Genomic DNA, 125873 nt, shown 5'->3' on the forward strand with positions numbered 1-125873 from the left:
CTTTGAGTTTAATTTAACCGAGTACTCCACACCTGAAAGAAAATTTCATTATAGTAGATCATTATCAGACAATACTGTAACAACCTTTAAAGAATCTGTTCCACTTTTAATTTCCTCATTATCACAGAAAAACACATTGGAGGGCAATAATTTTGTTTCTTCCCCTTCACAAATTTATTCTCTTGTTGATAGTGTTTTTTCATCATTGTGTGATGCATTAGACAATGCAGCCCCCTTGAAAAAGAACATAATTATTCATAGGAGGCTGGTTTCCTGGTTTAATTCAGAGCTGCGTACTTTAAAGCACAATGTTAAAAAATTGGAGAGAAGATGGCGCTCTACACACCTAGGATTCCTACTTAATCTGGAAAAATAGCCTACTGTTGTATAAAAAGACACTTCACCAAGCTAGAACAGCTTATTTTTCATAATTAATAGAAGAGAACAGGAATAATCCTAGGTTTCTCTTTAGTACAGTTGCTAAACTTACACAAAGTCATAGCTCTGTTGAGCCATCCATTCCCTTAGCTCTCAGCAGTCATGACTTTATGGGATTCTTCTTAAATAAAATTAATTCTATTAAAAATTAAATCTTTGACATACTCCCGAAGATGATTACTTCATCCTCAGGAAGTGAGACAACATTGGAAGTAACTTTATAACCTGATCTGTGTTTGGACTGTTTTGATCCTGTGAAGCTTCCTGAGTTATCAGAAATATTAGCTTCATCTAAACCTTCAACTTGTATGTTAGACCCAATCCAAACCAAATTATTTAAGGAAGTGTTCCCTCTGATTACCAGCCCCATTTTAGATATGATTAATCTATCTTTAGTAAATGGATATGTACCACAGGCTTTTAATTAGCTGTAATTAAACCTTTACTTAAGAAACCTTCGCTTGATCGAGATGACTTAATAAATTACAGACCAATATCCATTCCTCCATTCTTATCTAAAATTCTTGAGAAAATAGTTGGTAATCAAATGTGTGAGCATTTACACAGCAATGACCTGTTTGAAGAGTTTCAGTCAGGTTTCCAGAGCTCATCATAACACTGAAACAGCTCTGCTGAAAGTCACTAATGATATTCTTATGGCCTCAGATAATGGGCTTGTGTCTGTTTTGGTTCTGTTAGATCTCAGTGCTGCATTTGATACAGTCGACCATAATATTCTCTTAGAGAGGCTGGAATATCCTGTAGGGATCAGGGGAACAGCGCTAGGCTGGTTTAAATCTTATTTGTCTGACAGATTCCAGTTTGTTCATGTAAATGATAAATCATCTTTAAACTCCAAGGTTAATTGTGGAGTACCACAAGGTTCAGTACTTGGGCCAATTCTCTTTACTATATATATGCTTCCAATAGGTAAAATTATCAGGCAGCATAGGATATATTTTCACTGTTACGCTGATGATACTCAGCTTTACTTATCCATAAATCCTGATGAGCCCAACCAGTTAGATAGACAACAAGCATGTCTTGAAGACATAAAAACTTGGATGACTTTAAATTTTCTGCTTATAAATTCAGACAAGACAGAAGTTGTTGTCTTTGGACCGGAGTCTTTAAAAACGAAACTGCTTAGTCAATCACTTAACCTGGATGGCATTAAATTGACCTCCGGTAATAAAGTAAAAAACCTTGGTGTTATTTTTGACCAGGACATGTCATTTAAATCCCATATTAAACAGGTTTCTAGGATTTCCTTCTTTTACCTCCGGAACATTGCCAAAATTAGAAATATCCTATCCAGGAGTGACGCTGAAAAACTAGTCCATGCATTTGTTACTTCAAGGCTGGACTATTGTAATTCGTTACTATCAGGATGTCCACAAAATGCAGTTAAAAGCCTTCAGCTGATTCAAAATGCTGCAGCAAGAGTTCTGATGAAAATTAAAAAGAGAGATCATATTACACCTACTTTAGCTTTCCTTCATTGGCTCCCTGTTAAATCCGGAATAGAATTTAAAATTCTCCTCCTCACATATAAAGCCCTTAATGATCTAGCTCCATCATACATCAGAGATCTGAATGTTCCATATGTTTCTAACAGAGCACTTCGTTCTCAGACTGCAGGTTTACTGGTGGTTCCTAGAGTCTCTAGAAGTAGAATGGGAGGCAGATCCTTTATTTATCAGGCTCCTCTCCTGTGGAACCAGTTCCCAGTTTTAGTCCGTGAGGCAGACACCCTGTGTACTTTTAAGTCTAGGCTTAAAACTTTCCTTTTTGATAAAGCTTATAGTTAGAGTGGCTTAGGTTATCCTGAGCTATCTCTGTAGTTATGCTGCTATAGGCTTAGGCTGCTGGAAGACATAATGACCACTTTCACCCTCTTTGCTACATTCTCACACTACTCTCCAATTTTGCATTCTTTTCTGTTAATTCAGCTTCTAACTTTATGTTCTCTCTCTTTTCTCTTCCTAGAAGCTACACTTGGCCTGACTCTGTGTCTACCTGTGACACATTTCTGGAGGGGGACATCATCCGAGCTTCTGCTGGCAACAACTTAATGCTCACCCTCTACAGATGATCCACATAGCCCTGTCTTTTAGTGTTTAACCCTTTCTCTCTCCTAGACATGGCTACTGACTGAGCTTCTACTGTGACTAACTCTATGTGCTTTCTTTCAGACTCTAACCTTGAAAATTGGCTCAGAGTTTATCTGTTCTTTCTTTCTAGGTGAAACGACTAAAGGAGCTACATCCATTAACATTTACTTCTCCTTCCCATAGAAAGGACTCTTGGATCAGTGCTTCTTTGTTCTCTTTGTGTCTCTGCTCTGTTCTCTCAAACCCCCAGTCGGTCATGGCAGATGGCCGCTCACACTGAGCCTGGTTCTGCTGGAGGTTTCTTCCTGTTAAAAGGGAGTTTTTCCTCTCCACTGTCGCTACATGCATGCTCAGTATGAGGGATTGCTGCAAAGTCAACGCCAGTGACTGTCCACTGTCTCTACATGCTCATCCAGGAGGAGTGAATGCTGCAAGTCATTGACTGGATGCAATCTGCTGGGTTTCCTTAGATAGAAAAACTTTTTATCCAATTTGAATAAATAACTGAATCTGACTGCACTGTTCATTGGTTACGATTAACTAGAATGTATGTACCTGACTGTTGTGAAGTGCCTTGAGACGACATGTGCTGTGAATTGGCGCTATATAAATAAAACTGAATTGAATTGAATTGAACTAGAAGGCCTTTTGACAGATTCTCAGCCATGGATCTCTGCCATTTCTCCAGGGACAATGGTACTCTCTGAAGCTTCTCTGATTCATGATTCAGGTGTACAGTAATGTCGTGGTAGGCTACGCCTTTACCCCACTCTTTCCATTTTCTATTCTATTTACTAATTAGGTTACGACTCTGGAAAGCAACTGTAAAGGCTGGATTCTATTTAGGCGTCTGAAAGTTGGTTTCCCTAGAAGTGATTTGATGTGGCAGATAAAAGCAGGTTGAATACAAATGATCACAACACGTTTGAGATTTTTATTCAAAAAAGATGGATAAAATGCAGTGAATAGCAATACTTTTTTTTTCACATAAAACCAAAATAAAATGTTAAAGTTTGCAATTGTGACATTACAAAGAGGTCAAATTCTTGTAATTCAATAAACTTCTTGTTGAGTTATCAATTGTGATTTTTTTTTACCTTCACATTTTCTGAGCTTGCAAATTCAGGACAAAGCATATTTATTCCGTACTCACCCTGAGGCACACCGTGCCTTTGAACTTGTGCTCTGTTGGGAAAATTTCCGTCCAGTTTCCGATTGTCTTCCTTTGAAGACTATCGGCCCATTAGTGTAGCTTCATCCATGCAAAAGCGGATAAATGTTTTTTCTTTGGATGTGTATTGAGCCCCGCAGCTTCCATTAACCCCCGCCTTTAAACAGGCCTGCGGCCGCTCCACCGCTGCTGGGTGTGATGGCTTCACACCTCCGCGGACCGCAGACGTCTGATGTCGTTACGCGGCCGCTGGTGTGCCAGTCGGCCCCGATGGCTGACCCATTCACACGTCCGGACAACCTTTACCTTTGATCGCGGAGGGATTTATTAACTCGAGAAAGCACAGAGGTCTCAATCTCAGTCGGACGCTGGAGGATCATGTCTGCGGTTCATAAGAATATGCGCGTCGGGGATCTGAGTCACTTCCAGATGTTTCAAGAAGGACCTCTGCAGATGAACAGCGCGGTGACTTCAGGTCAGTATCTGGAAGATCTAACCTTTCTGTAAAATCGCTAGTTTTAGCAAGTATGTTGGACCTACACTACAAGTGGTTCTTCGCGTCATTTACCCATTGTCCATAACCTCTTCCAGATTACGGAGCCTCAGATGTTACAAACTACTTTACCTCAACAAACTCTGATGCCAGGACGGACAAGTGCGTCGCCATACTGACCCACAGGAGAAAGAGGACCAATTTCACCCAGCAGCAAATAGAGATGCTGGAGAAAGTTTACTCTGACACCAAATATCCAGACATCTACCTGAGAGAGAGATTGGAGGCTCTGACTGGGCTGCCGGAGTCCAGGATTCAGGTATTGTCTTTTGGATTGACTGATTTTACAAAAGCAAGGAATGGGATTACTGGAAAAAGATCAGTTTTTATTGATTGTAAGAAAGTTAATCACTCACTCTTAGGGTTTTCTCGTCTCAGGTGTGGTTTCAGAACAGAAGGGCCAAGTCTCGTCGGCAAGTTGGCTCCTCAGTATCTACAAAAGCATCCAGCACACCATCAGGAGGCCCCTTTGGGCAACTTCCAAGCAGAATAGGTCCTGAGAAAGGTGAATATTAATCAAAGCTTTTCTCCCCTTTTTAATTTTTTTGGGGACTTTTTCTTAACTTTCCTTTCCTTCTTTTCCAGTCTATGATAGCCATGGTACTGCAGTATACAGGGCAGGGGCATTTGGTCTAGAGAATTGTTTCAGGCCCACAATGGAGCACAGCACAGAGGATGCTCTCAGGACCATTGTTCAGCCCAAATCCAGCAGCTACAACCACATGCCACCCTCCTGCATCTACGACAAGGGAACCAGGGCCACGGCTGAGCTAATGCACCAGATTAAGCCTGTTGGAGCTGTCCCAAGCTGCAACATCCCTCTTTATCCCAGTGAGCTGGAGCACCATTCAAGAATCAAAACCAACATGCCTGGCCACCAGGGTCCAAACGTTCTGGTGGAGTACGACAATTTCCCACCAAATAAAACGATCGGACCAGAGATGAAAGTTGTGATTCCTCCCTTACCGACCCAAAACAGCTTCAGCAGGTCATCCCCAAAGGATAAGGAATGCCAAATGCAGTATCCACAACTGAGGGCCACAGACAGCTTCAACCAGTTTTCTCCAGTATACACCATAGAGGCTCAGGACATCAGTGACTTGGATTTCAGACTGGGAAAGTGATGCCACGGCTGGCTTTATGTGATGTGTAGAAAGTGCTTACATGTATGATAATAATGACAGTCTGTATTTATTATAAAGCTGTAATAAGATCAAGTGTTTCAAACAAAAAAAAAAAAAACTATTTGTATTAACTGGAATCAAACTGTGAATAAATCTCAACAACCAAAAGCAGTTCCAATCATGTATTTAATATAAAAAGAGGGAAACATTTATATACAATTGCCCTGAGGCACTCTCATATACATTTGTACAGAACAAACAGGAAGGAAGTGTTGACTTGAGATCTCTTAGGTTAAGTCAATAATGCAGGCTTCATTTGTGTGTGTGTGTGTGTGTGTGTGGAGGGGGGGGAGGGGGCATCAAAACCCTACAATTCTCCTTTATAAAAATACCAAAATCTCTTTTCAGTGCACACAAAAATTACAAAAGCCATTTCTGAACATATGGCAGAAATGTTGACAATAGTCCTAATAATCACATATTATACAATTATCTACAATCAGTTTTATAAAACCTTCTTTAGCTTTCCTCTGTGCTTGCCAGCAGAGGAGCAACAGAACAAAACACAGGGGGGAAACATTAAGGATAGTAAATATTGCTTCACAACCATACACATCTATGCAAAAATAAATAAATACAGACTATAAAAACTGGTAGAATCAATGTTTGGCACATGGAACCCAATAAATAACACCTAAGAGTGTGGAGATGTGAACTGTGGTAAAGATTAGTGATAGAGGGTAGACTGTTTCAGGCTTGTATTGGTAGGTAGCACAAACATTTTCATACAATAAAACGGGTGGATAAAATACATGACATCTTCCCTCTGTTTAGACACAAAACCTCAGGAATCCGAGTGGAACTTCGTCCACTCTTGGGCTTGCACAACGGTGAGCCACGGTGTCAACACGGGCCATGTCTGTAGCCTTGAAAGTGTCTGCATGCATCTGTGTGTGGAGGGGAGGATGCAGGGACTCAGACGGCATTGGTGTTGTTGGCAGCGAATGCGTGCAGATTGCCAAGCTGACTAAGACCGCTCTGGATGTGTGCCACATGGATTTCAACGTTGTTCTGAAAGCAACTGGGAAAAGAAGAGAAAAATAAGTTGTTCCAAAATAAAATAAAAAAGCAATGCCTCCTAAAAGTTTTCACACCTGTTGAACCTTTTCCAGATTTTGACACCTGGCAACCACAAACTGGAGAAGTTTTTGTGTGAGAGACCAACACAAAGCAGAGCATAACTGAAGTAGATGGAAAAGGATCTCAAAACTATACAAATAGAAATCTGAAAAGTGATTCCCTACCAACTTTGCACATCTGGACACAGAACTCTTTTTGGCCATTCTTTGCAACACAACTCAATCTGAGCCCAATAGGATGTGGCGTGTTGAAGGAAATACCTGGAAGTCCTGCTAGAGATTCTCAATTGGATTTAGGTCTGAACTTCGACAGGAACATTCTAACACATGATTATGTTTTTACACCAGTGGGGTCCAAACTTTTAGTCACAGGACCTATAATAGGCAAATGTATTATACTGAAGGCCCAGAAGTATAAAACTAATTTAACCAATTCATTTAAATAAAAAAAATGAATTTTAATAATTTTTTAAAATATTTTTTACTTGCACCACAATAGACTAAACATACAACATTTCACGAGAGCAAATAAAATAGACCGATTCTGTAGAAAAGAAATCTGTAAATCCTTGCAGATATAAAAGGAATCTCACACTGTTGCCTTATTAAAATCAAGGCTTAAAGTTTCCTATTTTTATGGGGTTCTAAAAAGAGCATTTAATCTATTCTAAATGACAAAAACAAGGTATGGGTTACTATCCTCAAAAACATTTTCTGTATTCAGCCAATTCAAATCAACAGGAGTGCCCAAGTCTGCTTTAAGTAAAAATGACTGGATGTCTGAGGTCCTATTTATCATGAAATTAAAATAATACAATCTAAGTAATAAGAGAAAAAACATTTGGTGTTTCTAATTTAAGAAGACTTTTTGCTGGCGGTCTAAAATCTTCTTTAAAAAGGGTCGATGCAGCCGCTAACAGGTTTTCATCAGGACTGGCCTGCATTTAACACTATCTATATTTGCATAAACTCAGACCAGCTTCCTTTTTCCAAGTTGAAGATCAGCATCCCCATAGCATGATGTTACCACCACCATGTTTCACCATGGGGATCGTATTGCCTGTACCTAGGCCAAGAACTAAAATCTCAATGAAATTCCTTGAAATTTTTGGTTGTAAAGTGAAAAAACTTCTTTTTTTAAATGGAGGAGTGTGTCACTGTGTTCAGATCCCAATCATAAAAGGATTTTGTTTACTGATCCAGGTTGCTAAAAAAAATTAATAGTTGCAGTTCCACATTTTGTTCACCTGATGCATGATGGGAAAAGTATAACGAAATAACTGTAGTTGGTTTACCTGAGGTTGGATGGATCAATTGATGTTTTGATGTCATTTAAGGACTCAGTTAGAGATTTAAACTCAAATGAATTCAGATCTCCTCCGTCTGCAAGACACTGAAACGGACCAGGAGACAAGATAAGAAAGTGGCACACATTAGTACAGCTGGACTGATTCTTTAATGTCTTGCTGTGAGCAGCACAACAAGAATGTTTCTCTATCCTCCACCTTTATCTGTAGGAGCAGCGCAGTGAGGTGGGAGATGAGGTGTGTGAGGCTGGGATTCGTCACGCTTGGCTGTCCGTCCCTCTGTGTGTTGCTCTGCTGCACCATCTGCTGGGCCTCTTCTTCGCACCGCCGCCGTAGATCTGTGGGATGGTCAGCTGGAACCATGCCCTGATCAGGAGAGAGCTGAACAAACAAACAACTACATGTAACAAAGTCTCTTCTGCACCACTTTTATTTCATACAAGGTAACAAACGAACAGTGGTACAGCTTGAGGGATTTAAGACAAATCTCAGTTCAAAGCCAACTTGGGTTCATCTTTTGACTTACTTCACAACAGAACTGCTGAACTTCATGAAGCACCTTGTTCAGATCTTTATTGAGCTGCTCCAGCTCAAGCACAGTGGTAGCATATCGCTTCTGAAAGTCCAAATCAATTGGCATCGAGTACGACTTCTGAAGCAGGAAACCCACATCCAATTAGGTTAAGCCTGATGTACGCATCTCTCAAGAATTTACTTTTAGTAATATTAATTAATGACTTTACCAGTTTCTCTGCTTCTGTGTTCATTTCTTTTAAGTGCTTTATGTGTTCTTTCTTGATCATGAGGATTTTAGACAGCCTCGTCTGAAAATCAGAAAGTACAGAACGCGTTAGAAGTGGTGCTGATTTTTAAGGATGCAATCCTTTTGACAGGAAATACTTACAACTTGGACCAAGAATTTTACAGGAAATCCTCCAAGTGTTTCTCCCTCTGTACTGGGCAACTTGTTCCTCCATGGTGAAGCGTTCATAAGAGGATCATTGTCCTGTTATTTAAAAGCAAAAAAAAAAAAAGCTGATCGGAAGTCATTTATGCTGATGACCAGTTTAGAATACAAAACTTGAAACAGCTGTCAGGAATTGTTTTGTTGTATAATCCTCTTAGGTTTAACAAAACCTGAAAACCTTGCATTTAAACACTCAGTCACAACAGTGGAGTTCAACATTCAGTTAATGCTTTCCAGGTCCAAATGTTAGAGTCACCAAAAGTACAAATATTAGTTAAAACTCCAGACAGTTCACATTGTGGAACCCAAGTGTAAAAGCTACAGTAAAACAGCAAAGCCAGGACTCAACCTGGAGAACAAGGAAGGATTCCTTACAGATGAGTACAGTTAGTCTAATACTCAGACTAGCAACATCAAACAGTAAAGCATCCTTATGTAAAGCAACTCATATTATTTGTAGCCTGTGTAAAAACTTTACCTTGGGTTTTTTTGGTGCCACCTGAACACCAGATAGTGACGCATATGACAACCGATAGGCTCCATTGCCTTGAGTGTCTTAAGCAACATTACTGTGTTGTAAAATTGCCATCTAGTGCTTGCTGCAAACCTTTGGGATTGTGTTAGATCATGTTCCTGAATAAAGTGGGGTTATCTTAGCTCAGTGTCAACTCCTACAAGCATTCAGACCCAATGAACTTTTTCCCATTTTGTCAGGTTAAAACCACAAACATGTGGAAGGGAGGAAACTGCTCTGGTCAGTATGTGTGGTGAAAATCTAAAACTCCACATCATCACACTGAAGCATGACGGTGGCAGCATCATGGTGCAGAGGTGCTTTTCTACACCAGGGACAATAAAGATAGGTGGAGCTAAATACAGGACAATCCTGAGAGAGGCCTGGTGGAGCAGCACATACTGGCAGCATCTGAAATGCACCAATATGACTATTATTTTTTATCAAACAACCCTCAACCTCACAGCGTCTGGTGGAAGCCAAGATGTTCCAAGTCTTCAACTGACATGAAGCTATAGATGTACCCCACTGTTGCCAGTGTGTGCTTCCCTTCACAGGCTGCAAGACTTGAATCTAACCATCTAGCAGGATAAGAATATCTAAACCAAGAAAAGGTTTAGATCCAACCATATTCATGCGTTACAACGGCCAAGTCAAAGTCCAGGCCAAAATCCAATTGAGAATTTGTGGCAAGACTTAAAAACTAATGTTAACAGAATTCATCTCTTAAACTCCTGATTAAAAATACATTGAAGTTTGTGGTTGTAACATTAGAAATGTAAAAAGGTTCAGGAGGCACTGCACCGTGGAAGAGCAGAAAGCATTTCTAGGGAGCAGAACTAGAAACCTAACCAAAGCCTGTCATTAAATGTAGATTTACCATTTGAACAGGAGTGGTAACAGATGGGTAAGGCGCTCGAGGAGGAGTCATGAGGTTCTGTATGTAGCGCGTTGACCGGTGCTTCTGTGCGAAGGCAGAGATGGGCATAGTCTCATTGGGCTCATTGCTCTGAAAAACACACAACATCCTTCAGTAAAAACAAAACATTCCCTTTACTTTTGCACGTGACTACTTTGGTGTTATTTCATCAGCACCACAGGAAGGTAAAAGCTTTACCAGAACTTCGTAATCAGGCACAGTGTGAGTTCCCAGGCCACTGCGGTCAAAGGTGACACGATAAGTTGCAGCACTGGTGTCAACGGCATCAATCTGCCCTGTGAAAAGCCCGTCGTGGACGCCTCGAAGCCGAGCTGTTAAACAAACAAACATTATTTCGTTAGAATCATGTGACTGAGGTAGGATCCTCTGCAGATAAAGTGTGTTCATATGAGTGATCTCACCCGTCACTTTCGTTCCTATGATGAGTGGTAACGGGATTTCATCAGGAAGGTCTTTGCAAGTTGACACATCTGATAACTTTCTCTGCTGCAGAAGTCGCATCTTCTGACGCTTTTGTCTCAGGGCTGTTCGCTCTTCAGCAAAGAAGGCTGACGAACACCTAGTTGGGGATCAGTAAAGCTCAGCATTGAGATGTCACTTATTTTTTGCTTCCAGATTTCAGAGCTAGTCGTCAAAACCTATTGAACATGAGTTTGTAAAGATCAAAGCGCACCGTCTTGGTTTCCCCATCAGCCTCCTGATTGTTCCCCACTCAACTCGAGTCAGTTTTCTTGTTTTCAGGTTGGGAAAAGACTCCCTGAGGCACAAGCAAAATTCATTGTCGCCTTCAAAAAGAGGTCTGGATAAAAGAAGAACAACATACTTTAATGACAGAAATAAATGAACAAAGAATCGTTTGTTATTTTCAACCACAGATATTTACACATTAACAGTCATATTCAATAAATCAGAATAAGCGTTCCAATGATCAAGATTACCTTTGGAGGATAACCTTTAAGCAGGTATTAAAACACAGATTTCATTAAGCCCACATTTCTGTATTAAAGATATTTGTATTGCTCTGATGTAATATTCTAAAATAATGCTGTAAGAGGAAAATCATAATTCACTGAAATAAAGGCTTGAAAACATCAGTCGGTGTAATTAATCTACATATTGTGTTTGACTTTGAGAATGGAGTTACTGAAATAAATGAACTTTTCAATAATATTCTAATTTATCCAACATAACTGTATATAAATGGTTAATAGCATGTTTATAATTGTGCCTAAAATGACAACCAGATCTCCAAGGCATAGGTCATTTCTCCTTTTAGTTATGTGTACCGATTTAAAGTGTTGCTAAAAGTGAGCAGTTACCTGTCAATATTGGAATAAAACCATTCATAGATGCACCATTTGTGAGCTTTGGGTAGCTTAAGAAGGTTTCTCAATCTCAATCCAATCTTCTGTGATGCCTTCTTATCTGGTGTTATGATGTTAGAAAACTTCTGCAAGACAACAAGTGAAACAGTAAATACAAAAACACAACTAAACATTCAGTTCCAACTGAAAATGCCAAATCTCACAGATTGTATCTAATATTTTTTAAAGGGCAAGCTATCAAACAAACGCTGGGGCAGAAGGTGCTAAATAGATGTGAGAAAGTAGGTATCAAGGGGCTGAGGAAATGCATAAGTAACTGTTTCCTAATTTTAGCTTTTAATTTCCTAAATATTTAATAAAGTATCTTTGAATACACAGACACAGCTCTGATGTCCCGTATGTATTGTCCAGAGCAGAAAGAATAAGGCTACGTTAGTCAGTTGGCACATATCCACACTTGAGGCATCGTTCTCAAAATTCAGCCAGACTGGGAAGGCACAAACATGGGTTGGACAAGAAACTGAAACACCTGGTTTTAGACCACAATAATTTATTAGTATGATGTAGGGCCTCCTTTTGCGGCCAATACAGCGTCAATTCATCTTGGGAATGACATATACAAGTCCTGCACAGTGGTCAGAGGGATTTTAAGCCATTCTTCTTGCAGGATAGTGGCCAGGTCACTACGTGATACTGGTGGAGGAAAACTTTTCCTGACTCGCTCCTCCAAAACACCCCAAAGTGGCTCAATAATATTTAGATCTGGTGACTGTGCAGGCCATGGGAGATGTTCAACTTCACTTTCATGTTCATCAAATCAATCTTTCACCAGTCTTGCTGTGTGTATTGGTGCATTGTCATCCTGATACACGACACCGCCTTCAGGATACAATGTTTGAACCATTGGATGCACATGGTCCTCAAGAATGGTTCGGTAGTCCTTGGCAGTGACGCGCCCATCTAGTACAAGTATTGGGCCAAGGGAATGCCATAATATGGCAGCCCAAACCATCACTGATCCACCCCCATGCTTCACTCTGGGCATGCAACAGTCTGGGTGGTACGCTTCTTTGGGGCTTCTCCACACCGTAACTCTCCCGGATGTGGGGAAAACAGTAAAGGTGGACTCATCAGAGAACAATACATGTTTCACATTGTCCACAGCCCAAGATCTGCGCTCCTTGCACCATTGAAACCAACGTTTGGCATTGGCATGAGTGACCAAAGGTTGGGCTATAGGAGCCCGGCCGTGTATATTGACCCTGTGGAGCTCCTGACGGACAGTTCTGGTGGAAACAGGAGAGTTGAGGTGCACATTTAATTCTGCCGTGATTTGGACAGCCGTGGTTTTATGTTTTTTGGATACAATCCGGGTTAGCACCCGAACATCCCTTTCAGACAGCTTCCTCTTGCGTCCACAGTTAATCCTGTTGGATGTGGGTCGTCCTTCTTGGTGGTATGCTGACATTATCCTGGATACCGTGGCTCTTGATACATCACAAAGACTTGCTGTCTTGGTCACAGATGCGCCAGCAAGACGTGCACCAACAATTTGTCCTCTTTTGAACTCTTGTATGTCACCCATAATGTTGTGTGCATTTCAATATTTTGAGCAAAACTGTACTCTTACCCTGCTAATTGAACCTTCACACTCTGCTCTTACTGGTGCAATGTGCAATCAATGAAGACTGGCTACCAGGCTGGTCCAATTTAGCCATGAAACCTCCCACACTGCTGCACGGTGGCGCAGTTGGTAGCACTGTTGCCTTGCAGCAAGAAGGTCCTGGGTTCGATTCCCGGCCAGGGGTCTTTCTGCATGGAGTTTGCATGTTCTCCCCGTGCATGCGTGGGTTCTCACCGGGTACTCTGGCTTCCTCCCACAGTCCAAAGACATGCCTGTTAGGTTAATTGGTCACTCTAAATTGCCCTTAGGTGTATGAATGAGTGTGTGTGGTTGTTTGTGTGTTGCCCTGCGATGGACTGGCGATCTGTCCAGGGTGTACCCCGCCTCTCGCCCATAGACTGCTGGAGACAGGCACCAGCTCCCCCACGACCCACTATGGAATAAGCGGTAGAAAATGACTGACTGACTGACCTCCCACACTAAAATGACAGGTGTTTCAGTTTAATTGTCCAACCCCTGTATATGTCTACCTCATTTTTCCTCGGTAATTATGCCATGATAGTCGCTTTTCACCTGTGGTGTAGTGGTGACCCTCTGGCTCCTCCGAGGAGATCTGGAAGAGAGTCGCTGCTGGGGCGGTTCATCCTCATCCCGAAACAAACGGCTTCTCTTTGAACTTCGTGTGGGCTGAGGAAACAAACGTAGTGTTTCTCAACAGACTCAATAATTCTCCAAGGAAAGACTTATTACACGTCCTCTTTTCCATTTAAAGTCCTAAATTGCAGGGAAAAAACACCTATTTATAAGATATAACACATGGCATTTGATGAAAAAGTAAACTAAGGTGGCTCCACTTCTGTAAAGTCAAACGTAAAGTCTTAATGGGTTGACAGTAGACCTGGTATGTTGTGAACCAAGTATCACAAACTGACATGACAACAAGCTGGAGAATGAGGCTTAAATGAGCCTTAAATTGAATCTGGTCTTCTTTTATGCCAATGTTAGAAATGTGTCCCTCTGTTACTACATGCCAAAACATAAACTATGGAAAGGTCTTTCATTATATGATAACCGCTTTCCACAATAAAACTCCACCTAAGCAAACACTGAATTAACACCTCATCTTTATCGGAAATACTTCTGGGTTAGTTCGGATTAACTGAGGTGAGTTTCAGTGAAGTTATTCTCTGTAACTGTTCTTATTCCTATAGTAGAAAGATGTCATAGTTCTGAGCTTGTTGAAAATTAAGTACATCCTCACAGGTGGTGAATCAAGCTAGTCAGGTGTATAAATCTGTCAATCATCTAAAAGAACTACGAGACCTTAAAGGAACAGGAACATACTATCCTCGTTGCTGCTGCTAAAGTGCTCTGGCAAGTCGCAGCTGATCCGCTGGGCTGATATACCCGGCAGGCTCAACTAACCTAACTTCACATAAAAACATGGACATTATCCGGCTGGACAAAACAGAATCAACCGTAACCAATGGCCTTACATACTTTTATTCTGAGTTGATTAAATTTGCTAGTCAGCTAAAACAAGCAAGGTATGTCTGACTAGTTGGAAGCCTGAACCCCAAGGATTTATTCAATTTCCAAAAAAGCTTATGATAGGACATCTTGTCCATTACTGTTAAGAATCAATTCAATAAAATTAATAACTTTATAATCATTCCATTTGTAAATATGGAACATAAATCCACTGTCAGAAAAAAAAAAGAGTGCAATAACTTTTTATAAAGAAAATAAACATTTAAGCTTTCAGGTGTTTTTCAGTTAAAATCAAGTCATGTTTTAAAAAAAACGCAGAGTACCTTGTTTTTAATGGGGCCAATGGAAGATCTGAGACGTTTACATAACCCCCAGTACTATAATTTTCAAGTTAGATTCTGAGGCTCTGCATTAATCTAAATCTTACTAAAGATGCTGCTCTACCACAGCACCCAGTTTAGAAAAGCTGCCAGTTATTACCGTGTCCATTGTGACGGAGGAATGCCGCCCCCTGGTGTTGTGAGTTCTCGGGAAGCTGTTCTTTTCATTTAATGTGTTGGACAAACTGCCCTCTGTAAAATAGCCGGTTGATCTGTTCAAAATAACATCACTACCAAACATAGATGACAGGCTTAAAAAAAAAAAACAAGATCATTCTACTTTTTTCCTCAAAGCATTAACATAAAAATTATATTTTTAATATAATGTGCTACAAAAAAAGACATTTTTTAAAGAACTTTACACAGCAGACCATAAGCTTGATCTTGTAAAGGCAATGAACAACTTAAATTTGAAGAAAGATCAAATATTTATCATGTAACCTAAAGCATGAGATAAACTGTAGAAGCTGATAGCACCTAGACAGTCAAAGAAACTGACCACAAACCTTTTAGACTGACGAGTGCCTCGGCTGAGGAACCTGAGGGAGAGGAAAAACTGTTCTATATCATCAGACAAAACAAAATAATATCAAGAGAAATACATTTTTAAATGAATGAATACTTTTCAACTGTAGTAAGACAGGTAACCAGACCGTTTTTTTTTTAGGACTTATAGCAATGTGTTTTGTGTGTTTTCAGCTTTCAAAGAAACTAAAACATTAGTGACCCAAACTCCGTTTCTTTTTTTTTTTTTGGCACAAAAAAACCCTAAATTAGATACGACCCCAACTATCGCTGGATGAAATGTATGGAGATACAGTGAGAAATTTGCTGGTGACTGGAATCAGACGTTTTACACTGGAAACTTAACATCTTATCTTTTTCAGATCGGTGTACATTAGAGCAAAAAGGTCTCACTGACAACACTCCTCAGAGTGACAGCTGTTACCAAGTGAAGAAGACTTAATCAGGCATTTTCACCATTAATGAAGTGTGTAAAAATAAAGTCAGAAATAGCGCATCATATGCAAGATTCTCCAAAGAAAACAGTATTTTGTGCAGAGCACATCAGCTGTTCATTCAGGCTGCTAAAAGGGGAGTCAGACCACAGCAGGTAACAGGTAGAGGTAGTCGAATAGATTACAGCAAATATGCTCACTTTTAACCTTTAGAAGAGTTCAATTTTGCTGCCATGTGACATGCTGAATTAGACAAAGTTAGCAATCTTGCTTAGTGACAGCTCTTCTTATTGTTCAGGGAATACATGCAGGGGCTTAATGCAATAATACAGTTACAATATTTTACTGAGGAACAGCAAATGACATTAACAAGGATAAGGACATGCTTTCAAATTCAATAGGACAGATAATACAATACAATATGTTTTGTACATATAGGCATTTGAGAAAGTGTTTTTTCATGTCTTAGTTGTAATCATAAATGTTCCTCAATGTCCTACAGAATGTTGTGTGTTTAGTTTATGGAAATTTAAAATAAATAAATAAATTCATTAGTTAATAACGATTGTTTTAAATTACTTATTTTGATTTATATTGAAACAGAGGCTATCTTAGAGACTCTACTGTGATAATTATCGGAATTGTTCAATACATAAAAAATATTCGAACTCTGAAATCCTTGTCCGTATCGCCCAGCTCAACTGGGATCACTAATGCATTTTAACCAATTAACAATATAAACTAAACGTAACTGCTTGTAGAGCTTGGTTTGAACTGGAATGCATGTAATTGACTTTAAATCTGTCTGTATGAGGTGACTAAACTGACACTACATTTCTGTACCTTGAGGAGACATTTATATTGAATTAGCACTATATGAATAAACAGAATTTAATTAATATAATATGTAAAAGGAAGTTTAAATTTTTAACCCTGCAATATTTAGGCTTTGTTTAAAAAAAGATTTATAGTGAAATCTCTCACAAACATGGCCTGAAAGGCAGAAATGCTGCTTAAAGCACATATGTAGTTCTAACAAACAAGTCAATGATTTAACAATCTAACATAAACGCGAAGAGTATTTTCCTCTCCAGTATCAAGGTGGACAAAGCTGCTCAATTTAAAACGATCTTGTCCAAAAAGAACATCTTGTGAGATAGTTTAATTTAACATTTAATATTCAGGTTTCCAAAGAACGTTAGAGAGACTGCTCAGTAACTTTAGGCTGTTTTTGGGAAGCCACTGTTAAATTTTTCTTTTACTAGAAATTACTGAATTACTAGAAATGATTGAATTACTAACACAGTCCCCTTTAAACAAAGGGGACAAAACACTATTTATAGCTCTTAAGGATTCATCGGAATCACCCACCTCAGCTTGTCGATAACACATCTGGGTAACAAATATGACAGAAATATGATTTTAGCTATCAGTTTCAGATATAATGAATCCATGGGGGATATCCTTAAAGCCGCCGACCCATCACAACAATCTTCCAAGTACCACTGATCCAAGGCGGACCTTTTAACACTGACAGCATCCACACAGTTTGACTAGAAATAGCTGACGAAGTCATTCAGGCCTTAACCCCAAGTTTGAGCTGTCAGGTTTAGACTGTAGCCAGCTAACGTTAATACGTTATGAAGTAATAATAACATAATTACATTACAAACGATGATTTCAGTTCTTAGCAGACAAATCACTTAAGAAAACGAGATGTGACGTTTAACCAGGTAAAATTACCGTAGCTAACGAACCATTGGGGTAAAACTAAGCCACTGCGAGAACTAAAGAAACAATACCCAAGTACACAAATTAATAATTTGTAGCTAGCTTCGTATTTGTAGTCCTGTTGTTGTTGCTAATTGGGTCTTGAAGTTAGCATCGATTAGCTCACAGCTAAGCTAATGGCATTTGTTTACCCGGTTGGGGTGAAGTAACTTGTTCAACTCTAACGTTAGCTTTGGCTAGCCTGCCGTGCTAACAAACGGTAGCTGACTAGAACAAACCGGTGATTCTAGATTTAAAACGGACTTCATGAGGCAAAAACCATGACCTCACTATTTCTATTCTATTCAGTGAATGCGGTATTGGCTTTTCATCCGCTCTTTATTTCATAACCAAAGAACCGCGGCGTGTTTACGCTGTGAAACTGTGAAATTTGTGTTGTTACTCACTCTCGTCTAACAGCTGGTCCATCTCCGCCATCTTGAATTAGCCGCGCCGCTTTTTCAAAGACGTTGTCAAAATGCATTCTGGGTGGGAAATCTGTGTGGAGGGCGATTTGAGGAATAAACATTGGATAACTCAACAAAAAGGTGGCTGGGAAGTTGCTTTGTTCCACTGAATTATGTTAGATAAAACTTTACATTACATATACCCACGATTTAGATTGCAATTTTGACCGGAAACACTTGAAAAAATGTTAGGAGCTATAATCAACGCCACATTCAGCCTCTGGCATTCAGCAACCAGTCTTTGTCGGGAGGTTTAACACGTTCTGAGAACGTCAAGGATAATATGCTTTAATATACATTATCTACTAATATTTTATTGAATTTTCCCATTGGTATAACTGATCACAAATAAGTACATCTTCAGACAAATCTTTTTTTGAATTTCACAAATTAAACGTGACAAACCATTAAATCTTAGGTACAGTTTAAGGAATAACCCTCCTAAATTAACTGACTGATAAAACAGAATGAGGCGGTGCAGGTTATTCAGTTAGTTTGCAATACAAGGGGTTTGCTCTTGTGTATCTGGCACTCTGCTCAGCTCAGGGGAACTTTTTCCACATTTTGTAATGTTACAACCACTAAACTCAACGTATGTGTGGTGCATAAATGTCCAGTAACAGAAAAATTATACATGGTTTTTACATTTTCTTACAAATAAAAATTGTAAACTGAGGTATTTGTGTTCACTCCCCTTTTATCTGATACTAAATAAAAATCTTCAGAACTCTAATTTGTAAATATACCCCCCCGGTGTAATTTAATCTCAATATGAAGACATTATTCTTTAAAAGAGATAAAATGGAAAATTAACATTTCACATCAGCAACCTATGCCTTGGAGATATGGTTGTCATTTTAGGCACATCAGCAACCTTTACATCCAAAGAGCCATCTGGAGCTTTGCTTCTTTTAAATTAAAATTGTGTGGTTTTGCAAAATAACAAAATAAAATTGATCTAGTTTTGTAAATACCTGCAATTTAAATTTTTTTATTTTATGGTCGACCAACCACAATTTTACAATTCTTAGCTTGCACCTAAAAAAAAACAAAGAACAAGGACATTTTTTAATTGGACGTCTTATTTATTGAAACTAAAGGGAAAAAAAGGAATAAAAAGTTCGCAAACTAGAATAAAAAAAAGTTCGTCATTTGGATATAGAAATTCTTTAAATATATTACATTAAAATGCTGAAATTCTGGCCTTTTAATTACCATTATCTTTAAAAAAAAAACAAACTGCTCAGTTATACACCACCTGTGTGCACATTTACTTCGAGCAACTGTGGAAAGCTTGAAAAACCACATGCACTTTAGGAGCCACAGGCTGCAGATCCTTGACCTAAACAAACCATGTCCAATGTGAAACATGGTGATGGTAGCATTATGCTGTGGGGGTGGTTCAGCAGCAACAGTGATGGTAGTCAGAATTCAGAGAAGATGATGGATAAGGCTAAATATAGGGCAGAAAATCACAATCAAACTTCTTGCAACATGACAAAATGTGATAAAGTTCAAGGGGCATAAATACCTTTGCAAGACACTTTAATAACAGGTATGGAGGTAAAATGTTATTTTATTTTATGAAATAAAATTCAAATTAAATATCTGTATATTATTACCAGTGTGGTTTAAAGACGACCAATCCTGGATCAGTACATGACCCTGGTTTGTGACCTACCAAACCATGTGGAAGAATAAAAATTCTTCCTGAGATCTGAACAAAAAAACTAAAATGACAAATGTTTTAGGATGCACCTTGTTTTATTGCCATGGAAGTAAGCAAGAAAAAGGGAACCTTTAAAGGGGAAGACAGCTTGAGGCAGGAAGAACAAACCAAACTATATATACATGTCAAAATTTAAAACCCAACAGTCTACACAATGCATATCAGTCTAATTCCGAGAAAAAAAAAAGTTGAACACAGGTATGGATGCGTGCAGATTGCTGGGTCACAGCTCAAAAACGCCTGTTCCACCTAAAGCAGGTATCTCTTATTAAGTAGAGCTTTATCAAACGATTCCCCTTCAAGATCCAAGACAATTAACCCCTGACAAACATGTTGTATAAATAGACCTTTTCCTGTCTACTACACATGAACTAGTTGTTGATATCCAGTGAATTAAGCACGTCCAAGTGGGTTTTATCTACTGGTATTCTAACAAAAGCTGCCTGCTACAGAACCTGATGAAAAAGTAGTAAAGTGAGACTATTTCACATGGACACTGTTAGAACAGCATCACTGCTTTACATGCCATTTGCTGCAGAGAATGAGGCCAAGGCATTTAGATGCAACGGTGGTTGTTTTTTTTCCTTGAAGGGTACGGCTGCAGTCCTCACCACAGAGATGTCTGGTAGTTAAACCTGATCTTCAGGAGATACTTCAAGTTTACCTGAGCCACATCATATACAATGTACCTGGAGGAGCAGTGGTTAAGGAAAACAAGATGGATAAATTTAGTAAAACGAAATTATTAAAAGGCATTTCATAGCCTGAGTTCAGAGATCTGTTTACGATGAAACATTTACCAAGTGAGGGATTCACCTGCTCTTTTGAGATTATCAGGGTCCAGCACATTTTCCAGGCTCAAACTGTCAAGCCATTATTCAAGTATTTTAGACATTTACACAGGTCAGCCTATATGGGAAAACCTCAGCCTATAAGGAATGGACAGAATGGACATATGGATTTGTGCATACATGGTAGAATAGGATGGACGGCCGGATAGAGACAGATGAATGATTGATGGATGGCTGGTTAGGTTGGAGGAGTAGATAGAGGGAGTGGTGGATGCATTTTATCATATCCAATATCATATTTGTCATGTTGATAAAGGAACATTGAATAAAGTCTAGAAATACAATTATTTTTCCATTTTCTGTTTTCATTTTTCAAACCTATACACACCTAAAAAATGATTAATTTGATACTTTTTAAGACAGATCTCAGGATTTCCTTAATCTAAAAAGTACTGGCAAACTCATCAAGAACTTCATACCACCTTTGTTAATGACGACACTGTTCCCTTCGTCCAGAAACAAAAAAATCAAAAAAATCATAGTGATCAGCAAAAAGAAAAGTGGCAAAACAAGAAAACTTTAAGATTATTTCATAAAATTATCTTTACATTCATGAGTAAGGAGATAAATAAAGGATACTCGTTGTACAGTAGACTTGTGTCATCAATGTTAGTATTGACTCCTTTTCCCAGAGGCACTTGGACTCCATTCAAAGTGACAGAAGCATTTGGATCAGGAGCGGTTCTACCCAAACCTGGAAATATAGAAAGGTCCATCATGAATAAAAGTCAGAGAAAGAACACAAATAAAACAGAAAATTAAATCTCCAATAAATATTGAACCATTATGTTATCTACAGCACCCTCCGCCCCTAGTACAAATGTGTGTAAGGCATTAAAATCAATTCATCTTCTACAGGAGCAGCGCAGTTTCACTCTGAAATATTTTAGAAAAACCCCAGTTTTTAATGTTGGAGCAAAATCACTGGTACCACAAATTAGTAGCATGCCTAACAACTCTATTAAAATATAACTGAAGCATTTTTACTTTTTATTTTGATCAGATTACTTTTATTCATTAAAAATAAAAACGGTTTGCTTCCCTTGGGTACAAACATGATGAGGCACAGCGGCCAATTTCTATTAGTCATTCTTCAAAATCAGAAAGACGAGAGAACATGAGGAACCTATATTTTCTTGCCACCATGCACAATGGTTTCATGGGGTCACCAAATCACCACAATAATTTATTTTTAAGGCTTTTACACCCATCTTTACCAGAGGAGTTAATAAGTGTGCATCCCATGATAAACAAACCTAATATTGGTTGAAGCAACAGTAATCGTTCTTACCTTTAACACTGTGCTTTCCTTTTGGCAACTTTGTAACTTGAGAGGCTTTCTTCAGCTCATGCCTGTATTTATGACATAAATAATGTGTTGATTTAAACAATCACAACAGCTGTATTTAAACTCTCTCTATCTATCTATCTATCTATCTATATTTATATATATATATAATTAAAATCTTAGATCACCACTCACATGTTGCCTAAAGCGACCTCTGCCAGCAGAATGAGGCCCACAGGGTCTGACTGAGAGGTGTGGCAGTAGTTTGCACTCTTGGACACCATGTCAGCAAAGTACACACCTTTGCCGAACATGTAGCCGGTCTAAAAAGGGTGTGGAAGAGAGAGAGACAGGTGGTATTATAAGATTTCTCAACCGTGTTTGAAGAACAACATCTCTACACACTAGACACTCACCACAGGGGCCTCTGGAGGCGCAATGCGAAGTCCCTGAGATAGAATACCAGCGTAGTTGGTGGTGCGAGAGCCGTGCCACAGTAACTGCCGATTGTGTATCTCCTCAAATGGACGGTAGCGTTGGTGCTCTCCTTCTCGTGCAATTTTGAAGATCTTAAGAGGACAGAACATTTTGTGAGATTACATTTATCACGATGACGTGAAAAGAGATGTATTTATGAAGAGTTAATAAAGAAACATAATAACGACGTACTTCTTGCACTTCCAGAGTGTAGGTGTTGTGTGTAGCAGCATGGGTGTTCTTAACGTATTGCATGATGATTTCAGCCTCCTGCGTGGTCTTGTCAACAACCTGTGGGTTATCAATGTGTTACGTGTCGTTCTCAGACCACAGGAGAATTATTAGAACACGTTTTACTTCTTACCTCAATCTTAGTTTTGAGTTTCTCATAGTTGATGTCGATTGGATCGTGCTCATTGTCCTGAGCCCCTCCTCTCAGCAAGCTGTAGGCCACTTCGATATCCAACAGGTTGTCCAACATCTCAACTTTAGCCTGCGCAGTAACGTATGTAAAATGTGCGTTTCCTTCTGAACTCAAAGCTGATCTTACCAGAGAGATGTGAAGGGAAGACGATTGGGACAGCATATTAGAGTGTTCACCTTAACGTAGTCCAGGTTGCTGAGTAGGGGAGGTTTCTTCATGCCGAAGTCATGAGGAATGAGAGTGTAGAAGCGATTGGAGAGATCCAGTATCTGTGCCTCAGGTACGCTAGCTGACACCGCCTATAAAAACAAATAATAGTAATAAAAGATAAGTTTCAACAGAGTGGTGCGTGATCAGGAAAGAAATCTGACAATCAATGAGACAAACCAACAGATGCAATAGATTGATACTGCCTTATAAGGAAGATACTGACTGATGTTTACTGTTGATAACCAACCTGCTGGACTTCAGTCAGAAGAGCGTAGGCGCTCTGGATTTGTCTCTTACTCAGCTTGCCAAGAGGCATCTTCTGGAGGTCAATCTGAAAACAGAACAACAATAGAAAGAGCTCATTAACTGTAAAAGCATCTCTAGTTTGCAGTACAGACAGAAAAACAGGAATGACTTTGCAAAACAGCATCAGCAATGGATTTTTACATCTCTGCTGAGAAAAAAAGGATGAAATTAGGCAAAAAAATAAAATAAAATAAATAAATGTCTAACACCTTACCTCAAACTCGACCATGGCCTTCTTCATGCTCTCCACATCAAAGATCATCTTGATCAGATCCTGAACGGGTCTGTCCAGCTTCGACTTGGTGCCAGCAGAGGCTGTCAACCGTTTCACTGCCTCCTCATCCTGAGAAGAAAATCTCAGTCTCAAACTGTGCTGTAAGGTTTGTTTTTAAGGTTTGTGGGTCTGCGTTGGTACCTGTCCATAGTCAATCTCCAGAGGGTAAAACTTATTGGGATATTTAGTGAAGTTGGATGTCCCCCAATCGTTCCCAGTCTTTTCTTTATAAACACAGAGGAAATTATCCAGCGCAGAGTTCTTGTCGTGGAATTTGTCCAACTTGTTGCCTCCGATGGTGGTGCCCACTCTGCCCCAAGACCTGAAAACCCAGTATCTACAAACACAGGACAGACGAACACATGGGCTAAAGTAGCCGGGAAGGGGAAATAATGGCCAAAAAAACCCACTTTTGTACCTAGTTGTGAGATTATTGCACTACAAAAACAGGGATATTACCTCTTATGTACATCATCCTCCAGCAGCTGCAACTTGTAATATGAGTTGGTTCCTCTGACTATGTCCACAAGACCCAAAGTAGCACTGTACATCTTCCCATTCTGCTCCAGCACATGGGCACTATTTTCCAGACCTGAAAAAATATCCATTAAAGTCAGGGGGAAAGAGTAGACAAAAATCATAATTGGAGTCCAGGGAATTTATGCTTACCTGAGTCTGGATCCACAGCAGCTCCACCCTTGACTGTTAGCTTCATCTTCTTGGCCTTGCTACCACCTGTAATTATTTGGATTTAATTAGTCTTATTCTTAAACTTGTTCTATTGTATATTTACCCTCATGAGTCCTGGGAAATTTATTCTTTTCAACTCAAAAAAAAAAAAAAAAAGACAAGCTTCAATTTTAACTTTGGTTTATTTAATTTCTTTCAAATATTTTGGGTAATTTTTTAAAAAGAATTTCCAAATAATGGGATTCATAAAATACATAGTGCTATAATGATAAAATATACATTTCTTTGTCAATCGATAAAAGAACTTATTTGAGTCCAATGAACACATGGAGCAATTTGTGTACAACTTAAATTAAAAATGAATCTGAATCAATGTTGCTGCCAGCTTTTGATACATAGGCTCAGTTAATACAATCATTATTAGTGAAAACTGGCATTTAAGGGGTTAAAATTGTAGAAAATAAATATTTGTTGCTTATGTTGACAACTTCACCTAATAATGACTAAATAACCCTCCTGTAGCACTTTCACAGCTAATTACTACCACAGCGAGCATCACTTACCCTCCTCCTCCTTCACCCTGCCGGTGCTCTTAGCAGCCAGAGCTCCAGATTTGGAGGACACAGTTGGAGCCTGAGGTTCAGATTTAACTTCTGCACCCCAGGGTGAGATGGCGTGTAGAGAAACCAGCTCCTGAAGACCTTTGCCCGATGACCTGATATCTGTGAGGAAATCCTCAGAGACGACACGCACGCCTGCATCTCTTACTTCCTCCATCTTCTTACTCATCTTCTCCACCTCCTCTGGAAGGATGATTACAAGACAATGTGTTGAACTCCCACAATATCCCATTAAAGCTTATATTTCTCAGTGCTACAGGGCAAGGTAAATTATTACTCACTCTTAGAGCTGAGACAAAGAGAGGCCTTATTGGCTGTGCTGGTCATTTTACCACCCAGTTCCTCCACAGCCGCCTTTAGATCATCTTTGTTTTTGGATAACTTGCCAACAGCCAGCAGCTTCATACCAGTTAGGGGTTTATCTATTTAATAAAAGATAGAGAACATTTTCAATACAACGATTTCCAAAACTTGCTATTCACGTTCCAGACAAGAATTCATTTAAATAGGGCAAATGAAATCCCAGACTGCAAGGTGGAAGGAAACGGATCCATGGCGTTGACTTGGCCATTCAAACACATGCTGCCTTAATCTAAATTCTTGTACTCTAGCTCTGGATGTATGTTTAGAGTTGTTTTCCTGCTGGAAAGTAAAAGTTATTTCCAGTCTCAAGTCTTTTGCAGCCTTAGACCAGTTTTCTTCCAGGATTGCTCAGTATTTAACTCTTGGCATCAACTCTGATCAGCTTCGCTGTCCCTTCTAAAGCGAAGCATCCCCACCACATTGGTTGTGCTTGACTGTTTCTAGGAGTATCGAAATAAAGGAGGGCTACAAATGCAGCCTGCCACACTTTCCTGGTTTTTCTTTGTCAAAACTGAACACCGTCTATCACTTTCCTTCCACTTCACAGCTATGTGTTACTTTACATTGTCTATAACAGAAAATAACACATAAAATATGAAAAGGTTCAAGGGATTTAAAAACCTGTGCAGGACACTATACATAAGAGAATATTTCAATATTAATTCATGGTGTCCTAAAACAGACGTTCGGTGTTCTCTGACCTGAAGGTGCCTGTTCTTGTAGTCGCTCAGTGGGAGCACTAGAAGCACTCGCCAGAGGTTCAGCTTTCACTGGTTTCAGAGTTTGAGTGGGAGTCTCCTTGGGGTAAACCCTGTCCTGCTGCTTGAATTTAAACTTTTTTAGAAAAGGGACTTCGTGGAATTCCTGAAACAACATGTGAAATTGTAAAATGGAAATGAGAATCCAAGGCGAGTGTGTTGTTTAGTATCAGACCGATAGGGGAAGCCTGCACTGGATGTTTTTCAAGAACACGACGACACCAAGATTTTCAGCCCCTTTTGCTGATGTGAACATCCATTATGTATGTGCGAACTGATAAAAATACAAATGAAGTGATGTTGAAAGTAGACTTTCTGTTAATTATAGGAACATTCAAAGGAAAAGCTTTGTAACGATACTTGCACTGAGCAAAGAGTGAAGAAATGCTGCTGAAACATAATGACCCACCTTAGGGATGACCCAGTCTTTGCGTGAAGGAGTTCTGGTTTTGAACACACACTTTGTCCAGGCGGAAATGTCTCCTGTACAGTAATACGAGTCTCCTTTAAACACCAGCTGGCCCTGGCACTCCTTACAGGCTTCAAGAGCACCAAATGCCATGCCATCAGCCAGGCTGTCCAGCACCTGAGTTGAGACAACATTCTCTTCAGACTCTAGAAAACCCCAACCCTCTGCATTTTAGATAAAAATGTGTATTTCTAGCCATCTTTAAACAGTTTTTAACACATATGCAATACATTTTGCCCATATTTTACAACCTACAGCACCCCCCACAACTCTTATTACCGATGTTAAAGATGTGCAAGAACCCCTAAAATAAATACACCTTATATTGCAGTGGCATACTCTCACTTTCAGCATTTATTAATGAAATAATGCGCACCACAATCACTGCACACTTTGTGCAACACCACTTAATACGGCAATACGACAACTCTCAACCTTCTCCCATAAACTCGTACAAGTTGGACCGTTCACAGAGGGAGATTTTTATCTAGCTAACAGAATCAATGATCCAATTTCAGTTTTCTGCTAGAGTCAAGCAGATGTTTTATGTCCAAGTGCTGAAGGGTTGATCTGGCATTAACAAGGTTCTCGGGACATTTGAAAGAGAAACAATCCCACAGCATCACAGGTCCGCCATTATAGTTAACAGATAGTACTGTCCAACAAGGTCATCGTTTGTTTCACATCACATCCACATGTAATGTTTCTTGCAGAAAAGTTCAATCTTAGTTTCAGCTGACCAAAGGACACGGTCCGACTACAGTTAAGCAAACGGCACGTGTTCATGTTTGTGATGGTAGGACACAAAAGGCTTTTCCTAGCATGCCTCCCAAAGAGATATTTGCTTTGTCAATGAGATATGATCCAATTGTTATTATGGAGACTTTGTGTCCCCTTTGCAGTGGTTCTCTAAACTGGGTTCTTGCAAATTTTCCTTTTTCAGAATTCCATACTTTCCATTTCATACCGACTCAAATTCCTTAATTTTTTTAAGTGTGTCTTTTACGTAATCTGCAAATTTAAATAAATACAAATTACTTTGTTGGGTTCTACCTTTTTGTTCCACAGATCACTGGCTTAATGCTGAAGTTAGCTTCGGATATGGCAGAGTGGTAAAGAGCTATTTAAACGTTTTATTTTAAAATCTGGACCAACTAGGATCGGCTCCAATTCAAACCTATAATACTTAGTCTTATTTTACACTAAATACAGACTCTGAAGCAGAGATTTTGTTTGTAAAAATAATTCAAATGTAATTAAATGTAAAAACAGAAGTGCCAATGCTTTGTTTGGTGTCTAAACTAGTTTAAGAATAAAACACCCAATTTAAAACCTTGAATCAGGAAGGTCCAAAGGCCAGACGAACCAGTGACTTTGCCCTTATTTGGTTTTTGAATGAGTAAGTCCAATAAAAAATGAAATCATGACTTGTCAAACCAAAAAACTGTTAAATATACACTGATCTAAAATTAGAATGGATTATGCGACGGCCATGAACGTTTATTTTAGGCTTCTTACACATATTTACCAGGAGGTTCCAGTGAAGTTGACTGACTGATTCTGGAGTACGCTGAAAAAAAATCCTGTTTGTTGTCTAATCTACAGAAATTCTTTTTCTTTTTCATTCTCTTACGTTGGACTCTCCGGAGGGAACATCCTGGCCGTTTGCAATCAGCAGCTCCTTCATGTCGTTGACTGAACAATGTTTCTTCAGCTTGTCCTTAATGCCCCAAATCAGCTGGCTTTGAATCTGTTTACACATGAACCAAACCGATTGATCAAGGCCAGAGATCTCTAAACATTACTCCAATGTGTAAAACAAAAGCAAACAGAAGCACCTTCATCTGCTCCTCGAGCTTCTTCTTCTCCTCCTCCTCCTCCTTCTTCTGCTTCTTTGATGCCCCATCCACCTCATCGGATTTATGCTTCCTGTGGGAACAGACCCAACTTTAGTCGCAAACTTCTGTGGATTCTCAAAGCTCAGGAAGGACGAGGGAAAAGGTCAGAAAACATCATCATCAACTAACTAAATGAGGCACAATGGGACGGAGCACAACAACAAAGGTGAGAACCAAACAAGCCTGAATCTGACACCTTTATTCATTAAAACTAATTCATTAGGGCCCCATCAGTTAATGGTTCTCCATCCAAACACAAGCTGGGGCATGTTTGCACGATCCCTGGCGTCACTGATGTCCGGACCGGAAAAAAAGAAATAAAAAAATCACCATCCCAGCGAGGCCATTAATGCAGAGTTAATGACTGGCCATCAGGAGCATCCTCGCTCTGATTTATTTCCACTTTAGGAAAAACAAGACAAAACCTCCCTGATCAGACAACAGGTGACATAAGGAGTAAAGAAGGAAGCTATTTAAATCTGAATCCTCCAGATTTGATCAAACAGAACATGGTGGCTGTTTAGGTGACACAAATGATGCTCCTACAGTCCTAAACGACACGTTCTACAGCAGATTAGAGCCAATATGAACTGGTGAGTAACCATACTGCTGCAATGCATCATATAATAATACCTAATTACGTTTTGGTTTAATGACAAGAATTTTACAAGAATGACAACCAGAAAAAGCTCAGATTAGAGCAATTTCAGAGGCTCACATAGCATTTTAGATTTGTTTTCAATTTGTTTTATCCTTCAAGTCCTCCAGACCTTTCAGGTTTTCTGAGATAGTTCTCCTGTTGGTACCTAAAGTTCAGTTTGTTTACAACTGGAGCAGCGTTCCCAAAGATCTGTGAGTGTGGATGTTTTTAATGCAAATTCACTTGAACTTCCCTCATATTTTTAATCTCTTTTGTTTTAGATTTATTTTTTATTTTACTCATGCCTTTAATCGTTTTTATCTTTTTAATACAACTGTTTAAAGCCATTTTAAATACCACCATAAAGGAATGTATTAGGCTACGTTTTATATTTATTATTTGTGTTAAAAATAAAATACTGTAAATACATGTATTTAGATTTTTTTCTATTTCTGTTTTCTCATTTCTACATTTTATGTAGTTTTATTGTAGTTGTCAGTTAATTATTAAAATAATTATTGAGGTGAGAAGGAAAAAATGCAGCAGCTTTTTGATGGAGAAAGTTATTTTAAAACAAGAAATGTATTGCAAGATTGTCAAATATTGCCAATTTTTGCATTAAACAATATCTTCATTTTTTTAATTTTATGTTATTGCTCGATTTTTGTTTAACTCACAAAAGTGCATCAAAGTGCAAACTGTCAGTTCATGTGTTTATAGTCTGAAAACCGTCTTCATTTTGATGAAAAAGTCAAATCTGCCAATCAGAACCAGTCAGAGAGAGATTTGCTCATTTCCATCCCAAGCTGACTGATTGGTGAATTTCTGCAATTTTATTACCCAATGTAAAATTTTACTGGTGTATGTTAACTGTTTGCATGACTGTTTCTTTGAAATACTTTCTAGAATCATTAAGTCTTTCAGGGTATGTCTCTACCAGCTTTTCGCATTTACAGACTGATTTGTTTTTGGTCCATTCTTTGTGTAACTTGTGGAGTTCAATCAGACTGGATGGAGAGTATAGGTGAACATCAGTTTTCAAGTGTTGGATAAACAATTCTCAATTTCTTTTAGCTCTAGGCCATTCTAACGCAGGAATAGGCTCAGATCTAAACCATTCAGTTGTAGCTCTGGCTGCATGTTCACGGTCATTGTCTTGTTTTTCCTCCTGCATGACCCTGTTTGTAGCTCCATCCCTTCTTCACACCAACTCTGACCAGCTTCCCTGTCCCTGCTGAAGAAAAGCATCCCCACTGTAGTACAGCTGACTAACTGTGTTCAGGTTGTTGCTTCTCCACCACACACATCCCTTGCATCTGTCCACTATAAATACTTTTGCTAGACACTGTAAAACAAAATTCTTTACATCTTTCTTGCAAAAGTATTTTTTATTACCCTTGAAGTTTTTCACTTTTTTTTTTTTTTTTTTTGATAGAACACAAATTAGTGCAAAAGTGTCAAGAGAAAGAAAAATGCTAAATTGTTTTTTACACATCAAAATCTGACAAGTGTGGCAATATTCTGCTCCTTTTACCTTTATACCCCAAAATAGAATACAGAGTATCAAATTAACCTTAGGAGTCAAAAATCATTATTAATGTATTTATTCCCAGCATGAATGTAGCTGTTCTTTGAAGGCATCAGAGGTCTGTTGGAGGACATTAGTGGACAAACGTGGAGAAGCTTAAAGCCGGGTTAGAGAGCTGCTCAATCCTTAATCGCAAAGATTATGGCACAAGTGCAACCAATCAAGTAGGTCAATGATCAGAGATGCAGCTAGGAGGCCGATGGTAACTCTGGAGGAGCTGCAGAGATCCACTGCTAAGGTGTGAGACTCTATCGACAGGACAATGGTAGTCAAATTTAGTATCATCCAACTAATGTCTACTACTGGTAGATAATAGTTGGATGATACTAAATTTGACCTAGTTGCAAAATGAGGTGTGTGTAGTTGAAAAGTAACACTAAACACAGTGTGTCGACTGATCATCACTGTTGCTTTTCCTCAGCAGGGACAGGGAAGCTGGTCAGAGTTGGTGTGAAGTTGGACAGAGCTACGAACAGAGCTGGTAGATGCTAAAAAACACTCACCTTTAAGCAGGATGATGACCGGCAACATGCAGCCAAAGCTACAACTGAATGGTTTAGATCAAAGCCTATTCATGTGTTAGAATGGACTACAGCTAAATTAAATTAAGACTTGAAAACTGATGTTCACCGACGCTCTTCATCCAGTCTGATTGAACTCCATACGTTATACAAAGAACGAACAAAAAAAACTAAATCGGTCTGTAAGTGAGAAAAGCTGATAGAGACAAACTCTAAAAGTCTTGGTGATTCTACAAAGTACTGAATCAGAGAATAAATATAAATAGACGCCACACTTTGTCTTTGTTAAGCACTGTTTGACTGCTAAAATACAGTTTGACTCGCTGGCTAGGTTGATCGATATTATTTCTCTTTTTAGGAGAACAATGGAGAACCGTCCTGCTTCACTGTACTTCCAGGATCTCAAACAAAGCAGCAACTCATCTGGTCGAGATCTTCTGACTTTCACATCTTTTCTCATTTCCCCGTCTCCATCGCCTCCACCTGCTGACGTGGTGATTTCCCCCAACGTGCCGTACATGACCGCTGAGCTCATCATCGCCCTTTTATCTACTCTGGGTAATTTGCTGGTCTGCACCGCCGTGGGTCTCAACCGCAAACTACGCACCGTCACCAACTACTTCCTGGTGTCGCTCGCGGTAGCAGATATCTGCGTGGGCATGATCGCCATTCCCTGCGCCATCCTGACAGATGCCGGTTTACCGGGTTATAACCTCTACCTGTGCCTCCTCATGCTCAGCGTTTTGATAATGTTCACGCAGAGCTCCATCTTCAGCCTCCTGGCCGTGGCTGTGGAGCGCTATGTCGCCATCTTCATGCCCTTCCGCTACCGCATCCTGATGACGCCTCGCAATGCTGTCCTGGTGATCCTCGCCACATGGTTGCTGGCCTTCCTCATTGGGCTGGTGCCTCTCATGGGCTGGCATAAGACACCGCCCGATTCTGGCTACTGCTTCTTTGTCCTGGTGGTGGACATGACCTACATGGTCTATTTCAACTTCTTCGCCTGCGTGCTGGCGCCCCTGATCATCATGTTTCTCATCTACGCTCAGATCTTCGTTACGGTCAAGCAGCAAATGCGACGGATCGGACCGGAGCAGCGGAGCCGAGCGGAGGGCGAGAGCAGAGCGGCAGCCAGCATGCGAAGGGAGATGAAGATGGCCACGTCTCTCTTCCTGGTTCTTTTTCTCTTCACGGTCTGCTGGATCCCTCTTCACATCATCAACTGCTTCCTCCTGCTCTGCCCACGCTGCCCGGTGCCGTTAGAGCTGCTGCTCACCGCCATAATCCTGTCGCACGCGAACTCCGCCCTCAACCCGTTCCTTTATGCATACACCATGACAACTTTCAGAGACACTTTCAAGGCAATTTTCTTGTGCTGCAGGACGTTGGGAGACAGGGAGGTGTCAAACTTGACCAATAGAGAAGAAACAAACACTAGACCGAACTAGTGATCCACAAGAATATTTGACCCGTAAATATTCCTCTCCATTTTACAATTAAAAACTCTAAACTTTAAGGAATTTGAGATTTTTCAACAGAGGACATATGGATCATCAGGATGGATGGATAAATGGATGGAAGACAGAATTTTCAGAAATTGCATACATTTACAGTGTAGACAATCGGACAGGGATAAAAATGTGGAAATACAAATATTTTTCCATACTTATCCAGACCGGGAATAATTCCAGGCTTGTCCAAGCTTTTCCAGACTCACCCTTCAGATTTGACAGCAGGCAGCTTCTTCTTCAGCTCCTCCTTGTCTTCTGCACGCAGCGCGTTGAATCCCTTCAGCTGGGCGGCGCTGTATTCATGCCTGAAGACCAGCTCCTCCCTGCGGCTCACGAAGCATGCCGTGTGGTACCAGCGGTCAATCAGACCCAGCTGAGGCTTCTCAGGGTCCACGGTCTTCTTGGACACACGAATTTGGTCCTGAAAGAGAACCCAGAGGATGCCAGAGATGTGTGAAAACCTCTCTGCGAAGCCGCTAAATTTAGGTACTGTACTAGGTACCTTTTCTATTTTCTGCTCGCAGCCCTTGCATGTGCTGCGGTTGGACTTGGCGTATTCCACCGCGAAATTGTTCAGAGTCTTCTCTCCTTTAGCGGCACTCTTCTGATCGCCTCTTCCTGCAGAGATTATTAATACTTAAAAATCAATCAACTCAATCCGGCAACAACTTTAAAGCAATAAATGTGACAAACGAGACGGTTTTCATTTAGAGACTCAAACTGAGTACTGACCTACTCCGACAGCTCCGCCGCTCTCGATGGCCTTTTTCACCTTTTCCTGGTCCTCCCAGCGGAGATCCGAGAAGCCGGCGATGTCGGCCGGGGACTGAGCCTCCGCACTCAGCCAGAAGCAGGAGAAATGGTGCCAGTGGGGGACCTTCCCGTCAAACATGGGCGACTGGAGGACAAGCATCACAAAGCATCCACGAAGCAACAGCAAACATCAGAGACGGCGGTTTGAGACATAATTAAGTGAACGTTTCAGCGAGGAGACATTCAATAAAGACACATCTAGCCCTATAAATTTATATTCATCTGAAGCACACTGAAATTTAACACAATGATGGATTCCTGGGGTTTTATTTGCATAACAAATCCGATCCCACCAGGCTTTTAAACAGTGATACTATGACTTTGTTTTACGTATTGTTAAATGGAAAAGTATTACTTACTGAGCCTCCAACATAAGAGCTTTAATGGCTCGATTATTCACAGGAACGCAATTATTCTATAACTTGATTTGTTCACTAATGTTACATCTTGTGGTTTCCTAAAGGAGGCAGGGGATTATTGATTTATTTTGTATATATATATTTTGAAACTAATGCAAACATATAATCATCTTACTGACGACTGAACTGAAATTCTTTGGCTAAAATTTGGACAAAAAATCTGCCCAAATATGTTTGATTATATGAATTATTCTTTATGTTAAGAATTGAAACATTGCACATAAAAGTAACTATTTAGACAAAATTATTTATATCTTATGCTACTTTTAGTGGAAACAAGAGCCAAGGGTTTAATTAGACAAAAATAAAAAAAAAGTCGAGTTCATTTAAAGTAATTTTGAAAAAACATAGAAATATGAACACATTTCAAATACCAAATATAAAATAATTCAAATTTTTCTCCCATGCACTGAGATCTTTACAAGCATTTTAGTTTAACATTATTTATCAGAGTTCTCCATTTTGAAATGCTTTTAATTTGCACCAAAAAAGGTTGAACTGTTGATTAAAACCAGAATTTACACACATACACTTATTAATTACTCCACTAATGTCAGTCAAAAAAAAAAAGAGGATAAGCAATTACTTTAAGAGATTAAAAAAAGAATACCTAAACAGATTAACATGTTTTTACATTTTTGAGTAAAAGCTGCTAACCTTATTTTTCACTGTAAATGATGGAAATAAATCAACTTCATAAAATAAATAAATAACTCAAATAAATGTGTAACTTTACTAAGCAGAAGCCAGTAATATATTTTTTCCCAATTGATCCTGAAGCTGCATGAATTCCTGCTAGAATCCTTTTTGGGATCAATCATTAACATTGTCAGCATCAATGAGGTGATAAAACTATTCAGACTGCTGACTTTTACTGAAAGCACTGATTCACTAATTGAATCTGGGCTGAATGACTACTATTTACAGTTTACAGAAAGGCGAAGGATTGCAAAGCTGGAGCTGCTCCACAGGCCATGAATCAGGACGTTGACTTTAAAAAGCCACATAAGCAGGTTTTAGACTCAATTATTTCTCCATGGGGGGGGCAGCAGTTTGCACAGGCAGGAGTAGCTGCAGATACGATCTAAGCTGGTTCATTCAGTGCCCTTTCTGCTCATATCTAGCTCACCGAGTCGTGCAGTGAACCACTGAAGGCAATGAAATGTTAGGAAAAGCCTGAGCGGCTCTTTGTGAGCAACAATGTCAGCCATTTAAATGCTAACTAAGGCCTCTCTCGGCAAAACTGAAACCACATTTATCATTTATCAGCATTTTCTAGCTCTGCAACAAGTTCACAATGACTTCGTGTGTGTGCACATGCAGCCAAATCAGTTACAAGGCAGCAGACATGCGACTAGCTTCTTAACAGAGGGAGATTTCTTGGAGAAACCATCGCCTGCCTCACCTGCACCATGATGGCCAGCCTCAGGGAGTCTTTAGCGATGCTTTCTTTGCATGTTTTGCAAGAGGCGCGGCCGCTTTTAGCGTACTCCACCTTGTACAGCTTCTCCTCCTGGTTGTCCGCCATAGCTGTGTGGTAATGAGGCAAAACAAAGCGAAGAGGCTGTGAAAGCAACTTTCTCCCGGCGACACAAACAATCACAGGCAGAGCAGCCAGCAAGTCCCGCGTGCCTCCACAGAGAGGGAACTGCGCGAAGAGCTCTCACTTTGAGTGGATTTACAAGAACTTTAGTGATCTCAGTGTTCAAGTTATGGAACATCATTTTTACAGTTAGTTTCAGTGATGCGGGTGCAAGTTATTCAAGTGTACACACTTTTTCGAACATTTTTACATTTTGGACGCATTATACATTTCTGGGCTTTGACTGGGCCATGCTAACATGGATATGTTTGTTCTCAAGCGTTGCGTTTCAGCTTTCACTGTATCTTTAGGATTATTGTTCTGCTGGAAGGCTAACCTCCACCCCAGTACCAAGCATTTTGCTGCCTATAACAAGGTTTCTTTTGCATTTCTTTGATTTCTCTGCCTCAATCTTCCCACCAATTTTGACCAGGTCCACTGTTCCTGCTAAAGAAAAGCATCCACACAGAATGACGCTTCCACCACCATGTTTCAACTTGGGGATGGTGTGTTCCGGGGACTAAAGCTCCACCATCTTCACACAACAAGAAGACTGTTTTCATTTAGGGACGCAACCCCTTCTGTCAAACATGGGCGACGGGAGGACAAACATCACAAAGCATCCACAGTATTTTTTATTATGTGAATGTTTCAGTGAGGAGACATAATTAAACAGAAAACTATAAGATATAAAAGCAAGGAATCAAATGGATGCATTTGTAATCATTTAAAGACCTGTTTTCCCCTAAAAGGCTTAAAAAGCTTCTTCTCTTAAAGGTTCAATAAAGACACATCAAGACATATAAATTTACATTCATCTGAAGCACACTGAAAATTTAGTTAATCGGCTTCAAAACTGTCAAACACGCTAACTGAAGTCAGCGAGCAAGTAAAAAATGGTCTGTGTATTCCACAAGAAGTCAAGTCTTAACGTTTCTCTTTTAGTAAGTAAAGGTGAACGTCAGGTCCTCACCCATCCATTCTACCACTAATTCTCCCATCACACCTGTTTCTCTAACCGTTTTACTTTGGATCGGTCCCTATCTCCCAGTTGTCAGAGATTGTTAGGAAGCCGAATCCTTCTTTTTGTCCAGGTGAAAGGAGGTCTTTAGTGTTGTAGGTCTTTACATTGTTAATTCAATCAGCACCTCTCTTTCCCTAGGTGTCCCAGCTCCATTTAAACATGCTGTGGTACAACCTCTTCTCAAAAAAACAACCCCAATGTTCTGTCAAATGTTAGGCCTATTTCTAATATGCCTTTCCTTTCAAACATTTTAGAAAAGGTGGTTTACTTCCACCTACAGGAGCATCTAGAGTGTCATGGGATAACTGAAAAATTTCGGTCTGGTTTTAAATCGTAACACAGCACTAAAACAGCACTAATTAATATTTTAAACCATTTGCTTTTAACTGCAGACGTGGGAGATTCTGCTGTTTTAATCTTGCTTGATTTGACAGCTGCTTTTGACACCATGGACCATGATGTTTTACTATCACAACTGGACCAATCTGTTGGGCAGAGTTCTTCATTGGTTTCGCTCCTACCTGTCAGGCAAAAGCTTTTCTCAATTGAGGCCCCTTTGAGTTGTGGGGTACCTGAAGGCTCCATCTTAGGACCTTTTATTTTCTCACTCTATTTGCTTCTTTTGGGGTAGATTACCATAGAATATGGCATCCTTTCATTGTTTTGCAGATGATCTGCAAATTTATCTCCCGTTGAGAGCAAGTCGAAGCCAGTCTGTGCAGAATCTGGTTAACTGTTTAAATGACATTAAATCCTGGATGGAGGTAAACTTCTTACATTTGAATGAAAGTAAGATAGAGGTGATTGTTTTTGGAAAAACTGATCTACTTTCAGGATGCAGCAGTGCTATTGGTCCTTTGAGTTCTTTTAATTGTTCTGCTGTGAGGAACCTTGGTGTGGTTTTTGATAACTGTTTTAATTTTGATGAACAGGTCTGTGTAGTAGTCCGTTCTAGCTTTTATCATTTGAGGTTAATCAGCAAAATCAAAGCCTATTTGGGTTATAGTGGCCTTTAAAGTGTGATACATGCTTTTATTACCTCTAGACTGGACTACTTTAACTCTTTATGCTGGGTTGGACAGCTCCTTCGCCTGCAGGGAGTTGCCCCGCTGGTCCAAAAGGCTGCTGCTCATCTGTTAACGGGTAATAAGAGATGTGAGCTCCTAACCTCCATTAAGATTTTAATTTTGGTTTTTAAATGTTTAAACAGTCTAGCACCTTCTTGTGTAACAGAACTTCTGCACAAGCACGTTACCAGGAGAAGTTTGATGTCAGAACACAGCTGGTTGCAACGATTTTTTGGGGGGGTATTGTTGTAAAGATGAATAAATACAAATGCAGTTTTTTTTTTAAATGTTGTTCTGTGTTGTTTTTTTAAAATACTGAGTATTTTAAAGTTTTTTTGGTTGAAAGGGTTTCACGTAGTTTCACATTTTATTGGTCTCCCATTTCTGTTTAAATGTTCTTATGTTTATGTGTCCACTTTGCATCAGGTTATCTATTCCTTCATTTACTCTTTAGTTGTTCTACATCTTTGATATAATTTAGATGGATCCGCTTTTGTTTCATTGTACTAACAAGTCTTCTTTTACATCCACTATTTTGATTCAGTTTAATTTAAGCTGTTTCACGTCTCTCTCCTAAATGTATTTTGTATTCTGGGCTGAACCTAAAAGCTAATTTACACCTTGGACCCTTAAGTGTTTATTTATCATCATATTTTGAAGGTGGGGTAAACTGGCAACAGGGCCTGAGAATCCTAGCCTAAAAATGAAAATTCTTTCATACCAGTGAGTGAGCCGTCTTTCAGAATAGAAGATCGTCACAGAATACCCGCGGTAGCTGCAGCCATGACTAATAGAGTGAAGGAAAATCGATCTCACAGTATTTTAGTAACACATTGAAATTATATCAACATCTTTCGTGCATGTATTATGTTGAAATATTTTCCTTGTAGTATAAAATAAAGAACTTCTTACCTGTTTTTGTATTTATAATCCAAAGGTTCCTTCAAGCAACTAACTGAAAGCCTGAGAGAATTTCTACATGTTAATAACAGCTCAACATTTGAGACTGGTACTGACTTGGAAGAAGAAATTGCATAAACAATTAGTTTAGTTTTAATAAGAACATCCCAGTAGTAACACCACAGTATTGATTCAGAGCAAATTAATAATTTTATTCAAGTTAAATAAATGAGAATTTGGGTTTTTTATTAGCTGAAACAAAAAAAACAAAAAAATTAAATAAATACAATGCGTAACAGAACAGTTGTTTCTTTTTCAAAAAGACCAGCAATGTGTATTTACACATCAGATCAGCTGTAAAACATATGGTTAAATAAAGAAGTTACATTCTTCGTATTTTGATTTGCAAGAAAAGAGCTACATGAGAGCTTTCAATAAATATAAAAACAAACAAAACAAGAAACAAAGCGGCAAATGACACATCAATAAACAAAATGTAACTGTTAACACTACTAAATAGGTGGAAGACAATGAAGTAAAACATCTTTCACAGCTTCGTAGGCCATTTGAGCTGGTTTTATAGAGGTATTCTGTGATTTGGCTCAAACGTCTTTCATCTTGCCAGATCGTAGTTTCAACAAAGAAGAAGACCTGTTGGCTTCTCCATAATTATACAAAATGGCATCAAGAAAACTATCATAACCGTCAAGTTCATTTAAAAGCAATGTTCAGACACACCACCCTGAAGGTTTTTGGCAGGTTTTGACTCTGTCCTGTAAACTTGGAGAAACACTATTTGTGGACCATGTAGTTTACTTTATGCAGCCCTCAGCACTGAAGTTTGCGGGGAGTAAGACCAAAGTTCCCATTGGCCTCTCTCAACTTCTCTTTGTGTCTGGCCTGGACGAGAACGTGCACCACACCGGCCAGGGTCATGCGACCTCCTGTTCGGCCGCCTTGATTCCTTTCTGCTGCAACACTGGCCCTCTTACTGCGCGTGGTCCGGATGAAATATGTACGAACATTCCCCTGGCACTCACTCACCTAAGACATCAAGAGTGGAAATAAAATGCAAACGATCTTTTTTAAATCACAGCCAAGGCAGTTTATTAAAGTACATTTATATAAACAGTGCCTTGCAAAAACATTCATAACCCTTGAGTTTTTTTGTTGGTTTTTTTTTTACATTTTGTCGAGTTACAGCCACCAATGTCTGTGTATTCTACTGGGACTTTATAGACCAACACAAAGCAGTGTATAATTGTGAATATTTTAATATTGTGCGCTCCAAAAATCAGGGCTTTAGAGAAGAGTGGCAAGAATAAAGCTGTAGTTAAGAGAAGATGTAAGTAGTTATGTTTGCAGTACACAGCAAACATCTGGACGAAGGTGCTCTGCTCAGGTAAGATTTAAATTGAACCTTTTGGCTGTTATGTCATGGAAAACTGAAACAGCACATCACCCTGAACACAAAATTCCCATATTTGGAGGTTTTTCAGAGCTGGGAACGGGAAGCTGCTCAGGGTTGGTGGGAAGAAGGATGGAGCTTATTACATGGGAAAGAAAGCCTCTTAGAAGCTGCAAAAGACTTGGGTTCAAACTTTCAGAAGGACAACTGGTAGCACGAGCTACAATAGAACAGTTTACATCAAAGCATAGGTCTGTGTTAGGATGGCCCAGTCAAAGTTCAGTCCTAAATCTTATTAACTATCTGTGGCAAGACTAGAAATCTAATGTTCACCTACACTGCCTATCCAATCCAAGTTTATCCCCTTTCTAAAGAAGAATGAACAACAATTTCAGTCTGTAGACGTCCAAAGATGGTCGAAACTTAACTTAAAAAACTGCAGCTGTAACTGCAGCAACAGATGGGTCTAACAAGTAATAACTGAGGTGGGCAGAAAACCAAGCATTTTCTTCCTTCTGGTTCACAGTTATGTGCTACTTTATGTCTGTGTGTCACATAAAATCTTGATGAAATACAATGAAGTTTGTGTTGGTAAAATGCCAAAACATGGAAAAAACTTCAGTACTTTTGTATTGTATGAATAAAGCTTTTTAAGCGTTATATACGAATTCAAATACTATTATACATAAATCTAAATGAGCCTAAACGCGACTTAAAATTGCAGTTTTATAACCATTACCATCTCCAGGATTCACAGAATCTTACCCCCTTAATAAATATTTCTCCTCGAAGTTCCAGGACAAAGCCCCATTCTGATAGGATCTTGTGGGTGGCTTCAGGAACCTGGATGCGTCCACTCACACCAGTGCTGTCCATGCGACTGGCCAGGTTCACAGTCGATCCCCAGATATCATACTGGGGTTTGGTGGCACCGATCACTCCTGCAATTACCGGCCCATGGGCAATGCCTGGAAGAGGCCAACACTGACTCAATATTTAGTTGAAGGTTTGTGCCAAAAGACATCACCATAGCACATCACACCTATTGGCATTCCTGATAAAGAAATATGAAAAGACTTAAAATAAGGGTATTAGGGTTAATAACACATTTTCACACTGAAATGTGTGGAATGTATGTATTCACTTGGGCAAAAAAAAAAAAAAACACTGGTTCCAATTCCTATGAATTAACAAGAACCTTTGTCCGGCCTCATTTTAGTTTATTTTGCCATCAAGTACAATATGGAGAAGGATGGTAAAGGACATAATGCATTTCCCAAATCTCATAGAGAAGTTGGAGTAAAGAATGAAAAAAAAAGATATGTGGAAAAGCACCTGATACCTATTGTTAAGTATGGTGAAGGATCTGTAATGCTATAATGCCAGTTTCTCTTCCAAAGGCCCTTGAACCTTTGTTAGATTGCATGGCATCTTGAATCGTTTCAAAAGAAATCTGATGGTCTCAGCCAGAAATGTGAAAATGGGTCATCACTTGATCTTTCAGCAGGATGCTGATGCCAAAACATTCAACCAAATAAGTAAAACAAACAATGAACTACAGGGGTTGGACAATGAAACTGAAACACCTGTCATTTTAGTGTGGGAGGTTTCATGGCTAAATTGGACCAGCCTGGTAGCCAGTCTTCATTGATTGCACATTGCACCAGTAAGAGCAGAGTGTGAAGGTTCAATTAGCAGGGTAAGAGAACAGTTTTGCTCAAAATATTGAAATGCACGCATCATTATGGGTGACATACCAGAGTTCAAAAGAGGACAAATGGTTGGTGCATGTCTTGCTGGCGCATCTGTGACCAAGACAGCAAGTCTTTGTGATGTATCAAGAGCCACGGTATCCAGGGTAATGTCAGCATACCACCAAGAAGGACGAACCACATCCAATAGGATTAACTGTGGACGCAAGAGGAAGCTGCCTGAAAGGGATGTTCGGGTTCTAACCCGGATTGTATCCAAAAAACATAAAACCACAGCTGCCCAAATCACGGCAGAATTAAATGTGCACCTCAACTCTCCTGTTTCCACCAGAACTGTCCGTCGGGAGCTCCACAAGGTTAATATACACGGCCGGCCTGCTATAGCCCAACCTTTGGTCACTCATGCCAATGCCAAACGTTGGTTTCAATGGTGCAAGGAGCACAAATCTTGGCCTGTGGATAATGTGAAACATGTATTGTTCTCTGATGAGTCCACCTTTACTGTTTTCCCCACATCCGGGAGAGTTACGGTGTGGAGAAGCCCCAAAGAAGCGTACCACCCAGACTGTTGCATGCCCAGAGTGAAGCATGGGGGTGGATCAGTGATGGTTTGGGCTGCCATATCATGGCATTCCCTTGGCCCAATACTTGTGCTAGATGGGCGCGTCACTGCCAAGGACTACCGAACCATTCCTGAGGACCATGTGCATCCAATGGTTCAAACATTGTATCCTGAAGGCGGTGTCGTGTATCAGGATGACAATGCACCAATACACACAGCAAGACTGGTGAAAGATTGGTTTGATGAACATGAAAGTGAAGTTGAACATCTCCCATGGCCTGCACAGTCACCAAATCTAAATATTATTGAGCCACTTTGGGGTGTTTTGGAGGAGCGAGTCAGGAAACATTTTCCTCCACCAGTATCACGTAGTGACCTGGCCACTATCCTGCAAGAAGAATGGCTTAAAATCCCTCTGACCACTGTGCAGGACTTGTATATGTCATTCCCAAGACGAATTGACGCTGTATTGGCCGCAAAAGTAGACCCTACAACATACTAATAAATGATTGTGGTCTAAAACCAGGTGTTTCAGTTTCATTGTCCAACCCCTGTATCTTCCATAACCATCTCAGAACCCAGGTCTATATCCTATAGAAAACCTGTGGAGTAACCTGAAGAGAGCATGAGAGATGAAAAGTTATTAGGGGAAAATAGGTGCTAAAAACTAAACTAAATAAACAATTATTTGATAATGCTGGATTTTTTTTCACACAAACTTTTATGCCAGTGTACAAAATGGTGAGTTTATTTTCAGGCTTTTTACACATCTTTCCCAGCACTGTTAGTAAATGTGAAAGGAGCTAGGTGCTCAGTCACTCACCCACACGCAGCTCAAAGTTTTGAGCAGAGTGGTTGTTTATCTCTCTTATGATCTCCTGCATCGCCAAAGCAAACAAAACCAGCTCACTCAGGTGGTTCCACTCACGCACCGAACCCTAGAAAAAATACGGGCCTGTGAAACCAAGTCATGTGTCAGAAATAAAACAAAGTTTAATCTGATGATACAAAAAGTTGGGTTGTTCAGCTGAATAAGTTTAAATACACTCATCTTGGGCATGAATGTCATAATAATTTTAGACTTTTAATGATTTATTTGAAACGGTCTTTTGGGGAAGGTAGGTGGACTGAAACTATAGCTTCACTGCTTTTCTCTCAAACCCCCAGTCGGTCGTGGCAGATGGCCGCTCACACTGAGCCTGGTTCTGCTGGAGGTTTCTTCTTGTTAAAAGGGAGATTTCCTCTCTACTGCCACTACATGCATGCTCAGTATGAGGGATTGCTGCAAAGTCAATGCCAGTGACTGTCCACTGTCTCTACATGCTCATCCAGGAGGAGTGAATGCTGCAAGTCACTGATTGGATACAATCTGCTGGGTTTCCTTAGATAGAAAAACTTTTTATCCAATTTGAATAAATAACTGAATCTGACTGCACTGTTTAATGGTTAGGATTAATTGGAATGTATGTACTTGACTTTTGTGAAGTGCCTTGAGACGACATGTGTTGTGAATTGGTGCTATATAAACAAACCGAATTGAATTGAATTGCTAAAACAAAAAAATCAGGTCCAACTATCATCATCGGACTGCACCATCTGATCCAAACTCTCACTACCAGATAAACGAAAATCAATTAGGATGTTCAAGAACAACTCAGAGCCCACCAAGGTTTAAGAATATCCTAAACAGGGAGCTGCTGGAACACCAGGATCCACACTGATGTCAGTTTTACGTCAGCAGGGGCCGAGAGGGTGCCAACCAAGAAAAAAGGGCCTGATCCAAAATTAACCTCTGCGAGCTTGACTGAAATTTGCATCTGCCCACTTGGTCAAATCAAACACCTTTGCAGAAAAGTTATATGCTAAGAGGAGACAAAGACTGAACAATTTGGCCACAATAATAAGAAAAATATTTGGATGAGTCAAGGTTGGGATTTCAAACCTGAAAAAACACGGCGGTGGTGGCACCATGCTGATGGCCTGTGTTACTGGCAGTGGTGCTGGTGCATTGTTGGAATAATAATAATAAGTTGATGGAATAATGAAGAAGCAAGAATCCCTCTGAACTCTTCACAATAAATCACCATCTAGATAGTTAAACTTGGACATAGTGGGGTGTTTCAGCAGGACAGTGATCCCAAACACACCTCAAAGCTGATTTTGCAATGGATAAAGCAGGCTAAATCTAAGTTTCTGGAAACTCAAAACCAATATATTCAAATTAGCTCTAACTACTCTGATAAAAAAAAAAAAAAAAAGAAAACCTGGTCAAATATCCAGACAAAATGATGCCAGCAACTTGTTGATGGCGACAAAAAGTGTGCGGTCGAGATGGAACTTGGTGAGGAAATTCTAACCAAATATTACTGGGGTCATATACACTTATTTGACCCTGTGCGTATTGGAGAAAATACAAAGTGAACTAGTATACCAAATGCTTGCATTATTACAATTTGAATTGTATGTTGTGTTATTAGTCAACCTTTGAATATATTTAAATACCTGTAAAAGCAGGACACTTTGACTTCCAGACTAGTTAAAACTCATGTTTTTCTCAAAATAGACCAGAAATTTTCGAGTAGTATAAAGTTAGTTTACTGATTCTCTTTTAGGTATAACCATGCAACTGTACAATCTCACCTGCTTATTTGGAGCTAAACCAGATGCTGCCATGTAACAGCTTCCAATGGTCTTGATCTTCTCCACATAGTGGAAATAGGATTCCTCCAATAGCTTGTTAGTAGACAAAAAAACAACCACTTAAATATTCAATCCTTTGATTTTTACTTTTGTAATTATAATCTAATTTCTATACTTTTTAATGATGTATGTATGCTTTGTTTGTAATACAGATAGTAGTGACTCCAAGAGGCCCAACGATGCAGATACAGCAGCTTTCTGCATCGGGCTTACCTCATCAAAGCCGGCTATGATCTCGTTCAAGAGTCGAAGACAGTCCACTTCTTCATGTTTGAGCTCTTTCTGCTCAAAGTACTCATCGAACCCAGTAACAGAAGCAAACATAACACCCACTTCATCGTAGGACTGGGAATAAAGCTCCTACAGGGACAATTTCGACAAACATATTAAGAGAGATGCACCGATCAAACAACTAGAAACCTGAATGGGCAGATTTTCTATTGATTGGCTTTGATTAGTGATAGGCAGGTTAGAGTTCGAATTGTTTTTTCTACAAATCAAATGCATCAAAACTAAGAAATCCTGCCATTTTTGGTCTATAAACACATCAACCAACAGCATGTACTTTTAGGTTTTACAAAAATCTGATCACTGTTAGGAGCACAATGAGGATGATCTCATGATTCCTTCATTTTCTGCTGGATTCAAACTTATTACCTTTATCAAAGAAGCTGCTGCACGTTATACTCTTTCTCTAAGAAAGTATATTCCTTTGCATGAAAAAAAGAGTCAATGAAAACTGGAATGAGCAGGTCAGACCTAAGAGAAAACCGGATATTGGTATCGACCAGGAAAAGCCCGATCGGTGCATCAACAGGTCAGTCAGTCAGTCATTTTCTACCGCTTATTCCATAGTGGGTCGCGGGGGAGCTGGTGCCTATCTCCAGCAGTCTATGGGCGAGAGGCGGGATACACCCTGGACAGGTTGCCAGTCCATCGCAGGGCAACACACAAACAGCCATCCACACACTCATTCATTCATAAACCTAAGGGCAATTTAGAGTGACCACTTAACCTAACAGGCATGTCTTTGGACTGTGGGAGGAAGCCGGAGTACCCGGTGAGAACCCACGCATGCATGGGGAGAACATGCAAACTCCATGCAGAAAGACCCCTGGCTGGGAATTGAACCCAGGACCTTCTTGCTGCAAGGCAACAGTGCTACTAACTGCGCCACCGTGCAGCCCCGCCACTGTATACCACCGCATCAACAGGTATCATTCAGTATTAAACCAAGTTGTTTATTCACAAAATGAACCACAAAATCACCATTACCTCATCATGTTTGCTGCGTTCCAGAAAATGCTGTGCAACATGCAAGGGCAGGATGTTGTGCAACAAACACTCATTGTGTTCTCGCAGCTCCCTCATGTCCTCCACCTCCTGCTGGGCCTGCACACGCCACAGGAAGTCCAGCCTAGCGGTGGCCTCCCACTGGAAAGCAAAGAGATGCAGCTAGAGGCAGCGTCACCATTCACTCAGGAGGGCTGGTGGGAAACATGAAGGTGACTTTGCTCGACTAGGTGCTGAAAGAAAAACTTCTTTCCTCTGCTTCGATAGAGAAAATAATCATTATTCATAAATACCTGCCGCCCATTGTAGAAGACAGCTATAATAAACATTGCTATGAGAAGAATCGAAATTCCTTTTCTCCTAACATAATGGGACCTGAAATAACAGAGGAAAAAATGGGAAATGAAATTAAAAGTAAAACATTTACAAATTCATTATAAGCTCAAATGGACCAGAGCACTGACAAAATGTAAAAATTAACCATAAGAAACTGACCTGTGCTGTACGTCGCTGTGTGCAAGTGTGACAAAGGCGTGGTGGATGAGGTAGGAGTACACCACAACCACCAGCAGCAGCACACCCAGCTTCAGCAGGGAGTTCAGGCGTAGAAACACAGCACAGGTCACCATCACGACCACGCCACTCAGCGCAAAGATCTAAAGGGACATAAACGTAGCAGAGAGGTCTAGAGTTTTTAATTTACAGCTATGTACAGCTCTCTCAACACTTATTGAAAACTCTGGTGGAGACATGTAAAATACTCGTACTCGTCGTCTTCTGCTTTATCCGGGATCGGGTTGCGGTGGCAGCAGACTCAGCAGAGACGCCCAGACGTCCCTCTCCCCAGACACCTCCTCCAGCTCCTCCGGGGGGAGCCCAAGGCGTTCCCAGGCCAGCCGAGAGACATAGTCCCTCCAGCGTGTCCTGGGCTGTTCCCCGGTGCTTCCTCCCGGTGTGACGTGCGTGCAACACCTCCCGAGGAAGGGGTCCAGGAGGCATCTGGTATAGATGCCTGAGCCACTTCAACTGGCTCCTCTCGATGTGGAGGAGCAGCGGCTCTACTCGAAGCCCCTCCTGGATGGCCGAGGGACCGGTGCAAAGAGGATTGGGCAGCAGACGAAGGTGGAGACCTTGGCGGCCCGATCCCCAGATGCTTAGGCTGGCTCTAGGGACATGGAATGTCACCTCACTGGGGGGGAAGGAGCCTGAGCTTGTGCAGGATATCGACTAGAAATAGTCGGGCTTACCTCCATGCACAGCGTGGGCTCTGGAACCCATCACCTTGAGAGGGGCTGGACTCTCTTTACTCTGGAGTGGCCCACGGGGAGAGGCGGTGGGGTGGGTTTGCTTATTGCCCCCCGGCTCAGCCGTCTCGTGTTGGGGTTTACCCCAGTGGATGAGAGGGTCGCATCCCTACACCTTGGGGTTGGGGACAGGTTTCTGACTGTCGTTTCGGCCTACGGGCCGGGCGGTAGTGCGGAGTACCCGGCCTTCTTGGCGTCCCTGTTGGGGGTCCTGGATAGTGCCCCTCCCGGGGACTCCATTATTCTGCCAGGGGACTTCAACGTCCACGTGGGTGTCCATCAGTGCACCTGGCACCAGGACACCCTAGGCAGGAGGTCGATGATCGACTTTGTTGTCGTATCGTCAGACCTTCGGCCGCATGTTTTGGACACTCGGGTGAAGAGAGGGGCTGACCTGTCCACTGATCACCACCTGGTGGTGAGTTGGATCCGCTGGAGGAGGAGAAAGCCGGACAGACTTGGCAGGCCCAAGCGCATAGTAAGGGTCCGCTGGGAACGTCTGGTGGAGCCCTTGGCCAGAGACGCATTCAACTCCCACCTCCAAGAGAGCTTTGACCAGATTCCGAGGGATGTTGGAGACATAGAGTCCGAGTGGACCATGTTCTTCGCATCTATTGTCGATGCTGCTGCCCATAGCTGCGGCCGTAAGGTCTGTGGTGCCTGTTGCGGTGGCAATTCCCGAACCTGGTGGAGGACTCCAGCAGTAAGGGACGCTGTCAAGCTGAAGAAGGAGTCCTATCGGCTGTGGTTGGCTTGTTTGACTCCTGAGGAGGCTGACAGGTACCATGAGGCCAAGCGTGCTGTGGCCCGGGCTGTGGCAGAGGCAAAAACCCGGGCCTGGGAAGAGTTTGTTGAGGCCATGGAGAAGGACTACCGGTTGGCCTCGAAGCGATTCTGGCAAAACGTCCGGCGCCTCAGGAGGGGGAAGCAGTGGATAACACTCCTCAGCCTCCCTGGTAAGGCCTACGCCAGGGTATTGGAGAGGAGAGTCCGGCCGATAGTCGAACCTCAGCTTCAGGAGCAGCAGTGTGGTTTTCGTCGCCGTGGAACACTGGACCAGCTCTATACCCTCTAAAGGGTACTCGAGGGTTCATGGGAGTTTGCCCAACCAGTCCACATGTGTTTTATGGACCTGGAGAAAGCATTCGACTGTGTCCCTCGTGGTGCCCTGTGGGGGGTGCTCCAGGAGTATGGAATCGGGGGCCCTTTATTAGGGGCCATCCGGTTTCTGTACAAGCGGAGCAGGAGTTTGGTCCGCATTGCTGGCACTAAGTCGGACCTGTTCCCGGCGCATGTTGGACTCCGGCAGGGCTGCCCTTTGTCACCGGTCCTGTTCATAACATTAATGGACAGGATTTCTAGGCGCAGCCAAGGGCCGGAGGGGGTCTGGTTTGGGGACCAGTGGATTTCGTCTCTTCTTTTTGCGGATGACGTGGTCCTGCTGGCCCCCTCTAGCCAAGACCTACAGCATGCGCTGGGGCAGTTCGCAGCTGAGTGTGAAGTGGCTGGGATGAAGATCAACTCCTCCAAGTCCGAGGCCATGGTTCTCGACTGGAAAAAGGTGGCTTGTCCTCTTCAGGTTGGAGGGGAGTTCCTGCCTCAAGTGGAGGAGTTTAAGTATCTCGGGGTCTTGTTCACGAGTGAGGGAAAAATGGAGCGGGAGATCGACAGAGGGATCGGTGTGGTTGCCGCAGTAATGGGGGTGCTGTGTTGGTCCGTTGTGGTGAAGAGAGAGCCTACTTTCCTACCCTCACCTATGGCCATGAACTCTGGGTCATGACCGAAAGAACGAGATCCCGGATACAAGCAGCGTGTAAAATAGTCAAAATAAATTAACCTCCAATTACAGCAGCAGATCCTCACACATCTACATTAAAAAATACATAGATATATTTTCTTTTATACAAAATAAATGAAACCACAATTAGTGGTACCCATAATAACTCCCCTAAGAGCTCACTCTGTTTGAATGCTTCAACCTTTACCAGGGGCACCAAAGACTGTGGACTTTGCTATGAGTGGACATGCCCTTTTAAAAATGTTTTAAAGAAAACTAAATGTGAAGTGATCAATATGTGAAACAAGGTGAAGATGAAACCAGCCTGTCACTACCTCAGGATAAGTGCAGATGGTGTCTGAACCTGTGCTCTTTTTCTCCATCCTGTCAGCTTCTCCTGTGGCTGCTAGGACACACCACACCTAGATGCAACACACAACATGAAAACGATTGTTCACTATCCATGATGTTTTTGAATTTTCTAATTTCATATACTTGCAAACAAAATGTTGAACTGTTTTGGCTAAATTGCACCATCTGATCTCTGGCCACATGGTGGCAGCAACAAACAAGCTGTCATCAACATAATATATTAATATTTGTTTGAACTTTTAAAAGTCTATTTTAAACATGTTTTTACTTTCTACATTTTCCAAAGAGAAATGTTTAATTATTTCTGAAAAATCTCACCTGAATTTGGTTACACAATTCAGCAAGTGAAAGCAGATAGGACACAACAGATGTAGCAAGAGTGCTTTATTATCTCAGCCCTTGTTTTGTTCCAACCCTCACCATGTCAGTGGAAGCCAAGCTGAAGTTGGTGATGATGGCTGTGAGAGTGAGGAGGTTTCGGGCGCTGTTGTTTTCATGGATCCAGCAGCAGAGCTGCTGCAGAGCTGCTGGAGTCCACCTGAACTCCTCAGCAAGGGCGACCAGCAGCATCAGCAGGTAAGCAAGAAGAAAGAAGGAAAACTGGAGGACAGCAGGGAGCAGTCTGGAGGTGGAACACCCAGCAGGGATATGAGGAAGAAAAAAGGGAAAAATGTTAATCCAGCACAGCAACCCGGGGGTGCCAAAAAAAAAAATGACTTATACAATTTATGAATGTATTATGTTCCCATCTGGATGGATTTTGGTAAATGTTGTCATGTTATTTTTATGGATTTGAACTTGAAATTAAACATTCATCCTTTTTTTCACCCCCATTTTGGTAATTATGTATTTCTCAGTGACCAGCTTGTCTACATTCTGGCTATTTTATTTGTTGCTTTGATCATTTATTTGAATATTAATTTATTTTAATCCTATTTTATGTCTGCTTTTGTTTAGTTTGTAACTTGTTTTGGTTGTTTTAAGATGCAGAGTACTATTCAGTGTCAAATAATATAAAACACTTTCATAAATATTCATTCATTTTCATTTTGTGTTTTAAAAAGGTAACCTAAAAATCATATGTTGCTACATTGCATTATCTTTTAGAATAGAATCGAATAGACTAGACTAGACTAGACTAGACTAGACTAGAATAGAATAGAATAGAATAGAATAGAATAGAATAATACTTTATTGTGGTGAAATACCCAGTGTAACAGCAGGAAATTAATAAAATAAATAGAAATACACACGATTCAAGCATTAAAACAATTATACAATTTAAAGAGTAAAATAGAACAAAACAAAAACTCTACAATAATGAAAAAAATGCTGAGTGGAAAAAATAAAGCATAAATAGGAAATGTAAATGTTAAAACTATTATGAAACAAAGTTAATCTATACAAATAGTTTTTTTATATTTGTGCAGATAAACATAGGATATATTCAAAATTATGGAAATCTAGAACTATCAAATGTTATTAATACATAGTTGTTAAAGTTTAGCAAAATTTTGTTTGGTGTCATTTTGTTTCATTTGGCCATTTTGTGGCTATCTGTGGTGTTTTTGGATCTCTTTGTGGCTGCTTTGTCCTGGATTTACGTTACATTTTTTTAAAATGACTCTGCCAATCTTATATTTTGGCTTTTTTTCAGATCAGGTTGTTTTTTTTCTCAAATTCTTGCTATTTGGGATCACTTCCAATATTTCCAGTTTTGCTTATGCCTTGTTTAGTTCTCACTTCGTGTTTATTAGTCTCTGCATCTTTATTATTCTGTAACTTTAATTCCTAATGCTTCCTGCACCACAAAAAGCACTAAACTAGACATTTTCCCACCTGGGAGTAGGGACGATGGCCTGGGCAGCCATGAGAAAGAGGAGCACGATAAAGGAGCAGACCATGTTGGAGTTAAACATCTCATCTCTGATCTGGGAGAACTGAAAAAAACAAAGAAATATCTTTTAGTTCATTTAACCTATGTGGGAAAATCTCCATAGACTGATTGTGATCTGCAGCTCCACTGTACTTGCGTACCTTGTTCTCTATGTGTGTGTCTTTGAACACCAGGGTCAGAGCAGTGATGTGCTCCTTGTGCATGCGCTCACTGCTCCGAACCTCGATAGCGTGTTTGATCCGTTTGTTAATCTCTCTGGAGGTGGACTGCCACAAACTGGGCAGAGAACCGTTGGTGAAGGAGGCCAGAATCTGTGAGGGAACATAAAAAAGGCTGATGAAGTAACATTTTTCTGTAAGATGTAATGTTTGTCTTCTTCTCCGTATATGTTAAAACTGAAACATTTCTGTTGTGCTCTACACTTACACTGTTTATATCAATAGCATGGCCAAAAGGAATCTCTGGGTTCCAGGTTCTAATGCTCTTCTGGATTTTTATGTTCTCAGGATGGTCGTATTGATACTTTTCCACCGGAGGGCAAATAAAGAAGGTGTCGATGTTGTGTTTTCGAAGAAACTCATTCCTGTCGTGGCCATGACCGTCCTCTGTCTTGTATGCTGTTCCCAAGCAATCTAGGGTAGCTCTTGAGATGTGGATACGTCTGAATAAGTGAGAAAAAAACGAAACATGGCTTACAGGTCACAGGTCAAAAGTGACCCTTCTGGTGCTTCTCTGTGCTTATTTTGGATACACCCACCCAGGTATTCCTCCTGCTTCCAGCATGTTGGCGATGATCACATCCCAGGACCAGACATCAAAATGCCATTTCTGCAAGCCCAGGACGCCACATAGGACAGAGCCAGAGTGGATGCCGATCCTCATGTCCAAGCCAAAGTTCAGCTGCTTCCGAACGAGTCTGGCATTATTAAAGCAATTAATCAGTTTATTGAAGCTTTACTGATGCCTACAACTATGAAACACATGATTAAACATCATGTCATGCTGTTTTAGAGTTTCGGGGTAAACTTTAAGGGACATTTCATTTTTACATTCAGGGTCACCCACTTATCTGTTCCTCCTCATAAAGATGTGTAAAATCCTCTTTTAATTTTTAATGCAGTAGCATAATTTTGCACAAAATATAAAAGAAAAAGGCTTTCAGCAAAATCAGCAGTCCCACGTCTGTTGACTAGGCAATCTATAAATAAATGAAAATCCAATATTTTGTAGTACTTGGTTAGGTTAATTAGAGTGTTGTTTAATTTGTAATAAATGACTTCCTGTTTCCCTGGGCTACAAACATTATGTGAAAAAGAAGCCAATTTTTTAAGCTCTTCAAAATGGGAAAGATAATATAACCTATAATTCAAATATAGAAGATGTGTGCTGTTCTTTATTTGTAATGAAATGGCTACAAGACACTTGTAGCACTGACCGTATTGTGCTGATCATAGCCAGACCCATTTCCACACAGTACCGTGCATGGGCAAGCTGTGGCTCAGGCACCCCAGAAACACAATAGTAACAGTCTCCCAATATCTTTATACGCAAGCAGTGGTGCTCCTGTAATAGGATATAAAAGAATAACTCTTTAGAATACAGTCTATGGAAATAATCACTAAACAGCATATTTTACAACCACTTTAGGACACCCTACATAAGCCTGTGTGGTTTTGTAAAAAAATTTGACTTATATTAATTTTAAAGAGTCCAAACGTTCTGTAAGATGTAATTTTAATAAATGCATTTCTGGCGAGGAGTAAATGAAATTAAATTAAATAACACCTCCACATTTATTTCCACTTAAAATTATGAAAATCCCACACAGCTGTATCACATTGGTGCACATGATGAGAAAATCATTACTCAGACATTGAGTATGGTGTTCTTCTGACTGTTGAAGTGAGATTGAACACCATGGTGAGATCAAAAGACCTGTCTCTGGCCTTCAGAAAGAAAATTGTAAGAACTTATGAGTCTGGTAAGGGATTTAAAGAGGTCACAAAATAATTCAGCCATTCCACCATGTGAAGGACATTCAATAAAATTGCTAACACAGCCAGGTCTGGGTGTCCGAGCAAGTACACCTAAATCAATAGACTGCAAAATGCTACGAACAAGTCTTAAATACCCTAAAATGTCATCACAGGCCCTTCAGCAGGCACTTGCTAATGTTGATTTAAAAGTGCATGCCTATACAATCAGAAATGGGCTGTACAAGTTTATCTCTCATTGGAGGTGTGAGGTGTGCAAGGAGAAAGCCTTTTCTCTCTAAGAAAAACATTAATGCTTGTCTAAAGTTTGTTAGAGAGAACATAGACAAAGACCAGGACTGCTGAAGTAATTTTTATTTGGATTAATGGGTTTGAAATTAAATTATTAGTCATCAGAACAAAGGACATGTGTGGTGTAAACCAAATATAGCATTCTGGGAAAAAAACCTCATACCCAGTGTTAGGCATAGAGGTGGAAGTGTCATGGTCTGGGGATGCTTTGCTGCGTTGAGTAGTGAGGCAAACTTTCCTCATAGCAATGTCAGAGAATAGTAGAGTCCTACAAGTCGCAGCTCTAAGTTATCGTCCAACCCCCAGTACTGTGGGCAGAATTTAACTTTTGCTTTCTTCTACTTTCTTTACTGCAAGGTCCATTTAGTGGTACCCACAGAAATAGTAGAATCTTGGCTAAAAGCTGATAAAAACCATTTCTACAAATACCAAAAACAGTTAAAACTAAAGGCAGTTGAATCGGAAAATAAACAAACTCCACAAAATAACGTAACCTCAAAACTCGGTCTCAGCTGTTCACCACACGGCTTCAAAACACACAACCAGCATGTCTGCTGTAAGCAGAGAGATTACAGATTCCAAAAAATACATTTCGTCGTAATCCACCCAGGTTTTACTCAACCAGCAGCAAAGGAAGGCCAGAATTATCACTCCCATTTGAAAAACGTAATTATTAACATAATGATTGTTTAGATAGAGTATGTCAGTTCTCAGAAAAATTCAGTTAGATTTGCACATGTTATTTGGAGCTCAAACGTCACAAAACCCCTTTGGACTTAAGGGGTTATTTTAACCAAAGTGGGTGACACTAGTTATTACAGGGTAACCTTTTTCTTTAGATCACATATCTTTGTTTATATGCATAAAACAAGATTAATGTTTGTTGTTTACCTGCAATTAAATCACTTTCTTTTCCAGAGAGACATCAACATGAGAACATGTCTTTAAAAAAAGAAACAGGTTGTCCTACTATTTCCACATGACTTCAAAAGATCAAAGACTAAAGAGGGCAGATTCTCACCTCAGCTAGTCGGTCGAAACGTCCAAAGAGCACATTGAGAGTGTGAACCATTTCCTGGGCTGACAGGTTAATCGACAGCTGGGTGAAGCCCTTAATGTCTGCAAAAAGAATGCTACAGAGAAGACAGAAACAAGAACAGTACAAGTTTCTGTGAATTCAAAAAATTGATGCGCTAAAGAGTCTTAAAACAGTCAGATAATTTTACACCTGCCTCTGGGGAATTGTCTGTACCATACTGTCTGCTGCTGTCTCTAAGCATCACTCCCTGAGGGTGTGTGTTTTAAGATTAGTAAGACCAGTGTGTCAAATCTGAGAAGAGCTGCACCTTATTCTAAATCATCAAGCATTCCAACAAATACCACAGCTCCTCCACCCATTGTCAGATTGTAGACTTTCCCCTGTTGCTGTCTTTTTCAACAGTGATGCTTTCTGCATTTTGTTCTTCTCTGTTATTTACACTTAGCCAGTTCTCCATCTCAGCAGCTACTGGGCTGCATGACTCTGTTGAAACCTGCCCGAAGTCACAAAATACAAATGTTATTTTCAGTTGCACTCTTAATGACTCTACAACTGATTTGTTCAGTGAGAGAAAATATGTGTCTAATTCTGTAATAAAATATTGCCGTACACCGTATATGCTGAAGAGTCTGAAGTTGGTTTATAATTAGTAGCTAATGATTTAGAGATAATTTAAAGAGCAATTTGGATGCTCTTTGAAGGAGTCTGTACTGCATCTTTCCTTGCCAAATTCAAAATCTCACATATTTAGACTGGTTAGACTTTAACTGAATAATTATTCAATGAACAAACATTATTTAAAACACAGTTTGAGATTTATGAAACTTTTCTCTAATTTGGAAAACAAAAAACTGCATTTTCATTGCAATCTTGGTGTTGTATCACTTTACACTAAAACAGGTGTGAATCTGTGCCTGTCTAAAACTATTAATATGATATTGGTGTGTTGTAATTATTTATGTTTCTAAAAGTTACATGGTGAAATGTTGCATAGCAGACTAGGCTTCATTGGGTAAGTGGATGTGTTTTCTGTTGAGTGTGGGGCAGCAGAAAGAGGGTCTCGCCCCGCCCAGGGCATCATTTATACAAGAACCTTCACTGTCTGCCTGATTTCTGCTTTGGGTTAATTGATTCTCCAGTGACCTTTTAATAGATAATAACCCTTAAATTCAATTCAATTCAATTCAAAGATACTTTATTGATCCCCGAGGGGAAATTAGAATTGTTAATGTTAATGTGTTTTGATTCATATTGGAACCTATTTGTATTTTCGGTGGTAATCCAGGGGTCCACAATCATAAAGGTAATGAATCTAAGCTCAGCAATCACTAATGTCTGTTAGTGTATGCACCTGACATCTTTATACTGGTGGATGTAGATCTTATAAAACTCCTGGGGGTTGAGTTCATTCTCCATGGAGGTCATGTCAGCAATCATTTCCAAAGCAACAAAGCGAGGCAGGATTGACAGGACCAACCGCTCCTGTCAGGCAACAACACAAGCAAGAAATCAACTACTGGCAATTTAAGGTAAACCAAAGAGGGAAGGTCTCGTAACAATTTTTACTACATAGAAAAACCTGATATACAAATTTGACCAATTGATAACTGGAGTTTTTACGTCACCATGTACCTGTCTTTGGTTCTCTTGCTCGAGTTTGAGGCGGCCCTCGATGCAACGCCGTGTCTCCAGGAAAACCTGCCGCTGGACGTGGTCTGTCAGGTAGTGGATGAACAAGCCAGCTGTGTTCATACCCACATACAGCAGGCCTTTGGCGAACACCTGGATCCAGAGCCGATAGGGACTTATTTCTACTTAATTTCAAATAAAAACATCTAGAGGACTTCGGTCAATATGGCTGAAGGAAATGCTGTAACTAGCTAATAACAGAGTAAAAAGTAAGACCGTAAAGAGATTGATTTTATATCACTATATAGTCCCTCAAATGTGAACACTATCATTGATTTGTGAATGTAAAAAAAAATTATATGACCCAACTGGAAGTTCAAATGTAAATGTATGGCCATGAAAGGAAATATTTAATTTCCTACAAATGCAAAACGTACACAATTAAGAGCCAAACAATGTTCAAACAAGTATACCACACATGCGGAGCGATAAGAACAATGTTTGGACTGGTCTTGGTTTGTAAAGGAAAAAAATCTCGCAGCTGAAAACTTTGCTAAGTAGAGAAAATAGATTTAAGGTCTGTTTAAGGTCTGAGAATGGTAGCCGGATCCACCTTCAGAGCTTATTTTATTCCAACAAATAAGCTGATATTTATTGTGCTTTGCAGAAGTAATCATAGCCCTAAAAGTATTTCACATTGTCATCATGTTGACTTCACAAATCTAATTGAATTTTAATCAGGATTGTTTTTTCATAGACCTAAGCAAAGTACATCATTTTTAACATAAAAACAAAATCCTGACGAAATCCTAACAAAGTGGCATGTATTTGTATTCAGACCACTGAGTCAATCATTTGCAGGTCTGTTTTGTACCAGCTTTGCACATCCGTACACAGAAATGTTTGTAATTTCTTCTTTGCAAAACATCTCAACCTCAGGCTGGATGGAGCTTCTGTAAAGATACATTTTAAGTCTTTCCACAAATCCACAGATTATGGTCTAAAGTGTATCTGGGCTGTTGAAACACCTAATTATGCTCTAATCTACATTCTTTTCTTGGCTTTGGTTGTATATTAATGATCGTTGTCCTGCTGGAAGGTAAACCTCAGCTTCAGTCTCAAGTCTCTTGCAGCCTCTAAAAGGCTTTCTTGCTGCTAAGTATTTAGGTCCATCCATGTTCCATTGACCTCTGATCCACTTTCCTGATGCTGCTGAATAAACCCATCTCCACAGAATAATGCTTCTATTATCGTGTATTTTTTTTGTCATGTAGGGATGGTGCGTTCAGGATGTAGTGTTAGTTTTCCATCACACATAGCATTTCGAATGTAGAAGAAGAGTTACATTTTGATCTCCCTACATGGCTTGGGGAAAACTGTAGTTGCTTTCTTCTCACCAACCTTCCATAACAGCCAGATTTGTGGAGCTATACTTTTACACTTTTATGCATTTTTCACATTGCTGTTATTTTATTCTTGTGTTATAGTATTATTGCATGTTGGCGTTGGGTGTTCTAAAAGGTGGCTATTTATAAAACACATTATTATTTTTGTTATTATTAAAGGGGTCTGAATACTAATGCATGCCACACTTTTCAGATTTTTTTTTGTTAAAAATACATGGATCATTTTCCTTCCATTGCACAATTCCACAATACTTTGTGCTGGTCTGTGGTAATGTGATCAAATTTGAAAGAGTTCAAGGAGTATAAATGCTGCAATGCATATTTTTCTGTTTAAGGTTTTCAGTTGTATATTTTCTCCTTTATTTGTACGTACTCTAGAAGGTATTGCCTGTAAAATTGCAAAAGATTTGTTTTTCTCACCTTATTCAAAAGCAAAGCATCATTATAGTGGAACCATATATCCAGCAATATGTGGAGTATTGGGGTGAGGAAGCCAGCACAAATGGCCCACAGCAGAGGTAATGGCAACAGGGTGTATGTTGCAAACAATGTGAATAAAATATACCATGATGGGTCGTTTTCAAGTCCATAAGCAAGCCCCCCAAGGATCTGTGTGGTCTGCGACAACCAACTTGCAATGCCAGCATAATGGAGCCACTGTGGGGACATGGAGTCCTTGCAGGTTAATACCAGTATGCAAAGAGCTATAGCCAACACCATAAAGATGCCAGTCAAATAGCCACGCAAACAGTCCGTAACAGCATCCGGGGCCAGTGCCAGATACAGAACCAACATGTGGAGCTTGGCCACAGCATCAATTACATTGGTGAGGGCTAGAGAGTTTGTCCTCTGGTGGGAGGAGTATCGCTGGTAGAGCTTCTCCAAATCACAGGATTTGAAGGTGTGACCCAGCATGGGTATGTAAACACTATGAACAGTGTTACACCAGTGCACAAAGAAGTCAGCGTCACTGGTGTAGTCCTGTGTAGAAATGCTGATGCTGCCATGCGTGCTGGTGGAGGCTCGACTATGGACTCTGAATGTGGAGGAGCGGCGTTTTGTGACTCCACGGGAGGCCTTGCTGCGGATTTGTCTGTTGATCTCATCTATGTAGGCATCGGTCACAAAGATTTTGCAAGGAGGTTCCACACTCACCTAATGAAAAAGAGAAACCAGTAGGGTGTAACAGAAAATCACTTTATTGGAGACAAATATAACCTGTTTAATTTTTTTTCCTTTTATATTTGGGCTATTTTTCTCATACTCTCTGAAGAAAGTGTACAAAATAACAGGCAGGTTTTTACTGTTTCAACTGTGAAGCATGGTGGTAGTAGCAAAATGGCGAGCCTTTGTTTTACAACACTGCACAAAGTGGGTGGAGAAATGAAGAAGGGTTCTTCAACTTCACTTCAAATCAACAGCTAGACAGATAAAACCTGGACACAGAAAAGCCAAGGTATGTATGTAACAGTGAATCACCTGAGCGCTGAGCTCTTGTTGGGTAATGATGTGTTTCACTGCGTTCTGCCACAGCATCTTTTTCCGCCTGAGCCCAGGAGACAGCATGGTGTTCAGACATGGAGGTTCATGCAGTTCCATTGGGGAGACCTGCCTGGTGTCAGCGAAGGTCACCATGGTGATGACCTCAGCTGGCATCAGCTGTTAGGCTCAGATCAGGAGAAGGCTGCTGGCTTAAGGGGTAGGAAAGGAGAAACAGTGGCAATCAGATGGGGACAATTTCAACACGCAGTCTCAAAATCTTTTGCTATTTTCACCCCATTTCCAATCAAAACGGGACTCTTTCTTTACTGCAGCTAGATTTTAAACTTGCGATTTGTTAATTTGCTAAAAGCTGCTACGTCTTAAACAGTGCTTGAATTAAGAAAAATGATCCAATATCACCGATCTGACAACTAAAAAACCTTCCGCAGCAACTAAAGCAATACATACTTGTTAACTGCGTATCTTGTGTTTTTTATCCATTTCTATGTACAGAGAAGCCTAATTTCCAGGATTTCAATTGGCTTTCAAGAACCTTTTAACTGAGGTTATCACCTTTCTAATGGGATTTAGGTCAGTACTTAAACTTAAATATCAAGAAAATTTGACTTCATTCTTAACCGCTCAGCAAGCCATCATCAGTAAGTTGCTGTCTTGCTGAGTAGTCAAATTTGTAGTTTTTTCTTAATATCTAGGCATTGTCCAAATACACACAGGTTCCAACCCATGTTTCACAGACAGGATGAGGTTCCTAAGAGAATATACAGTTTTCCTGTTTTATCAACCAGGTTTTTCATGCCTTTGGCTTGTACACAGATCTGCTCATTGGGCTTTTAATAGTGCATTTAAACCTTCTTTTTCTGGGATAGAACGATTTTTGTTGATTGATTTTTCAAAACATCAATTGGGTGAACAACTTTGCATTTTATTGGGGGCTTTCTCTAAACCACTCGGGGTCAAAATGACTAAACTGGTGAAAGAAAACTGGCTGGGGTATTCAGGACCAACCCAGGAACCACCAATGCTTAAGCCTGTCATAAAAAGGAAACATCTGGCACACCAGTCCAGTTAATCCAGTTTCACAGCCATGAACAGGGAGAGTGCTGATCTAGAAAGAAGCCCTTACTCCAAAATCGACACTTACAAGCTTGACTAAAATGTATTTCTCCAGATGGCTGCTGGTGTATATTTAGGCTTTTAAACCTAATAATACTGTTCCAACTGTCAAGCACAGTGGCAGGTCTGTTTTACTGCCAGTGGCTCTTGTCCATTGCACAAAGTGGTTGGGACATTTTATTCGGAGGACTACCTCCTCAGATCGAAACTTGGGGAGAGTTGGGTCTTCATCACCATAATTACCGCAAACACACATCAGAGTTAGTTTTGGATCAGCGTAATGCAGGTTAATCTTAACCATTTCTTACAAGCAGAACCATCACATGTTCGGCCAGAATAATGCTGGAAGCTCGATGATACAATAGACATGTGTTCAAGGTGCAACGGACTAAGGAAAACTTAACCAAATAATAATGGGAATGTCTATATATACAAGACAAAATCTGCAATAAATTCAAACTTCTTGTTTTTAGGAAATCATTGAAGTTGTTTGTTGTATAATCATTGCAACCTGGAAAAAGAACTGCATTTTTTATGACATTCTTACCCATGCATGTCTGAACAGAGATTTAAGATTTAAAGTGGAGCTTGGCAACCCTATTGAACCTTTACAGTGCCCCTATGAATATTGCCCACTGTGAGAGACGTTTTACTTTGGTTTCTCACTTTAATTAAAACTATTTACCTTAAATATACCTTCAAAACTGCTACACACAGTTTTGGTACTTACCACTAGGTGACGTAGGAAATCCTTTCTCAAATGAAATTCTGAAAATAAGGGCGTAAGTACTAATTATAGCTCAAATTCAGCTTACGTTTTCATTTAACTACATCTAGAAATTGCCCTAAATTCTGTAAAAGTAAAAGAAATAACATAAGCTCATGCACTTTGACTATTTCTTTTTTAATTAAATTCTAATTAACTTGTAATAGGCTTCCTGGGGTAGATTTGGGTGTGCAGCACACACATAAAGTAACAGTTTGTAGGCTCCACATGTTGACACAGTGTGTGCCATAAGGAAGGCAGCTTCCAACTAAATTATCTGGTGACTAAAATTAGCCCTGAGCTGGTTACACAGAGTTAAACTCCTCCAGGTCCTTCTGGATCTTCATGCCTGCGTTCCAAGCCTCTAAAAGTCCACTGTCACCAATCGCATTCTCACAAAGATTACGTGTCCATGCACACAACAAACTGGGCATGAAAAAACCGATTAAAGCAAACGCTCCAACATTAGAGCAACTAGAGGAAAAGATAGAATAGTGGGAACAATCAAGAGTTTTTCTTTATGTATCACATTGAATTGCCCTGCTTGAGTGTGTCAGTTACCAATTTTAAATTTGCTTTAACTATTATGCATAAATTGTGTCATGCAGAGTACTAACCTTTCTTGTTTTACATATTATGCCTCTACTCCTCACGTCCAGCATTTGTCCTAGGATTGATGCAACCAGCTTGTCATAATCCATTTCTGCTGTCTTCATTTTACAGCGATTGTAGACATATACCAAAATAAAGATGTAATCAATACAAAGAAAAAAATCGAATCTAAGAGTAATCCCAGCAGCAATGAGGACCTCTGTACAAATGTGGAGAGTGAGTTATCTTCCTGTCAAAGATATGTGAACTCCATCTTGCTGGATTGTGGGTCACCACCTGGGCGCGTTTAAAAAGAAGTCAACAACTGCTGCAAAGCAAAGCTTTGGAGTGAAGAACAGTAAGAGGATTAATTAGTCAGCAGCCACTATCACTGTCCTGCAAAGCTGAGTTCAGTGTCCTCAAGAGATGACCAGGATAAATCTTTTTAAGATGGCGGGTGACACATCAATGGAACAGCATTAAAACAGGAGCTTATTCACATCCCTCGTTCCATCCAGTTGTTTCCATTTACTTTGGTCCCATCATAATGGGAGCAAACACAGAGGTGATGCCTCCTTATTGCCTCTGCATGCTGTTTTAGTGCAGGAACTCTCTGTACAATCACAGTCATGAGTTCCTTTCAGGCTGTATACAAATAAAAACACTGCCAAAAGGTCTTTAAAATATGCCTGTGCAAAAACAGGAAGGTTGACTCACTGGCCTCCTTTACAGCACCCAGACATAATTCAGCTGCATGCAGGTGCAAACAAAACCGCCTTTATTGTTGCATTAAAATTTACATTTCTCTCTTTATTAAAGATGCAAACTATGATTGTACAATTCAAACTTGTTGATTACATCTAATATCTCCTAAGATGTTTTAGCATTATCTCTATTTAGTGTGGAACTGGGGGTCTTTGTTTGTGCCATCGGGGGGGCTACCCCTTCATTGGTGGGATGTTGTTTGTGTGGGTGATCTGTCCACACCCTGAAGTGGAAGGGTCCTGTGTGTTGCAGGCCTTGCATCCGTTCTAATCACTCTATCAACAGCGCAGGTCTAGGTAATAAACTCACTCACATACAGCCGCTCAACGCACACTTATTTCTACAAATACGCTCAACACACCCACAAACACACCCACACACAGATACTCCAAATGAATGAAGGTCATACAAACACAGCTTACTATTAAATCAATGTGGCCTGATTAGGTTGATGCTGAGTCTAGTCTCAATTTAATAAAGTTATTCATGCAATTAGGATTTTGTCTTGAGATTTCCTTTTTGTAGAGCAAATCTGCTCTGGCACATGTAGGCAAACAATTTCTCTTTATGGTACGTTTGCCTGAAATGGCAAGACAGGAGACGTGAAAAAAATAAGCCCTGAACACATTTTTTTCAGCAGGGACAGGAAAGTTGGTCACTATTTAGGGAAAGGTGGATGGAGCTACAGGGCAATCCTGGAGGAAAGCCTATTAATGGCTGTAAAAAAATCTAACAGTGGGGCAGGTGTTCACCTTGCAGCAAGGCAACAATCCTAAACATTCAGTCAGTTACAATAGCATGGTTTAAATCAAATTATATATTCACTTGTTAGACTGGCCCAGTCAAAGTACAGACATAAACCCAATCAAGAAACTGGCAAGAGGAAAATGTTTACAGGCACTCCATCCTGCCTGACTGAGATTGAGGTATTGCAAACATTTCAGTCACTAGATGTGCAAATTTGGTAGAAACATAACCCAAAAGACTGCTAGCTGTAATTGCAGGTAGTTCTATAGGAACATCGACTGAGAGGGCTTGAAAATTTTTTTTAATTATCTATGTATCCTTTCCCACCACTTCAAAGTGATGTGCTACTTTGTGTTGGTCTTTCTTGTAAACCCGTAACAAAAAAATCATAAACAGAAATGTATGATTCTAATGTTACAAAACGGGACAAGGTTCAAAGGAAATATAATATTTATGAAGAAAACTAAATTAGGATTAGATGATTGTTACACAAAATGTTCTACACTGTTTATTTCAACTGTGTGTGAAAACAGAGATGAGAAACGAGAGGGACTTTGGTGTCTTGGAGACACTTGGGTACAATATATAAATCCTAAAATCAATAGCAGTCCTGAGAGTATTGAGGAACACATTTTCTAACTTGCCACATAATTCCCACGTCTCTGTGGTGATAAGCTGTTTAAGGTTTTTTAAACTGCTAATTGTTTCCAGGCAACACTCAAAGCCCCTAAGGCTGATCTAATGTGATCCCATCTGTCCCTGTGTGGCTGTGTTGCTGAGACCTTTCATACTGATTACTGCACATCTAAATATAGCTAGTCGTCAGGTCTGAAGCAAGTAGTTATACTACAACTGAAACCAAACCAGACTTCCACTCACAAAGCAATGCATTGCAGTAAAGAAATTTTGGATGCGTCTCATGTGATACTGTGTCTAGCAGTGAGAGTAAAGGAGGCAACAAAGCAGTGAATATTGCTTCAGAGTATTATTCTTCAGCTTGTTACTGTTGGTCATTTTCGTGCATTAAATTCACAATTTCGAGTGATATTGGTTTTAGCACAAGCCTAGAAACAGCTTAATGTTAAGACCAACTGCTTTGGGTGCCCAGTAATTAAATAATTCTCATTTGCGCTGAAGCCAAACCAACAACAGAACTGACCACGGCCTGGGAATCCATGACAAACATCTCACTGATTCCAGACACACATCTATGTATGTCTGCTGGTGTGTAACAGTAATCACTCTGTTAAATTAGGAAGGAGGTGCATTAGGAGTCACACAGATTTAATTTGCTTGGATAGAGCACAGTAGCTGTTATGAATAAAGTGTAGTTCAATTAGCAATAATGCAGAGGCCCCTGCACTTTAGGTCTTTTTTATAATGGTTTAACTTGAATTCAGTCTTTTTAAACACTTTTGATGGTGTTATCACATTGGTATTCACATTCACGTAAAGCTTCACAAAACCATTTATTTAATCTATATATTGATGCTTTACAAATTAATAACGGTCATTAGTTTCAGGAAATATGATATATGATCTCTGTCCTATTACAAAATAATCCAGTAATCTCTTGACAAGAGTTGTAAAAAGGCTTTCCCCATCCTCCAACACACTATTAGTCATGTTTTTGACTAATTTTGCACCTATTTGTTCTTTGAGTGATGTTAAGCTTTTACAACAGTTCTTTTTAGCGGTTTTGAGTTATCTTTGGTCTTTGTTCCATCTTAACTGAAGCCATCTGTTCTGCTTTTAGGACCATTTAATTCAAAGCAAGACTGGGTGAATCCTCTGACTTCTATGGCCTCTACCTATAAATACAATAAAAACTGTGAAGGTAATAATCCTAGCACAGTGGATAACTATGTTGTAATCAGATCTAAGCCTTAAATGTCCTGCTGAACAACTGCTTTTGAAGAAAAATCAAGAAAAAAGTCTTATTAACCTTTATTACTACAAACAGTTTTAGAAAGTTAGCAAGATTAGCCGTTTAGAATACACGAATCCCTCATGCTTTTACTGGATTTGAGCTTTTACTCAATTGAGATGTAGTGAGAAAAAGATTTCTACTATCAAACAATGTGTTTTCTTGAGAAATATGCATTTATTTCAGGACAATGCTATAAAGCAGCTGAAATCTTGTCTTTGGTGAACACAGACACAAGTTCCTTTTCATAGCAGCAATTATCAGCATTGCAATTAAAAGATTTAACAATAGTATGACTCTTTTATCTATTGATGGATTTATTTCTATTGGTTAAACAGTGCCTTGCAAACATATTCATGCCTATGAAACGTCTTTACATTACATCATACAACATATAACATTCAATGTATTTTATTGAGTTTCTGGTGTTAGACCAACACAAAGCAGTGCACAATTATGAAGTGGAGGAAAAATTGTAGAGAAAGTAGTTCAAGTTCAATCAGACTGAATGGGTTGAATCTGTTAGAAGCAATTTTCAAGTCTTGCCACAGATCTGACTGAGTCTTGCTAACAGATGAGTATTGTCTGATTTAAACCATTCCATCATAGCTCTAATTGCATGTTTAGGGTCTCCTGCTGGAAGATGAACTTCTGCTCCAATGTCAAATCTTTTGCCATCTCTAACTAGTTTTCTTCAGTGGTTGCCATGCATTTAAGGTCCATCCATCTTCCCTTCAACTCTGACCAACACTCGTGTTTCTGCAGAAAAAAAGGATCTCGACAGCATGACGATCCCACCATCATGTGTCACAATGCAGACAGTGTGTTCAAAGTAACGTGCAGTATTGGTTTTCTTCCATGCGTAGCAATTTCCTTACATAGTTTGTGGTAAACTAAACAAAGGACCTCTAGTCTCTTTCTTTTGACAATGGCTTTCTTCTTCCCATCCTTACATAAAGCCCAGATTTGTGGATCAACATGTTTTTTAAGACCGGAACTTGTGTTTGAGAAGCTGTGATAGCAGGGACATGCAGTCACAGCCCTAAAGGTGCCTGAAAAATCTTTTAAAGAATTGCAAAGAAGCTGTAAATACTGTTCATCGCCACTTTTATTGTTATGACAATAAATACAACAAAATATTGTGATACAATTTTAAATTCACATCCCCCACCCCTAGTTTGTAGTTGGGCCATACTCTTTTCCGATGGTGGATTAAAAGTGCTCTGTGAGATGTGTGAAGCTCAGTATATTATTTTAAAACCTAACCCTGCTTCAAACTTGCTTTAAATCCCTCTAGTGTTGCTTAGTCATGATTATATAATTTATTCACTGACAAACCTCCGAGTCCCTTACAGAGCAGCTGTATTTATTCTAAGAATAACACACAGGTGGACTTCATTTACTCATTATTTGACTTCTGAATGTAATCAGTTGCATTGGATTTTATGCATGCTGCACATTTCAGATTTTTATTTCTAAAATATTTTTGAAAAAGCATTTATCCTTTTCCTTCAGCCCCTCAATTATGCATTTAAATTTGCATCACAAGCATTCACGTTACTGCAGAAAAAGTGACCCACTATAACAGCGTGTTTTCAGAATTTGATTTCAAATATTCACACACTGCTGTAGGATAACATTTTAAATATATTTATTATTATTATGACAAATACTATTTCTGTAATATTGTCCTTCCTGTATGCATCCAAATAATTAAGTTGTCAGATAGACAACGTGAATGTGAGCCGATTATGTTCAAACTTGATGTCAATAGGGTCGCGTCCAAGGGGTTCCCTGTTGGGTTGTCACAGTTAGCAGCTAAACGGCAGCTGCTCGGGGCTAAAGGGATTTAACGCTGGCCCGGGCCAAATGACTACTCCCCTGCCATAGCTAAAACTTCAAAAAAAAGTGGGCTCTTTAACTCGTCATATGCTAAAGGCTTTAAGGATTTTGTTGTCGCTTAATGGTAAGAATCGGCTTTGCTGTCATTCATCAACGTTATGATAGAAACAGCTAAGAGGTTAGCTATGCTACGTTAGCATTTCTTACAAGTAGCATAAATAGAAGTTAGGTGAACTTAGAACAGTTTTGTGTAAATTAGGAACAGACTGTATTGTCTGTTCTTAATTTATAAGTTCACATAATATGTTAATGTCCACCTCATCGAAACCAAAGCAAAGTAGTTGGTGATATTTCAGTTACTTTAGTAATGCTAGCGCCTAGGAATTTACATTCATTCTCATAACATTACTGTCCGGATTGTGTTTAAAATTCACTCGTTGCATTTCGGTACGTTTATAAAACTAACAAAATCATAGATCCGACTAACATAAAAAAATATCCAGATCATAGCTGAATTTGTTCGCGCTTCAGCTAAGTTGGGCTTACAAACGTTAGCAGGCCAAAGACAAGCCGGCGGTTTTCCTGATTGTCCAAGCCCCGGCGGGGACTCGCGCCAGACCTGAGGTGCAACACAATTCTCCGTCTCCTTAAAACTGGAGGAGCAACGCCGCCTTGTGACTGAAATCCAGCATGACAGGTGAGTAACGCCCTTTAACTTCACACCTGTACCAGAGATGAGTTTGATTTTAAAGGATTTGCACGAAAAACATTTAAGACGATTTGCATAAAAATAAAATAAATATTTACTCAGCTTTTGCTGAAAGAAAGCATCCTTTTATTTTCGGGTAGAGACGTGTTCCAGATGTGTGGACGTTACAATAGACTCCACAGTACAGACAAACTCCAGCACTTGTACCCACATCACATCCGAGCCCACATTCCCTGAACTTTAAGCCCACTGACTGAATGACAGTCCCATGGTGCCCCTCGTTCCCAGCCTATCGCCACCCTCTTCTCCTTGTGGTTGGATAGTGAGCTCCTTTGTGTCTGAGATGTTTTTTAATGAGCGAGATGCACACTGAGCCTGGAGCTGGTACTGAAGGATTTGTGGCTAATCTCTTAGTTAATGCGTACAACTTGGCTGTGCTAAGTAACTGAGGAAGAAGCCTCAGGACAGAGACACTGAAGTTTGTATTCAGTTGAGTTTGATGGTGTATGCGGTTGTTTGTGTTGCTTGTAATAGTTTTGCAAAAGTTGGTTTTGTAGTTCAGACTTGTCAGGGGAGGTGCTTTTTGCAACCAAACTCCGTTATTGTGTCAGAAGGTGTAACTTCCTCTGTCTTTCAAAAGAATAGAGCTTATTTCACTTGGATGGTTGTGGTTTTTAATCAATATCTTCGGCTTTGGTTCTTGAAGTTGCTGTGTCTGGGTAAAGAAGAGTAGTGTGTGTGTGTGTGTGTGTTGCTTGCTATGCCCCTGCCTGCAGCTGATGTCCCAGCCACTCAGAGGCTGGCACTGGATTGTCGTACCCTTCTGGACCATCGCGTTGGCAAGGGTAAGAGAAAACACCACCTCTTTTGTTCTCTTTTGGACATGGCCAGGAAAGGAACACTTTATAAGAAGTTTTCTTCTTTATTGATTAGCAATGACTGGAAAAAAAATCTTGATGCACTTAACTTTTCGGTTGAGTGTTTTCTTGCTCTTAGCTCTGTTCGGGTCTTGTTAAGGAAATGGTTTCAATATTTTTTTTGTATTTTCAAACACACAAGTAGGTCCAAACTAAGAGGAGCATTAGCTAAGATAATAGAAAATATCTCCATATGATTCCTAGACAGTCTGGAATCGTTTGGAATTTGATGGGAGTGTTTTGTAGGTCTGGATAGGTAAGGAAAAAATACAACATCGCAAATTTTTCCATCCATCCATCTCCATCTATCCATCCATCCATCCATCCATCCATCCATCCATCTATCCATCCATCCATCCATCCATCCATCCATCTATCCATCCATCCATCCATCCATCCATCCATCCATCCAGTGCTTTTTGCAAACCCTGGCTGCTGTGGTTAAAAAGGACTAAAACCTCTTGAAATTTGAGTTGTTAAGAAGTATGGAATTTCAATATATATTGTCCCCTAATTTGAACTAAAATGAAACTATTTCTGTTTGATTTTTTTCAGCCAAACTAAACTAAAACTACAAATTTTCTCTCAGCATGGAGAAATAAAATTCCCATCCCCATTCTTACTGACAAAAGGCGATCACTGCATATCCTTACACACTTGTTTTTGGTCTGTGGAAGGAAACTGGAGAATTCACAGGAAGCAAATGCAGTCTTTAGGAAACTTTTATACTCTGCACACAAAGGCCGGACAACTTAAGTTCAAAGCGGAGGCTTTTTGCTGTGAGGCAGCAGTGCCAATGAGTTGATGACTGTGCAAGGGGGATAAATAGTGGATTGTTCAGGTGGTTCTGTGGTTCAGATCTAAATGCTCAGTCTATTAATTTTCCTTCTATGAATCTTAACATGTAGAACACTCTGTTGGTACGAAATGTAGCTTCTTTATTTCTGAGCATTTTATTGTCTGACTTTTTCAGTGGTGAACTATATTTTTTGTTTTTAGAAAAGGTCTGTCTGCCTTATTTATTATGGATATGTGATCAGAGTTTTTTTTTTTCCAAAAACTAATCCAATTCATTTAGGAATAGCTATTTGCAAACAGACGAATTGAATAAAATCAGTGTTGTGTATTACATGGTCTATACTAGTAATGTGATTGTGCCTGATTTAACTCACTCATCATTGACTGTGGACACTGCATTGTCTGCTTTTCTTAACGGCACCAGAACATTTTCCTTAAAATGTTTTTTAAATGCATATCTGACTTTACATTTAGAGCTTTTGTCTTTTAATAAGTTCACAGTTTGCATCTGCTCAAGATTTCTTTGTATGAAGCAGTTTGCTGAAATGCTAGGCTAATGTTTGCATGGAAACTCTCTGTTTTGATATGACTTGTTCAAAATTCAGCTGTAACATGTTTCTGTGTGGTTCTGATGAATAGTGTGCAATCAAAACAAAAATTACATTTGTTCTCATGCTGTATAAACTTGATGCATTTCTTTGAACTCTGTAAAAGTAAATGACTAGTATTTCACCTGTGCTATGCGCTACGTCCAACTCTGACAGCTGTCTACGTACGATGTGCACAACAGATCACATGACATGAACAGACAGAAAGGTGAAGAAACCATTGTGTTATCTCATTTGGTGTGAACATCATTGTAAACTGGGAAAAAAACACTTAAAAACCCAGATTCCTTAGATCATCAAAATGATATGTATATTTTAATTAGTTTTGCTGGCCAGGTACACAAGCATAACATTTGACTGGTTTCTGGGGATGAAGTGGAGATTGAGGACATATCTACAGTTGTGATCAAGAGTTGAATTTTGCCAAGGAATCTTGACACGTACCTGGTTTTCATCTTGCACAGTAGCTGCTTTTCAAAAGATCATTGCTGATGTCTTTCATTCTTGGCATTGTACCAAAACATCTGGTTTCATAGAGTTGCTATCAGATGGTTTGATTGGTATCATCTGGCTGCATTTTTACTGTACTGTATGAATGCATTGGAGGGTAGACCTTTCACCCCATGATTCTAAATGGTGTTTTTATTAAATGTGTGGACATGCAAAACCTACATATTTAAAAGACACTGCAGTTTTGATGTTCATGGTTCTGCAAATGATGCATTTCAACAAGTTATCTTATTGTCTGTGTAGGCTTGTGGGGGTACTGGTGCCTATTTTCAGCAGTCGATGGGCGAGAGGCAGGGTACTTCCTGGACAGGTTGCCAGTCCATCACAGGGCATCACAGAGACACACAACCATGCACGTACACACTCATACTTACGGGTAATTCAGAGAGACCAATTAACATAACAGTCATGTTTTTGCACTGTGGGAAGAAGCTGGAGTACCAAGAGAGAACCCACTCATGCATGGGGAGAACATGCAAACTCCATGCAGAAAGACCCCGGAAGGGGATTTTGGACCTTCTTGCTGCAAGGCAACCGTGCTACCATCTGCCTCACTGTGCACACTTCAGGTTATTTGATCATGCAGGTAGTTTTTATGTTTGCCAGAGTGGACGTCCGAGTTGGAAAAAAAAAATGGAATTGAATTGTTTGGATACCCACTCATTTATGTATCAGTGCAGAAAATGTGCATTGTTATGTAATGCCATCTTTTCTACAATATTTCCATTAGAAAAGTGTTATAGTAAAATACAACATAGCGTTGAAATAGATAAGAGATCGAATATATTCATAATTTTTAGCCGGAAATAAAATGGATGAAAGGATGGCGTGAAGTTACATAAACTTTGTAAAACAGTAACTGTCACAATAATAAGGCGGGAAAGCGGGACTCTGACCAAAGGAAAGAGGAGATTGCATGGGAGGGAGATGTTCTCCTTTTCTATCTACTCATTACATCTATTACTCCCATGTGTGTTATATTTTCCTTCTCCTCTGCAGCTGATTTATGAGATGTGAGGGTACTATTTGGATGTTTGGTTCTATGTGATATCTGCACCCCTCTGTTGACAAGGAATGCTGTTGGAGAAGGATGGGGAAAATCCAAGGTCATCACGCCGTGATTTCTCTCTGACGTTGTCTTTTAGCCCCCCCTTTCGTGCGCAAGAGTGTCTGCATGGCAGGGAGGATGTGTGTGTGTCATAGTGTGTGATTTGCAGCATCGAGCCTCGCTCTGCACCAATCACGGTGCACATTTGTATGCTTTTTAGCTCAAAGCACACGTGCAGCCATTTATCCCAGAGTGAGCTCTCTCTCGCTCTGTGTGTGTTCATATGCTGTTGGATTTGTGTGCATTTCAAGTGCCTCTCAGCACAGCAGTGTGTCTGAATGAGGAACTGAAGCTGCATTGAGGAAACATACAATTCTTGTAGTGAAGAACTCCCCACGCCACGATCGATGTACGGTAAGAATACCAGTCATTTTTTCCACTCTCCATTGATGTGTGTTTGTTCTAGGCTGCCGAAGCGTGTGTGAATTGCCACTATCTCACATTCAGCCAGTTTTCCTACATTCCTGCAAAGGCTTTTCTTGCTTAGCTGCCTTGTGATAGACTAAAGCTGTTACCAGAGTGTAACGTCTCCGGAGAGCGCATGATGGGAACTCGGGCTCTTCTAAGGATATATTCAATTACATTACTGGACCGATAGAAGACAGCGCTTTGAGGATGTACCTTTTCTGTAATGGACCCTCATTAAATTCATCTGTTTTAGTCATATTGTTCCTTCTGTAATTCCTGAGGGTTGGTTGCATTGCTTCTTTGAAAAATGTTGACTTGAGGTGTGATATGTAGTCTAATTCATAGGTGGTTCACTTTCTTGCAGTTCTTGAGGAATTGGAGCCTGTGAAGGATTTCTGTAGCAGTTGTAGATTTTGTGTTTGCAGATCACGACTAAGTTTTTGAAACACGCAAAATTCTTAAGAGTTTAAATGAAGCTTTGTAATTTAGGCTGCCTTACTGAGTTCCAGAGGCTTTTTGGCACTGATTCATCGTGTCAGCATGGCTTTATATCTTGAGAATTTGCTGGACACCAGCTTGTTGGTCTCTTTATACCAGCTGTGTTTGCTGCCGCCCACACAGGACTTTGTCTCACTGCTCTATAATTTAATGCCTGAACGTGTGTGCCGGGTACATGTCCACAAGAGTTTTTTTAGCTGTGATAAAAATAAGGAGGGATTGATTGATGTTGTTATATTTGCACTACATTCGAATTTGTGTCACTCTCTTGAGTGTCCCTCAAGGCACACACTCACAAAAAAAATCTTAGCCTGTGTCATGCTCCCATAATACCGTCGGCCTGCTCTCTATGACACTCAGAGAAGCTTTCAACAACATCTAATGTGCTGGATGTTGTCTAATCAGCTTTTGGTCATTAATTTTGTTTTTTTGTGTGCATTCTACTCTACTTTTGTCTCATTTTCGTACTGATTTTAAGGATCTCTTGTTTGCTCAAATTCCCCCTTAGAAGATGTTTTGAGATGTAAGAATAGCACAAAGTCGCTCACCCTCCCTGTTTTTATGTAATGACAAGCCTGATGGGCAGTATGCTTTTTTTTGAAGAAGTGACATGTATTTATATAGAGGACAATAGATTGTTTTTTTTTTTTTTTTTGCTTCTGCATTTTTGTGAGTATTCAGTAAGTGTGCCCTTCAAAGCTCTACGTGAACACATGACAGTTCTCTTTTTCTCAAAAATATGAACAAATAAATGTAAATTCCACACGCATTTCATGTTCTGTTACTCATATTTATGTACAGGGTTATATAAATGCTATTGTGAACAAGAACTTCCTGAAATCTTTAAAAATCTATTTATTTCCCCCTTTTTTTCTTCATCTTGTTTTCCCTGTGCTTTCGTCTCACAACCTAATGTGAAAATTTTAAGCTGACATCCAGGGGAAAAAGGAGAGTGTAATCTCTTAATGTACCCACGCATTGCTTTGAGGGTAAAAATAAATTTGTGATTGGCCTGTTCCTTGCTGTGGTGATTTTTAGGGGTCGGAGACCCTGAGCATCTGCGTAATGGACTGCTTTGGTAAAGTATTCACGCCTGCTACAGACACAAATTTCAGAGCATTTTAATGGGATTTTATGTGTTAGACAAACATAATTTTAAAGTGGAGAGATAATGATTCATGGTTTTTAAAATTTAGTGGCGCTCGTTTTCTATTTAGCCCCCCCTCACTTTAATTAGATACCTATAAAAAAAATTCAATCAAACAAGTCGACCTCAGAAGTCGCCTAATTAGTAAATAGCCTGTAATTGTAATTGCTTTAGGTTTGTTCGAGAACATTGGTGAAAAAACAGCATCCATTTGATTTACAAAGCTCATTTAAAAAGCAAGTTTTATCAAAATGCTGTGTAATAAAAAAAAGTTTGAAGACAAAAACAACAAAAGAACAGTCATAAAAGCAGAAGAGATGCACTAAAATAAATCCACCAACACCCTGCTGAACAACACATGATTAGAATGCGTGTGTTTTTAAAAGAGACTTTGTTATATTTTAAGGTAACGGATTCATGCCTGAAAAACTCCATTCTTGTCTAAGCTTTAGCCTAGCTTTGGGAACAACCAAAGGCAGCTACATAGGCGATCTATGAGCTACACAGAGAGGAACATGCAGGACAGGTTAGACCAGGTTGACATCATTGTTACTGTCAAACATGGTGGGGGCACAATCATGCTGAGGGGATGAAGCTAAATAAAGCCTGTTTGTGTGTGTGTGTGTATATACACACACACACCCACACACACACACAGGTGCATCCCATTTACAAATCATGTACAAATCATGATTTTATTTAGGGTTATCAGAATAAGGGAGACTAGGCTCAAATATTCTCCACACTTTCCTTGTGTGAAAAGTTTTAAAAGGAATACATCATTTTCTCGCACCTCACAGTTGTGTGATACTTTGTCGCATTAAATCCCAATAAAATACGTTGGAAGTTTGTGGGTATAACTTTTAAAAATGTGGAAAACTTCTGTAAACTAAGATCTTTTTGCAAGCCAGTGTTTATTTGAGCATGTTAGAAAGTTCCCCAAGTCTGTTTAATGAGTGCTCAGAGATGTCCATCAACTTTTTATTTACAGATGTGTATATGCCAGTGACTCATTCTGCCCATGTGTACCACCATGTCTATTTTCTGGGTTTATTATTATACTGTTAATGAGTGCCTGTGTTGGTGTGGAGGAGCTTGGTGTGTCGCCCCTGTATGTTTTGGTCAGCTTGCTGTGCAGAGTAGGTGGATGTCGTGAGACCCCCTCCCCAGTATGTGTGGTTTTTATCACTGTCATGCAAATCCTTGTCCGCCCACCGTGTCGTACTGCCTTCCACGCTAACCCATCATTACCAGCCACAGAACGCTCTTTGCCTTATTTTGTTTGTCCACCGGCTGAACTCAACTCACAGGAGTTTCTCTCCTGATGAGTCAGTTTCTAACACAAACATTATAATGAACCATGTTAGAAAAACCGTGTGTGTTTCGTACAACTAACCCTCCACCTAGCTTAAAATGAACACTTGGTGGATGCATTGTAAAATGCAAAACAGAGGCCATTAGCAGAGTATTACTAGCCTATATCATCAAGCTACACTGGAAATGTAAATGTTTGCGGTGCAGCAATGGTTTATGAAACATCACAATAATTACCACATCTACTGGGCTGTTAAACTCATGTGAGTTATGCTTTACAACGGTTAAACCTTCAGCCTAAGGATATTCTGTATTAACGTTCAAAAATTTAATTTCCTCTCCAGCTAGCAGAAAGGACAGGGGAGATTGTGCTAGGTGCTGAAGGTACAATAAGTCGCACTAATCTGTGACTCATCTCAATCCACCTCCCCAGTCACACTTCCATGTTTATCCTCTACCCTGTCCTTGTCCATGTGTCTTTGTGTTCAACCTCACTGTCCCTTTTCTCTGCACACCACATCAGGGACCTGCCACATTTCCATTAATTCATCAGTGACTCCTACTCTCAGGCCCCGGTCCAGTACTGCAAGGATAAGAGAGAGAGAGAGGTAGAGGAAGTGGGTGCGTAGGGTGTATTACTGTTTGAAGGGATAGAGGAGAAATGCTATGAATAGACGCACAGTTCTTTTGAGATAAGCCCTAACACAATTTCTGCTGTGGAGTTCCTGCTGTGAACAAAGAAACGGCCTGAAACTGAGCAGCTCCTATAATAAATATGTTTTAGATGCTTTTCTTGTTTTTATTTATTAAAATATTAAATAATCTCCCTCCTGCACCTCCTCCTTAGTAGAAGGTAGGCTAGACTTGGGCAGTTCCCACGATATAACCTTGACTAAAAATACCATGGTTTTACACTATCACATTATTTACACAATATATTTATTATTTCTGTTATAATAATGTTAATTATTTTCATACTGCTTGCTCCTTTGCTCTTTATAGGGTAACACAAGTATAACAAGCGGATATTGGCAAGTTAATTGGTTGGGCTATCTGCTCTGGTAGCTTGTCTGCAACAGTAAATAAAACAAAAAATAAAGTTATTAAATATGTCCAGACAGCTGCATTTGTTTTTGTTAGAAGTGAGGGAAAACTTTAGGAGTCTGACTGGCAGTGCACAGCAACATGTGGGGGAAGCCAAAGAAAACTCCGGTCCCTCCGATGCCTTCTTTGACATCTTACTAAGAAGACTTTAAGCTGTAGAAATGCTGGTTCAGAAAATTTTGTAGCTTTTTAAATTCAGTAACTCTTTGAAATCTAGTACTTTGGGACCTGTTGGTACTGGTTAGTGCCCACACAACTACCTAATGTTGGTCTGAAACATGCTGTTATACCAACAGTTCTCTGGGCTTTAAACAGTGCTATTTTATAATTACAAACAGCCATTTTTATTATATCAGAATATTTAATAGTACGTTTTGACAGGTTTATTTGTACGCGTGAAGAGTTTGTCCTTTTTATGAAACACGAGGGGAGTTGGCTAGTCTGTGTGCAATGGTAACTCGGGGCTGATTTGCATTAGACATGCACAGATTGCTGGTTATTTATCGAGGATATAAGTACTGTGATTTTTGGGACAACTAGCACCAGCTGACAGCTGGTCTGGGAAATCTCGCCTCTGTTCGACTCTGGGTGTTTTATGAAGCGCTGCTTGTCATGAGCCACGAGACTGTGCTGAGCTTAAAAGTTTCTGGTGGTTCTGTGAAAATCTGAATAGTGTTGAGTTCATTTCGTTTAGGATAGATGCAACGTGCTGTGTCAGTGGAGTGGTAATTGGGCAGCTGGTAGTCTTGTTAATAATGGGTCAGTTTTCTGTCCAATTAGTAAGAAGGGCATCAGTCTGTGTCACAGCAACTTTTATATTTTATGATACAGTTTGTCTTTTTTTATAAAAAAATAAATAAATAAATGTTAGAATGTATATAGAAAGAATCAAAATAAGAAATTGCTGTGCCTTTGTTTGCCTTGCAATAAATTATCATACCCCTCATCACTCGGCTAAGGGTAGTGACCTACTTTTTTCCATTTGATTTTTCGGCTCTCAAACGGTGTATGTAGGTTTTTATCATCTGGACCTGACAAAATGGATAAATGATTCATTAGGGGTTTTTTTTTTGGTAGTTATCCCGTTTTTTCATATCTTCGTTCTCTGTGACTGTTCTTATGACTCACCACTGCTGAATTCTCTCAGCCAATCAGAATTCAGCTCTGTCTGGCTGCATAGTTTGTGTCTCAAACACAAAGTCAGAAAAAACACCTTCTTTCTTCATGTTGTGCATGCTACTCGTCTCAAGAATGTTTTGGATGGGTCACATGTAACTGTTCCTGTGTTTGTACATACATATTTATGTCTGCAACACTGAACCTTTCTTTGCATGTCTTATTTTTGCAGTATGTGAACTTTTTCAGGTCGTGCATTTTTTTTTTAATAGCTGCAGTTGTATTACACTTGCTGGCAGGTTTACTGGCTCCCTCTCCTGCAGATTGTACCTCTCCGTTGAACACTTCGTGTACCAACCTTAGTGTGAATGAAGTTGGTCATATCACTGCAGTGGTACATGAGTCAGAACCAAAGCTAGAAGCACTTTAAGGGAACCTACTTGATGATGTGTCTCCCATCCTTGGAGCGCACGAGACTTCATTACTTTTTATTTTATTTTTACAAGCATAATGAGGGCAAATAGAGCAGCTTTTAAAAAGATGTAAATAAAATAAGCCACCACTTCATCCTATTGCATTTCTTTGATATATACAAGTCGAATTGACCATGTCTCTCTGTATTTTTGTCTGCCTCTCTTTCCCTCATCAGGGGTTTGTGGTTGTTGCGGGGCACTCAGGCCTCGGTACAAGAGACTGGTGGACAACATCTTCCCAGAAGATCCAGAGGTGAGAAACTCAGCTGGCGCTTTGTTTCTTCTGTGATGCTTTCTCATGATGTCTTTTGCATCAGAGGTCCTATATGCTAAGTGATTGCATAGAGTGCCTTGCAAAAGTATTCAAACCTTTAATCTTTCCCACATTTTTTAGCTTTACAACATATTTGCATTTTATGTTAAAATAATGTGATAGGCAAACTCAAAGTAGTGCATAACTGTGAAGTGGAAAGTTATGCATACCGGGTTTTAAATTTGTTTTACAAATAGAAATCTAAAACGTGTGCCACACAATCCCATTCATTCCCCTTTACTCCAATACCCCTAAATAAAATCCAGCAACTCAAAGGTGACCTTATTAATGGAGTCCAACTGTGTGTCATTTATTATCAGTATAAATAAAGTTGTTCTGGAAAAGGCCCCAAAGAAACATTACTGAACAAGAAGTGTCAAACCAGACAGGTCAGGGATGAAGTTAAAAGCAGAACTAGGTGATAATATCATGTTTGAACTCATGGAGCACAGTTCAGTCAATGAATCAATACAAACAAGAAATCCAAGACATGACTGTCGACCTGAGCTGACAAGCCAAGATGGAGGGAGCTAAACACACAGGGCAAACTTGGAAGAAATGCTGTTAGAGACTGTAGATGGCCGCAGAGATTCACTTTCCAGCAGGAAGACGACTCAAGACATCCAGCCAGAGCTGCAATGGAATAGTTTACATCACAGCAAATTCAAGTGTTAGAGTGGCCTAGTCAAAGTCCAGTCCTTTATCCAAATGACAATTTGTAGCAAGACTTGAAAATTGATGTTAATAGATGAATTCCATGAAATGTAAAGTTCCTAGATGTCTCTAGATATGCAAAGCTGGTAGAGACTGACTTAGTCTGACTCAGGGCGTACTACAAACGCATGCCACACTTTACAGATTTGTTTTTTTTTTTAAGATCTTTTGAAAACCATGTTTCCTTTTCCTTCCATTTTGCAATCTTGTACTACTTTGTGTTCGACTCTCACATAAAATCCCAATAAATAAATAATATTTGTGGTCGGAACGTGACAACGTGTAAAAGGGTTCAAGGGGGTACCAACACTTTTGCAAGGCACTTCAGAGAAATCTGATGGAGCTTCTAAAGGCGTTAAAACTGCGAGTAATATTTATTTTCTCAGATTTTCTGGCATTTTCAAATTCTCAGACAAATGTAATGTAAGCCCAGATATAATTGACTTAGGAAGAGTAATGAAGAGGTGGTGACCAAGGATTCAAGTTAAAGTGGATGAACTTGCATAGCTGTTTCCTTCTTAGCTGTTTCAGACCTCCTCTTTGCTATAACCTGCTTTGATTACCTGGAATGTGACTCAGATGACTCATAAAGAGAATTAATTTTGGTGGAGATGAAGAGGCCGATTTTGCAAAGGAAACGTTTCATTAAAGCTGCACTGCAACTGCACTAACCCACTTTATCTTTTAAATATGGCACAACGTTGTATTATAGCTACATGCAGATACATTTACACTTTAGTTCCTGTTTTTGGGTGTATATAGCTGAGCACCCACACCCTGTAGTCCAAATAATGGTTTCTAATTTTGGCTTTAAGCTGCTGTAACTAATGGTGCCCCAGGAAACCCAGAACAAATTGAGCTGTTTTCGAAGGTTTATTCTAATATGTTACCGACTGTGCAAACACAAGGTCGCCTGTCTGCACATTTGCAGCATTTCATGGTTTCCACAGAATAACTGTTGGTAACGGGAATAATCATACGTTGCAATTCTATTTGCACCTAATATTTTGACATTTTTTAGTATTTCAAATGGTGTGTTTTCAGCTGAATTGTCATAACTGCCCATTAGATTTAGGATCTCAGCCATCAAGTGTTTCCTTGCTAGTTACAAAAATAAATCTCTTGATTAGAAGAATCCACTTTGTTTCCAGCGGATTGTCCCAAAAAGCACAGGGTTGGCTAGTAAGACCCCCTCGTTACTGTTGAATCTGGAAGACCCATAGTAGCAGCAAGCGGTGTGATCGCAGAGGCACCAACACTTGAACAAAATCTCAAATGTATGATATTGTTAATGTATTTTCTGATTGACAGATTACTTCAGAAGCTGTTGTTGGACTTTCTACATTGAATAAACTACAGGTCCTTCTCAAAAAATTAGCATATTGTGATAAAGTTCATTACTTTCTATAATGTAATGATGAAAATTTAACATTCATATATTTTAGATTCATTGCACACTAACTGAAATATTTCAGGTCTTTTATTGTCTTAATACGGATGATTTTGGCATACAGCTCATGAAAACCCAAAATTCCTATCTCACAAAATTAGCATATTTCATCCGACCAATAAAAGAAAAGTGTTTTTAATACAAAAAACGTCAACCTTCAAATAATCATGTACAGTTATGCACTCAATACTTGGTCGGGAATCCTTTTGCAGAAATGACTGCTTCAATGCGGAGTGGCATGGAGGCAATCAGCCTGTGGCACTGCTGAGGTCTTATGGAGGCCCAGGATGCTTCGATAGCGGCCTTTAGCTCATCCAGAGTGTTGGGTCTTGAGTCTCTCAACGTTCTCTTCACAATATCCCACAGATTCTCTATGGGGTTCAGGTCAGGAGAGTTGGCAGGCCAATTGAGCACAGTGATACCATGGTCAATAAACCATTTACCAGTGGTTTTGGCACTGTGAGCAGGTGCCAGGTCGTGCTGAAAAATGAAATCTTCATCTCCATAAAGCTTTTCAGCAGATGGAAGCATGAAGTGCTCCAAAATCTCCTGATAGCTAGCTGCATTGACCCTACCCTTGATAAAACACAGTGGACCAACACCAGCAGCTGACACGGCACCCCAGACCATCACTGACTGTGGGTACTTGACACTGGACTTCTGGCATTTTGGCATTTCCTTCTCCCCAGTCTTCCTCCAGACTCTGGCACCTTGATTTCCGAATGACATGCAGAATTTGCTTTCATCTGAAAAACGTACTTTGGACCACTGAGCAACAGTCCAGTGCTGCTTCTCTGTAGCCCAGGTCAGGCGCTTCTGCCGCTGTTTCTGGTTCAAAAGTGGCTTGACCTGGGGAATGCGGCACCTGTAGCCCATTTCCTGCACACGCCTGTGCACGGTGGCTCTGGATATTTCTACTCCAGACTCAGTCCACTGCTTCCGCAGGTCCCCCAAGGTCTGGAATCGGCCCTTCTCCACAATCTTCCTCAGGGTCCGGTCACCTCTTCTCGTTGTGCAGCGTTTTCTGCCACACTTTTTCCTTCCCACAGACTTCTCACTGAGGTGCCTTGATACAACACTCTGGGAACAGCCTATTCGTTCAGAAATTTCTTTCTGTGTCTTACCCTTTTGCTTGAGGGTGTCAATAGTGGCCTTCTGGACAGCAGTCAGGTCGGCAGTCTTACCCATGATTGGGGTTTTGAGTGATGAACCAGGCTGGGAGTTTTAAAGGCCTCAGGAATCTTTTGCAGGTGTTTAGAGTTAACTCGTTGATTCAGATGATTAGGTTCATAGCTCGTTTAGAGACCCTTTTAATGATATGCTAATTTTGTGAGATAGGAATTTTGGGTTTTCATGAGCTGTATGCCAAAATCATCCGTATTAAGACAATAAAAGACCTGAAATATTTCAGTTAGTGTGCAATGAATCTAAAATATATGAATGTTAAATTTTCATCATTACATTATGGAAAATAATTAACTTTATCACAATATGCTAATATTTTGAGAAGGACCTGTATATGCATTTGTTAAAGAAAGTACACTTCCAAAGTTATTGGAACTTTACTGTAGACATCCAACATTTAAATAGATTAAAATAAACAATACTTAGTATCAATTAGTATATCATTTGCTTGCAATAACTGCATCGAGCCTGTGACCCTCTGACATCACCAAAATCTAGCATTTCTTTGTTTTTTATGCATTTCCTCGTGTCTTTTCTTCAGCAGCTAAAATGCTGCAAAATGGGCTTTTAGTCTAGACCGGACCCGCTTAGAATGCTCTATGTCTCGTCCCCTTGCTGTTTTGGCAGTGTGTTTTGGGTCATTATCTTTCTGTGTGATGAAGGATCTGCCAGCATCTGTCTTTAAATAGGCAAAGTTTTATGCAGACTTCTGAGTTTGTTTTGCTGATTCCATCAATGAAGATTAATGAGCCCATCCCAAAAGAAGCCATGCAAGCCCAAGCCTTGAAAATAGCTCCACTGTTTTTTGTTTTTTTTACAGCCATGCTGGTATTTGAAGCGGTTCTTTTCTCTCTGCTAACATTTGCCTCTCCATCGCTTTGGTATGGGTTAATCTGCCCGTCAGATTGACCCATACCAGTCGTTACTAATTCTTTGTTTGCACCTTTTGGTGTAGACTCTGTCCTCCCCCCCCCCCCCCCATGAAGTCAAAGAAGACTTCAGAAGACATTTGTTTAATCTTGGATGAAACAATCTATTTTTTTTTTTTTAAGTAATACTGATTTTAAGTGAACAGGAACAGGAAAAACAGATTATTTAACAGATACATTTAACGCTATATGTTGTTTGAATAATCAATGTAATAAGACACAACAGGGTAACAACAACCAACCGTCAGTCACATGTTTCAGTACTTTTGCTTACCTAAAAATTTGGTCTTAAGTGGTGAAAAATGCCATTTTCAGAGGTGTGTACCAGAGTCTGATGTAAAGACCCACAAAGAGAAGCTGAGATTTTACTTATGTTTGCAGTTTGCAGCAAAAATAAGGATAATGGCATCACAGTTCCATCACTTTGATAGGGTAGTGAATAGTTTTTGATCAAGTTAACTAACGTACGTCTGTTTAGACAAAGAAGAATCAGATTATGTTCCTGGTGTATGCAGTGACCTCTTAGTAAGAGATCATGCCAACAGCATAGTGTCATTTGCTTCGGTTCAAAATTCCAGTTGGTAATGTTGAACTTAAAAGGTTTAAATGGATTCGGCTCATCAAGTTTTCAAGTAAACAAACAAACCTGAACAGATTTCAGTACGGTGGTACACAAACGGAAATCATCTGGTCTTTTTGCTGCTAGAGCTGAAACGATTAAATATTTTAGGAATAATTATAATAATATATAATAATCATAATATAATAAATCTGATTATGACCAGTAATAATTAAGTAAATAATATTTATTTAGAATATGTTCCCAGTTCACCCTGGCTGAGCTGTATCATCATTTTATCTTTAATTCATGCTTCAAAAACAGGCATAAATCTTTTCTAGCAACAGTTAGTATTGTGTTTTTAGAGTCGAGACTGAAATTATTTCTCCTCAGCTCTGGAATGCTGCTTCCAGTTGTTTTGGGTTTTGCCTGAGTAAAATTAGAGTCTCAGTAGACTCGGTATTTGGGTTTTTAGCTCTCTCCCGTCCTTGACCAAAGTGAAGATCAGTGAAGTAGGTCATGAGCAGAGGAGGGCAGGGGCAGTAGAAGGCGAAACTTGGTGATCCAGTTTGATGCTTACATTAAAGCTTCCTTTTTAATAGGTGATTAGTGCAAACATGTCTGCAGAGATCAACATATTGTTATGTCATTAATACGTTATTTCAAACACAGGAATTGACTTCCAGTGAACCTCAAAACATAAATAATCTATCCTGTCATGAGCGTAACAATGTTTTTTCTCCTTTTTAATAGACTAAAGCATAAGAATTGTTATTCATCCTTGTTAGATCTGGTCTTTCTGTCTCCTCCCATAACCCTCCTAGGATGGACTGGTCAAGGCCAATATGGAGAAGCTGACGTTTTATGCCCTGTCAGCTCCAGAGAAGCTGGACCGCATCGGGGCCTACCTGTCGGAGAGGCTGTCGAGGGATGTAGCCCGACACAGATACGGGTAAGCTTCCACTTTTTCCTTCTTTTTTCAATTCAGAGTAAGACTGGAGCCATTTCTGTTTTCTCTGCTCTAAAAAAATATTGTTTACAGTAACAGTTTGCCACAGGATTTATGTTTATCTTCATTAAAGCTCAAACTGTACAATTCTTGGAAGAACTTCAAATAGCCACCCTATGATGTAATAAGACATTTATAATCCCCTTATATCACTGATCTCTGCACAAGTTTAGAACTCATCAAAGAGCTTAAGAAGATCTCCTTTGTGATGTATGTGGACGATATTATGTGTTGTAACTACATAAAATCCTTAGTCATCAATCCTTGGTTTGTGGGGGGGGCAGATAATGACTCTGGGCTATAATACTTTGATGATTTTCACTGCAAAAAAAGCCTGTACGTGTTACATTTTTACCAAAAGAGACAAACTAAAATGTGAACACCTTCTGCTTTCTTTAAATATGTCCTTTACTTATTTTCTTTGCTCTTCCTTTTCAGGTACGTGTGTATAGCCATGGAAGCCCTGGACCAGCTGCTGATGGCCTGCCACTGTCAGAGCATCAACCTGTTTGTGGAGAGCTTTCTGAAGATGGTGCGCAAGCTGCTGGAGTCAGACAAACCCAATCTGCAGATCCTAGGAACCAACTCTGTGAGTTGAATATTTCTTTATGTCGTAAAGCAACCCACTCAACTCTCTGCTAACACAAGCATTTTAAAAATTCCTCTACGTTTCTTTTTTTTTTGCTGTGCGTTTTGTGGACATTATTTTGAGATGGGATATGGTGGTTGTAATGGTTATCATTGTAAAATTTACAAAAGGTTAGTATCAGTGTTTTAAAATCTGTTTACCATTAAAACTGTATATGATCATTTAAAACTCAGTACTATTTTTGATTTTCAATTAAACGCACGTCTCAGATGCTACGCCGTGGACAGAACCAGAAGGCAGGGAAAGTAAAGTGGCCTCCAAAGAACACCAAGAGTTAAACTTGCTGCATTTTGGATGTTTTAAGGAATACTTTTTGAAGATGTTTCTGTTCTTACTACACACAGAAGGAAGCAGCAAGATAAACTGTCGTTAAACTCCTACAGAGGAAAAATCCTTTGAACAAATCTCTTTTGTGATAGGCCTGTGTTTATCTCCTTAGAATAAAAGTCCTTGTCTTAAAACATGGAAATGCAAAAATTAAAAATTTAGACATTTCTTTTTTTACCTTTTATTAATTCAGACAACTGCAAAGAGAGACGGGGCCTCATTCTCAACACAAACCTTGATTTAAAACCTTAGCTAATGTAATGCAGAAGATACTCCGTGTGTGTTGGTGAGACCCACACGGAAGGTGAAAGTTCTTCATAATAATAATAATAATAATAATGTTTATAGCAGGTATTACAAAGTCTGATACATCCCTATTATGTAGCGACAATGCACTTTACCTTGGGGATGTTGTTGTTTACCTGTTACGTTAGAGCACATTTGATTCAGACAATGCAGTTTGAGACAGAGTGTACTTCAAGTCCTAAGTACCACAAAGTATTTATTAAATGTCAATTTTACTTGGGAAAAAAAGTTGTCAAAATTGTGCAAATTGAAAAAAACTCAGTAGAAATGTTTGTTTTCTTTTAAACAGTTTTTTAAATGTGGAAATTAAGAGTTGCCTGGTAATCTAATGATCTGTAGCTTTCATGAAATCAGCACAGACAGCCTGCGGCATCAGGTTCATCTCAGTGGATTCAGATGTAACATCCAATCAAACCCCCGGCAAGATGTATTTACTTTTATGGTGTAATTTAAAGCGGTAAGGGAAGGAAACCTTCAGAGGAGGTGTGTATTCTGAAAGATCAGAGCTCAGCACAGAACGCTGGGAAGAAAGAGTGATGAGTGTCCTCTTATGTGGGAAGCAGCAGTCAGCAATGCCAGCAGAGGCCACATAAAGGGAAATTAAATGAACTAAAGACTTCAAGCGCAAAGCTTTGCAGGCCGATGAGATATGGAAATTTCACTCTCATAATGCAGCACAATTGAAGAGTTTGATAAATGTCCATGCATAAACTTTCTTATATACTCAAAAGCATCCAGATATCATATCTTCTTCCATATTCATGTACTGAGCTTAATGGTTAGTGTTTTCTTCTTCTGTTTCATCTCAGTGGATCGCTTTCTTATGAACAGTGCTTGAAGCAGGCCTTTATTTCTCTTCGTGTTGGCTGAGATTGCAACAAAAAAACTATTATCTGTCTATTCTCCTTGCTTTCAGCAGCTGTTCTTTAAAGCTTTCAATCAGATATGTTGTACATTTATACCTGGAAGATGCTCAGTATTACCGGCAGCTGGATCGCTTTCAGGGAATTAACAGCAGAGCATTAATGAGCTCAGGAGATTTAATAAGATTTAAAAACCTCTTCAAGCACAAATATATTTATTTATACATAGAGGGGAGAAGATTAATGAGTTTTAGTTACTTTTTTATTCAACATTCTCATTTATTTCAGGTTCCTCACCAAACCAAACAGTGTTTTTGAAAGAGAGTTTATCAGCTGTTATTTTGATCTACTTTGATGGCTGCTCATCATGTACTAATTGCTTCCAGTACGGTTAAGATCGAGGAAAAAAAAAAAGTCCAGTTCATAAATTATTAACTTGATGATGTTTTGAAGCTGAATGTCAGCTGGTTGACTTTGCTGACATTTGCCAGCCCAGTGGGAGCGCTCCCACTGGGGAGCAGAGCGCCCCCCCTCTGCTCTGCATTATTCACTCCTAATTAGATGATTAGGAGTGGTTGACGTATATTCAGTTAAATGAAAACAGTTTTGGCTTAGTTTGGTTTGTCAGAGGTGTCGGCATGATTTAAAAGTAATTCTTTCCTTTCTTTTCTTGCCAGTTTGTGAAGTTTGCTAATATAGAGGAGGACACTCCATCGTACCACCGCAGCTACGACTTCTTTGTGTCCCGCTTCAGTGAGATGTGCCATTCAAACTATGAGGACCCGGACATCCGCACCAAGTATGTAAATAGATGCTTTGTTTGTGCCCCTGAGATAAAAATATCCAGCTGCTGTTTTTAGATCAAGTGGCAGGTTTTTTAGATTAGAGTTGCCTCAAGTCTTTTCTTTTTATAAACTCCTTTTTAAATTGTGGCAAAAAATATAGACGCCTTGAGCTAATTTTAGCTGCAATCAAGCAGTAGATAATAGTACAGAGGGCTAAAAACAGATCTCCTTTTATACTCTGTTATTGATTAAGTGCTTTCTGTCATGTGTTTTAATTTTGCCACCAGGATTCGGATGGCGGGGATTAAGGGGCTGCAGGGTGTGGTGAGGAAGACTGTGAATGATGAGTTGCAGGCAAACATCTGGGACCCCCAGCATATGGACAAGATCGTCCCCTCTCTGCTTTTCAACCTGCAGAGTGGAGAGCGCACAGAGAGGTGAATGCTCATGCACTCTATTACATATGTATCGAAACGCACGTTGGTTTGGACAAAAGTGTGTGGACCCTTTACTTGATATTTTACATCACACTATTTTAAAGGGAATGTCTGGAAGCGTAACCAGAAACCAAAACATATCTAGTTACAGTAGAGATCCAGCAATCACAATTCTGTGTCTGATTTCGGATCTCTGGTTTAAGTTCTGACCTGCCGATTTTAGTGGATCCACATTTCTCCCGAGGGACTATATATTTTTTTGTTGTGAGCGGCCATTAATCATACTTTGAGCAGAGGCCTTGTTGTGTCACGTGTGAAAAAGTAGTAGCTGTACAGCTGACATTTATCAGTAAGCAGTCAACGCTATTACCATTAGCATAACACCATCTATATTCTCTAATTTAACTCTTAAGATTTCCAAAAGGTGGCCAACATTTTTAAAAGGAGGATACTTCATGACACACAGCGGTTGACAACGCAACGGAAAAAGAAACACATCAGCCTTCATCCTTCATGTTTTCTGCTGAATGTCTTATTCTCTTTCGCTTACAGATGAAGCTGCCGACGCTTCTCGATATGTTGTAGAAAATGTTGTTTTCTCTGACTTCATTTTAAACACCTGACTGATAAACTTTGAGTGTTTTTTATTTCAGTAAAAATTTTCCGAGATAAATAGCGTTTATTGATTGATAAAAGGTTGAATTTCGGTTGATTTCTTTCTAGGCTACAGTGCACCAATAAATCCTTCTGCTGTGCATTAAAGTCATTACAAAAATTTGTCTCTTAATGGTTCAAGAACAATACTCCACATTCTTTATTTCATTGTAACTTACCTATTTAAATGTCTACCTTATTTTAGTTTTATATTAAACAACACAGTAAAGCCACACCCACATAACCCAGAGCAAAGATCTTTGAAAAAGGAAACGGAAAACATTTGTCTGACGTATCCGTATATGACCCGTTACGTTACTTTATACGAACTCACATTTAAATTTAAGTAGCTTCAAACATTTTCCGGCTGTCGTCAAACGCTCCTGAGGAGTATGATAGCTAAACCCAAGCATGATTTCAGAGCTGAATATGAATGGCCTGGTTAACAGATCAAATAATAGTGCAGCCGGCATATCTCTAAGTTGATGAGAAATATTTCTTGTCCAATCTGTCACTTTGATTCTGAATAATACGGTCTTCTGTATTTATTTTGTAGCTTCATCTAAATAAATAACAAAAGGCCATGAAACGGTCAGGTACTGAACTAGAACTGACTGTATAGGCGTTAAAAAATATTTAAAAATAAAAACGACTGGAATAAATATTAAATCAAAAAACGTCAGAGGGGTGAGTCAAGATTTTGCACAGGACTATGGTCAACATTAGCCTAATTTGTTATTCCAAAGGCAGGCTGGTATATGATGTATACATAACTATCATCAAACAGATTGACCTTCCAACCCTGAAAACACGGTCCAGAGCCTCCAAGTCTCACCTATAACTCATGCCATTTATCATTATTGTCGTTTTATGAACCCACTGACAGCTCTGTTCCCTCAGGGTTTTTTTTACTAAACCACCAGCAGCATCCAAGAACAAACACACTGCGCTGTGGGTTGAAATATTTAAGAAGACAAGAGAGGAGCATGTAAAGGGGGTGCAAGAAGAGAAAAAGCAGTGTGGGTGGAGAATAAGAGCTCAAGGAAGAGTCTGAAGGTTTGTGAGAGAATCTGCAGACTCTGGAGCCTCACTCTGTAGACAGCATCCCACTTTCTGAAATTCCCTTTGACGTCAGTACCGAGATCTGACGGATAAGGGAGCAAAGGGGAAGTAGAACACTGAAGGATGGATAACTGTGCATGGAGTTTTGGAAATAGCAAGGTTATTGACAGAGGGAGTCGTAGACCGACTGAGACACTCCAACACGGCCCCATTTCCCTCTCAGCTTGTCTCCTCTCTGTTGATGTTCTGTGGTTCTGCTCCTGCTGTGCATCCTCATTTCCTTCTCACATTGTGTCCTGCTTGTCATTACCCACAGCTGTCAGCGCAGAATCTAATTACCTCAAGGTTAAAATATTTTCTCCACTTCTATCCCTGTGGGCATGGACTATTGTATTTAACGAACGGACAGGTTATGCTAACTTCGACAGAAGGTTTGATCGAAGCAGGATTTTGTGCCAATGATGTTACAAAGAATTTTTTATCTCCAAGCAACTATTCTTTAGATGTTAAGTCAGCAGAGAGGCTGTAAACACCTGGCTTTAAGAAGTGCATTAGTTCACTTGTGGACAGCTTAGACTGTCTTTTTACACCTGTTATTAAAACTGAATAATTTAATGCAACTTTCTTGGTCTAATTAAACAGTATCGGGCAACTTGACGGAGAGCATCTTTCTAATTCTTAAGCTAGGCACAGCGGCAGATCTTTTCCTGCTGAGTCCACATTCTCATAGACCAGAACTTTTTGTGTTCAACAGATCAGTGGAAAAAAATACCATCCACTGAAAGCTGGTGGTGATTTTGCTGCAGGAGAAAAATAGTGATCTGCTGAACTGCTCGCTTCAAAATTCAAGCATCTCACTCTGTCTTGAATTTGTTTGATTCAGACATTATCAGGTTCAGATTCACTTGAGTCATATTGATAGCACTGTTCCAAAAAGTATGCTTTGTTATGTAATACAGTGAATATGTAATAAGAGAGAAGAGCTCATTGTTAACCCCTCCACTTCCGAATAAATACACACACTGAAGTATTTGAGCTTAGTATTTTTCAGTCTAAAACTTGGGAAATTGCTTTTTTCCAAAACAAAAGGGATAAAATGTCACATGTCTTATAAGTCTGGTGCCTATATATGGTTTATGATAATGATATGCACCACATTGCACCATGCATTTTCCTCATTTTACCCCAGCTCTGCTCCTAAGACAAAAGCCTTTAATGGTGGACATCTCAAAAATGTGGGACAATGAGGAAAATGCAAGACAGACCACTGCTTTGACAATGTCCTCACAGTTTATTGTTTTATGTTTTTATGTGTTGCAGCAGAAATCATCACAGTCTGAAGCAGAGTTTTAACAAATGATGCATTCTGTGTGACTCCATCATGCTTATATTTAGAATAATTAAGCTTTGTATTCTAAATGTGTTTATGGGAGATGCGTTTCTCACTAAGAAGTTGTGAATTTTAAAAATGTATTAAAATATTGGACACTATGGCTTTTAAAGTACAGAGGTCTAAAACACCTTCATCCAAACACCGAGAACCGGATCCATCTGGTAGAGTTCCTGGGAATTGTAGACGTAATGTCAAGGAGCACAAACGTTGTTCTCCTTTGATTTAATCGTATTTTTTGTGTGTTCACTTTCTGAATAAACTTTGCTTTTAAAAAAAGCTTTAGATTTTAGGCCTTTTGAACTGCTTGACGTGGTGAAGATGGTTTGTTTCTGAACGTTTCTCACTAGTGGAGAAAATATTAAATAGAAACAGGTCTGTGACCAAAACCTTCATATTCTTTAACTGTTTTTATATTTATAATGGTTTACATTCTTTCCTCCCCTTCAGCAGCAGATGAGATAGAAGACTTAGGATGTTAATAAATAATGCCATTATCATTATTTACCAGAGGCTTGTCTTGACCAAGTTGTAATGGCGGTTGATTCTAAATTATGCAATGAGAGTAACCCAAATATATAGACTTGGACACGGACATGTCCCATGGTAGAAACAGATGTGCAATACACACACAAACACACACACACACGCGCATATATATACTTTGGCTAGCACTGTTGTCTAATTCCTACTGCAGATGAACCACAGCCGGTAAAGTCGACCCAGTTTTGAGCAATGCAGTGATTTAGCTGGTCCTGATTATGTTATCTTGTAAGAAATTGTGCCTTGTGCTTATGTTTGCTTTACTGAATCACAGTGATTCCAGCGTCTGTTTTTCTCTCCCTGTCCACACCCCTCTCCCTCTCCTCATTTCCTCCCTTCCCTTTGCTTCTTTTTTTTCCTGCTTCATCACCTGCACCGCTCCCCGTCAGCCGCTCTCCTTCTCCGCTGCAGGCGTCGGAGAAGGAGAAGGAAAGCCCGGTGGAGCTGACGGAGCGTTGTTTCAGAGAGCTGCTGGGTCGGGCCGCCTATGGCAACATCAAGAACGCCGTCACGCCCGTCCTGATGTAAGGGAAATTTCTGACTCTCATTTTAAAGATCTGTGCCAGTCTTGTGCAGTTGTTCATACATGTGAACACTGGCTAAATAGGGAGAAATTCTGCATCTCAGGGTTCTGCCGATTTTAATTTTTTTTTTTTTTATCTTTCTGCCGATCGGTTCAGAGTAGAGCGACAAGGACGATGCAGGGGTATCGACTAGATCTGAGGGTTCTTTTGTGAATGAGATATTTAAATTATACATCACTGTGGCGATGCTGCATATAGGTCACATCGCTGGACTGAGCATATTCTTCTTTTTGGTGTAATTTTCTTTTATTTTAAATAGTTATATATATCCTTTCATAGCTGTGGTACTGTCCTTAATCCAGTCATTAATTCTCGCTCTTGTTTGTAGGGTTGGATACCTCACAGTCTTTAGCTTTCCCTAGTTTTACCTTTCCATTTCCTGATCTCAGTTTTAGTTCCTCATTGCTTCATTTTATTCCTCTAAGATAAAGATTTCCAGAGCTTTTGCTTTTTTGGAGTGCAGGTTTTGGTCAGACTGAATTACGTTATTTTGCAGTTGAAGCTGATTAGGGAAATAGCTGGAAATAATTGAGTTGTTGTTAATTTTTTGGTTTGAATTTTTAGGACAGGCCAAAAATATTTTTTACCTTTTTCTATAGTGTTATTTTGTTGTTGTAATGCAATGCTCAGCAGGGTGATCCAGAAAAACTACATGGCTTAACAGACCATGCCTCAGATTATGAGCAACTTTGGTTGCAACTTCTGTTGGTGTCATAATCTTCAGTAAATGTGTCACGATTTAGCAACAAATTCTTGTTTTTAAGCAGAACATCAGTTATTGTTCCTGCTGCTTCTAAAACAATGTACCATGTGGGTTATTGGAGCTGTAATAATTGTATTTATAACATTTATTTATTCCTTTTGGATTTAAACATGTAGACTTCTGCTAACAATATGAAATAAATGCCAGCTAAATGTAGCAGTTTTTATTGCGCAGAAAATTGAACCTTTTGGGTTTTGGCCACAACCAAATTAGTTGTTTTTTTTAAATCAAGGTGTGTTGGAGCAATCTTTCAACAATCTTTCTGCCATTGTGCAGCAGTACGTAAGGGAGGAACAGTAACAGCAACTTTGAAAATTAATTTTTTTAATACCTTCATAAACCCCTGAAACCAGCAGCTATGTCTGGCTGCAACATGTTAGTCAGCATCGATTTTATCTTGATAGCCATGTAAGATAAAAGCATTTAAAAGTGTTTTTAATCCAATCCATAGTGAGTTATTAATTACTATTTATTGCCAGTTATTTTTTTTTCTTTGCTTTTTTCCTGGTTTAGTTCTTTTACTGAAAGGAAGAAGCCTCATGTATGAATGAATGGGACCAGCTATGTTTATATGGCTTATTTGATTCTTCTTCTTTGACAGTTAATTGTTGCCATTATTTACTTTTGATCCCTTCAACCATTGCTTTAAATTTCTGTAATGTTTATTCTCAGAAAATGAAAAATCAGCTAATTCCTGATGGGTTACAGTAACTTGGAAATCCTGATCATTTCAGCTGTTATCTTTGAAGCAACATCAGAAGCTTGAATTGTTTTAATCAATATTTATTCTCAGAGCTTTTTCTCCTTTTATCGTGTCCATCTCCTCTGGCTTCTCACTATTACACCCTCCTCTGTCTCCCCCGCTCCAGGCACTTAGATAACCACTCTCTATGGGAGGGAAAGACCTTTGCTGTGCGTTGCTTCAAAATCATCATGTACTCCATCCAGGTGAGAGAACGATGTCTGCTCACACTCTAAACCTGTGTCTCAGTCTACTGTCCTCCTTTACAACTCCAGATATTTTTATGAAACATTTTGTTTGATTTCAGACTGCCTCGTGTTTTTATTTGTCTCAAGCTTTATCACACACCCTAGAGGCCAACAGCGGAAATAGCCTCCAGTTTGATTAGATTTATGTCTTTGCAGTGCTTGCACATTTTGTAAGGGCAGAACATTGCCCTTACTCATCGGTTTCCTGCCATTTTTTAGAAATGTTTCAGGCAGTTCCCCTTGTGCCTTTTCTGTTGCAGTCCCAACACTCTCACTTGGTAATCCAGCAACTTCTCGGCCACCTGGATGCTAACAGCAAGAACTCGGCCAAAGTGCGGGCCGGCATTGTGGAAGTGCTGCTGGAGGCAGCTGCAATTGCAGCCAGCGGCTCCGTGGGTGTGTTACGTGGGGAGAAATGCTCTGGGTGGCAAAATAAATTCTGTTTGAGAGCTTTGGAGGATTTTTAATTTGAGGATTTGTCACGTGAATGCAGGTCCTACTGTCTTGGAGGTGTTTAACACCCTGCTGAGGCAGCTTCGTCTCAGTGTGGACTACGAGTTGACCGGCTCGTACGACGGCTGCACCAGCATCGGCACCAAGATCATCAAAGCTCACGAGGAGCGGCAGCTGCAGGAGGCTGTCATCAGGACCATCGGTTAGTCATCTGGTGGTCTGTCGGTTTCTTGTGCTTTAAGTTTATTTATCTGTTCTTCCACATATTTTAATGCTTATTGCTCATTTTCAGGCTCTTTTGCCAACACGTTACCTACATACCAGAGGTCGGAGGTGATGCTGTTCATCATGGGAAAGATCCCTGTTCCTGGTGTAAATCTGACTCTGCCCTCTACTGAATCTGAGTACGTTTCTTTTTCACAAATCTGCACACAGCCAGTCTTATCAACATTTTCCCAGGGCATTTAATTATACACAACGATTCAAATCACTATGTGAATACAAAGTTATTTAGACCCAAGTTTAAATGCGTTGTTTCCATCCCCAGGCCGGAGGGTACAAGAATGATTCAGGTCATGTTGCTCAAGTCCTTGGTGCAGGTAAGTGTCCTCTTTTATTTTTAATGATCATGAGATTTTTAACTCTGGTTGTTTTTGTAGAGTTTTCAAGGTGGAAGGTAAATATGAAAAATTAGAATAAATAAGTCATTTGCTGATGATGAGAAACCTTCAGAAGGTCTTGAAATTATGTTACATTTCCTTTCATTGGGAAGAAAATCCGATCTGTAGCCAAATTTTGTTCAGTGTAGAACCTGCATAAACAGATCATTTCCTTTCAAAATGAATCTCTAAGGTGACAGCAGGTTTCCAGACCACCAACATGCTTACAGCATTGCCGAGCTCTTTCCTGGAGCCACTACTGTCCTTTTTTCTAACTGATGACCCGGAGGTCCGGCTACTGGTGCTCCAAATTCTCCTCAGCCTCATCGACAGGCACGACAACAGGCCCAAGTTCTCAAAAATAAGGTGAGTAGTTCTGCGTGCAGCATCAAGAACGGGTCTGTAGTTGCAGTCTTGTTGAGTTTACTGGTTGCTTTGCCTTGTTTCTGTGTAGCATCATCTCTGACATCTCTGTGCTGAAGCTCAAAGTTGACAAGTGCTCTAGACAGGACAATTTATTCATGAAAAAGGTACTCCTTCATCATCCATGTAAGATTCTAGTCAAATAATTAAAAAAAATGACTTTTATCACGAAACATGGGGATAAAATAAAGGATTTCTGCATTAAAATGTGCACTTTCAGAGGGGTAAATGAATCTAAATTGTAACATCCGCTCATAGCATGGCCAGCAGCTGTACCGACACATCTACCTGGGCTGTAAGGAAGAGAGCAGTGGCCAGCAGCACTACGAGACCCTCTACGCTCTGCTGGGTCTTCTCAGCGTGGAGTTGGCAAATGAAGAGGTGGTGGTGGACCTCATCCGGCTGGCGCTCGCCTTGCAGGTATGGATGAACACAAACAACACCTGAACAGATGCCCTCGGGTAAAATCAAATAAAAATTATTCTCTGTCTTTTTGAGGCGCTTTCTTTATTTTGTTGGTGTCCTCTGCAGGACTTGGCCCTGTCCACGGATGAAGGTCTGCCTGTTTATAACCGCTGTGCTGTTCATGCCCTCGCCGCTGCCTACCTCAACCTAATCTGCCAGCTCACCACCGTCCCAGCCTTCTGCCAACACATACACGAAGTGTGTCTGGATTTCTTTGTGTGAATCTTTGTTTCTGCACACAAATGTGTGTTAAATTGCATTTTTGTTTTCTTGCTGCCCTCAAGGTAATTGAGGTGAGACAGAAAGAAGGTCCTTACCTTTTGCCCGAGGATGTCTTTATTGATTATCCCAAGTAAGAACAAGACATTTTTAATATTCCTTTCTCACACATATTGTTTTTAATATTTTAATGTATAAATGCAAAAAACGTTATGGTTAATTACGGTTCTCTGCTATGTAAAGATTTTGTGTTGCCTATTGTTGTTTACAGGCTGCCGTCTTCATTGGAGAAGGTGGAAGGTGACGTTCTGTTCCTCCAGTCGAAGATCACAGAGGTCCTTGGAGGAAGTGGTTACAATACAGAGAGACTGGCTACACCCTACATCCCACAGTATACTGGTAGGAATTCTAAAGCCTTTGGAGAAAAATTCAAATACCAAATTTACTTTTAAAAGTTTGAAATTATTGATTTAATTTATTGATAATTTTGAAACTAAATTATGAAAAATGACGAAAAACCAGATCTAGTTATGAAATTAGACCTAAATTTTTATCATCATCGACTCAATTTATAATAAGTTACAAATAAATGATTTCCTGTAAAAACAGGACAGAAAAACTAGTGCGTTCTAAAATTTTCAGTAAAATAAATTAAGGTAGAGATGCCCAACACAGTTCTTTATTACATACTGATTGATAAAATGGATTGTTTGGTACTATCCCAGATTATTTCAGATTTTACTTGGCAGACTAGTGCTTCAAAATCACATCTGGAGTTCCTCAAGGGTTTTTTCTCAGGCCATTTTTATTCAATATCTCTATGCCCCTCTTGCTAGGAATATGTTGTATCTCCTACAATGCACCATCTAACCGTATGTGGATGACACAGATTTATATTTTTTGTCACCACATTACCGCAGTCATTTACTGTCAATGTGTTTGTAATTTCAATGAGTGATTGGGTCAGAATTTCCTCCAGCTTGATCTGGAAAGACATAAATCAGGGATTTTGGTCCCAGACATTAAAACCTAAAGATGACCACTGAACTAGACTCAGTGGGGCTAAAGACAACATACCAGAAACCTTGGTGTCATTATGGGCTTAGACCCCTAATATTGACAATGACATGAAAGTTTGCCTTTCCAAAAACAGGTACATGCTTTTATTTGTTCTAGGTTAGATTATTGCAATGGTTACTTCATATGTGTCTGTAAAGTCATAAAAATGCCAGTCATTAAGTCACTGCACTGTCTTCCTTTTAAAAAGATAGATTTTAAAAGCTATATTTTGCTTAAATTCTACTTCAGTTCTAAGGTTTTTTTGCTTGTTTTATTAAAGTTTTCTTTCCCTCTCTTGTCTTCTATGAAGCATTTTGAATAATCTTGTGTGTAAATTATGCTTTATTAATAAATCTGCCTTCTAGATGAGGACCGGCTATCCAAAAGAAAGAGCATTGGGGAGACCATCTCTCTTCAGGTGGAGGTTGAATCTCGAAACAGTCCAGAGAAGGAAGAGGTAAAGGTCTTAAAGACCCCAATTATTTCCTTAATTAGGAAATTGGATATAAATCAAAGATGTTTCGGTTTAAAGCTTTGACTCCACGTGATTCTTGTGTTTCTCAGAGGACGCCAGCAGAAGAGATCACATTTGAAACCCTAAAAAATGCCATTGGTATGTCGTTATTTTATTGGTTCTTCTGGTTGCAATTTTAAGTAAATTTGTGTTGTTTTTAAGAATTTAATTTGTCTAATAGTCAATTCAATAAATAACGAAACTTACTACTTGTGGGCCCAAATTAATAGTTAAAAAGGTCGCTTTTTGCTCAATAGTCACGTTAACTTTCAAGAGCAGTGCTTAAAATGGATTGTTCTGTTTCTGTCTCCCCCTAGTGGACAGTGTGGGTATGGAGGAGCAGGAGAGGGAGCGGAGGAGACAAGTGGTGGAAAAGTTTCAGAAAGCACCATTTGAGGAAATTGCTGCCCACTGTGGTGCCAGGGTACAAATCAATTATGTTTTAAATCTATTTACTTTTATAGTTTTAATATACTATGAGTATCTTATTAATAGTCTAATAATTATCTTGCCCCTTCTAGGCCACAATGCTGCAGAGCAAACTAAATCAGATATTTGAGATCACAATCAGGTAAAGATCATGTTTCAGATGTATTTAAAAATTTTAACCAGCTGTAGCTTCACAGCCCTGGGGTTCCTACACAGTTTGGAAAAGTCTATTATATAAATTTGATTATTTTTCTATTGGCTTTCTTTTTCATAATTATCCAGATCAGGAAATTACTTTAAAACTTTTCATTTCCATCCATCCATCCATCCATCTGCCATGATTTCATAGTGAAACTTTTTATTTATACTTTTAAAACGTGTAACACCGACTGAGAATCCTGGGAATATGAGAATAAGGGAAAAATGTGTGGAATGTGTAGGAACCCTGCAGCCCACGTATTGAGAAAGTTGACTAACGGTAGGATGACGGCTTTGCTTTGTCCCCTCTCCCCTACAGACCCCCCCCCAGCCCATCTGGAACCATTTCCTCGGGTTACGGCCAAAGCCAGAGTCGATCTGTTCCCATTTACGAGATGAAGTTTCCCGACCTTTGTGTGTATTAGAGCACAAAGTTTGCAACAATGTGATTAAAAACTGATTAATCTTTGTTTAGGATCAGGGAAGAGCAACCGATTTTTACTGTAAACTGTTCTCGATCGTGGAAACGCACGTTAGACGCAGACAGTCTCAACTTAAGAACAAGATACTTTCTGGATTAACTTAGCTGTGTGAAATGTTCTTTTATCCCCTGATTATCACCAGAACAAGGTGGCAAAACTAATCAAAACACAACAAACTCCCTAGATTTAGTTTTACTAGTAGAAACTCCTCTGGTTGGATTATAAAATTAGAGATTGCCAAGAACTGTGATAGAGAAGCTGTGTGTGTCTCTTGGATCTGGGAACGTTACCGGCACTGCAATCCCTGGACGTTCCTTGTATGTTTTTTGTTTGTTCCAGACAGGGTGCCATACCTAACAAAATTAGATTAACCAGTCTTATTTTTGTTGACATTGTTTATTTTTTTAGACCTGAAGACCAGAGAGTGTATTTAACATTATTTTATCTATGAATAACAGCTGTGTTACTCTGTAGTTTTTGTTTTGCCTTTTATTGTTAGCCAAAAGTGCTTTTTTTTTTTAGATGGCCATTTATTTCCTTATTTTTCACTCTATTTATTTTTAATTTTAATCGTTTTCAACTAAATAAAAATGGTCACTCAAACAAACTGTGTGCCACACATGGCCACATGAACTCCTGAAATGCGATGTTTACCACATTGGAAAACACTAGAAAAATAATTATTTTTTCTCTGCCCATATAAATGTGTGTATATAGAAAGAGATAACTATATGTACAAAGCAAAGTCTTCAAACCTATGTACAAAGCAGGGATGTTTTCTGTGTTCATACTTTAGTTTTTTAACTGTCGCTGCACTGGTTGTCCTTAGTTAAGGGAAAAGTCTAAACCAACCAGCAAAACATGAAATCCAAATAAGTAGTTCACATTAGAAGCAGGTTTCAGCAGCATCGTTTTGACCTGTGTTGTTGCCATTCCTCCTCAGTTCTGCAGGATTGGCTTCCCAGCAGTGCATCCATCTGGTCAAGATTTAATAAGCCATTTAGTGTGTAGGAGAGCACATTAAAACACAGGTATAAAAACAAGGTATAATGGCAATAATTTGGTGAGAGCCTGGCAAACACGGTCCAGCTGTTGGTAGCAGATTCTTTTGTGCGTTTTTGAAGCGTGCCTCTTGTGGTGGTGCTGTGATGGCTCAGTGTGTGATGTTTTAAAGGAATGCACTCCCTCTCCTGCGCTTCTTTGACTGAGTTACGTCTGTCTCGTTCAGTGTAGCTGAAGAGTCTTATTTGTATTTGTTCCCTTTTTTTAATGATGTAGAGTCGAATGTGTCCATCAGTGTACCAAATTGTATGTTCAAGTTACCCTTTTTTAAAATTGTGTGAGTGGGAGTATTTGTTCATTTGTCCGTGTAAACACAGATGTGTCTTTATCGTTGTTACCGGAGACCAAACCCTTCAAACACAGTTTACAGTCTTGTTCATGGACTGACTCCTCCTGGTTGATGGAGAACAACCCATTGATGCAGCAGCACACAGCTGTCTGAACCCTTCAGTGGCACAATGTAAAACTGTCTTTTCAGAATCGGATCTGTAAATCTGTCTGCTTGTTGTCATTGCATCATGTAATGTGATACTAACTTACGGCAATCCTTAGTTTTCTTCATTACATGCCCGGTTAATAGATCCGTTTACAACGTAGTGCTGTAGTACAAATTTATTCTTTCTGTGGACTTTGCACTTTAAAAACTGGATTACCTAGTGACAAAGGCAGCTTTTACATGGAGAAAATGCCTTACATGTGTCATACCTGACTTTGCATGCTAGTGACGTAGCTGTGTTATACAATAAATGTAACTCAAACCATGAATTACCCGACTTGTCTTTGATTTCATTTTAGGAGTAATGACGTGTTACAGCCACAAACCTCGATGTATTTTAGTTGTATTTTCTGAGATAAGCAAACATGAAGTATGATTGTAAGGTGGAAGAACAATGGTTGATAGTTTTTATACATGTTTTGCAAAAGAAATGTAGAAAATGTCTGGAATATAGCAGACAACCAGCGATAAAGCTATGATTATTTTTCAATCTCAGCCCACTTTCTATTTCGAAAATGAATTAAACGGTTCTTTGGGAGTGTTTAAAGCTCGATACATTGTTCTATACCTTCTGGTCATGCAATCCGTACATCTAGCTGTTGTGTAAGAGTGGTAACCAGATTAAAACATGGTGGTAGCAGCGTCATGTTGTGGGGATGTTTTTTCAGCAAGGACAGAGAACCTGGGTTGGAGTTTATATGAAGATGGATGGAGATAAGTACAAGACAATCATAAAAGAAAGACTGAGGTGGAGATTTCTTTCAGCAGGACCATGAACCTAAATATAGAGCCTGATCTTGAAAGGAATCGTTTGGTTAAAGAATATTCATGTGTTAGAATGGCCCAGTCAAAGTCCAGACCTAAATCCAACTGAAAATCTGTTGCAAGACTTGAAAATGTACGTTTACCGATACCATGGATTAAGTCTCACTGAGCTCGAGCTACTTTGCAGAGAAGATTGGTAAAACATTTCAGTTTATACATGTGGGCAGGTGGTACCAGAAGCTGGTTCTACAAATGATTGGCCCAGGAAGCAGTGAATACAAATGCGTTCCACACTTTTAAAAACCATGTATCCTTTTTCATCTGCTTCCAAGTTACATGCTTGTTTGTAATGGTTTATCACGTAAAATACTGTCAAATTTGCGGTTGTGTCATGAAAGGGTAGGAAAATGCTCAAAGGGGTTTGAAAGCATTTGCAAGGCGCTGTCGGTGTTATCAGTAGATTTAACACCAAATTATTTAGTCAGTTGCTCTCTTCCATTTATTCTAGCTTTACTGCATGGTCTCTGCATCATTACTTGTATTACATGGTTGCACCCAACGATCAGGTCATCTGACCCCCTCTCAATTAGTAAAGAAAACTTTGATTTCTGACTGCAACCTTTTATCAAAACTGCTGATCTGTGTTAAATTATGTTACTCCTGAATATCCTAAATTTGTCCTCCTGTTATTTTGCTTCATCAGGATGAGTTTCCCTTTTTTATCTCATGGATGTGTGAACTGCACGTGCGGATCTATTCAGGTTTAGCAAAACACGAGCGCTGTAAAATGACAACTGTCAGACACTATGTACAGGTCCTTCTCAAAATATTAGCATATTGTGATAAAGTTCATTATTTTCCATAATGTAATGATGAAAATTTAACATTCATATATTTTAGATTCATTGCACACTAACTGAAATATTTCAGGTCTTTTATTGTCTTAATACAGATGATTGTGGCATACAGCCCATGAAAACCCAAAATTACTATCTCACAAAATTAGCATATTTCATCCGACCAATAAAAGAAAAGTGTTTTTAATACAAAAAACATCAACCTTCAAATAATCATGTACAGTTATGCACTCAATACTTGGTCGGGAATCCTTTTGCAGAAATGACTGCTTCAATGCGGCGTGGCATGGAGGCAATCAGCCTGTGGCACTGCTGAGGTCTTATGGAGGCCCAGGAAGCTTCGATAGCGGCCTTTAGCTCACCCAGAGTGTTGGGTCTTGAGTCTCTCAACGTTCTCTTCACAATATCCCACAGATTCTCTATGGGGTTCAGGTCAGGAGAGTTGGCAGGCCAATTGAGCACAGTGATACCATGGTCAGTAAACCATTTACCAGTGGTTTTGGCACTGTGAGCAGGTGCCAGGTTGTGCTGAAAAATGAAATCTTCATCTACATAAAGCTTTTCAGCAGATGGAAGCATGAAGTGCTCCAAAATCTCCTGATAGCTAGCTGCATTGACCCTGCCCTTGATAAAACACAGTGGACCAACACCAGCAGCTGACACGGCACCCCAGACCATCACTGACTGTGGGTACTTGGCACTGGAGTTCTGGCATTTTGGCATTTCCTTCTCCCCAGTCTTCCTCCAGACTCTGGCACCTTGATTTCCGAATGACATGCAGAATTTGCTTTCATCTGAAAAAAGTACTTTGGACCACTGAGCAACAGTCCAGTGCTGCTTCTCTGTAGCCCAGGTCAGGCGCTTCTGCCGCTGTTTCTGGTTCAAAGGTGGCTTGACCTGGGGAATGCAGCACCTGTAGCCCATTTCCTGCACACGCCTGTGCACGGTGGCTCTGGATGTTTCTACTCCAGACTCAGTCCACTGCTTCCGCAGGTCCCCCAAGGTCTGGAATCGGCCCTTCTCCACAATCTTCCTCAGGGTCCGGTCACCTCTTCTCGTTGTGCAGCGTTTTCTGCCACACTTTTTCCTTCCCACAGACTTCCCACTGAGGTGCCTTGATACAGCACTCTAGGAACAGCCTATTCGTTCAGAAATGTCTTTCTGTGTCTTACCCTCTTGCTTGAGGGTGTCAATAGTGGCCTTCTGGACAGCAGTCAGGTCGGCAGTCTTACCCATGATTGGGGTTTTGAGTGATGAACCAGGCTGGGAGTTTTAAAGGCCTCAGGAATCTTTTGCAGGTGTTTAGAGTTAACTCGTTGATTCAGATGATTAGGTTCATAGCTCGTTTAGAGACCCTTTTAATGATATGCTAATTTTGTGAGATATGAATTTTGGGTTTTCATGAGCTGTATGCCAAAATCATCCGTATTAAGACAATAAAAGACCTGAAATATTTCAGTTAGTGTGCAATGAATCTAAAATATATGAATGTTAAATTTTCATCATTACATTATAGAAAATAATGAACTTTATCACAATATGCTAATATTTTGAGAAGGACCTGTACATGCCAAGTGGTTGTTTGGGAGGCATGCAAGGCTAAAAAACCTGGAAAAAAGTGCCTCATGTCGATTGTTAGGTATGAGGAAGGAGCTGTGATGCCGTGGGACTTCATCCATTATGTAAAATGCCACCAACAGCAGGAAAGACTCCTTATCATCCACTAGGACGAACGTGTGCCAGTGAAACAAGACTCATCATCACATTAGAAACCTTTTTAACATAAAACACCACTAAGAAAAAGAGTATTTGTTGCCTTTTTTGAACTTCCAGGACAAAATGGCTGTTGGCAGTAATTAATTGCTAATATTCATCATAAAAATGTTGAAATCAGTCTGAAAATTGTCAATTGCAAAAACTCAATATTTATTTTCATAATAAATTACAAAAAGACATTAGGCTGCTACTAAACTATTTAAACCTATATAAACATATCCACAAAGACACATTAGAACAAATAACAGATTTAAATCATTAACTGACTTTATAATAAGAGTTATTACTTCGAAGCTTTCAAGTCTTGTCCATTAAATTTAAAGCAGGCCATTATGTGCTTTGTTTTTTGTCTTTAGTCAGGGCTTTAATGAAATATTAGGCCCCAAAATACATTCACTAACATTCTAAAGATGGCAACTAATTTACATTAAGACACATGGAAACTAACCAAGACTATTTTATATTTATCCCTCTGTTTTAATTAGTTTTCATCCCACTATCATCTTAACATCCTTCACTAAAATGTTCTTGAGTAATTTGGCCAGCTTTCCTCGAGGTTTCTCGTCCCACTGCTTCATAAAGCCCCCGTTTTGTTTTGATGCAGGTGGACTGCCCCATCTGAAGTGACTCATCCTGTAGGTCTCAGCTTTTCTCTGCGGCAGGCCTGGTGGTGCTCGAGACCTGAACTCTGTTCTGGACCTCAGCAAGTCCTGATTTTGATGGTTTCCTTTACCTCCCTTTGCTTCAGCCTTGTTCCAGCTCAGATGCCTGCGAGCCCGCAGGGGGAAGGCCTCCTCCTCCAGCGTTCCAGAGGGAAACACTTTAAGAGGTCTGCGCCTTCGGCCTAAGGGCTTCCCCCAGCGGAAATGCTCCATAGCGTAGGAGCGACGCTGATCATTGTGGGCTTTCAGATCTTCCTCTGTTACTTTGCCTTCAGAAGCCAGAGTGGAAAGAATGAGACTGAGTAACAGGTCACCCTTATCATTATCCACAGGATCATCCAAATCATCATACTCCTGCTGATCTGTTACACTGAGTGGTTTGAAATCAGGTTGGTTTGCAGACGTGCAGAGTTGAAGACAGTCCTGTGGATGGGAGACAGACAGCAGCAACATTTAATAATACAATTATCTGCGCTCCCCGTAGGTAAGGCAAGTTTATTTGTATAGCACATTTTAACAACAAAGCAATTCAAAGTGCTTTACATGATGAAAATATCAGAAAACATAAAGGGCTGCAAATATAATGATGTTTCAGTTAATAACTTAACAGTCAAATACAACTCTAAACAAGAGTTTTAACCTTGATAAAAAAAAAGAACTCAGGGTTTCAGCTTTTTTGATTCAGCATAAGAATTAAATGCTGTTTCTCCATGTTTGGTTCTGATTCTGGGGACAGAGTAGAACCAGAAGACCTGAGAGGACGCGGGCATCCACGGATTGGTTTGTTCTAAGCATCTAGCCAATGCTTGAACAGGCTCATAGTCACCTGGTGCCATTGTAATGTAGAGCTGTGCATTATCGGTGTAGTTATGGTAATTTATTTATCTTGTTGTTTGTTATAATCTGAGCTTGGGGAGTATATAGATATTGAATATGAGGGGTCCCAGGATGGAACCTTTGGGAACCCTGCATATGATTTTTGTTAACTCTGATGTGAAGTTACCTATTGACAGAAAAAAAGTCCTTCAAATAAGACTCAAAGCAGCTAAGTGTAATATACCATGACAAACAGTGTCAAATGCTGTGCTGAGGTCCAGTAATACCAGCACCGTGGTTCTTCCGCAGTCTGCATTTATGTGGATGTCATTGAACACTTTGACAAGAGCAGTCTCTGTACTGTGTTGAGCATGGAAACCTGACTAGAAGACACCAAAACAGCTGGACATTGTTAAGAAGGTGTTTAACTGTTGAAACTATTTTTTCAGTAATTTTACCTATAAATGGGAGATTTGAGATGGGCCTGTAATTTTGCAATATCAACTTGTCCAGAATATTCTTTTTTCAACCGTGGTTTATAACTTGCTGTCCTGGGGGAAAACACCTGACAAAAGAGATGAGTTTATTATTTGAATCAAATCAGAAGCTATGACTGGCAAAACCTTCTTAAAGAAAGCTGAGGGTAAAATATCAAGACTGTAGGAGGAGGAACTTCGTTGATGAATAATTTCTTCTTAGCTTTGGTTGCTGATTTGGTAGAATTGTCATTTTGTTCAAATTTGTTTTGATTGGACATTCAGCCAGCCATGCATGCATCCATCCTATTGGTCAAAGCTGGAAGCAAAGTGCAATAACCTCATTGTTCACCCTTAAGCCTATATTTAATACTATACAGCCCTCTCAAGAATTTATTTTGTTCTTGGTTTTGGCTTGGCCATTCCAAAATTAAAATTTTCCCTCTTTGGGGTCATTCTTATGCAAGGAAAATATGTTATGTCGAAAAATGTTATTTTGAAAAATAAAATTCAGCTTCACCTTGTCTACCTCAAAGCTAAAGGTTTTGAAAGGTCCTTAGTGCAATTAAATGGAGAATACAAGAGACTGTTGTCACATATGCAATATGTCCTTGTTAATTCCTGCAGCTCCCGCAGCACTGCTGTCTGCCATGGATAACTGATTATGTTATAAAATCAGGGAGCAAATTTGAAAAAACATTAATTTCATCTTTTTTTTCCATGACTGAAAACAGCCAGACTGGAGCGATCACCTTGAGATGAAGGAACTTTTATTTTCAGTTTAGACTGGCACATGGGTTGAGGAGGGTAAAGGAAGGTGGGACTGAAATGGGGTGAATATTTCTAGTTTTCTCATTTATATTCTGCTTAGCAGAACAAAAATATATGCACGACAACAATTTCTAAGTCTATCTGACTGCAGAGGGTGATCAGCTTTCTTTGGGTCATAAACGAGGGAGTAAAAACATATGATCAGTTTGTAGCTTGTCTTTTCAATAACCTTGGAGAAACATTGAGTTTTATTGCTACCCACATTTCTTCTCCAGCTGTTGATGAAAAAATGCTTTAGAACCTTTCCAGACTCATACCTTTGTACAGTGGGTTACTTCGTATCCTTTGCAACCTCTCTGCCAACTATGGCTTCAGCTAAAACTTGCAAATGTGAAAAAGTCAGGAAATACAAGAATAGCTAAAGTTTATTTCTGGTTAATCACATTCAGTGGAACACTGAATGCGCACTTTTGAGAGCAGCTGTGTGTGTTGCTACCAGCTCAAAAATTACTACTTTGACTGCTTACAGTTTTTGATGACTGTCCTTTGAAATAATGTTCTGCCCTCAGGAGCCTTCTCTTCTTAAAACGAAGGGGGAAAATGGAAATACAAGAGCAAAAGATTGTTAATAATTATTATTAATATTATATTGACTGATCTGGCCTTTTTTTTAAGTTTAAAACTAACATTGAATCAATGATAAATAGTGAAAACTTGTGGTATTTCTTAAATGTTAAGTCAAGATTGAAAAACAACTTATTTAAATCTTTATCAAATTTAGACAAATGTTATTCACAAAGATCGACATGAAAAAAGAAACAATTTGGTAACCATTTCTGATTAAACAATTTTCCTGTATAATTTCAGTTTAGTAATAGCAGAAAATACAGGAAAATACAGGAAATACATAATTTAAGATGATGTCAAGAATATTCTGAAGGAGTTCATGTTCTCTTAGAAAATCTTAAAAAGATGAACCATAAAAGATTGAAGAGTCTTGTTTTCTATCATTGTTCCAAATAATGATGTTATTATGTGTCATTATTGTGTCATAATGACAGAAAATGAGAGGAAATAAGTGACCAGGCTCAGAAAACCGAGGAAATAATTTGACTTACGTGTATTTCGTCCTTGTCACTCAAGTCATTGCATGCAGAGCTCTCCAGGCAAATGGAGCCAGACCCAGAGCTGAACAGAAATCCCATCAGAACCATCAACAACCAGGACCGACCCACCATCTTCCTCTTAGAGACTAGCGCAAAAAGGGAAAAAGGAAAAAGCTCAAAGTTTTTAAGAGTACTGGAGATGTTTCTGACCCAGCAGAATTAAATCTTCACTTGATCACGCTGCAGAAGAATATGGCGATGATTAGAAGAAACAGAGTCTTTTGATCTTTACACTTGTGTAACACAGTCCTGTCTTATATAACTCAATTTGTTTCAATGCTGTCTTTGAGATGAGATGATTTGTATAGCTATGTGTCATGGTTGAATAATAGCTGACCTCAAATACCAGCAGTGATCATTCCAGTTGGAGCAGGCATTGCACACACTGTAGCAGATGGCCGTGTTCATCACATGCATCTTATCTAAACCTGGTTACTGAAAGCAGAGATGTGACGGAGCATACAATATGTAACGACTAATCTAAGGAGGTACAGACTTCTTCTGTTTTTCCTTCTTATCACTTTTAAAAGTTTCAGATCACCAAAGAAATTGTAATATATTCAGATAACCTGAGTAATACAGAATGCAGTTTTTAAATGATGATGTCACTTACTAAGGGGAGTTAGCCAAACCTGTGCACATATATTTATATATATATATATATAATATTTATATTATATTGTAGATATGTTTATACTGTTTAATTTGTATTGTATTGCACTGACGACGCCAAAACAAATTCCTTGTATGTCCAAAAATGTACTTGGCAATAAAGCTTTTCTGATTCTTTTCTGATTCTGTGATTAACCGTTTTTGGTTTGATCTCACCAGATACACACAGGTGTGATTACTGACAGCCCTGTAGAATCAAGAAATCACTTAAATAGAACCTGTTTGGCAACATGAAGTACGCAAAAACACCTCAAAAAAGCAGTACATCATGCCCGATCTAAAGAAATCCTTGGAGAACACTAAATTTACTCCAACAGTGCATCAACGACTCATCCAGGAAGTAAAAGAAAACCCAGAACAACTGCTGATGGCCTCAAGACTTTTGGAAAAATATTCTGTGGACTGAAGAGATAAATGTGGAACATTCTGAAAGATGTGCAACTCATTATGCATAGCAATAAAGCTACTGGCATGTTGCTGTTACTAATTGAACTGGGAATTCTGCTCTCCTGTAGGAGAATGTGTGACCATCAGTTTGTTACATGGCTGTGATCCAAAGCAAACCAGCTCAAACCAAGTCCGCTTCTGAATGGCTCCAAAAAACCCTAACAAAACTTAATTAAGATTTTAGAATGGTCTAATCAAGACTTAAATCCAAATGAGATGCTGTGGCATGACCCTAAACACGACAATCATACTTAGAAACCCTCCAAAGTGGCTGAATTAAAACAATTCTGCAAAGAGGAGTGGGCCAAAATTGCTCCAAAGTGATGTAATAAACTCATTGCGATTTATTACAAATGGGGGGCACATAACCGGGCCCTTTTCACATAGGGTCTGGTTGGTGTGAATAGATCTTTTTTTAATAAAAGGAATTCATCATTTCAAAACTGCATTGTGGGTTGCATGGTGGCACAGTTGGTAGCACTCATGCCTTGCAGCAAGTAGGTCCTGTGTTTGACTCCTGGGGTCTTTCTGTGTGGACTTTGCATGTTCTCCCAGTGCCTGCATGGGTTCTCTCCGTGTACTCCGGCTTCCTCACACAGTGCAAAAACATGACTGTTAGGTTAACTGGTCTCTCTAAAATGCCCTTAGGAGTGAATGAGTGTATGCATGGTTGTTTGTCCTGTGTGTCTCTGTGTTGCCCTGGTGACCTGTCCAGGGTGCACCCCGCCTTTGGCCCATAGGCCGCTGGAAATAGGCACCAGCTCGCCTGCGACTCTGTACAGATGAAGCGGGTATAGAAAATGGATGGATGGAAAACGGCATTGTATATTTATTCAGGTTTTTAGCAAGGGGTTTCCCAAAGAGCTTTTAGCTGAACACTTTGCATAGGATGAATGATCCACTAAAGAGCAATGCATCTCTAAAGTTCTAACCTCTGCAACAGAAAAAATTAAGTGTTTACTTCAATGGAAACATGGAATCATGGAATCAACTGTGGAAAAACATGAAATCACCACTCAGGATTTTCCATCAGTTGTTTTATTTATTTTGTAAAAATAAAATAAAAACAAATCACAAATATGGCTATTTTATTGAAGAAATTAACATTCTGGTTTTAAAATGATTTTGTAATGAATAGCAGATATGTTTTCAGATCTGGTAAATTAATGAAGAACTGCACAATCTTGCAGAAATGTTTGGAATCGCGCTACTTGGTGCATTTCTAAAAAAAAACATCTGCACAGGTCCACTTAAGGTCAGTTATATAAATCATAAGCCAGCGGGGTTAAGTGGAATGTGGCAAATGATCATTTGTCCACCAGTGTGTATAACCCAGTAACTCACTGGTGCAGTTTATGGCTTGGTGAATTATTAGCCTGAAGTGGTTGGAATGTCAGAGCTCACAACCCGTTGGGATACCTGTTGGCTTTAACAGATGCTTTAACTTAAGCATCTATGCTTTTATCAATATGCTCCATCTATGCAATAATTTTGGCTACATTTGCTGCTTCATTAGTCTCTTGGAGTTTTTTGGAGTCACACATTGTGCACTATTGCCACCAACAGTAGACAGACGGGATCATTTAAAGTTGGTGTCCATTTCTAATTCACATGACTGCAGTGTTGTGTAACAGGAAATTGAGCATTTGTCTTTCTTAAAAAAATCAATGTCCATTTTATTGATTTTGGTGCACCAGCCATTGCCATCAAGAGACCAACCAGACCATGCAGTAGGGTTGCTCTCCTTGGCACAGTAATGATGAACCATCAAGCCAAAACAAGTTGCAGGTTGTTTTTGTCAATCTATAACGGCAGACATATGATTTTGTTTATGCAAATACATCTTGGACATTTACCTCTTTAGCAAAGTTAGGAGTCCCTCAAAAACCTACAGAATCAAGTAAATATGTTGCCAAATACTTTATGTTTGACACATTGTTTTTTAAAATACACAATCTGCGGATTAAAAACTGTAACATAGTTTTAAAAAATGGCAAATTAAATAAATGCAGTGTGTTTTTATAATGCATTGGAAATGGATCATTTTGGTTTTCATAATTACATGACTGTAAAAATCTGATGTCTCAGTTATGATACAAATAAATTGACAAAACCTTGCAAAAAGTGTTTTGTCAAAAGTGTTCAATAAAGATTTTAATTTTTAAACATCAGACTGTTGGCATCTGTACCAGTCATATGCCAGTCCTGGTAAACCAGAGCATCTGAATAATTTGAAAGCCTTGGAAAAGGTAAAATTCCCAGGTTTATCTTTTTTCATCAAATTACCCTCCTCATTAAACTTCTCATGGTGACTGATTCTAATTTTGTCTTTCTTTACTCCCTGCTTTAACATAAACGATAATTATTTCATAATGTTGTGAAAAAAAAGTCATAGCTTGCTCTTATTTTAGATCATTCTATTCTTTTTATCACTTAATTTCATTTGAAGACCAATTTGATGCAATAATCATGAAAACGCAGAACTACAAGGCCAGCTGCTGTTTACAGCTGCATAAAACCACATTATATAGGGATAATGATGATGATTACATTGTTATGACCTCATTAAGTGAACACAATTTGTTATTTAGTACTTCTACAAGCATTTTAAGGTTAAGGAGTACTGTGAGGCTGTCTTATTCACTATAGTGAGGAAACATGCAGGTGACGTAGGAATTTACTGTTTTCTGTTAAAAATTGACTTTCAAGGTCTTTGCAATGTTTAAAATCCTCCTAAAGTTTAAAGTTGTCTTTCCTCACTTTAATCTATGGTGGGTTTTCTGTTAAAGAGGCACATGATTATAGCTCAAAAGTGAAGATTTGGCCATAAATGTAGTCATTCTCTAATGTTTAAACATTTTAAAGCTCAAAAAGAAGAACCTTTTGAAAAAATAGATAATAAGCTTTTCTTTGTTGAGAATGTGTCTCCTGTTGCTTCTCTCCTCCCTGCTCTGTTATTGTGACTCCTTGGTGGGCTTTTGTTTTTGTAACTCTGGCGGAGACTAATATCTTCCTACAGCATGACTCACTCAGCTGAGATCTGCACAGATAAACGCGTTTTGATAAAAGGAGCCTACAAAACAGCAATGAAAAAGGAACATGTTTTGATATTTCATGAGCTTACATCTGGTAGAAAACAATCAAAATCTGACCTTAAACTTTATCAAACATCTGTACAAATGCACTCCAAGGTACTACGTATATGCTTGTCATTACGTTTGCTACTATTCATTGGTCAGTGGCAATAAAATAACATTAAGATGTCTTTTTTTTTTTACCTTTTTCCAAATGGTTTTCCTCTCTTCTTGTTTTCCCCCTCTGCTGTTGCTTCAGAGATCCTGCAGACTTTCAGTCACTCTCCTCCTCATCAGGTTTCTCCGTTCCCAGTAAGTAATAAACCGCTCAGTAAAAGATGGGCTCGCTTTCGCCTCCTTAGACGACGTAAGCTCTTTTTCTAGTTGCAAGAATTAAAGAGTGTTGAGTGTCAAGGCCTCTGGGTGTGAATAAGGTGCGGCGTCAACTTCTCTGCTCCAAACGGGGAGGAGTGTGTGTGTGCTTTTGTGCATGACCACCCACACAGCTCCTGATCAATACTGCAAGCTCTGTTCATCTGAGGATTAAAAAAAAAGAAATCAAGAATGAGTGAACTACTTAACTCATGGTGTTTTTTAAAAGCCTCAAACATCTCAGTCGAGTGTTTTTTGGGATGATTTTGTTCTTTTAGATTAATTACTTGAATTGAACACTCCCTTGTCATATGACTTTTAAAACAGCAGCTTTTTATCTGTGAACCCTGGAAGGTCTGGGTCTGAATCCCTTAAAGGCTGATCCTAATTGCTCATGTGTGAGCACCAACAACGGTGCTTGTAAAGTCAATTTGACAGAATCAATCGTTTCTTGTTGTTTTTTTTTTGGAAGTTGTGCGTGCGTCCCTGTGTGGAAACTTCATTTGAAAGGGCCTGAGTCACTGGGCAGACGTCATGGGAGAAGAAGACACACATAGATAGAAATACAACAGACACAGGGCTTTATGAATGGAGGAGAGGCGATGAAGAAAGATCCATCCCATTCACCTGTTCAGTGTAAAATTTTATACGCCCTCTCCTGCAGAAGTGTTCAGATTTTACCCAAGAACAGACCACATAGAATGAGAGAGGTCTGGTTTTAACATAAGAAGAAGAAATGTGCTTGTTAAGAGAGAGGTTTTAAATTGTGTCAAATACAGATAGAATACCTGGTTACAATTCATCTAAAACCATTCTGCAATGTCCTTAAACATCTTCATTCATCGTTCAAGACCCCTGACCAAAATTATTTCAACTTCTCTTGAATTTTACGTCATTTCCTAAAGTTTCTCACAAAGATTGAACCATCTAGTTAATTGTGGACTTTGTGTTATTTCTGCAGTCATAATACCATAAAGGCTGATCCCAGTTCCTGTGCAAACCCCTGAAATACCCATGACCTATCCACATTAAATCAGGAGTTATAGCTAAGATTATAAAATAATTTTGAGATCTTTCATCATTGGTCAAAGAACGTCACCTTGTCTTGCCCATGGGCGACTCTAGGAGGATTTTAAAGAGGCAGCTGGATGGGGGTCACTGACAATCTTGGTGTGGCATGCAAAAATAAAAAAAGAAACAACTGAATTTCTGAAAATGTAATCTAAATTAAAATTATTTTCCCCAAAAAAATGTCTGTTAATTCAGTTTAATCTGTCCTAATGCGGTGTGTGAATTTTAACAATTTATCAAATTTTTAACACTGAAATATTCAAATAGTTTACCCAACAAATAAAACTGAAGAAAAGACGTTTTAAAATTTCTTTGTAATAAGTAATAAAACAAAAACTTCTGGTAAGGCATAGATAAAGACACCCCCCACATTAAATGAGCTAAAATTAGTTACAAGTGTATCACATCCGTGCACATAATGACAAATCATTACTCAACAATTTGAAGGAGGTTCGCCCTGTTTACAACCTCAGACATTTTGTTTGGGGTGTTTTTAACTTTATGCTGTGATTGAAAGAGGTACCTGAGGGATTTGGAAAGAATATTGTAGCAGCTTATGAGTCTGGTAAGGATTTTAATAGGGTCTCAAACGAGTTTGAATTCTGCCATTCCACTTTATGGAGAATTGCCTAAAAGTGGAGGACATTCAAAACAACTGCCAAAATGCCCAGGTCTGGCCATCCATTCAAGTTTACTCCAAAAGCAGACCCAAACAAAGATGGTAAAAGAAATCACTAAAAACCCAAATATGTCATCATGGGATCTAAAGCAGCTTCTTGCTACTGTTGACGTGAAAGTGCAGGAATGTGCAATCAGAAAGAGATATTTGGAAACATAAGTTTAAAACTTTATTATTTGGACAGAAGAACAGAGAAGATGTTTGGTGTAAACCAAACGCAGCATTCCAGTGAAAGAACCTCATACCAGCTGTGAAACATGGAGGTGAAAGTGCCATGGTTTGCAGATGTGTATCAAATGGTGCTTGAAAAAAATGTGAAACCATTTCCAGAACTAGAGCCTGCAACATGACGATGACTCAAAACATACTAGTAAATCCATCAAGGACTGACTGAGAGTAAAGGAATTGAAAGTCCTGAGTCAAAACCCAGATCTTGATCTCATTGAGATGATCTGGGGTGAATGAACAGCCTGTACAAGCAAGAAATGCTGACAGCTGAAGGTGAGAAGGGCAAACTTTCCTCTTTCTGATGTCACAGACTGATTGATGGCAACAAGAAGCAGCTCACTCAACCAAAGGGAGAAACACTAGCTATTAGGGGCAGGGTGTCCAAACTTTTTCTCAGCTAGATAACTAATTTTATTCATGTGTGATGATTAAGCAATGCTAATGTGGTATAATTTAATTATATGTAAGCTTGGTGCTTATGTATAATTAAATCACTTTCCTTTTCAAAGATAAATAAAAATCACATCAATATGTGAACATTTCATAATTAAAGGACTAAATATTGAGTGGGATGTCATTTCTTCACATGACTGTGTGTAAAAGGTTTTACCTTCAGCAAAAAATAAGAAAATGAAGCACTTTTATTTATGTAGTTAGAAATTAAAAAAAGGCTGCGTGTTCAGAATTTCAAATATGATGCGAGTGAACTGGTTCTTTTAGACAGTGTTCTTCACCTTGTTGGACTATTTATCAGACTTAGTTTCTGAGAGGTTGTTTTTTCAGCCACAGAAACCAAAGTTTCATGTAGACCTATTGTTCTGCAACTAAATGTTACTAAATATCATCCTCACCCAGTTCACTGATTCGTTTAGATTCAGGGCTTCTGAACCCCCAAACAGGGGTTGGAGAGATGGCAAGACATGAATGCTTTACTCCACAAGAAAACACACTAAAAGACAATGAAAGACATGATGAAAAACGTCTTTTGGGCCAAAGTTGCAAGCTAGATCTCTTGAGTCGTTGAGGTTTTATCTGCTTTTCGAAAGAGACCACCATGTTCAAACATCTTATACTGACAAGGAGAAAACCCCAGAGTCTGAGAGTCCACTATTGCCCTGATCACAATACCTTCAGGACCTGCTGAAAATGCATGGATCCAAAAGCTCTTTGATGAACAGTTGAACCTAAAATTATCAACCCCCACTGCTTATTTGGTTTATTGGCAATGTATAAAAATGATCAGCAGTTGGCAGCAAAAACATCAAGTTATAACAACTTACAGAGCTCAACGCAACTAATATTCCAAGTGGTTTCTGCAAAATTAACATAAAATATCACTTTCGATGACAGCTCTGTCTAAAAATTATTCAACCCCTCCATGACCTACCAAACATGATCCTTCTGGCAGCACTCCTCAGGAATGGAAAAATACTCAGTTTCAATAATATTATGGGGTTTGGGTGCTGCAATTATCTTTTTCAAATCTCACCAAAGGTTTTCAATCGAATTCAAGTCAGGCAGCAACTATGATGGACACTTTAGTATCTTCCAGGACTTCTTCTAAAACCAAACCTAGGTGGACTTAGAGGCATATTTGGGATCATTGTGTCCGAGCTACCGCACCCCTGCTGGCGGTCAGACACCTCGGAGCTCCTTCGGTACTTGGTCCCTAGAAGCGATCACACACTCTATCTAAAGACTCTTAAAGGAACGACTCTCAATCAGTTTCTAATGTTTAACTCTTTTTAATCTAATTTAAGGCAGAGGAATGATTACAGAGATCAGCGCTGAGGCTCCCGTCTCAGACCGTCGCCGTCTGTTAGAGGATGATGAAGAGCCTCGATAGAAGGTCACATGTAGTTTTTATATCTGGCACTCCAATGCAATGGATTTGCTCTCCCTCAGTGATTATCAGTAGATTATGTGTCACCATTGTGGTGTCTATCTGTTAGATTGTGTAGTAGCAGGTGTCCATACTTAATCTAATGTGCTGTGGCTTTCTAATCAACCCAGTTATACCGGCTGCTCCACTATCAACCCCAGTGCCCCAGCCTCAGGTCATTTATGACAAACCTTGGGCCATTTATCCTTGTACTGTATGTTTATGAGCATTCTTATCCTATTGTAACAAAAGGGAAACATTAGAACTTATATTTTATTTCACTATGGTATATATGGGAAAAACAGCTATGAGTAATATTAATAAAGGTTATTCCTAACAACCCCCCTGATGAGGTGTCATTTAAAGGCACCTCAGTAATTTAGATCAGTTAACCCCCTAGACACTAGGCAGTGGACCACCTGCAACTGGGTACCTACCCCCCGAAACAATCATTCAACCCTGTATGTGTATGTTAAACCTTTATGTGACCAGGGAATCTCCTTCTAGCTGTCACATGGTTCCCCCCCCCCCCCTAGAAGGAACGCCATCTCTCCGGTAGACCCCCGGTTGTGTCTAAGCAACAGTTGATACACCTAGTGGAGACAAGTCTAACCCCATCAAACCTGTATGTGTATGATTTAGAGAAAAGAGAGAGAAAGGACAACAACCTGAAGCATCACAGAAAATTCTGTCTAACATCATGTGAATCAGTTAATGTAGACCCTAAGCGTTGATTTTCTTCGTCCATCTTCGGTCCCCCTCTGAGCGACGTCCATCCTCAACCGTCCTTTGGCAGGTTCAGCTACCTGAAAAGGTTAGTCTTAAAATGGAATATAAAATCATTTGTTCATACCAGGCAAATTACGCCCAATTGTAGGTAATTATCAACTATTATTATTATCATTAAAGCAGGCCACATAGTGGCTTACTCAAATGGATCTTAGTCAAAAATATTTCATCATTATCAAAAACAATGTACCTGTTTAGCACAATTAGAAAACTTTTTGCTTTAAAGCAGCCTCCATTTATTACTTAACATGTCCTAAAAATCAACCTATGGAGAAGTGAACACATAACTAAAAATAACCTGCGAGGTCCTATTAATACTTTCATTCACGACATGTGCTTAATTAATTTCACTTAATCAATGAATGCTGTATCAGATAAGTTAATAACTTATCTGATACAGCATTCATACCATTAATCAAATATTCTGATTCCTTTAATATCAACATTATTTATTAAGTCACAGAAATCACTGTAAAGGATATTGGGTCAGACGGCGGCCCCCCTTTTCACTTTTTCCTCTGTCAATCCAGTGATCCTGATCACGGCCCCATCTTTCTTACACCCTTGATTTGAGGGGCCCGACCCCTTAACTATTTCCATCTGACAGGCGGTCGGCACTCAGTCCCCCTGAGTCCATGGTTGTAGTTATTCCCCTATAAGGATGAGAGCCTAAAGGGTATCATCCTCTTGTATCAGTTTATCTTTGACTATGTGTTGCATCTTATGGGAAAAACCCACCTCACACCAATCAACGTGTCTAGTCCAAATGGACCTAAGCTAGAATATGGGAGACAGTTCCTTCCGGCCGTCGCATAACTCCGGCCCCCAAATGGAGTGCCATCTCTCCGGTAACTACCTGAAGCCCTCAGTGTGTGCACACCCTCTGTTTCCCATAGAACAGACCTATGCTGATGTGTGTCTGAAATTTAAATGATTAAAACATCGCAAATAGAAAATAATGCCCTGTTGAAAATTTTAAAACAACAAAAATAATAAAAACCTAGAAGCACAGCAGAAATGAGCAGCACAATGTGTATCAGTGTATTGTAGGCCCTGAATCGTAAAACCTGTTCAATTATCTATTGCAGTCGTTTGGTCCAGTTCCCACAGTATCATAATTTCTCCAGCACTTTGGTTTGGTTCCATGAGATCCACATCATCACTTGTGCTTAAATATTCAATGGACAGCATCAGTGTGTGCTCTGGCACCACACCCATTTGATATTCTGGTGATTTCAAACCTCTGGTATCACTGGAACCAATCGCACGATCAATACACCTGAGGATGAGAGCTCGAATAAACATTGCACAACAGCATACACAAGCTGCGATCACCACAACAGTCAATGACGTGAATATACTCACCAGTAGGTTTCCCCAATTTCCAAATTTTAGGCCTGAGAAATACTGATCAGTTATCTTTTTGTGTTTTACACCAAGAATTAGGAAAATTAGATGTTTTGCATTTCAGTTTAAAGCTTCATCAGCTTGGAATACTTTGCCTCACTTACTTAGCTGTATCACTGCTATTCATATTTCTAAGTTCATCTTGCTCTTGCTTTCAGTAAGAATAAAGGTTCATTTATTCTGGACTTAATCCTCACAGAGATGTGCACATGAACTCTATCTGTATGTTGTCTTATTTTGTGTCTTGTGATGTGTGTCATGCAGTTGCTCTGCCGGTGGTTGTGATTTTGGTTGTGTGTGGCTATGTGGTTGTGAGAGTGTGTGTTTGTGTGCGTGTGTATTCTTGAGAATGTTGTGGGTATTTCTGTGTGATTTTTTTTCATATTTGTTTGATTTGTTTTACAGAACATCTTCTGTTCTGCAAGGACCCTGTCAAAAATTAGATGGTACATTTCAAGGGGTTACCCTTGAAATAATCAGGTGTCAGTGCTGCCAATTATACCTTTTATTTCTTTCCATACATAATATGTGCCATCCTAGATGTTAATAAGACCTATCACTACTGGTATGGTGTCATGATAGTTAGGTTTAAATAAAGTCAAAATCAGCAAGATTATAACGGCTCTGAATGTTCTATTCTAATCTAGCTTTATTTAGATCTATCTATATTTTCTAATGCAGTAAGTCCTTATTATATTTAAGAGTGGGGTCACTTCTAATAATGCGAAGTGCTAATTTCATTAGTTCTAGTGCTTATTTTAATCTCTTTCCATACCTCGATTGGTCTCTTTTTATGTGTAGTGTAGGCATCAAAAAGGGTCAGAGTATTGTGTTCATTTAATTGTGAATGTAAGTATTACATCTGGACCATAGATACCATTTAAAAAAAATCTGGTTCAGTTACATTTAACTGTAACTGAGTCTTGTGGAAAAAACTCACTTCCCATCCGTTTAGAAGGCTTAATGAATTTGATGAACACAAAAATGAAGGACACATTATGTCTTATAATCTTAGTTTGTCTTACCCAGTTTTATAAACACACTGTACAGTTTCCTTTTTAATCACACTTTGTATTTATTTCAAGTAACTAAAGTTTGTTTCATTTAGCTAAAGTTTTCTCCATTTAGTCCATCTAGTCCAGTAATTCTGTTAAGGTGCATTTCATCTTGTGTTAAATTTGAGTCTAATTTGATCATTCTGACTGGAAAAAGTCAAACCATCTATTAAAATCATGTTTTGAGGGAAGAGGTTTCACCCTTTCTAGTATATCATAAAGAACTGATCTAATATTATTATGGTACTGTTGGATCAGACCTGCTGTTGTAGCCTCTAATTATTATTGTGATACCTTATTTAATAAATAACACTGACCGTCAGATAGTTTAAAATGTTTTTACCTTTCAAGCAGGCGGTCCATGTTTGACTGCTTCTCCAGACCAAAAAACTCAAAATTCCAATTAGTTTCAAATCGGAAAACAATTGAAATTAAATGTATCCTGCCGCATATACCCTAATTTTTACATAACACGAAACAGACATTCATTTCACAAAAACAGACAGACAAAATGGACGAACATTGGTCACATAAAGTTTGATTACCTTGTAAATAGAGCATTTTAGAGTGGAACCACTTTGTGTCACTTAATGGTTAAAATGATTTCTTACCCTTTTCTGGTGAGTCGACAATTATTTCCGGGACCCAAATAAGCTCCATCAAACTGTTGTTTTAACTTGTTAAAGCGTCTTTGTGGTTGAAACTTGCTAATATATTTCTCCTCCCTGTCTCCAAGCCTGCTCCTAGAGAACAAGCAGGGAGCTCATTTTCTAGTGACGTCTCAGTCATTCTTTCACTTCACACACACATTCACACACTCTGGCCAACCAGGCGGTACAGCACCGTTTCCTGGTCCAAATGAGAGCTTATTTTGTTATCTCTCAGACACCAAAGTTTATTCACAATAGAGTTTATTCAGTGAGCTAGGGTCTGTTAGCTTAGCATGTAGCAGGTCCGTCAGTCTAATGTGTCCCCCATCACTTCCGTCTGCTCACTGTTATGACTCACACATCCACACTGGCCAATTGATGTTACACTTTTATATTTATACAGCTGTTTATTCACAAAGGAGCCAGCGGCTTTTAAATTTTTTTTATGAAAAAATTAGAGAGCTATTGAAACTCAAGACTCCCTCTCGGTGGTGGCTTTCGTGCTCTTTACAAGAGCAAACAGGAACCATCGAAACCATAACCAAGGATGCGCATTTATCTCTGCGTGTTTTACTCACAAGGAAGTAAGCGGCTTTTATGCCTTTTAAGAAGTCCAAGGGGCTATTGAAACCTAATACATCCCCCTTGGCGGCGCTTTCGAATTCCGTTAAGCGGAACTCGGGACCCGATCAAACCTTAGCCAAGTATGGTGCCTCATTCAGGAAGCTTTTATGTTGTGTGCGAGGGAAACCAATCTTCCCCTGCATACAACAAAGGAACTCAAAACCTACTTCCTTAGATTTTAGCTGTCTTTTAGAAGAACGTACTGTTCTTCCTGGGTTGTCGCCGTTAAAATTGCCATTATCACTTATTAATGCGTACGCAACAATTATTCTGAACCATTTCTCTGCCTCCAAGAATTACAAAAAGAGCTCACTCAGGACTAACAACACAGCCAGAGTGTTTTTACAGGAAAAACACTGGAGATTTTTTAATAGGAAATCTCCCTACCTTTCGGGTTTACGGCCGCTTCTGTGATGTGTTGTCCTTCCGTGGCAACCCTATCATATCCAAAAGTGGTTTTCGCTTCTGGGGCGCGGGCGGGAACACCAATTTGTCCGAGCTACTGCACCCTGCTGGCGGTCAGACACCTCGGAGCTCCTCCGGTACTTGGTCCCCATGAAGCGATCACACACTCTATCTAAAGACTCTTAAAGGAACGACTCTCAACCAGTTTCTAATGTTTAACTCTTTTTAATCTAATTTAAGGCAGAGGAATGATTACAGAGATCAGCGCTGAGGCTCCCGTCTCAGACCGTCTCCGTCTGTTAGAGGATGACGAAGAGCCTCGATAGAAGGTCACATGTAGTTTTTATATCTGGCACTCCAATGCAATGGATGTGCTCTCCCTCAGTGATAATCAGTAGACTATGTGTCACCATTGTGGTGTCTATCTGTTAGATTGTGTAGTAGCAGGTGTCCATACTTAATCTAAGTGTGCTGTGGCTTTCTAATCAAACCAGTTATACCGGTTGCTCCACTCTCAAACCCAGTGCCCCAGCTTCAGGTCATTTATGACAATCCTTGGGCCATTTATCCTTGTACTGTATGTTTATGAGCATTCTTATCCTATTGTAACAAAAGGGAAACATTAGAACTTATATTTTATTTCACTATAGTATAGATGGGAAAAACAGCTATGAGCATATTAATTAAGGTTATTCCTAACAATTGTCCTGTCTGAAGCTTCAGCTTTCTCCACATACAGCATGGTGTTTTCTCCAAGGATTTCCTAATACTTAATTGAATCCATCTTGTCCTCCACATGCTGCAGGTTTCCAGTGTTAGAGAAATTGTACCAGCCCCAGAGCATCATTGACACACCACCATGCTTCCCTATAGGCTCTATTCTTTTCAGCGTGTGCTTCATTCTTCCTCGTCCAGACATACTGCTGATTCATAGGCCTGAAATTTGATCATTTTGATTATTTTTCTTTTTTAGATAGGATAAAGCAAATTGGAGCTGGCTTCTTTTATGCTTTTCTTGTAGAGTTCAGCAATGGAGCCAGCCAGTTTTTACTATATGTCTCACAGTGGAATCAGAAACATCAGTGGCTGCTGCTACCAAATTCTGCTGCAGCTCTTTTGCAGCCAGCTTGAGGTGTTTTGACCACCTGCCTCCTAAAGCATGTGGTAACATCCTCTTTCGAACCCATTCAGATGCTTTAGCCTCAATTCCTTTACCTTTACAGTTGTGAACTGAGCTTCCAACTGTATCTCTAGGAATATTTAGGCCATTTGCTATATTTTACCTAATTCTGCAAGGTAATTATGTTTTTGGACAATTCTTTTGACTTAGCCATGTCTATTACATGCAATGAAAGGTCACGGTCAGAAGTCCAAGTAATTGAAATGTTCTATCTCAACCACACACGATGCAACTAATAAAGTTCCTGATCAGCCACATTAGGTGTGTCTGAGAGTATGCCGGATTTGCAGATTTGTGCTCTTACAAAGTCCTATTCAGAGGGCTGAATAATATTGAGATTCCAGTAGTAATTGCAGTGAGCGTTGTACAAATTACAGGATATTATTCCTGTAATGCTAGTTTAACTGAACTATTGTTGTGTAGGCTGTTCATTACTATTACCTGAAACATTTTTTATTTTGCCAATAAACCTCATTTGCAGTTAGGGTTGAAACAGTTTAGGTGCAACTAAATGCTGTGGCTTCTCCATTTAAAGCTCTGTCAGTAAAAAACAGGATCTTAAAATTGTCTCTGAAGTTACTGAGAACCCGTTGCAACTGAAATTGCTGTTGTGTGACTGTAAAAATTTAGGAGACTTAGTCAGAGGCCTTGAAGATGCCTAATGAATAACCCACAGACATTCCTAACTGGCTTTATTATGTGAACAATGAATTGCATCAGTTTAGATAAATCAAAATAAAAGTTTTTTTTAAAGCAATTTTCCTTACCTTAAACTGGAGTTCTCATTGTGCACTTTAGCACCTGTTCAACATCTGTAGAAACCTCTAGGTGCTTAAACAAAAAATATAACCAAATATCATCAATGCTAGATGGAGATGAAATTTCTTTAAACATGCTCAAAATGCGCTGAAGTGAAATAATTTTTGATAAAAATTTTAGGGGCACGACGTTTCTGCCAGACACAACTACATGATGTAGACTGGAAATGATGGCGGAGACTGAGGAGTAGAAATTAGTGTAGATATCTGCTGGTTGATTGGAATGATAAACCACAGATGTGCATGAATTCCAACTAAGCTCTATCAGCCAAGCCTGTGTGCACACCCCCACATGCACAGCAGGGGAGGAAGAGGAGGGAAACACATGGGGAGGGGGCAGGCGTGCCAGAAGACTGTAAACTGTTTTAGCTGAGATTGGAAGTATGTCCCAAGATTAAAATCTCAGACAGCAACATCAACAAACCTTTATTGCTGAAGTGATTCTTTTAAAAACAGATGGCAAATGGGCTAAGATTAGCAAATCAAAGATGGGAACAACTGTGAAACGGTTTAGACAACCTTAACTTCAAAGTTAGTTTACATGTAAAAACCAGATGCTCATGACTTCCTGCCTTACAAGCTGAGAAATTCTTCTGTCTCCTTAATCATAAAAAACAACAAGAATAATTGTCTGCAGGAGGAGACGTGAGAATCCTTATATATTTGTTGATTGCCCCTGGCTTTGATGGTAAAAATAAAATTAAACTGAATATTTTATGTTGTCTATTCAGTTTTGTACTCTGAAGATGGACAGAGTAAAGTGGCTTTCGTCATTGTTTGTTATTCACACCTCCTGCTTGTAAATTTGAGTCATTGCTCTATATAAATACTACAGTAATTAAGTTATTTTTGAAATGGAAAGAGTCATGCAAATGCTACACACCAGGGCTTAGCTGCATCAATCTTACTGTATATGTGTTAACTTTTGCTCTATCTAACCTACAGATTTGCTTTTATGGTCATAAATCTACAAATGTGAAAATAATTTGTTTTATTGCAAGGAACTGTAAATCCTGCTTCAAAGTGGTCTGACTTTATTTGACCCAAAAGTATTTCTCCCTGTTATTAAAGTAAACAGATTGGAAAGCTAACAGGAAATTACTGGCTGGAGATCAGGTAACAATTTTGGAGTTATGCTGTGAATACATGGCCTGATCAGTGTCTCATACCCTCAGCCCAATTAATTCAGACGTTGGACTGTTGTTGCTTACTAATCCTGATGCTTGTCTGAAAGCCACGGTTCTGCATCTCCCTGAGGACAAATAAAATTTCCTTCAAGACACTGGTGAGGTTTATTACCAATATGTGTGATGTGTTTCTCTTTCCTGCACACTTTCACACAGTCTGTGGAAGAAGCCATAAACTGAAGTCCTCAATGGCTGGACAGAGTATCTTTATGTCAGGTCAACCCTCTGTCGTAAAACATGTCTGGCAGATAAACTTGAAAAAAGAGGAATTGAGGCTTTAAAAAGGGAGTTCTGGCTGAACATTTCTCTCCAGATGGTTTCATTTAAATTCTAACAACAAAAGCTCACACTTTTTCAGTGAAGTTATTTTCTCTTCCAAGCTCAGACAGACAGACAGACAGACAGACAAGCATATTTGTGGGGTGAATTAATACCAAAGGTTAGTTGAAATATATCACCTTAAAACACCTCTAATCTCAAAAACTTGACATTGTCATGGTGCTGTGGACTTTAAGTTTTGCTGTCACTTTGGTTTTTGTGCTTTGTCATTTTCCCCGTGTCCCTTCTAGTATGTATGTATTATGTGTCTCTTCGTTCCATCACTTGTCAGAACCTTCGTTGCCAAGTTCATTCTCCTATGCTGATTATTCTTGTTGATTTACTGATTTAAGTTTCCATCTTAGTTACCGAAATTAGCCTTATTCCTAAGAACTAAAATGTCCAATTGAAAAGGCCATTTTGATCCTACATTAATCTCCACATCCGGTATACAGGTCCTTCTCAAAATATTAGCATATTGTGATAAAGTTCATTATTTTCCATAATGTCATGATGAAAATTTAACATTCATATATTTTAGATTCATTGCACACTAACTGAAATATTTCAGGTCTTTTATTGTCTTAATATGGATGATTTTGGCATACAGCTCATGAAAACCCAAAATTCCTATCTCACAAAATTAGCATATTTCATCCGACCAATAACAGAAAAGTGTTTTTAGTACAAAAAACGTCAACCTTCAAATAATCATGTACGGTTATGCACTCAATACTTGGTCGGGAATCCTTTTGCAGAAATGACTGCTTCAATGCGGCGTGGCATGGAGGCAATCAGCCTGTGGCACTGCTGAGGTCTTAAGAAGGCCCAGGATGCTTCGATAGTGGCCTTTAGCTCATCCAGAGTGTTGGGTCGTGAGTCTCTCAACGTTCTCTTCACAATATCCCACAGATTCTCTATGGGGTTCAGGTCAGGAGAGTTGGCAGGCCAATTGAGCACAGTGATACCATGGTCAGTAAACCATTTACCAGTGGTTTTGGCACTGTGAGCAGGTGCCAGGTCGTGCTGAAAAATGAAATCTTCATCTCCATAAAGCTTTTCAGCAGATGGAAGCATGAAGTGCTCCAAAATCTCCTGATAGCTAGCTGCATTGACCCTGCCCTTGATAAAACACAGTGGACCAACACCAGCAGCTGACACTGGCACCCCAGACCATCACTGACTGTGGGTACTTGACACTGGACTTCTGGCATTTTGGCATTTCCTTCTCCCCAGTCTTCCTCCAGACTCTGGCACCTTGATTTCCGAATGACATGCAGAATTTGCTTTCATCCGAAAAAAGTACTTTGGACCACTGAGCAACAGTCCAGTGCTGCTTCTCTGTAGCCCAGGTCAGGCGCTTCTGCCACTGTTTCTGGTTCAAAAGTGGCTTGACCTGGGGAATGCGGCACCTGTAGCCCATTTCCTGCCCACGCCTGTGCACGGTGGCTCTGGATGTTTCTACTCCAGACTCAGTCCACTGCTTCCGCAGGTCCCCCAAGGTCTGGAATCGGCCCTTCTCCACAATCTTCCTCAGGGTCCGGTCACCTCTTCTCGTTGTGCAGCGTTTTCTGCCACACTTTTTCCTTCCCACAGACTTCCCACTGAGGTGCCTTGATACAGCACTCTGGGAACAGCCTATTCGTTCAGAAATTTCTTTCTGTGTCTTACCCTCTTGCTTGAGGGTGTCAATAGTGGC

General features: G+C 39.5%; 7 protein-coding genes across 20 annotated transcripts; 3 read left to right on the forward strand and 4 right to left on the reverse strand.

The window, feature by feature from the left end:
• The first annotated feature begins 3712 nt into the window (after positions 1-3712).
• mixl1 (Mix paired-like homeobox) lies at positions 3713-5422 on the forward strand. The gene is given in 5 exon segments (XM_047388905.1): positions 3713-4198; positions 4315-4535; positions 4655-4781; positions 4862-5382; positions 5384-5422. Coding segments are annotated over 5 exon segments (1005 nt in total). The 5' UTR covers positions 3713-4101.
• A 146-nt stretch (positions 5423-5568) lies between these two features.
• lin9 (lin-9 DREAM MuvB core complex component) lies at positions 5569-18344 on the reverse strand. The gene is made up of 15 exons (XM_047387127.1): positions 18224-18344; positions 15594-15626; positions 15188-15279; positions 13790-13903; positions 11587-11717; positions 10941-11066; positions 10669-10826; positions 10445-10578; positions 10208-10336; positions 8751-8852; positions 8590-8670; positions 8373-8498; positions 8045-8227; positions 7835-7932; positions 5569-6481 (listed from the first exon to the last, which is right to left on the reverse strand). The coding sequence occupies exons 1-15, from the start codon at positions 18252-18254 to the stop codon at positions 6376-6378; spliced, it is 1644 nt and encodes a 547-aa protein (XP_047243083.1). The 5' UTR covers positions 18255-18344; the 3' UTR covers positions 5569-6375.
• Positions 18345-20028: 1684 nt separating this feature from the next.
• parp1 (poly (ADP-ribose) polymerase 1) lies at positions 20029-35783 on the reverse strand. The gene is made up of 23 exons (XM_047388819.1): positions 35541-35783; positions 33636-33801; positions 33406-33521; positions 33110-33324; positions 28581-28671; positions 28376-28492; positions 26683-26859; positions 26217-26379; positions 25434-25574; positions 25096-25335; positions 24512-24577; positions 24302-24434; positions 23984-24179; positions 23783-23911; positions 23510-23593; positions 23229-23351; positions 22993-23121; positions 22821-22919; positions 22568-22720; positions 22347-22474; positions 22155-22216; positions 21443-21557; positions 20029-20701 (listed from the first exon to the last, which is right to left on the reverse strand). The coding sequence occupies exons 1-23, from the start codon at positions 35661-35663 to the stop codon at positions 20620-20622; spliced, it is 3048 nt and encodes a 1015-aa protein (XP_047244775.1). The 5' UTR covers positions 35664-35783; the 3' UTR covers positions 20029-20619.
• On the forward strand, positions 28691-33093 carry LOC124882427 (adenosine receptor A1-like). The gene has a single exon (XM_047388820.1). It carries the CDS (start codon positions 31755-31757, stop codon positions 32838-32840), a length of 1086 nt encoding a protein of 361 aa, XP_047244776.1. The 5' UTR covers positions 28691-31754; the 3' UTR covers positions 32841-33093.
• Positions 35784-38845: 3062 nt separating the features above from the next.
• Positions 38846-68254, reverse strand: si:dkey-206f10.1 (adenylate cyclase type 8). 7 transcript variants are annotated; one of them, XM_047387637.1, is made up of 22 exons: positions 68154-68254; positions 62092-62184; positions 59572-59783; positions 58513-59247; positions 56690-56839; positions 56409-56539; positions 55040-55151; positions 53169-53296; positions 52491-52649; positions 52160-52394; positions 51874-52044; positions 51676-51776; positions 50257-50458; positions 49800-49886; positions 46879-47039; positions 46677-46758; positions 46366-46524; positions 45304-45450; positions 45031-45123; positions 43214-43328; positions 40882-41084; positions 38846-39752 (listed from the first exon to the last, which is right to left on the reverse strand). In XM_047387637.1, exons 3-22 carry the CDS (start codon positions 59746-59748, stop codon positions 39537-39539), a joined length of 3564 nt encoding a protein of 1187 aa, XP_047243593.1. In that variant the 5' UTR covers positions 59749-59783; positions 62092-62184; positions 68154-68254; the 3' UTR covers positions 38846-39536. The 7 variants fall into 7 exon arrangements, 5 of the variants coding, with proteins under 5 accessions (XP_047243593.1, XP_047243594.1, XP_047243592.1 ...); XM_047387638.1 differs by lacking the exon at positions 68154-68254 and having other exon boundaries at positions 59572-59779; positions 62092-64798; XM_047387636.1 differs by lacking the exon at positions 68154-68254 and having other exon boundaries at positions 62092-64798.
• Positions 67172-100296, forward strand: LOC124881825 (protein EFR3 homolog B). Of its 7 annotated transcripts, none has more exons than XM_047387643.1 (24): positions 67172-67470; positions 67902-68043; positions 78233-78309; positions 84031-84158; positions 84654-84804; positions 87038-87159; positions 87433-87582; positions 91621-91755; positions 93448-93526; positions 93829-93964; positions 94062-94223; positions 94314-94425; positions 94569-94620; positions 94874-95046; positions 95135-95210; positions 95362-95523; positions 95635-95766; positions 95853-95920; positions 96059-96186; positions 97212-97303; positions 97411-97459; positions 97678-97784; positions 97882-97931; positions 98307-100296. In XM_047387643.1, the coding sequence occupies exons 2-24, from the start codon at positions 68037-68039 to the stop codon at positions 98410-98412; spliced, it is 2454 nt and encodes an 817-aa protein (XP_047243599.1). In that variant the 5' UTR covers positions 67172-67470; positions 67902-68036; the 3' UTR covers positions 98413-100296. The 7 variants fall into 7 exon arrangements, with proteins under 7 accessions (XP_047243599.1, XP_047243601.1, XP_047243600.1 ...); XM_047387645.1 differs by having other exon boundaries at positions 67905-68043; XM_047387644.1 differs by having other exon boundaries at positions 67172-68043.
• A 3255-nt stretch (positions 100297-103551) lies between these two features.
• Positions 103552-111977, reverse strand: LOC124881661 (pro-opiomelanocortin-like). 2 transcript variants are annotated; one of them, XM_047387359.1, is made up of 3 exons: positions 111714-111977; positions 107269-107402; positions 103552-104510 (listed from the first exon to the last, which is right to left on the reverse strand). In XM_047387359.1, exons 2-3 carry the CDS (start codon positions 107386-107388, stop codon positions 103914-103916), a joined length of 717 nt encoding a protein of 238 aa, XP_047243315.1. In that variant the 5' UTR covers positions 107389-107402; positions 111714-111977; the 3' UTR covers positions 103552-103913. The 2 variants fall into 2 exon arrangements, with proteins under 2 accessions (XP_047243315.1, XP_047243316.1); XM_047387360.1 differs by lacking the exon at positions 111714-111977 and having other exon boundaries at positions 107269-108042.
• Between the last annotated feature and the right edge of the window lie 13896 nt (positions 111978-125873).

This window comes from Girardinichthys multiradiatus, chromosome 15 (assembly GCF_021462225.1).
Source record: "Girardinichthys multiradiatus isolate DD_20200921_A chromosome 15, DD_fGirMul_XY1, whole genome shotgun sequence".
Taxonomy (NCBI): domain Eukaryota; kingdom Metazoa; phylum Chordata; class Actinopteri; order Cyprinodontiformes; family Goodeidae; genus Girardinichthys; species Girardinichthys multiradiatus.

Excerpts from the sequence above, each read along its gene's own strand:
- si:dkey-206f10.1 (XM_047387637.1), bottom strand. The coding sequence starts at position 59,748 with ATGCCAGCTGAGGTCATCACCATGGTGACCTTCGCTGACACCAGGCAG. Across the intron at positions 46,525-46,676 it reads TCTTCTACAATGGGCGGCAG|TGGGAGGCCACCGCTAGGCT; the intron begins GTATTTATGAAT and ends TTTGCTTTCCAG. Across the intron at positions 41,085-43,213 it reads AAACTTTGAGCTGCGTGTGG|GCATTGCCCATGGGCCGGTA; the intron begins GTGAGTGACTGA and ends GGCCTCTTCCAG.
- LOC124881825 (XM_047387641.1), top strand. The coding sequence starts at position 68,816 with ATGCCCCTGCCTGCAGCTGATGTCCCAGCCACTCAGAGGCTGGCACTG. Across the intron at positions 94,426-94,568 it reads CTGCCCTCTACTGAATCTGA|GCCGGAGGGTACAAGAATGA; the intron begins GTACGTTTCTTT and ends TTCCATCCCCAG. Across the intron at positions 97,304-97,410 it reads ACAGTCCAGAGAAGGAAGAG|AGGACGCCAGCAGAAGAGAT; the intron begins GTAAAGGTCTTA and ends TGTGTTTCTCAG.
- LOC124882427 (XM_047388820.1), top strand. The coding sequence starts at position 31,755 with ATGGAGAACCGTCCTGCTTCACTGTACTTCCAGGATCTCAAACAAAGC.
- parp1 (XM_047388819.1), bottom strand. The coding sequence starts at position 35,663 with ATGGCGGACAACCAGGAGGAGAAGCTGTACAAGGTGGAGTACGCTAAA. Across the intron at positions 25,575-26,216 it reads ACAAGAACAGGCACCTTCAG|ATAAACCCCTAACTGGTATG; the intron begins GTCAGAGAACAC and ends TTTATTAAATAG. Across the intron at positions 22,721-22,820 it reads ACACTCTGGAAGTGCAAGAA|ATCTTCAAAATTGCACGAGA; the intron begins GTACGTCGTTAT and ends TGTCCTCTTAAG.
- LOC124881661 (XM_047387359.1), bottom strand. The coding sequence starts at position 107,388 with ATGGTGGGTCGGTCCTGGTTGTTGATGGTTCTGATGGGATTTCTGTTC. Across the intron at positions 104,511-107,268 it reads GTGACAAGGACGAAATACAC|GACTGTCTTCAACTCTGCAC; the intron begins GTAAGTCAAATT and ends TCCCATCCACAG.
- lin9 (XM_047387127.1), bottom strand. The coding sequence starts at position 18,254 with ATGGCGGAGATGGACCAGCTGTTAGACGAGA. Across the intron at positions 11,067-11,586 it reads TTTTATTCCAATATTGACAG|ACCTCTTTTTGAAGGCGACA; the intron begins GTAACTGCTCAC and ends TCTTTTATCCAG. Across the intron at positions 6,482-7,834 it reads ATTGATCCATCCAACCTCAG|TTGCTTTCAGAACAACGTTG; the intron begins GTAAACCAACTA and ends TTCTTTTCCCAG.